General features: G+C 39.2%; 9 protein-coding genes across 16 annotated transcripts in view; 6 read left to right on the top strand and 3 right to left on the bottom strand.

The window, feature by feature from the left end:
* The first annotated feature begins 30008 nt into the window (after positions 1-30008).
* zc3h12aa (zinc finger CCCH-type containing 12Aa) lies at positions 30009-39687 on the top strand. Its single transcript, XM_072678817.1, has 6 exons — positions 30009-30168; positions 31108-31517; positions 32761-32900; positions 36816-37050; positions 37230-37336; positions 37720-39687. The coding sequence occupies exons 2-6, from the start codon at positions 31183-31185 to the stop codon at positions 38715-38717; spliced, it is 1815 nt and encodes a 604-aa protein (XP_072534918.1). The 5' UTR covers positions 30009-30168; positions 31108-31182; the 3' UTR covers positions 38718-39687.
* Positions 39688-41728: 2041 nt separating this feature from the next.
* On the bottom strand, positions 41729-61716 carry LOC140556160 (uncharacterized). Of its 4 annotated transcripts, none has more exons than XM_072679752.1 (8): positions 61472-61716; positions 44249-44369; positions 44040-44094; positions 43354-43541; positions 42853-42985; positions 42583-42730; positions 42175-42429; positions 41729-42053 (listed from the first exon to the last, which is right to left on the bottom strand). In XM_072679752.1, the coding sequence occupies exons 2-8, from the start codon at positions 44321-44323 to the stop codon at positions 41996-41998; spliced, it is 912 nt and encodes a 303-aa protein (XP_072535853.1). In that variant the 5' UTR covers positions 44324-44369; positions 61472-61716; the 3' UTR covers positions 41729-41995. The 4 variants fall into 4 exon arrangements, with proteins under 4 accessions (XP_072535853.1, XP_072535854.1, XP_072535852.1 ...); XM_072679753.1 differs by lacking the exon at positions 61472-61716 and adding an exon at positions 44787-47276; XM_072679751.1 differs by lacking the exon at positions 61472-61716 and having other exon boundaries at positions 44249-47276.
* inpp5b (inositol polyphosphate-5-phosphatase B) lies at positions 61466-80991 on the top strand. 4 transcript variants are annotated; one of them, XM_072679742.1, is made up of 23 exons: positions 61466-61890; positions 62545-62623; positions 63616-63713; positions 64074-64103; positions 64242-64352; positions 66316-66420; positions 71169-71262; positions 73038-73211; positions 73719-73820; positions 74005-74119; positions 74725-74841; positions 75087-75274; positions 75410-75521; positions 75611-75720; positions 76036-76171; positions 76259-76369; positions 76611-76776; positions 77165-77400; positions 77912-78022; positions 78436-78520; positions 78606-78733; positions 78988-79099; positions 80572-80991. In XM_072679742.1, the coding sequence occupies exons 1-23, from the start codon at positions 61833-61835 to the stop codon at positions 80679-80681; spliced, it is 2688 nt and encodes an 895-aa protein (XP_072535843.1). In that variant the 5' UTR covers positions 61466-61832; the 3' UTR covers positions 80682-80991. The 4 variants fall into 4 exon arrangements, with proteins under 4 accessions (XP_072535843.1, XP_072535842.1, XP_072535845.1 ...); XM_072679741.1 differs by lacking the exons at positions 61466-61890; positions 66316-66420 and having other exon boundaries at positions 62456-62623; XM_072679744.1 differs by lacking the exons at positions 61466-61890; positions 62545-62623; positions 63616-63713; positions 64074-64103; positions 64242-64352 and adding an exon at positions 65043-65627.
* Positions 80992-81136: 145 nt separating this feature from the next.
* Positions 81137-96780, top strand: mtf1 (metal-regulatory transcription factor 1). The gene is made up of 11 exons (XM_072679739.1): positions 81137-81330; positions 82949-83462; positions 86657-86895; positions 88754-88885; positions 89602-89675; positions 89989-90122; positions 90417-90494; positions 91009-91111; positions 91200-91762; positions 92221-92278; positions 92390-96780. The coding sequence occupies exons 2-11, from the start codon at positions 82995-82997 to the stop codon at positions 92875-92877; spliced, it is 2337 nt and encodes a 778-aa protein (XP_072535840.1). The 5' UTR covers positions 81137-81330; positions 82949-82994; the 3' UTR covers positions 92878-96780.
* Positions 96781-98357: 1577 nt separating this feature from the next.
* On the top strand, positions 98358-102235 carry yrdc (yrdC N(6)-threonylcarbamoyltransferase domain containing). Of its 2 annotated transcripts, XM_072678816.1 has the most exons (7): positions 98358-98429; positions 99156-99259; positions 100512-100707; positions 100789-100903; positions 100999-101118; positions 101217-101347; positions 101592-102235. In XM_072678816.1, the coding sequence occupies exons 2-7, from the start codon at positions 99187-99189 to the stop codon at positions 101656-101658; spliced, it is 702 nt and encodes a 233-aa protein (XP_072534917.1). In that variant the 5' UTR covers positions 98358-98429; positions 99156-99186; the 3' UTR covers positions 101659-102235. The 2 variants fall into 2 exon arrangements, with proteins under 2 accessions (XP_072534917.1, XP_072534916.1); XM_072678815.1 differs by lacking the exon at positions 98358-98429 and having other exon boundaries at positions 99065-99259.
* A 1135-nt stretch (positions 102236-103370) lies between these two features.
* LOC140555548 (glycoprotein endo-alpha-1,2-mannosidase-like protein) lies at positions 103371-111870 on the bottom strand. Its single transcript, XM_072678814.1, has 4 exons — positions 110838-111870; positions 109512-109621; positions 104859-104935; positions 103371-104445 (listed from the first exon to the last, which is right to left on the bottom strand). The coding sequence occupies exons 1-4, from the start codon at positions 111337-111339 to the stop codon at positions 103809-103811; spliced, it is 1326 nt and encodes a 441-aa protein (XP_072534915.1). The 5' UTR covers positions 111340-111870; the 3' UTR covers positions 103371-103808.
* A 13033-nt stretch (positions 111871-124903) lies between these two features.
* On the top strand, positions 124904-133419 carry lin28aa (lin-28 homolog Aa). Its single transcript, XM_072678813.1, has 4 exons — positions 124904-124913; positions 125832-126007; positions 130927-131111; positions 133200-133419. Exons 1-4 carry the CDS (start codon positions 124904-124906, stop codon positions 133417-133419), a joined length of 591 nt encoding a protein of 196 aa, XP_072534914.1.
* A 3883-nt stretch (positions 133420-137302) lies between these two features.
* Positions 137303-144179, top strand: part of mecr (mitochondrial trans-2-enoyl-CoA reductase) — a 13010-nt gene continuing 6133 nt past the window's right edge. The window contains exons 1-10 of the mRNA XM_072679749.1: positions 137303-137563; positions 137648-137745; positions 138569-138700; positions 138786-138929; positions 139100-139202; positions 139587-139689; positions 140045-140118; positions 140222-140282; positions 140370-140442; positions 141403-141551. Of these exons, the coding sequence (XP_072535850.1) occupies positions 137412-137563; positions 137648-137745; positions 138569-138700; positions 138786-138929; positions 139100-139202; positions 139587-139689; positions 140045-140118; positions 140222-140282; positions 140370-140442; positions 141403-141551 (1089 nt within the window). The 5' untranslated portion in view covers positions 137303-137411. The remainder of the gene's footprint in view (positions 137564-137647; positions 137746-138568; positions 138701-138785; positions 138930-139099; positions 139203-139586; positions 139690-140044; positions 140119-140221; positions 140283-140369; positions 140443-141402; positions 141552-144179) is intronic.
* Positions 142201-144179, bottom strand: part of smpdl3b (sphingomyelin phosphodiesterase acid like 3B) — a 3839-nt gene continuing 1860 nt past the window's right edge. The window contains exons 6-8 of the mRNA XM_072679748.1: positions 143310-143490; positions 143013-143146; positions 142201-142899 (exon numbers count right to left, since the gene is read on the bottom strand). Of these exons, the coding sequence (XP_072535849.1) occupies positions 142537-142899; positions 143013-143146; positions 143310-143490 (678 nt within the window). The 3' untranslated portion in view covers positions 142201-142536. The remainder of the gene's footprint in view (positions 142900-143012; positions 143147-143309; positions 143491-144179) is intronic.

Below are 144179 nucleotides of genomic sequence, written 5' to 3'. Positions count from 1 at the left end.
AATGGAACTGACTACTATAGATGTCCCACTGTGACTTTTCAGTGCTAGTATGTGAGTGACCTAATTAAATAGTGTGAGTTTTGAGTTTTTTTGGGCTGCTGGAAATTTGCTTATCATTGATCCATCTCCCACCTCCCCTGTTGGGAACCAAAATGCAGCCCTCTATTGATTTAGGTTTGGCATGCGCAGCCTAGCAGCACTGTATTCTTTCACTCCAGTCATTAGGCATTGATCTAACTAAACTTTTCATTTTCCAGTCAGATGAATTTAGTAGGGTGGATAGCAGCTTTCATTCCTGCAGTCAAGAGGGAGTTCACGTTTTTTTTTTTTTTTTGGTTGTTGTTTTTTCCCAACGTACTGCAACAAGTCATGCATTTTGGGCGCAATTAAACAATTCAGCCCTTGTAATCCTAAAATCGATAACTCATATGCTGCAAACCAAGCGTTGCATTTTCTCTGTTTGATTGTATGTTTGTGTGAAAGACTTAAACAAGTCTTTATTGAGTGTCTGTCTTCCAAATGTCATTAACAGGGCAGCTTATGATGCGCTCCGATACAAAACATGTTCAAAAATGAAAATTAATAATTTAAATAAATAAAGAAAATAATTTTCTAAATGTAGAATCAACTTCAAGGTGGAGCCTTTGTGGTTTTGATTTGCAAGCCCTTTGTAGTTGCGTCAAAGAAGAAAGCAACGAAGAAAACAGTGCGTCTATTTTTGTATAGCGACAACTCTCTGCAGTCTTGCTGTAAGATGTTGAATTTACAAGACAAAGCCAGCCTGCACTGTGGAGGCATGCTGAGTCTCTCTCTTGACAGATGGGTGAGAAATGAAGGATGGCAAGTCGAAAAGGAAAGCACAAAGCCCCTACAAGCTGAGGTAACACTTTGGACAAGATGTCCGCCAATACAAGATGCAAGTCAGTCAGAACTCTGTCACTTACTGTCTTTGTTGAGGTAGTCTTTAGAGTCTGTTTTTCCATGCTTGTTTGATGTGTTGTTTCCCTGGAACTCAGAGTCGCAGTGAGCTTCACTTCCCACACCCGACCCAGCAAAAATTATGTTAACTGCATTCATTCAGGGCTTGTTTTTTAGCTAAACAGAGCTAAATTCCATTCCCACCTTCATAATCGAAACACCAGGGGAAAGGGGCCGACACATTGTTCTAACACAGTTTAATCACATTTGCTTGATGAACTATTTTTGTGGTTTCTGCTAGGTTATAATAACTTCTATCTTCTATCTGTTATAAGGACATCCTGAGCACTGCCTCTATTTTGACCTTAATTACTCTATTCTGTTCTGTTTCATTTTAGAGTACTGTTTTATTCCAAGGTCTATGAGTTGTGGCCAAGTTACAGTAGCCTAAGGATTTAAGCGGGTGCAGCAATTGATTTTTACACTTTGATCTCATATGAATCAATATCACTTGACTTTTGAGGGAACTCAGAGATGAGTTAAATATTTAGGAAGCCTTCTTAAAGCTTTTATTAACATAATGAAATGACTATTTGTTAATGGGCTAATTCCGAGTAGGTCTTTACTCTGACAGGGGTTAGTCCCCTTTGTTGTAGAACAAAGATTAGCCGTTGTCACTAAGCATTTCATTATTTGCAGCCCACCGCTCCTGTCTGTATTTTGGGAGATACACCTCCACCTGAGCTTATTTGCAATTATCTCCCTTTCTGCTTATTCATGCTTGCTATATAATTTTACTTATCATAATGTAAAAGGGAATGTAATGTAGTGTTGCAATAATGGGGCTGTGAAGAGAACCATAATGTTGCAACAGTACTGCATTGAGTTACTGCATTAAGATATTTATCCTCACCACCGCTGATTTATTCAGAGAGCTGTAACGGCCTCAGTTGGTCTACCGCTGTTTAACTTTTCTTTGTGCAGGCATGGTCCCTTGGTGTGAATAAGTAATACTGTTTTCCTCTCTCATTTCGACTTAGATAAATATGTAGCTATGCAAGAACCTAGAGGAACATACAATAACTTTTAGATTTTAGATTTCATTTCATAATGATAGAAAGTGGAATAGTTTGTGGAATTGATTCATATAGGACTATGTGTTCTAGGAGGGTGATTTATGGTCCTACAGATTTTTGCTCACAAAGCTTTTCATGCCTTGGAGACAGTTGTATGTTGCTTGTGCTTGTGTATTTCTTTCTCTGTCTGTTTCTGGCTGTCTCCGAATGTGCCTGTGTAAGTGCGTTTGTTTAAGTGTTTATACTGCATAAGCACTCATTACTGAAAGGTCAGGCTGATGATGAGGTTTTTAAAATTGTGAATGACCATAAATGCGGAAAGCCTTGATGCCCGGTGTAAATAGATGCATTACACATTGCGCAGTCTGTTTTATTAAACTGGAGGGCTGGGAGAATTCTTTGTTAAACCCCCTCTGTTGGACGGGTCGTATCATTCCTCAGCCACATACAAAGTCCTTTGGCATGGCAGAGCTAATGTGTTCCGTGGTGTGGCGGTTAATATTCATCCATTCTCTGGCTCCCAGGGGCAGCGGCGAGAGAGTGGCGTGTGGCTGCGACTCAAACACAGGGCTGTGTCTCAGTGTGCCTGCTGCTGCCTGAGCCTAATTAATGCCTCCTCCATCAGCACTGCTGGCACTCCCCCTCTGTCTGAGAGAACCTCTGGCATGGCAAATTAGGAAAATTTCCGTGCCTCTGCTAGTGTGATGGAGCAATGGAACAGCTTCTGCTCTCATCCACCATGCAGACTTGCAGACGATGATGAGACCAAATCAACAGCATTGCTACATCCTCCATTCAGGCTTTCTCTAGCTCTATGATCAATGATTTAAATACAAACTCTTCACACACTGCCAGCGACATGTTAGCTAACTTATTCAGTAGTTAATGTTACTTACGTTCAGTTAAACTGCCAAAAATAGTTCTTGCTGTGACAGAGCTACATATACAGGGACCATTTAGGTAAGTATAGCACCAGTAAAATCAAAACTTTGTAACTTTTGTCCATTACTTGTAAAAAAAAAAAAAAAAGCCTTTATTTATTATTACATTTCAATATAACTGGACCAGTAGAGATGATCTACAATTTACTTGATACTAAGAATACACCTATCTGACCCAGGCATATTCTAAAGGATCAGGTACCAGTTATATTGAGCCAAATCCACCTCCGATGCTTTGTACATGTTTTTTGGCTCTGTTTACACCACTACCATAGAGGTGCCAAAAGGAAGCTGAGCTAGTGTGGCACATTTTCAGAAATTAACAAAGTGGTCTAAATGTCTGCAGTGAGGAACTGTTTTCAGCAGAAAATAAAAACTTGTCAGCATTGCATGTGTCATGGAATAACAACTTCTACACCAAAATAAGGTGTTATATGAGGCACCATTGTGTAGCAATTGTACCTTAAATCATTAATCATTCTGATGATCTGATGGTAACTTTGATGGAGTGTACAGGAGACCTTTTGGATCAACTACACAATGCTGCTTAACCATAGTCATATGTGTGTATAATTCTATAATAGTATTTTACTTTGTCAGTTCACATACTTCTTTCACTTCAGATGCTGGTATCTTTCAACCTGTCAACAAATGCATGTGTAGAGCTGTCCATTACGGGGTGCTTAAATAACAATTTGTATTTATGGCAGTTGTGTAACAATGAATTACACACAGAATTCTTGCATAATACTGCTGTACTACAGAGGCAATACGTAATGGTAAAAATCATGGTTCAATCCACTATGTAGTGGGTCATTTGATATTCAGCCATAGAAATATACACAACACTACACTCTTAAAAAATGCCTAAAACGGTGCCCTAAATGATGCCATAGAAGAACCACTTTTGGTTCCATTAAGAACCATGTTTGTATATGTGTCAAGTAAAGGCTCTTTAAACTTTTAAAAAGTTCTTTACAGTCACATCTTTTACATTTGGCATTTTAACATGTCATCATTATTCTTAAGTCTTACTAGATTGTGCTGCCATTCGGTCAGCATGGTGTGGAGCTCAAGCTTACTAAAATGGCAGCTAGCTCAGGAAATGGTAAAGCTGGTTGGCCAGATACAGCAGTTTAAGTCCCTGGCCGGTGTTTGGTCACACACCATTTTCAAGCTCCATTTCTGATTTTTTCTGATATCTAGTCTGATGGTGATGTGCAGGTTACTGGATGCTCATCCTGTCTCAGAAAACATACTAAAAGTTCAAAACACCATGTTCTCCTAAAGTGGCCATTGTGTTTTACCGCATGTTTTACCACCCACTTCAGGGCTCGAAAGGCTTTTGCTAGTGGCCTGAGTGTACATAAATTTGGAGGGAGTAAAAATATAATGGGTCAAAATTGTTACAGTTTAGGGGTTTTGCAGTTGGCCTGTTTTCTTTTTAATGAAGAGACAAGTGTTGAAGGTTTATGGTATATCACGTCCATGTACCGAGTTCCATTCTAGGGCACCTTTAAATATGAAACCTTTGTTACATAATGGATCACTTATTAAGGTTGTTAGTTGTGTAGACTCAAATTGGCTTCCAGTGTTAGGTCAGTACTGTGTCAGAAAGAGTGCTTAACAGACAACTGTTAAACTGTTTTTTATTATTATTATTATTATTATTATTATTTTCTTTCTGTCCGCACTTGTTTGTTTGTGTTGCACTTGTGTCTTGTATGCACTGTCTATGTTGCACCATGGTCCGGGAGGAACGTTGTTTCGTTTCACTGTGTACTCTGTATGTAGTTGAAATGACAATAAACCCACTTGACTTGACTATTATTTCACTGGTGAATTTCAATGTACATCCTTGAGGAGAGAATTTTGCTGAAATGGCTGTTGCTCATGACTTGACTAGGCCTGGCACAATTCTTTGCATATGAGGCTTGCTCATTGCATTTAAGTGATCACTGGGTCAATCAGTCAATCCCCTCTATGGAAGACTCTCGTTGTAGGTCATATCCATGTGCTGAATAAGTGAATAAGATACGAGAAATATCACACTTAGAGATTTACAGAATCTTTAGGGCTAGAGTTGCATTGCTTGTGATCAGCTGGGAGCTTTGTAAGGTGAAATAGCACTAGGTTCTTAATCTGCTGACTTTTACAGGGGTCATCCTCTCGGTCAGCAAGGAGAAACTGCAATTTGCTCTCAGTCTATAAATTTAACTCGGAGATGGCCTTTCTGAACATTCCTCTAAGACTAGTTTGAAAAAAAAATTCTCTATTGTACTGAATCCTTTTAGTCAAATTATTAATTTGTCTACAGTACTAAAAACCTGAAGTCACAATTTACAATGGGATTCCAGGTTTTAATGCTGCCATGTATGTTTTCTGACCATGCTTGGAAACTGTTTAGCCAGATCAAGCTGGTTAAGCTGGTGAGTCCAGGTCAGAACTGCTGTCACTGTGAAAAGGGAAGTGAGCCAAAAAAAAAGGTAAAACATTATTTTTAATACTTTAAAGTTGACAATTTTTCCTGCTTTTAACACATTATCACCTTTTAGAACTAACTGTTCAGTTGCTGCCTAATATATCCCACCCCTTGACAGATGCCACTGTATATGAAGACGATCCATGTTTTTCACTTCACCTGTCAGTGGGGGGTAATATTATGGCTGATCTATGTTTATGAGTTTATGATGATGTTCATTATATTAAATGTACAAGTAAAATGCACTCAGCAAATGTTTTGAAGAAGTTATAAGAGTTTACCTTCCCTAAAATATTATTGATATTTTGTAATAATATTATCAGTATTCTTTTCAGTATTCTCATCAAAAGTTCCTAGTATTTTTTTTGCTCCTGTGTTGTACTCTACATTTCTCTGTTGTCTTATAATGCTTGTATTTATCTGATTAGCTTCACTTTTCACATGTTTATTTAATTTTATTTTTATTCTGTTTAATTCCTTTGTTCTTGTATTTGTGTATTACATTTGCTTATAGTATTAGCTTATCTGCTCCTTTGGGCAATATCTGTTGACAAGCATTGCTGACATCACATTAACTGATCATTAAAAAAATCTACAAGTTTGTTTTTTGACATGGAAACACCAGGTTCCAAACATGCAGTGTCAAACTATTTGACGAACTCTGAAGTGCATCCATTATCCTGAAATGGTGTAAAGGTAAAGTGAGAAGAATTACAGTTAACAGTTTACTATGTGAAGAATGTGATGAGAGCTCCTACAATCAATATACATAGTAAACAGCAATAGACAAAGAGGAAAGCCAGGAGGAGACACACTGTTCATGTAGAGTAGGTCAGAAATGTGCCATTTACCCACCTTTTACTATTGCTTTTTGTGACCTGCGTGTCAAAGTCCACAATTCTGGGATTATCTGATAATCTATATGGAAATTACAATGCAGTTTGCTTGCGAGAGTGTGTGACAGCAGAATGTTAAAGCCTGAAGGGAAATAGCAACCTCTACAGTGCCTTTGCTCCTTCCAGGTGTTTATGAATGTGAACTGTTGTGCTGTGTGTGTCTAATATGAAAACAATGGTGGACCATGTTCATCAGAAATGGCACAGATCCACTGATTTTGGTCACTCGAAGACCATTACAGTCAGCCATGTAAGTGAAGTTAGATTATCAAAAGTAGTTACTGTAATTTCCATGCCAGTGAAATGTTCCACAACAAGACCTAAAACAGTTTTCCAGAATCCAGCATTGTGAAAAATACATCGAATTTGCTAAGAGCAAATGTAGCAATGTAGCTACACAGATTAACTTTTGTGTCTCTAGCTGCCATGTTGTTAATCCCGTGCCAGACAAAGTGAAGTTTGGTCAGCTTGGATTTGTATTCTCATGATCTGTTTGAAATTCCTGCTTTTCCTTGTTTATAGAAGCATTATTTTTTGTATATGATGTGAGGCTAATCCTTCCTGCCTTGTGTGAGGAAATAAGGTCAACTAGCTAAGGCCAATGAACAAGTTCTTGATTGTATTAAAGTCACCACAGAATGCATTTATTCAGTATTTTAAACTGTTCTCTGACTTAAACATAGTATGTGACTTTGGGTTGGGTGAAAAATCAGAAGTGGTTTAACAGGCCTATTTACCATTCAGAGATAAAATAACCCTGATCTTTTTCCTCAGAATGAAACATGCTAATTGTCCTTTTTATGGTGGAATCGTGTGGAAAAAATGATGAAAAGCTCTGCTTTTATTTACTGGTTTCCGTCGCCATGGTTCACAATAACATTGTTCTTGCATTAAGCCTAGCACCTTGTTTTTGATGGAGCAGATGTTGTATAGCAGAGATGGTAAAAGCAGGTCGCCCAGGGGTTTATCCAAGTCTGATTTTGATGTGTATGCTTTCAAGTGATATATACTTTCACTTGTCAAATAGCTTTCACTAGTGGGGTGGGTGTATGCAAATTTTGGGGGCAAAAAATGAAAAGAATGAGTTGAAAGTGTTAGGCAGTCATTTTGGTGTTTTAGTATTGGCCCATTTTACAGCTGTGTTTTGGTTATACCACTTTTTCTTTTTAAGAGACAACAGTGTTTGAGCTTCACAATATGCCACTTCTATGTACCGAACTCTCATTATTCAGATATGACAAGACAAATCCGGTTTTCTATTCTAGGGCACCTTTGAGAATCTTCTCTGTATACTTTGTAATAAATGTGAATTGTGGTTTGAGTAAAATGTGATTCAGATGAGGTGCCATCAGTAAGGGAAGGAAATGTAGTCCCTGAGACAGACACTTTGTCAAACTATGTGGATCATGCTTCACATATTTCTTAAGGTTTATTTTACTTGTTACAGTACAGTGATTGGAAATTTGGGAAAGTCTTTGCTGGGTATTTAAACTATAGTCAGTGGCAATATTTACATTTGCTTTGGGGTGAATATAAATCAGAGGCAAAAATGAATATGAATTTGTCCTTTAACTGAAGTTAAAGCACAAATACACCTCATGGCTCTACAAGTCAGCAAAGACTTCCTTTCTCTCTCTCTCTCTCTCTCTCTCTCTCTCTCTCTCTCTCTCTTTTCTGTGTTTTAAAGCATGACCGCCAGCAAGCCCAGGTGATAAATGACCAAGAGTGAATAAAGTACACAGCAATAACCTCCAGGCAACCCCCAGCACAACGAGGCATAGGACCACAGATTTATCATTCAATTGTCAGAGGATTTAATCAACTATGCCTTCCGCTGCATCTTTTGATTTATTTTACAATTTATTACCAATGTCCTGAGTCAGCATTTGCTAGTTTTGCTAGTGTCTTGGTTCCTTACTGAAGTAGAAGATAGAAATACAGGGAAAAGTAAAAAAAAATACTTATTTAACACATTATTTATATAGTTTGTCCTGTATATATATATATATATATATATATATATATATATATATATATATATAAACACTCAAAACAACATAATCATCTAACAACATGTGCAACAGCTATGAGTGATCCTATTTAATTTCTCATTAGCCACAGCAGAGAGCCAAAGTACAGAAAACACTACAGATAAAAGTTATAGAATGTCAAACATGCTGGCACAGCGGAGCTGCCGTCATATGTAAAAGGTCCTTACTTCAACTAATAAATCTCAAACTTGCAAAAGAGTTCTTTGCTCTAGAGCACTACTGTCTTGTATTAACCTCTTAAATTCTCAGACGTATTACATCTTAAGCCTATTATTATTCTGTAACTACATGAAAAGCAGTGTAAATTGGCTGAGTTATTCTTAAGTTATCCAAGGACTAAAGAGAGGAAATCTGGACATACTGGAGGATCCTGAGCATTTAAGAGTTCAAGCCAAGAGTTATGCTGTCCTCCTACTCATAAACGTGGCTGTATTTCTTCTACTTATAATGGTAATTCAAGGTTTGTGGAAGGGATTTGTAAATTAACATGTAATTGCTAACCAATTACTGGCACCTGCTTTCCGGAGAGGCGTATACTGCCATTGTCACTGACAAGCCTCGTAAACACTGAAGTGGCTCCTACCAACTGGATGCTTCTCCACTTCTCCCTGCTTGGTACTAAAGAGTGGGTGGGCATGAGTGGGAGGCGGAAATCATGGAAAAAAACTCCTGTAGGCTAAGAACACATCCACAACCCATTGAGTGCTCTCCCTGCATACTCAACACTCTTAATACAGTCGAGATAAACTACAGTCATGTTTCCACATTGCAGTAATTATAGGAGAAAGGGTAAGCCATGAACACATAGGTTTTTATCAGCATTTGTCACAATATATTGTTGTTTACTAATTAAACTGGGTGGTAAGAATCTTCCCAGCATTATCTATAAGGGCACTTCATGTTATGCATTTTTTTTCTGCTTCTTTGCATGCTATGATACACTTATTTCAGACATCCCTACAAATGAATACGAAATAATATTATGAAATAATATATGTAAATATATGAAAATATTGCACTGTTAGCATGTCCATTTTGAACAGAACTGAGGGGCAAATTCTTGAGAGAGTTCTCCTTGTTAGAAGAATTAGCATTTAAGGATTTTTTTAAAGCAAATACGACACAGAATAAAAAAAAAAAAACTGTGATTGATAAAAATCAAGAAACATACATTTTCGTGAATGATTAGCAACTGGACAATGTACTGTAGTTAAAATATGCAGATCAAGTGTGGACAATGTGTCTGGGAATGGTGTAGATTAAACTAGATTTCATATATACATATATATGTTAGATTTTTTTTTATTATTTATTTATGTATATTAAGTATAACAAACTCATCAGGAAATCTGATCTGGTTGTTGGCACTAACGTGATCTTCCTGTAACTGGTTGCTCAGAAGAGGATGCTGGATAAACTGCTGCACACCATGGACAGTGTCTCTCATCGCCAACATTCAAGTCAGCAAAACTGTTCAGTTCTTACTTATCTCAGTGCCATAAAAATGTTCATGCATGTATCATTAACTAGTCACTTTTAATTAAACACTAAAATCCTTCATTGTATACATTTAGTACACTCACCGAACTATTTATTTGGAAGACCATACTAATATGTAGTAGTGCTTCATTTTGATCTCAAAACAGCCTCAAATCTGCATTGCATGAATTCTGGTCCATGTAAATGCGACTGCAGTGCACAGTCCCTGCAGATTTTTCAGAAGCATTTTATACTCATACACGCTCTGAATTCAAGATTCATCACACCAGCCAGTGTCTAGTTTCGGTGAGGCTATTTCCGTTGCAGCCTCAGCTTTCTGTTCTTGGCTGACAGAAGTAGAAACCGACGTAGACCCTCTGCCTCAAGGTTGTATGTGTTGTGCTTTCTGAGACACTCTTATGCTCTCCAATATGATGCAGAATGGTTACCTGAATTACTGTCGCCTTTCTGTTAGCTTGAACCAGTCTTGCCATTCCCTGTTGACCTCTTTCTTCAACAAGGCGTTTCTGCCACTAACTGAATGTTTGTCTTTATTACATCATTCTGAGTAAACTCTTATGTGCAAAAAAAATCCCAGGAGAGCAGCAGCTCTAGAAATACCCAAGTTATCCCATCTGACAACAATCATACCATGCCTAAAATCACTGTGACAACATTTCCTTCTTTCTGATAGCTGTTGTGAACATTACCTCAAGCTGCTGGTTTGTATTTCCATGATTTTATGCATTCCACTGCCACCCCATGATTGACTGAGTAGATAATTGCATGAATTAGCAGGTCTTTCTAATAAATTGCTCAGTGAGTGTATATATTTGGTATCAAACTTATTAACGCAATGTGCTGAACACTCGCTGGCCTTTCCAGTGAAAATTATGTCTCTGCAACGTCTTTCAGCTGCCAAGCAAACATTGTTGATGTGCACCAAGAATTGCTAGAAGATGTGTTAAATCTTCTTAAATCAATATATAATTCTGTTGAATTTAATATTCTTACATGTATTTTTTGCGGCATTTAATCATCTTTCATTACTCTTTCTGCTCCAGTACATTGTGTGCCTTAAAGAATCTTTTTGATGAAAGTGGTAAGCCTTTAAAGGGCACTACATTTATGATGTGTATGGGGGTATGTGCCAGAATCAAAATGAGTTATTACAGGATTTTCCAACCACTTTTTATCCTTTATAATTGAGCAGCCTGATTGTGAGCCTGAAAATATGCTTTTTTATTGGAGTGACCTGATTATAAACATCAAAAACATTTTTAATCTAAAGTTTCCAGTTGTCTTTTGGGGGCACATTGATGTTCTTGATCTTTAAGCACAAAAAGGCTATGGGGAAGAAATGTGTTATTTTCACACAAATATATTACTATGATGCAACTTCGTGAAGTAATGTTTCAATTCCATGCACATCAAACTATCAAAAGTGACACTTCACTTCCTACTGGCAATACCCTTTCCACTGTAGCACACTATTGCTTCTAGGCAAAATACATATTTTAGCAATTCTTCATAAAATAACAATCCTTAGTATAATATTGAATGTTAGAAAAAAAAAAGAGAAGCTTTTCTCAGTGACATTGTCCAGGTAAGAAAGACATGTTTTCTACAAGCATCGCCATGCTAGAATTTTTTTTTTAAAAACCCACAAGGAGGCCAAGAACTTTCACTTCACATTGGTTTACTCTAAAGCCTACCCTTATTATTAATCCTTCCATTGTCATTTGACATGTATCATGCCATTGTACAATGAGGAAAATAGTTTTGTTGCCCTGAAGCAACACTGTGTGATAGTAGGTTAGGACTGTTTATGTGTACATTTCCTCTGTTCTGATTGGCTGCCTTATTTCTTTAGAAAATAGCAATCCGGGCTAAAACTTTCTTTATAAATTCAACATGAATCGATAGGCTAACCTGCTAAACGGAAGAGGCTTGCAAATAAATGTAGACTTTTATATATCATATAGCATATATCATATGGACTGCATACTACTTACTATACTTACATACTACACACTAGTAAGAAAAATTAGATTAAGGCCATACAAACTCATGAAGACACTTTAGATAGGCCCAAACTTTCATCCTCACTCTCAAAACTATATATTACAAATTAGTTTTACAGTAGCATGAAACAATTCAAGTCAAGTCAAGTGGGTTTTATTGTCATTTCAACTACATACAGAGTACACAGTGAAACGAAACAACGTTCCTCCAGGACCATGGTGCAACATAGACAGTGCATACAAAACACAAGTGCAACACAAACAAGTGCGGACAGACAACACAACACAGTACAGACAGAGAATAATAAATAATTGGTGGTAGTGTGCAAATTCTGCAGTGTGTAATAAATATTGAGTCCAGTGAGGTAGTAAAGTTATTAGTGCAAATGCTTTGTGCAAAAAATGCTTCCCATTTTATCTGGGGTAAATGGGTTGGAGAGAGAGAGAGAGAGAGAGAGAGAGAGAGAGAGAGAGAGAGAGAGAGTGAGAGTGCATGTAGCAAAAAAGACATCAGGTCAGAAGTTGAGTTGAGTTGAGAAGTCTGATGGCTTGGGGGAAGAAGCTATTGTAGAGTCTGGTCGTGTTGGACTGGATGCTGCGGTACCTTCTTCCTGATGGCAGGAGGGAGAACAGTCTGTGTGAAGGGTGGGTGGAGTCATCCACAATGCTGGTTGCTTTGCGGATGCAGCGGGCAGTGTAAATGTCCATAACGGAGGGGAGAGAGACTCCGATGATCCTCTCAGCTGTCCTCACAATGCGTTGGAGGGTCTTGCGGTCAGAGGCTGTGCAGGTCCCAAACCAGGCAGTGATGCAGCTGCTTAGGATGCTCTCTATGGTCCCCCTATAGAAGAGGGTGAGGATGGGTGGAGGGAGACGGGCCTTTCTCAGCTTCCAGAGGAAGTAGAGACGCTGCTGGGCTTTCTTGGCTGTAGAGCTGGTGTTCAGGGACCAGGTGAGGTTCTCCGCTAGGTGGACACCAAGGAACTTGGTGCTCTTAACGATCTCCACAGAGGAGCCATTGATGTTGAGCGGAGAGTGGTCTTGTCTTGTTTTCCTGAAGTCAACAACCATTTCCTTGGTCTTCTCTACATTCCAGTGAAGGTTGTTGACTGTACACCAGTCTGTCAGCTGCTGCACCTCCTCTCTGTATGCTGACTCGTCGCCTTTGCTGATGAGACCCAGCACAGTTGTATCATCGGCGAACTTTATGATGCTGTTGGAACTGTGTTTCGCAACACAGTCATGAGTCAGCAGGGTGAACAGCAGAGGACTCAGTACACTGCCCTGGGGTGCCCCAGTGTTCATTGTGATGGTGCTGGAGCTGCTGTCCCCGAACTGGACTAACTGGGGACTCCCTGTCAGGAAGTCCAGGATCCAGTTGCAGAGGGGGGTGTTGAGGCCCAGCAGGCTTAACTTCCTGGTGAGATTCTGGAAGTTCTGGAGATTCTGGAAGTGGGCAATACTCTATTAAGTTAATAGTAGAAAAGTAAACTTAAGGGGGAGTCTGGCCATAAATCATAATCAATCTCTAGAGAGAGACTTGCTAAAGAACTCTGAAGGGAGCCCTCAGTGCTTGTAGTGCAAGTGCTTGTAGCTGGAGCCTGAATGGTTACCCAGGCTGTAAGAGGATGTGAATATGTCTGACAGTTTTGTGCTGTGTTAATACGCTGTTCGCTCTCACATTAAGTCTGGAGGTACTTGCGGGCATGGCCAGCCACTGAGCACAGTGGGCAAGCCACTCTGCAGAGCCAGTGTGGGGTTTTCCTCTCGGGGTGAAATGTGCGTGTGGCTCCTCCTCTGAGGAGGGGTTCCTGTCTCCCTACCCCCTTCTTTGAATCTGCCATGGCTCCAGAGTACTGGCAGCACCCAGTGTGAGAGCAAGAGGAGGAGGAGGAGGCTGTTGATGGATGACAGGCTGTGTTCTCCATGCTCAAGAAGCACAGTAGCAACCACAGGCCAGAGCAGCTGCATCCATGGAGACAAAAAGCATCAGGGCCATGCACAGAGGCGCGCCAGCTGAGCTTTTCAAAGAAAACCCAATATGTGAAATAAACATGAGGCTCAAAACCTATGCTAGTGTGTTCTTTTCTGCACCATGAATGCAAAATATTGATGGATAGTGATGACGTTTGTGAGGATGACACTTTTTTGTCCTCTCTGTTTTGTTTCACAGCATAATATGATCATTTCAGGGGGCCATTTTATCATACAGCAGGCAGCGTGGTGTGCAGCAGAGCTGCATCAGGCTGTGGCCAATGGCGCATTACAGCGCTGTGAGGGTCTGCACTGTGGAGTTCCCCCAGCAGCTCAGGCTCACTTGTTCCAATTCCCCACCAACCTGGAAAGCAGCAATTTGCTCCATTTGAAAACACAAATGTGATATTATGAGATGGCGTGTGAGTGTCAGAATGAATGACTTAAGTGTGCCAAAGTTCTTTTGATGTTGCAAGAAGAACACGAGTAGAGGAAGTTCTTCAACGTGCCACTGAAGTGGGGGGAAGTTTTGTATAATTGGATTTTGATGCTTCCTGTTGTCATGGCACCCAGATCCTGTCCTTTCATGTAAGGATGTTTCTTTCCCTTCATTTTGTCAGATGGGGAAGAAAACTCATGTGAAAGGGAAATGATGTTCATAAAAGAACAGGCTGTAATAGGACACCCAGCATTATTGATTTAGAGAAATTAATGTGTTTGGGCTTTTGTCACAACAACTCCAAGTAGCAGCTGCTGAAGTGGCCACAGATACATCTCACTGGCAGCAAATGAAATAAGGCACAAGTGGCCTCAATTCAACACCAAATGAGAAATCCTGAGGTCCATCTGCATCTTTCTGCTTGGTCATCTGGCGTAGATTTCATCTGTTTTTCATCTATCATCTGAGGGAAATCTGTCAACACTGAACTTTTGATGCTGCTCAAATTAACATGGATATACTGACCTCATCATGGCTTTGATAAGGGCAATGCAGAAAAGATCACAATGAATCAAATTTGACATTCACGTAATTCCCGTAATTTTACACTGCTGAACCTCATCTGCTCATCTGCTATTTGTGCATTTATATATGGATATAAAGAAGTTTGACAAAACAATGGCAGCTAAAGTATAATGCTAAATTGAAATTCTAAATTGAAATGACTGGCAGCACTGACTGCCAAACAAAACAAAAATATCCTAATTCAAATTCAGTTGAGAAACAATACATTTACAGATATTTTAAATAAAGTTTCTTATCTGCCTTTTCAGGGTCACGGTGGACAGGGTGTCAGTCCATCACAGACTACCACACAGACTACCAATTTAGCATGGTCAATTTACCTACCATGTGTTTTGGGAGGTGGGAAGAAACTGGAGTACCTGGTGGAAACTCACACAGATACAGGGAGAACACAAAACAAAAAGAAAACCCACCGTGCCACCAGAATACACTAACCAAGCACTTATTATTATAGTTATTTGAGTTACTGTAGCCTTCCTGTCAGCTCAAACCACTCTGGCCATTCTCTGTTGATCTTTATCATCAACATGGAGTTTTTGTCTGCAGAAGTGCCGCTTACTGGATGTTGTTTTTCTTTATTTCACCATTCTGAGGTTATTACTGAGACTGTTGTGCTGAATATCGCAGGAGATCAGCATTCTAGAAACACTTAAACTTGCCCGTCTGGCATCAACACTCATGCTAATCCTATTTGTCACATTTTTTAAAAATAATATAATGACCATAATCATAATGATAATATGATAATAAAATATAATAAAATAAAAAGAATATATAAATGCATATCAACGGAATATAAAAAACACTGTAATTCACTCACTTTTTCAAAGCTGAATAAAATGTGTAGAATTATTATTTTTTATAACAAAAAGAGGCAATTTGTGTTTGATGTCATTCAAATTCATATTAAACTCAACACACCAGGTTTTAAGTGTAACAACTTAATAAGTTAAGATTAACGCTATGAGGAAGTAGTCATGATTTGTCCTGGGAAAGCCTGAATGAGTGCTAGACTACCAAGTGTTAAACCGTGATCTTTATGTGCTCTGGTGTGTGAAATTTCTTTACTGGTCCTTGGTTTTGCTCCAGCAGTTCAACCCTCCAGAGAGAGCAGCTGCTGTTGCTGCTCTGGTCACATTGCTGGCAGGAGAGAGAGCAGGTAAAGTGGAGGCATCTGGGATTAGTTTTCATATTTACTCAAATAATCCTAAAAAGCCCCTGCTGTAGCGAAGACTATTAGCTCATCATTTTCATTATTAATACATGTTTAACTTATCTAATGCAGCAGTTTGTCAATAAGGCTGCTAATACTGAGGGATGTTAAGAAGGATATTCAGCAGGATTAACAGTCAATCCTCTCAACAAAAACAAATTGAGTCATTGGCCGTGTAAGAGTGTAAACGGTGACACCAACACAGGCACAACTGAACACAGCCCTGTCCACTTGAGTGCCGTTACATTGTCATGCAAGAAGTAAAAAAAAAACACCACAGTACAACAGTGTTAGTTTTGATGCATCCTCAAAACAAAAATGTCTTTACTATGTAGGAAAAAACTGAAAAATAAGGTATGATATTTTGTTACTGTTGTTAATATTGGGCTAAGCTATATATAGGTCTACTTTATTGAAAATAAAGTAGGGGTGGGTTGATGGCACATCCTTCACTCTCAGTGTGATGTTGGCTAGCACAGTTCATCTAAGGCTGTTGAATCTTTGAGTAGGGTGAAAACAATGTGATTTACACAAACAAAGCTGTCAAAGAACAAAATGTTGGCACTTTACTTGATGTTCGTTCTTCAAAAACATCTTTAAAAAGAGTGTAAGCTAAATTTGGAGTAGGAGAACCCAAATTTAGCGACAGGACAATGAGGTTAAGCACTTACCTTAAAGTTCACATAGTGTGAAGTCTATCAGAAGAGTCAGCTAGAACCTTAAAACATTAAAACACATTAAAACAGAGGTAGGTTGAGTAGACTGAACTCAGGCTCAAGTACCTGTATTTTAGTTAAATAATGACTCAAGTAAAACAGTAAATCCAGAATTTATCATCATAAAGACTGATGTTTTGAGGATCTGCTCTTCTCTTTTTAAGAGAATTGTCTAAAACAATATTATAAAAGGAAGAGGCCATGTACCAGTCATGAAGCAGTGCTGATGCGGTCACCAGTGTAGCATAAAAAGATATAAGTAACTCAGTATGAATGACTAAAATGGCACAGTATAAGAAGATTTTTCAAGAAGACTTTACACATTACAACACACACTGATATCGTCCCTTAATTTCTTTTTAGAAGATCCAAAAAAGTTTCTCCAATATTATCCCCAATGTCTTTTCAATTTTTATTTGAATACACACACATATATATATATATATATATATATATATATATATATATATATATATATATATATAGTTGTTCTATATGTATATGTCACAAAGAATGGACTCAAAAAAGACTTCTGACTTCTGAAATCTTTTTAAACCGACTTCTATTAGTTAAGCTGATTTTTCCTGTAAAGTTGCCATTTTGGAGATATGAGCTATTTTGTGTAACAGCGATAGAATTCATAAAACACGCCACTCTCCAGTATTATCAAAAAGGCTTTGTTTCTTGTTCCACAGGAAATTACAATGTGTACTTCTAATTTGTCCCGTGATCATTCCAAAACCAGAGCAGCCATGTCTGGAGCTCCTTTTCGGGCTGAGAAACAGCATGCCTCATCAGTGCTCAGTTTCAGCCAGCCACAGTGAGAATCTGTGAGATCAAAACCCCCTTTGTGCTGTTTGGGGATATTTGAGGCAGAGATTATCTCTAACGTCGTCGGGTAAACTGAGAAGATGCGTATCTCCTGAAAGATACTGATGGAAGTTTAGACTGTGTGCACACTTCAAATGTCTAACCGTGGCTCTGAATACTGATTGCCATGACTCACTCAGAAGTTTGGAAAGTCAAGTGGAAATATTGACTGTGGTGCAGGAGCCGGCATCAGATTTGAAAGGAGATAGAAGTCAATCAAGTAACCGGAGGGAAAGAGGCAACACCAAAGAAGCTGGATCTGAAAGGGTGGTCAGAAGAGTGGGGAAGTAGAAGTTGAAAAACTCTTCAAAACCAGGTGGTCAAGGAGTCTCTGTTTCTATAACACATCTCATTCTTTTCGTTTACTGGACTGGGACTGAAGATGGGTCTGGAGAAAGGCAAGAAGGTCAGTGGTGAGAGGAGCAGGGCACTGGCTGCCGTGGGAATATGGAGGAATTCTGAAAGATTGATGAGGAGAGGAGGCGGATGGTGGGTTTGCCAGTCTAGATAATTGGACTAATCCATCCAGCGTATCCCAGTGGAGCAGATCACTGCTGCCTCCTCCAGGTCCAGCAACTTTTTCCTCTAGCTCAACAACCTGTTACAGTAATTCAGTAATTGACACAATGTCTCTTAAGACTTTAAAAAACAGACAATGGTCAGTTTCATTCATCCCATGTTCCATTTACCCTTCAACTATCCTTTCATCACCTCATGTTCTTTATTGATATGAACAGTAGTCATTTACTCCAATATATATATATATATATATATATATATATATATATATATATATATATATATATATATATATATATATATATTATAGTTCATTTTGAATGGGCTGGGCATTTCTCTGTTAAACACACACACACACACACACACACACAACTACACATTCAACACAAATAAACACTTTTTTCTTTTGTCTAGCACCATGTTTTACAGGAGAGCACATTTCTAAACTCAGAGTGCCCCCTGCTGGTCTGGAGAGCTGCAGCAGAAAACACGCCACTGCTGTGTGTGAAACCAGCCATGAAATCAGCCTGGCACTGGTCCTGGCACACTCAGCCAGCAGCCCTCTTATTTCCCCCAGCTCCATCTGAAGCCTCCAGGGGGATGAGCACTGGACAGCAGGCCCGACTGGGCAGCGTTTCCAAGGGGACCGGACACAAGCACACAGCGCTGTCCTCAAAGACATCACACACTTTACCATCTCACCGTATGCTTTGAATTCCAGTAGTCAGAATTGGTTGACCCCTTGTTCAGATTCAGCCCTGATGACCTTCATCATGTATTCACTTTTATACATTTTATACAACACTTTCTTCCCTTGTAAAACACATGCATGTATGTGCTATTTCTTTGCCTTTTCACTCAACTCTGTTTCTGCTCCTTGCATCATCCCATGTATACTCCTTGTCCTCCCCCACAATTGTGGAAAGTTGTGGTAAGGCTGTCTAGAGCAGGGCTCAATAAGTTGTTTTGCGTATCTTTTGTTTCTAACCTAAAAGTGTTTAAAGCAATTCTTTTACCATGACACCTCTTGCTGAATGACTGACAATGCTATTAAACTCTGCCTGACAAAAGCATTTATGGAAATATTTGTACAGAACAAAAAAAAAAGAACTTGGCAGTAAAAAGAGCTCCTTTCATTGTTAAAACTTCAAACAACAACAGCTGATTTGTAATTCTACTACAGAAAGAAAAAAAATAGAATTGTAGAAAATTGTAACAATTAGTGTGGTAGTAAACCTGTGTCTGGGTGTGTATCTTGTCACTGCACATTTTTTAAATACATATTTTTAAATATTATATTATTTGTTACATAATTTGAATCTGTATGTCCTTTACATTGTGTCATGATGATAAATGGTCCACAATGACTTGGAGTAAAAAATATTTTTACATTCACAACAAGATTTTGGTGACAGGTATGATGTAAATAATGTTTGTAAAAGTTTGATCAAATATTTTTATCCTTTACAGTTTTTATTTATTTTTAATTGAAAATTTAAAAACATAGATTCAATAGCTTATCAAACATAAAGCCTTAAACAAATAAAACATTTCACAGCATGAACAAATAGAAAAATCGAAATCATCAAAGTAGCCTCTGCAAAACTGACCAAGGAAAGTCCTTAAGTGAAACGCTCATATGCTGGTAAGAAAAACAAATTGTGGGGTCAAGAGTTGAGTGTATATAATCTTCATGAAAGAGTGATAAACAGTACACCTTATCTTTGACATTCTCACTAAACTCAACATTTACTATGCAACATCTAGACAAGACAGATGAATATGAAATAGAACTTTTTGACCACAATCACAATCATGAAGAGAAAAAGAAACGGCATTTTAATAAAAAAAAAACACCTTTCCAACTGTGCAGCATGTCAATGCTGTGGATCTGCCATGCCTTAGGGTTGTGATGCATCTAGTGACACTGGCAATACTACACAGTTGGAAGAAAGAATGAATTCCACAAAAATACCATCAAACCATTTTTAAAAGACTGAAGCTGAGAGGATGGCCTCTGGAACAGGATACTGTCAAAACATGCCTTTAAGGACAAGCTGACTAAACTATGGACTACCTGAAGAGACACAAAACAAAAGTTTTTGGAATTTCCCTTCCAATCGCCTGATCTGAACATTATTGAAAACTTGTACTGCAAACTGTGATTTACACCAAAGGGAGTGTTACTGACACTGTTAGGTGTCCAAACATTTGCACAGGCCACACTGGAGACTTTTATTCTTTCATTTTATGCAGTAATTGTGCATTCCCATTTGGTGAAAATAGTATAGCTTATGTTTGATTAATGAAATACCTTTTAAAGTACATGTTAAGTGTAAAGAAATAGATGTAGATCATTGAGATGTATTCATTTGTTTGTTTTTAAGGATGTCCTGGTCTGATCCAAGCATATTTTAACGGATAGGGCATTGGCTACTTTAATGCTAATCCAGTTCCGAGTCATTGTATTAACCATGACGTTTAAAGCGCCATATGGTCTCTTTAACAGACATTATTGTTTCTGCAGTGGAAAATTATTTTTGAGTGGGGCATAAAAACAGACCCTATTATCAGAAACTTTATACAACTTTAATGCAAACACTCTTTTAAACCAGCAAGTGTGTTGACTGCAGTGTTTTACAGGAGCTGGGAGCTGAATGATCAGGGAGATGAGTCAGGCTGGATTATAAAATACTAGACATTAAAAAAAGCCTCTAATAAACTAAATCAATCAGTCCAAAATGTCGCATTATCGACACTGTTCAGCACAATCAGCAGCTCATCTGTGGCTGTATTATCTAAACACCAAGATCAGATCGGTATCGACTGCCAATTAGCTTTAAAAGACTTGGATCGGATCGGACCTGTTTGGGACATTTCTATTTATTTGTATATTTATGTAAGTGTGTAAGACTGGATGAACTGAGGCCTAAGGGATGTGAACAGGCAGCACCACCATGTTTTAAGTTTCTGCTAAAAATGTGTATTTAAGGATCAGCAGGTTACAATCCAACACACCACTGTGTGCCGGTGATGAAGTGAAATGATGGACGAGCCCAGTGATGATCGCTAGGTCCCCGTTTGCAGTCTGTTAGCTAATTTGATTCATTACAGGTTGACTTTAATGAGAAAGACCTCTGCCTAACCCCTCGAGTGGACAGAGCAATAAAAAGCAGCCATAAAAGAGATTAATGAAGATACAGTGATTAACAGTCAATTGCTGCAGTTTGTTAACATTCAGGTAGGTGGAATAATTGCATCGGTTTTGGAATGTCACCTACAACACTTTAATCTTTTAGAGAGGAGATTTGTTCAATGGAAATGGGACAAGAAAGGAGAAGAAATGCACTGTTATTTTGCATTGGTTTAGTTCATTCTGCATGGAGAGACTGAAGGTATAATGCAAACACATGCAATATTTTAAAAGCACTGCTCAGACTGTTTAGTGCAGGGAGAGAACGCGAGAGAGAGAGAGCAAAAGAGAGAAAGAGAGATAGAGAGAGGGAGAGAGACTCTCTTAGCACTCTTCAATATTGTTCCGCCCAGAGTAATTAGGTGCACACTAACTAAAGTGCAGGAAGAGTTGGTGGGTGGTTATTCAATCAGTATGCATGTTTGACATATGCTTAAGCTCTCGAGGCCTCTCAGCTGCAGCTACTGAATAGGTTAAATGAAGCTATGCCCATTTTTTATTTGTTACTGCACATTTTCATTTCCATTGATTTGTCAGTTGGGTCAGAGAGTCCTTCATTTGTATTAATGTATTCCACCATTACTCTCTGTTTGGAGAAGTCTCTGTCGGTGTAGAGGGTGCTCACCTACCACAAGGATTTAACTGGGTCATGGCAACAGCCCCCCCAGGCCATGTTTTATATAACTCTTCATTTAGACTCAGTTTCAAAGCAGCAGTGATAGCAAAGTTCAATTTCACACCAGCCTAAAAAAAGCATGTGTTGTTCCATGCAATAATACTTGCTCAGACACCCACGTCCATTCAAACACTAGTTTGGAATCCAAATTTAAAAAAAGAAAGTAAGAAAAAATACTGTAGAGAGAGAGCAGAAGAAAAAAGTAGTGCTTTTCTCCATATATGTACAGCACATATTTTCTGCCTTACTGTAATGCTATATTTGCAGTTGGAGAATATATCACCTTGCTATGTCACATGGAGCACTGAGAGAGGGTCGTATGCCAATATTGCTTTCTCACCTTTTTGAGATGGAAAAATATCACAGTATAATTGCTAAACAAAATTATTCAGACCACAGGGAAATATGAATTATATGTGCGCTGTACTCATTTCACGCCTGATGGACTACCACCTTTAACCAGGGAGGGGCTTGTATTCTCCACAGTTTTCTGGTGCTGCCATTCTAATAAAGCAATAATAGAAGCATTCTCCCTTTTAATTGGACATTGTTAGGCTGACATATCAATCTCAGTGCTGAAATGCCCCTTCCGTGTAAATTGTAATTGAAACATCCAGGGCTGTCATATGGGACATAAAGACTGCTTATGCATGTGAAACCCACATGCACCCCTGCACCCTCCATTCGCAATTCATTGTTCCATCAATTTATTATTATTTATTCAGTTAATCATTCCCTCCCAAAAGGCAGCAAATTCTCGGTGCACTAGCCTGCATTTGTCCTGAAGAAAAAAAAAAAGAAAGAACAAGAGTTGTACAAAACGACCACCATTACACAACCATATCTATTGCAAAAAGATAGAACTGATTCAGGTTGAAAAAAAGGATGACGATAAACTGGAAAAAAAAAAAATTACCTCAATTCATGATGAAATGGTTCATCCTCAATAGTGATCTTTTGCTGGAAAGTGAGATGCGACAAACCATGTTTTCTCCCACGGAGACGAAAATATCTCTTTACAGAGTAAGAACGCCAGACTGTTCTTTGATCATCTAAAAACGGTTGCCATTTGTAAGACATCCACTGGCAGTAAATGGGGAGAGAACTGAGACATCACAAATAGTAGGTGGCAGACGAGAGATGTACGGCTGCATGTTTGCAGTAAGACGATAAGCGAGAGTCATTGTTTCTGTAGAGGCTCTTTAGATCAAGAGAGAGGAAAGCACACCCCGGAGTGAAGTTTAAGGCCCAATAAATCGAAAGAATTGCCAGGAAAAGGGGGAGTGACAGCACTCCCCTGGCGGCTGGAACCGTTTTCATTAGCTGAGAGGTCTTCAGTACCAATAAATGATTTACAGCCAAACATAATGATGCGATTTTACCTGAAACCACACAGAGCTAGAATCCAGATAGTGTGGTGTGCTCTGAATCAATTATCAGGCCTTTATTCTCTTTATCCTCGTAGTGCTCGAGAGGAATTGTCATTTCTAAAAACTGTCATCAATCAAAAAGGTTATCTTTCTCTCTCTTTCTTTCAAGAGCAGACAGCACACACCATCGCTTGCCTCTGTGGGGAGCTATAACTGTAATTTCATGTTTAGTGTCAGGGGAAGTCCCAGTGCATGTGTGATCTGAGACTTGGAAAGAGAGACTTTCAGCAATGGCCACTCACCACTCAAAGTGAACAAACTGGTTTTGCTGTGCTGGTTTTCACTTCCATGGCCTATCACAATTAGTACAATTAGTTTTTTTTACTAAATTATGGAGCATTGCTGTGAGGATTTGTTGGCATTCAGCAACTTAGTGAAGTCAGGGTGTTGGATGATAATCACTACTCCACCTCATCCCCAACTCCCCAGCTCATCCCAAAAGTACTGGATGAAGCACCATCATTACAAAGCACACAATTCCACTGCTCCACAGCTCAAAGATGGGGGGCTTTATACCCCTCTAGCCCCTCATGCCAGGTTCATGTTTATCTGCTCCAGAGTCTGCAGTCCTACTCTATTCACAATACTTCTATATAGGGACTAGACAAGCTGTATGTGTGCATTTGCACATCTGTGTCAGCAATGGGTGCAATTTAGAGTAGCTGAATGCATTTATTAGAAGGTGTGTCCACAAACATTTAGGCATATAATGTATCTTTGTGACTGAAGTGGAGTCATAACACTGCAGTGATCCTGCATCCTGCCTCTGTTTAATAGAAGAGATCATTTTATTCTATTCAATTTTGGATGATTCCTATTGGTCCAAACATGTTGCTTAGATTATCTTCTATTCATGTTTGGTAACAATGGAAGCATTGTTTAGATGCTGCGTTCACCAACCCTACATCACAACACTTCCAGTATATGTGCAAGAAGTGATTCTAGTGATTTTCATGTTATGGTGTTTCACTAGCAGCACAAAGCTCTCATCTCTTTCTCTACTGTGGGACACAGTGGTGCTTCAGCCTTGCTTCATGCTGACAGGAAGTAGAGGAGTGGAGAGCCCAAGGTCTAATAGCAAGAAGATACAGTTGGTGCCAGGCCTGAGGGCTGTCAGCACCACCACTCCACCGGCATCTGGCAGCACAGTCACTGTACGTATACGGCTGGCACTCAGAGCTGAGAAACCATTCCTGTGGAGTCCTGGCAGAATAGGCAAAGGGGGGGGGGGGGGTTGGCAAAGGGGGGAGCAGGACACACAAATATACACACACAGTTCAGTACAATAATTTCATCTGTTCTGAACTTTCTAATGGGGCTGGCTTTGAATTGCTGAAAGTGGTGCCACTTACGTAAATTCTATTAAAAAATGCAGATATTCAAGAACTTCTCAATAAAGCGCAATATCTGCTCCAGTCACATGAATATAAACTGCTTCTACATAACCTAAGACTAGCCATGAATACCATTCTGCAATTATAGTCACTTACCCAATCCATAGTTTGTAATTTTACCATTGACGATGTAACCATATATTAGCATATTTTCTTTCTGCTTGAACGCTCTAATTTCTACAAAATGGTGCCATTGGTAGTCCCATCACTCTCCCTGAGAAACCCTGCTGAATTACAGTGCTGGAAGTTGAATGAGAAGATGTCAGCAATTTTAAAAGCTTCCTTTTCAAGCCTGAACATGTCACGTAGCTCCTGTTTAGGTGCTATATGCTTCTCTTACGTGCAAGATTTGCATATTCAGTGGCTAGGTGAGGTGCCAGACTAGTCTTTTCTCATGCTGTTCTCATCACTGTTTCCAGAAGAAGGAGCGTGCCAGCTCTGGGTGAAACAACTGAGCTCAGTGCTGCTAGAGTAGAGGAGTCTTGGCTCTCTCACAATGATCTCTAAAAAACAGAGAATATGAATCACTATACAGCCTCTGCCTCAAAAAGAAGTGGCAGAGCAGCCACTGTATTCCGCGATAAACAGCACCGTGTGGGGGACGTTCAGACAGTTTTACTCCACTTCTCTGATATCAGCCGTCATAAACACCTTGGCACGGTGCCTGGTTGACTAAGCATGGGCTGTTGTCATAGAGAGAGGATGTATGCGTCGTGTGTGTGTATATGTGTGTGTGCGTGTCAGTAGCCACCATACTTAGATGGCATGCCGAGAATCTAAGTAGTCCTCTATGACCCCCAGCCCACATGGGTAGGTTTGATTAATTAGAACTCCAGCAAGAGTCCTTTCTGGCCAGTGTTCATGCTGTGCCACAAACCTGCTGAGGCTTAGGAAACATCTGCAAGGCAGCCACTTGGCCCAGAACACACCAAATGTCAACTGCAAAGCTGCCTGTCACATTCAGTTTGGGCAGAGGGGTAGTGTGGGGGGCTTCTTTGAGTGTGTGGGCAAGTGTGAGCTCTGGATTTTATCCAGGTCAGGAGACCAGGAGGTATATTCAATTTTCTTTCTTGTTTTCTCTGCCATCCCACCAATAATTGCATATTAAACCATTTACTTTATCCCCAGATAACCTTCAGAGCATTAATAAACAAAGAAACGGTTGCATGAATGTAAATAGCAGCAGCTCTAATAATATGGTGTAGAGAGGTAAAAATCTAAACATAGCTATACATGGTAAGTGGGTTTGACAATGTATAACAATTAAATAACATTATTTCTTAATAATACAGAGAACTATAACCTTAATAATGTGACTGACATGAGAATTTCACCTATGCTCTGGTATGGAATCCTGACATTATGGGCAGGCTCTCACATTCGCACATCTCAATTAGAAAAATGTCTCTTTAGGGACACTTTTTTTTTTTTTGAACAATGTAACAATGTTTTATAAGCCAAGGCAACTGACTAGTAACCTCTTAAACATCGTATTATTCAGTAATTATATGGAAGTGTATGTAAGTCACAGGTAGCATATTGTCAGCATAGCAGACTGGCAGTTTAGACATCGTTTTCTTTACATCCATATCTGACAGAGCTTGTGCTCTATTGTGGCAGCAAATCACTGCATACAGTACAAGAATGAAATAAATAGGGAATCTAAAAACATTAAACGCATAACCAATATCTAAAAAACTGTTGGCAAGCTTTTCAAAAGAACCTGTCTTAACTGCTCGGTCACACTTTAAATGTCCCATTCATTTACTTTCCTTCCACAAACACAGTAGCCCAGACTCTAAAATTGGTTCTTGCTAAACACTCCTTATCGGAGACAAACAGTGCAGAGAACTGTTTGAATTTTAATAGGAAACCTGACCAAATTCAATGGCAGTATATTAGCAATCAACAGGTAGTGTCATCATTGTCAGAGTCCATTACTATCACTTCCCTTTTATTACAGGGTGACTGAAATTGTACTTTTCCCACAACACCAGTTAAAAAGCATTTGCTCTATCTCCGTTTATTCTGGTGCACTTTGCAATGGAGTTATGGAATATTTAGAGGGAACAAAACATGATTTTAGTCAGTAAAGCATGAACACAATTGACAGTGAGCTGTGATGCAACTGCTGTCTCAATGCTGGAGAACAAATATTTTCGTTTCAACTGAAAGGCATAGATTTCCTATAGGCCACACCACAGTGCTGAACATTGTGCTCACAAACAGAGACAGAGGATTGTAGCAAGGTAAAAAAACAAAACAAAGAAAAATTAAGTGTCAGCGCCTGTTTGTATTGTGGTGTAGCACAATGAACGGAGCTGTCCTAGCTGATCTCTTCTGAAATCAACCTCTAGCTAAACTGGAAATCATGAATCACTCTGGCACCCCTATGATGGATTTAAGGGGCTCTCATTCTTTCATTTTTTTGGTAAATTATAATAAAATTCATTTTGGGAGAAACATTTTTTGGGTCATTATGTCAGCAATGTATGTAACTTAATGTGTCTGATTGCATTCATGCAATCATTAAGACGGGTCTGCAAACAATTGGACATATTGTGTGTGCGTGTTTCAATACAGCCTAGATAAATACGGCCTGAAGTTCCTTTAGAGATTTCTAGACAAAGGTAAAGACAGTTAGTACTTTTGACAAGGGAAATTTCACTCTGGCTGAGTCTAAAGCAATAGTTGTCATTACAAGATATGTGGGACAGGTCATGGAGAAGTTATACCTAGAAGGTGTTTTTGCATGTCCCATTCTCCTGCCAGAATCCTCTCAGGGCCTCCAGTTGGGTTACCATGGTAGCTGAACATGGCGGAGCTGGAGGGGGTCTGAGTGGGGGGGTGGGGGGTCAGTAAGGGAACTCATCTCTGTTTGCTTTAGCTCATTGCCCTGCAGCAATATCAGTCCAGGAGACACCTGGGACCAACGACACTAGACCTCAGAGGGGGCAGTGGACTGGCAACCTCCACTGATTAGTTTCTCCAGCATCCGGAACTTCACTCAGTACACGCCATTAACCTGGGACCCGGAGAGCAGGGCACATTAGCAACCTCACACGCAGCCTGTTCACCTCTGCAGAACAGCCACACAACTACACCAATTACTAAACACACAGTGACACCAACACAAACCTACTCAACTCAATGGCTTAAAATGGACAAATTGATCAGCCTCACCAGCAGGAGCAGTTTCAGAACTGAACAGGCTGGCTGTGTTTAGACTGCAAAACCTACCATTTCAAGGAGGGTCTTACAGTTCAATATTGTTTTAAAGAATGGGCTTGATATAGTCTTAGCATCTAAGAAAAATGACATGCAACACTTCTCATAGTCAGAGTCCATTACTATCACTTCCCTTTTTATTACAGGGTGACTGAAATTGTACGTTTTCCACAACACCAGTTAAAAAGCATTTGCTCTATCTCTGTTTATTCTGGTGCACTTTGCAATGGAGTTATGGAATATTTAGAGGGAACAAAACATGATTTTAGTCAGTAAAGCATGAACATAATTGTAATAAATGCCCGTGAGCTGTGATGCAACTGCTGTCTCAGTGCCTAGATTTCCCATAGGCCGCACCACAGTGCTGAAAACTGTGCTCACGAACAGAGACAGAGGAATGTAGCAAGAGGTTTAAAAAATTAAGTGTCAGGCATCTAAGAAAAGGATGTGTAACACTTATCTGAGCAGTGCGTTATTTATAAGTAAATAAATGATTGTTTGAATAAATAAACAATACATTGGGATTTGATGAGTGTGTGTGTGTGTGTGTTATTTTAATCATTTCAAAACATATCCTCAAGTCCAGTATTTACAATTTCCATCCCATACCTAGTTTATTAAAGTCTTTTATCAGTTGAGCTGTTGGAGGAACTGAATGGATTTCTTCTTCTATATTCTTCTAACTAACATAACAGTAACTTGACTGACCAACAACATATTCTTCATCTTTTTTTACTGTGTTTATGTTTATTTGTAATAACTGTAATGGTTTTAAAGTGTTTCACTGCAGTTTGTACCCGTAGTAGTTTGTAGTAGTGCTTTGTGTTCATAACCAAACCAAATGACACTTTTTAATGGAGGCAGGAAGAGTTTTTCACTCTCTAAAACATGTTTGAATATTATATCGTATAACTGTAGGACGTGGATCCTGCCCTTGGCTTCCTCTAAAGACCTGGTTTAACACAGTTTATACACCTACCTGTCTAGAAGCGCACTGGAAATGGTGGATTCATCAACTCCGCGCCAAGGTAGGCTTTATTCCACACGTGGCTTCAGCTCTACACGCTTAAGGCGCCCATTAACTTTACTTCACACCTTAGAGGGAAGCTTAAGGCTGTATCACTATTATTTTTCTTCTTGTACATATTCCTTGCTTGAAGTCCAACGTTAACCGAGCCTTGTAGGCAACACCACGGTCTGCCATATGTGCATGGGCTTCTTCTTCTGTACTTTTCTAACCAACATATCAGTAACTTGACTGACCAACAACATATTCTTTTTTTTTTTTTTTTTTTTTTTTTTTTTAACTGTGTTTATGTTTCTTTGTGTTGATTATAATGTTTTAATATGCTTCAGTGGACAGGACTGTTTATAATAAATTAAATGTTTATAATAAATAAATAAAAAATGACTGAAGAGTTTGTATTTTTTTTATTTTTTCACTCTCGAAAACATTTTTTGAATATCATATCTAAGTATCTGTATATGACGCGAACTTCTGAAAAAGCTCAAAGACACTAAACATTTCTGGTGAAATAAATAAATAAATAAATAAATAAATAATCTAACAGCATTTGCGTAATAAGAAAACCAACCCTCACTTTGGGATATTTGGATACAGTGACACCTTGTGGAGTTATGTGAGAGAAATCTTCTCAAGCTTTTCTTACCCAATACCTGCCTTTTACCCGTATGATTCATGGGGCAGTTCTGTGTCTCTGATTTACATAAACTTTTCATCTTCTTTTTTTATCAAGACTACTGCGTGATTATCCCGACAATCCGGAGGAAAAGCTCTCTGCGTGTGCTATATTTAGCGTGTATTTCTCCACCCTCAGGTGTCAGGTAACACAGGTAAATCCCAGCCTCTTGCGTGAAACATGCCTTAACCAGGAAGCGGATGACTGAATAAGCAAGGCTGCCGGAAAGTCAGAGTCGTGAGAGACGTGGATCCTGCCCTTGGCTTCCTCTTAAGACCTGGTTTAACTCTGCGATTACTCAGTTTATACACCTACCTGTCTAGAAGCGCACTGGAAATGGTGGATTCATCAACTCCGCGCCAAGGTAGGCTTTATTCCACACCTCGCTTCAGCTCTACACGCTTAAGGCGCCCATTAACTTTACTTCACACCTTAGAGGGAAGCTTAAGGCTGTATAATTATTATTTTTATTTTTATTTTTGTACATATTCCTAACTTGAAGTCCAACGTTAACCGAGCCTCGTAGGCAACACCAACCCCTGAGCCACGGCCTACTGTCATTTGTGGCAAAAAGCGCAGGGCGGTGAATCTGAACGTTTACTGACTGTAGGTTCACGTGGAGACCTCGGTTTGTTGCTTTGGCATTATTTTAAGGAGTGGTCATACTTCTCTGCATTACCTTTAAGGAATACACACTTTAAAGGACAGCTAACAAAACTCCTAACATGTCTTCAGAACGTCCTCAGAATGACCTGTGGTAAGGACGCTTTGTAGGGTCCTCGTATTTGGTTTAGAAGAGCCCAATGTTAAGAGAACGATTATAGTAAACGTTTACAGGATGAATCGTTTTGTCCTTCTAATCATTCTGTAATATTTTCTTTGTAGAATGTTGTCTCCAATTTGTAGCTAAAATCCTGCTTTGTGATATATGATGCTGCTTTTTAACATTTCTGACCATTATCTGACCATTATCTGACCAATATCCTTTGAATGTAATAACTGACATCTTTTTTACAACATGCAGTGGACATTGATAAAGTTGCCAGGACCACCTATGAGCATCTGGCGGTTGCTAGTGTTAAGACGTCCCATGTTGGTTGGGATGATATTCCCAATGTGTGGTGTTCTGTAAACGAGACCATGGAGAACGTGTCAGAATATCAGAATGACAGTTGCTTTACATTTTGGAAAGATTATTGATGATATGTTAATTTGCTTCCATTTGTCATTATATTCTTCTTCTTCTTCTCATTATTATTATTATTATTATTATTATATAACTTGTGGTTTTCCTTGTCTCCAGGAACAAATGAGAACAGTCAGTCCCTAAAGAGAACAAAGATGCATCACTCCGACTAAAGCCACACCGCGCTACACAATGCAACACTGCACCTCAGAGCTCCAGTTAAGAGTGGACTTCTTCCGCAAACTGGGCTACTCTCCGCAGGAGGTGCAGGCAGCTCTACAGAAGCTGGGATTGGGAACAGACACAAACACAGTGCTGGGAGAGCTGGTCCGTGCCGGAGCCAGGGCCTCACCCACAGCGAGTCAGGAGAGTGATGAGGCAGGCTCTAGCGTGGCTCACCAGGGAGGGGGATCCACCAGGAACAAAGAGAACCATTGGGGCTCTCGGCACACAGCACAGGAGGATGTGGCTGAGCCAGACAGTGACCTGAAGCCCATTGTGATCGATGGCAGCAATGTGGCCATGAGGTGAGGACACCACAGTTTACAGTAGTAATATAATAGATTTAATGTGGTCAATTTAATCCACATTGATGATGGTGTATCATTCATCCGCTCAAATGTCATGATTCAACTACATCAGTGTTACATTTGGAATAAAATAAAAAATAATAACAAGAATGTTTAATAAACACTGACTTATCAGGCTTGTTTTAGTTCCAGTAACATCAGTGTATTCAGTGTATTGTAGCAACAATTCCAAATTATAAGTTATATTGCAATCTGAGATTTCATCATGCATTGAATCATTTCATGACTAACTCTATTCAATCATTGAATCATCATAAGGTCATAGTACAAGCCCTATTAATACCCATTTTAAGGAGTATAGCTCTTACTATGACTCAAAAAGAAATCACAACATTCTTCCTCCTCCTGCCTTTTGCTGTGTGCTGTGATACTCTCTCACCTCTTTGCATACATGTCAGCATTGTACAGCTTCCATACATAATTACTCTTCACACGTAGCCTCACCCTTTGACCCGAACCCATTGTTTTTCTTCTGTCACTCCGGTTTTCATCAGGGCACCACTCCTTATGTATGAAAGCCTGCTTTTGAAATATCTTCAATGCGGAAATGATCTAGACATAGTCTATTTTTGGGCAGCGCTTTCTGTTTTATGTAGCAGGTCAAGCCATGACACATTCAGCACACTATTGTGCCAGCATGATTTCACAAAATCTCAATGCAGTAACATTTTTCTTAGTAATCAGTGTACTCTTTTGAGAATAAGAAGTTTTAAAAATGGATTGAACCTATAACAACCAATTTTTAAGCAAATCAGTGTCCTTATTTGTTAAGTATAAGCTGCACTATTTTATGTGTAAATAGTTTTTTGACATAAGTGAAATCATGTTGATGGTTCACTCTCAATAGTGCATTACCATGGTAATCTTGTGTACGTAGACACCTGTACGTAGTTTTGTTTCACAGGAACCTCCATCCAATTCTTTGTGCACTGGGCTGTGTGTGTTTGTTACACATTCCACGTTGTGTGGCATTTAGGAACTATGCAAATCATGTCATGTTTTAGCATGCTTTCCAGAAAAGTGCTGCCAGACAACTAAAGGGACAGGTGCTTGGCAGTATCCTGAAATTAGCTTCATGCAAATATTCCCCTTGACTGCATTCTCTCTCTCTCTCTCTCTCTATCTCTCTCTCTCTCTTTCTCTATCTCTCTCTTTTTCTTTCTCACACATATATATCAAGTCATGGGAACAAGGAAGTCTTTTCGTGCCGAGGAATTGAGCTGGCAGTCAACTACTTCCTTGAGAGAGGACACAGGAAAATCACAGTATTTGTGCCCTCATGGCGAAAAGAGCAGCCCAGGCCTGATGTCCCCATTTCAGGTAAAGACACTCCTCTGTCTTGCTCAGAAAAATGAGTCATCCGAGAACCATGTGTGTGAACATCAAAACCTTTTCGGGCTGCAGTGGAAAAACACATATCAGATTGTGTGTCTCAGATTTTGTGTTTTTGTCGTGTGCAGATTGCTTTGCTGAATTTGCCTAAGGCTTGATAAGGGACAAGGGACAAAAACAAGACATTAGATGTATTGAACTATTGTCAACATTGTCTATGGGCATGATTCAGTGCTTTGTGTTAATGTACAGAAATGTATATTCTGTAATCAGTTGTTTCTGTGTCTTTATTTAAAAATTGCCAACAGTTGAGTAATGGATTAAAATGGTCATTTAGCTTTATCTTCTCTTTCCTCATATCATATGTAGTCATGGGTCATGGGTCAGTAAGAAAACTAAACCATTATATTATGTAACTATACTGTGTTGGATCTTAAGCCAAAAGTTTACCTTATGAATGATTAACCTTTTAAGACCTACCGTAAACTGAGACACTTTCACCTTTGCATAGGTCTGTGGTTTGCATTGTTCCAGAAATCGGTGTTCTATATCCCCATATTCCCCATATTCAGCACAACCCCAACTAATAAGATATGTCCCTCACTAAACATTTCTACAAACTATATTGTGGAATTACCACATAGCACTTTAGTAACAATATTATAATTATATTTATTATTATTACTAAACAAAATTCAAATGTGTTATATTTAAATATTTAATATAATAAAATGGTACAAACCTATTTTTACATATTTTTGTGGTTATGGCAAATTTTATTAATAGTGTTCCTGGGTGTTTTTAGAGAAAAATGTGTGTAAGTTCTTACGATCGGTTCTGTCCACAATTACTCAGAGGGGGACCCAGCAAGCCTTACACCACAAAGTGAGAGTTTTACATCATCTCATTCCTTCAGATGCTTTCTTCACCATGACATCTGACTGTGTAATTGCCACTCGTACCTGATTATAGTACCTCTCTTCACCATGACTGTAGTTCCCTGTTAATCCTTTCAATCCTGTTGTGAGCCGGTCGTGTGTGTCTTTGTTCAGCTGCACACATGTCTTTATGAAGCTGTTTGTGGTGTCAGTGTCCACAAAGTGCTGGAGAAGGATTTTGTATCACTTGTAGTTTTGTAGTGCATTGAATGATAGTCCAGGAGCTGGTCTGATGGCTGTTCCTTCTATGTTCTTGTTGTAGTCTCCTGCAGCAGCATGTCATGAAAGGTAAAATTTTGCTGCCTCTGGTGACAGTTTCCCTAGTTTGTGCCGTGTGAATCGTTATAGTAGTGTGTTGTGGTAGTGTGGTTGGTCAGGAGTTCACAGCCTTTCTGTGTTCTGCTCTGGGCTCTTGGAGGGTCACCTCACTTAAAATGAAATTGCTGGCATTGTTGAAGATGTTAGTTGCAGTGATTGCTGTATGTGTTTCCTGCTGTAGCACACCTACCACATCATTTGCCCTTCTTAAGGCAAGTTGGGTGTGTTATAGAGCAGGAAAACCAAACTCCACAAAGCATAGGTCCAAGGACTTTAGTTGCATTCCACTGCCCAGCACAAAACAGGTTGGGAACTGCTAAGCTCTTCACCTCTGAACCTTCCCATAATGGCAGTGTCCTATGTAGTTTGTGTTTCCCGTGCTGTAGCAAACCTGCCATTTGGACATTTTTCTACTAGAGTATTTCTAGTGTACAGTGGTCAGTACCTAATAATACAGTGGCCCAATAATGAACACCCAGTAAACTGGCTACATGGTCATGGCATCTAAAGTTCATTGATGCAGTTCATGGTGGCCCCACATTGCCACCTTACCAGTGCCAGATACCACAAGATGCCTTCAGAGGTCTTGTGGAGTCCATGCATTAAATGTTCAGATCTGTAATGGTAGCCAATATTGAGACCTGCTCAATATTGGGCATTAATGTTATGGCCAATTGGTGTATAATACACCAAATGCAAGCATAATAGGAGCATCAGTGTTTTCACATTTTATAATGTGAAAAATACCTGAAGCTTGCTGTCTATTTTATCCTCGTCAACACACAGCACGTGCTTCCAAAACGCATCAGGCTCAATTGGATATTCCTTTAAAAACCTCTGATGTATTTTGTGGTGATACAGGAAAGGTATACTTCTGATGTCTCTACCATGAAGGTCTTATTAGCGCATGTGTCGCTGCACAGTAGGACAGTGCACCTCCACTCCAGAGTCTGCTAAATCTCTTCCTTAAGGTCTTTAAGGTTCTGATTGTCTTATGAATAGTTCGCTCAGAAAGTTTTCTATTAGTCTTTGAGACCTCAACTTGACCTCCAGCCTTCGATTTTTACTGTCATTATGGACTGAGCAAACGGTATATCTAAAGCTTTAAAATTTGCATAACCTGGCCTTTCCTAATGATGATGAAGAACCAGCCATAGCCCTGTTTTATTTCTGCATCCGTTTGTTTTTTTTTCTCAAAACATACCTCATTTGCTCATTGTGGCCAAAAAAAAGATCTATTTAAACTTCTGCAGCATTTTGTGGCAAGGGCATGGGAAAGGTGTGTGTGTGATATATATAATGATTGTGGTTTGTCTCCAGCAATATTGCAATAACTATAAATACTTATACAGTGTTGGACATTATAGATATTTCTTTTTGCATTTATGTAAATCTCTGACCCCAGAAGTCACTTGGGTCTCATATGTCCAGGTTCACACATTCATTCATTTGCTTTCCAAAATTTTTCCAGGAAGAATAAACTTAATTTAAGGCCACTGTGGGAATTCCCCACCAGGAAGTTCAAGAGTGTTTTTTTTTTTTTTTTTTTTTTCTCCCTCTCTGTCACTCTCAACCGGTTTCAACGTGAATCTTTAATGGCTTCCAGGCAAGAATTAGGTGAATCTGTTTCCTTGTTGTAGAGAATGTACCACACAGAGCACCTTAAAGGTGTTTGCATTCTTTTTAAACTAATTGTTTGTCAGATTTCAGATGACAAGTCCTGTCTTGAGTAAACAGAATAGGAACATTTATTCTATCTTATTTTTTTGTCATGTTTGAAGAAAGAAGGAACTGGTTAGACTGGGATGCTAGTTAAAACAGCTACTGGCAAATAAAATGAAACAAATCTGTCATGTAATTAACAGACATGGAAACCCTGTGCTTTTTCAGGGTTATGTTTGTTCAGGTTATGTTACATCTTTCAGTATGGTTATAATGTACCAGACCAAATGATTGACATTATAGGGCAAAGGTCAGTAAAAAAAAAAAAAAAAAAGCAAAATGTTGCATATGATAATAATTATATAAATATTAAGCAGCAAGGTAATAGAACCAGTGTTTAATTCATGGAGTACAGCTGAGTTATATATGCATTATTCTAATTTGAGTTCACTTGAATGGCCTTTTACTTGAGCAGCTCTGACTAAACCACTCAACATTTGCCAGGTGTCATGGTGTGTGGTTTTGAGTTAAAGTGCTTTATGGGTCTTTCAAATTAATAAGCAATAAAAATTACAAATGCTGCCTTTAAACTATAGACTATAACACTGGGCCACAGCATGGCAAATGAACCATTACTTAAAAAAGCTTTTTATATTTCATAATGCAGCTTGTCATACATCCTGGCTGTCACAGGTTTTTTTTTGTTTGTTTGTTTGTTTATCATATTTGTACTGTATGCTGCTGGCTATTGCATAAAGCATTGCATAAGTCTCTTTTGGAGTTTATACATGAAACAACTTTAAATTCATGTCTACTGTGTTATTTTCTTCTTGGTTCCTATTATTATATTCAAATCCATGCTGCATTCAGCCAGCGTGCCCACAGACAAACACAAGGAGACACTGCAATATGTTACCCCCTAATGTGAAAGCAGTGAATTGTCATTATTTAGCATGGCTGACCGTATGTGGGTGTTTGATTTCAGATCAGCACATTCTGGGGGAGCTGGAAAGGAAGAAGATTGTCGTATTCACGCCCTCGCGGCGTGTAGGAGGCAAACGAGTGGTCTGTTATGACGATCGCTTTATTGTCCGACTCGCTCATGAAATGGACGGCATCATTGTGTCCAATGACACATATCGAGATCTTCAGAGTGAACGGTCTGAATGGAAGCGCTGCATTGAGGAGCGGCTGCTCATGTACTCCTTTGTCAATGACAAGTATGTGTCACAGCTTCTTCATACAGCCATTGTCCTGATTTTCATATTATTTGTTATTGTATCATGTATCTGTTTTAAAATATTTACAATATTACTATTACATAGCTGTTGGATTTGGTTTATTTTTATTCAAACCAAATTTCATATCAGGATAAAAAATAATGTTTACTTTCCTACAGGTTCATGCCGCCGGATGACCCACTCGGTCGCCATGGCCCAAACTTGGATAATTTCCTGAGGAAGAAGCCTCTGTTACCAGACCCCAAACGCCAGCTCTGTCCTTATGGTATGCACTTGTTTTTCAGTTGTACAGATCTCCAGTTCTTTCTGCTTTAGTGTGAAGCCCATAGGCAGTAACACTGCTTGATATTGTTGGCCTATTTGTGCTGTTAGCTTAAAAATACTTAACTTAAGCCACTTATTAATACAGTGGGCATTAATAACTACTGGTCCTTGGGGACACTCACACAGTCCAAATTTTTGCTCTGACCCAACTTACAAAACATAAAAATATAAAACATCTGGGACTCCCTGAGGACTATTTAGAGAACCACTGAAAACTGAAGTTCATATTGTTCATATTTAGTCTGTCTAAAAATAAAATCTGATTATTAGTAGTAATAGTAGTAGTCATTGTCATGACTCAACTGAACATGTTTTTCTCTTTAGGAAAAAAATGCACATACGGATTCAAATGCAAGTTCCACCACCCTGAGCGCACTAATCAGTCCCATCGTTCTCTGGCAGACGAACTGAGGGACAACGCTCGACTATCCAGCTCCGTATACTATTGTCCAGAAGATGGACGAGGGGTCGGGGCTTCTCTCAGAGGTCCATACCACTGCGAGTCTGGCTTTGGCTCCTATTTTCCCTCCCTGGAGCAAGAGCTAAAAAACAAGCTGACCCTGGACCCCAAAGGCTCTCCGCAGAGAGGCCAGCTCAGTGATGGCATGCTGCCGTATCTGGATGACCTTCGCTCCAGCAAGAACCATGCCTTTAACACAGCTAGCCACACCCCCCTGGATTGGCAAACCCTGCAGTGCCTTGCAAATCCTTCTTCTGTCGTTAGTTCAGACTCTGGCCTCGGCTCCTATGAGAGCCAGCTGTCCGAGACATCGCGAAGCTTTAGAGAAAGGGGCAGCTCCAGTCACGACAGACTTTCTTTTGAGTGGCAGGAGGCTTCTCATGCCTGCGGTTGCGCTTCTGATCCTGCTGGACAAGAAGCTCCCCACAATTTCTGTCCTTTTACCCAACGTCAATCTAACTACTTTGACTCTAGTGCAACACCTTGTGTAAGGCCCGGCCCCATCCAGCACTACAGCCTGCCTACCTACATCCAGCCAGATGGGCTACACCTCAGCCACCCATCCCATAAGGGTTGGTCGGATCCACGCTGGCTTCCACAGTCCCGGACAGTTTATAGCTTACCAGATTCTCTCCACACTGCTGGCCATCATGGACCTGCCGAGATGTACAGAAGCAACCAGGCGGTCAGCCCACAAGCAGTTTCCTTTGAGGCAGAGCGAGAAGAAGTCAGGAAGAAACTGTATGCAATCTTTAACCCATATCATGTAAACAAAGTCATGGACATGTTTCCAAAGCTGAAAGATGCCCAACAACTTGCAGCAGAAATTCTTAAGCTCAAGTCCAGAGGAGCTTCATTCTGATTTTTCTTCAGGTGAGGAAGTATGCAAAGAGATGTTTAACCATCAAAATGATCTCAGGTCTAACTATTTTATGGAACTTAATTCTAGCAGACGTGCGATTGCTCTCTTTACTGTTTGTTCTTTTGTTCATTCTGGTTTTTGTTTTAAACCAGGAGTGTTGGTGGTGAACCTGTACCTGAATGTTACATCACATAGTCAATGTGATGATAATGTATGACAAGAAAGTCAAGTTGTATTTACATATCTTCTGTATCAACCATGCTTGTTGATGCACATTGCATCTTTTAATATTTTTATTTGTATGGTATTGTATTGTCGTCCTCTGATGGTTGATGTTTCTTAGCGTGCCAGTCACTTGTTAAATACTTTTACAAATAACTACAGTAATAACTGTATGACTGCAGTCATTCTATTTATAGTGAAATTGCAGTTTTCATGAAACACACTTTGTGTTTGTTTTATTTAATGTGAACATTAGAATAACACTGTAAACATGCCTTTACAGTGTTGCAGGACAAGTACTGGTAACCGACTAGACACTACATATTTCAGCCTCGTTAGTCAGCTAGACTGCAAACAGTGCCACAGTGCCATTAAGTTTGTTCATTGTAGTGCCTTATTTCTTTTGTCAATACCACACTTGGTTTTACTTAAAATGGCTTAAATGTGTGAATATTTTGAACTCATTGGTTGATCAAGCAGTGTCTCACAAATGAAGCACTTTACTGGATCTTCAGTGGTTAAACTGATCGTGAATATGTTCCCTTTGTGATCTTGTTTGTATTTGTATTTTTGTTTTTGTTTGTATAATTGTCCGTCATGAAAAATGCTCAAATTTCTTCACTGGAAAATCATACACACTGCACAAGTGTGTGGTTGTTTTGTTTTGTTTTGTTTTGTTTATTTTATTTTATTTTAGATGATTGTGATTTAATGGAGAAGTGTTCTCAGTTATGCAGCTGGTCGTCATACAAATGCAATGGATATTAATTCTGTTCAGTCTTCTTTAATAATAAAAGACTGAGAAATACAGTGCTTTATTGTGGTGTTTAATGTATACATTCATATGTTCTGTAACTAATACCGGAGAGCATAGTTTTACATGTTTAGTAAAGTTGACTTGTTTCTTGTAGTTTTTAATACAATCAACAACTTTTCATATTTAATTTCATATACAATACAAGTAACCAACCACTGCTACATCCCCCCCCCCACCCCACCCCACCCCAACAGAACCAATATCAGGATTTCATATATAACTGTAAGATGTTTTATCAGCAAATAACAAGCAAGGCATATTAGCTACAGGTCTGTTTTGCGGGCCAGTTTAATTATTTAAAACTTTTTAATCCAACATTTTCATCAGAACTCAAGGGTATTAATAGTGTTTGAATTGGTTTACTTGCATTTTGTTGCAGCAAGAGCCTTAGCCTTTCTTTTTAGACTTTACACTGGATGTTGAAACATTTGCTACGACAATTTGATTGGATTAGTAAATCTGGATCACAATCACCATTACAACTCCTCCCAAAAGTAATGGATGGTGCTCTGTCACTCCAAAGAATGCAGTTCCACTACTCCCCAGCCAAACGCTAGGGGCTTTACACCCCTCTAGCAGACACTTGCCATTGGGTATGGTGACCTCAGGCTTAAATGCAGCTGTCCCAGAGTGCTCTAATCCACTAGTAATGTTTTTCTATGAAAATTGCTATGTGTGCACGATTCACATTGTAGCAACAATGTTTACTTTACAAACAGGCAAGCTGTAAATTACATTGTGCTGGGCCAAGAAATATGTACTGCAGCATCAGCTGTATGCAAATCTGGTACTTTGCCTTAGGCATGTGCCATTTAGTAATTTAATAGTGAAATAGTTTGGTAGCTGTCATAGGAAAGTGAAAGCTGACTCTTTTACAAATCTAAAATGAGTGTTCATATTTTATATTTTTTGAATATGGCTTACATGAAAATCAAAATGGTAGTAAATTATACAAAAAAGCAGCAGTGACACTGTATAAACCAAGCTTAACTACTCCTAATCAGCACAGTGCACAGCCTTCTAAATGAGATCCTTCATACTAAACGTGTCCCTACAGCTTTTGAAACTACAACCGGTCTCTTGCAATCAAGCGTAGAGCAATGTAGTGTATGTTTAAACCATAATTCTTTTTCTTTCTCCCTTTGGAAATTACACAGGAACTACACCTAAGCAGTTAGAGGGAAATTCACTTGGGGGAAACACTGCAGCTTTCCAAGAAGGAAGTTTACATAGATTTAAGTTGGTCCACTCCCAGCAAGAAGGCATGCTCAGAATGCAAAGCAGCTCTATGTAAATCCTCTTCTCGCAATTTGTTTACTTCACAGTTCTTTAAAAAGTATGTATTTTCTTTTTTTAAGGTAGGTGTAGTAGGAATGGTAGAATTACATGAATACAAGCAAACTGTGAACATGTGTGTAGCCTGCAAACCAGAGAATCACAAAAATTCTTACAGGCCCCTCTAAGAGAATTAGGAAATATTTGAGTTATTGGAGGAGCCCCTATGTTCTTGGAGTAACCTTACAGTGTACCTTTGCTGCAAATCTGCAGCAGTCACCTTCAAAAACTAGAAACTACAAACATGTCTACTTATAGGGCAAAGTGGCAGATATGAATGGCTTTGGGACACCTGACACCTTGTAAACTCTGAATAACATGCACTTACCAAACCAGATAATATGCACTTAATGTCATGTCTGTAATGGAGCCTTATTTACTACAAAGTGTCTCTTCCTGATTCTTTCTTATATGTAAAAGAGTTTCATATGACCTGTCGTCAACAAAACATGTTTCTGCAACTACTTTATTTCCAATACTATTGGGTTATATTTTCTTTAAAATGGATGGAAAGTAAGATTACAACATAAAATGTTCTATTTTATAAAAAGTTATATTCACACATTATTAGGGTGTAAGGACCTTAAAATTCCCAACAAAACCTGCTCTGACCAGAAATATAAGAAGTACAAACATATTATTTTATTTTTTTATTATGAAGGTTTAAGAAATAATACCTTGGTGAGTTTATTTGTTGGGTTAGCTGGGTCGTTTTTGATCACAAAACTCAACAAGAGGACAAAAAAATTTTCAGAAGGCCTTCGTAAGCCTTTACATGCTCCACCAGATAACATACATTTCGGCATAGTTCAGTATTTTAATACTGTAGAGATATTATTAGCTCCTGTAATAAGGATGAATGAGAATACTGATTACTTTGTATGTGCTTTTAACTGTTTACTGTCTACTCCCAGGCCATTAGCAGCTTACTGAATGCCACAAATGCACCATGTCCAGGCTTGCTAGAGAAAGAGAGAGAGAGAGAGAGAGAGAGAGAAGGGCATAGTCATTAACACAGATAAAAGGTACTTTCCATTATTATGTAATGATTTTATGACATTTCTGAGAGAAGTATTCATGTACAGTGTAAAGTAATACCACTCAAAGTAGCACTGTCCCTCATATGTGCCTGTTTGCTGCCCATTCTCAGCCAGCTCCAGTTCCACACCCAAGTGGATATCTGGCATACCCTGCAATTGGCCCAGGTAACGCAGAGTTCCGGTGCTGATTCGACCAGAGGGCAGCAGGATTCGCACCCTGTGGCCAGCCTGCAGGTCCATTGGAGAATGGGGCACAAAGACCCGATGAGGGCCAGTCCCACTTCTCCATGAGCCAGCACTAGAACAAATATCAACAAGATGAGAAGAAGAACAATTTCCTCCATATGAAAGAACATCCATTTCAAGAATGTGGATACACTTTTGTTCAAGTGAGCAATGGTAGCACAAGATACATATACTGTGTTCAGATATAGAGAGAAGTATGTTCTACCTAGTGCTGACAGACATGGCAGAGGTGGATCTGGAGTCAACAGCAGTGGAAAATGTGCCCTGACCACAGGTCAGACTGTTTGAGTAAACACCATCTCGCAGTAATCTCATATCCGGCCCTCTGAGCTGTTGAATTTGGTTCAGGCCACCTGATAGAAACCAGGAAGCAACAGGAATCAAATGCTTCCCGTTAAGCCTATTGGCATGCGTGGGTGTTGAAACTCACTCTGTGAATGTCATGGAAAATGTTTTTGTTGGTTCAAAGACTTACTGGAGCAGTCATGTTCCTTCTCCTCGAAATGGTGTCCATTCTCCAAGCCAGTTTCTGAGAAGGCCTCGCTCATTTCTTCAGAGTCCGTTACTTTGTGGAAGGCACTCGACCTAACCACAATCTCAGAGTGCAGCTAAGTAGGGCGTTAACATGACAGACATCACATTTTTAAACTGCCCATTGCACCAGTGTGCTGAAAGTATATAAAAACATGGTAAAACTCACAGTATTGAATCTATACAAATACAGGCCAGTTTCTTGGACACGGATAAAGCCTAGCCTTGAACCTCATTGCAGTGCCAATGGTGAATGACTAGTAGGGATTTTTTTTACATATAGTCATGGGCTTAATCTGAGCCTGAGAAACTGGTTCATAGTGTGCACTGAGGCCCAGTTTATTTGATAATGATGCAACACAAGATAATATTCGAAATAGAAGGTAGATCTCCTCAGTACGTATTTCATTCTCCTCTGGACATACAATATATTCTGGACTCTAACCTGATCTCTCAGGTCATGCTGTCTCCTCTGCAAGTCCATGAACCGCATCTCCCATGATGCCCTTTGACTGGCAATCTGAGCCTTCAGATCCTGAATCTCCCCCTCTGCATTGAGTAACCTCTTGTGTAGGGCACTGCTGCGCTCATGCGGATGAGTTTTCCCCTGCTTGTACAGTTTCCCTGGGTCTCCTGTGTTTTTTTTTGGGAATTTACGTAAAAAACACTTAAATGAGTGGCATTTCGAGTCAGATCAATTTGCAGTGTAGCCATGCTGCCACCTGCTGGACAGGTAGTAGCACAGCATTATTTAGAAATGCTGAAGTGACTGCAATGACTGCAAATTACACAGGGCATATGCAACAGTTTTGTAATGTATCTGTTGTCAATATTAACTTAACACATTTAAGTACGGATGTCTGTGGATACAAAGGTTCTGAGTGCACTAGTAAAAGATTATGAGAGATTTATATGTAAACAGTTGCTTATCATATCAGTTCTATATATTGGATACTGTATAGAACAGCAATGATTTACATTTACATTTACATTTACGGCATTTAGCAGACACTCTTATCCAGAGCGACTTACAAAGTGCTTTGCTATTTACCCAAGAAAAACCTTAGCTAGGAAGTGAGGAGTCATGTACACGTTTACTATCACTAAGGCCTAAGGCCTGTTAACAGTCACCTGCAGTTTCATGTTTTATCCATGGTGGAGATTTTATGGCATAGTAGGGGTTTACCTATAACACAAACAGCATTATCTGTAATGCAACGTAGCACAACAGCTATGTCATTTTTACACAAAAAGAATAAATGGGAGATAAAACAACAGCAGAAAGACAATTTTGAAGTTAATTAAATACAAATTAATGAAACAAAACAGGTCTTACTTACCCAGAAAAACCTCCAAGTGCATAGTAAGCCCTTCAGAGTCCAGACAACCACTGACCAAAGGACATATGTCACCATTGTGGGGCATTTTTATTGCCACATGATTGCCAGTTCGATGCAAAATCTTTGCCAAAACAGAGATCAGTCATTACCATTATTAAAAAAGTTGCCAAAATGGTTCTTTGAAGCAATCCTGTTTTTCCTTAAAGAACCATTTAATGTGCAGTTTATCAGTGAATCATTATTGTGAAGGGTAAAAAAAAGCCACATAATGTGGCTATGTTCTATGTCAATTAATGGATATGATCATATGATATGAGCATATGAACATCCGATCAGGTCAATAACCAATTTTGGTACCTTTACGTTTAAGAGTCAGTATTAAATGACACAAACAACAACTGAATCCACCCCCCCCCCTCAGTATTTCTGCTTCCTAATTACAGCATTCTTAATCTCTCTCCATTCAAGCACACAGGTTTTACTTCTCGACAAACACGACATCTAGGAAATCACTAGACCAGACAGAATGAACAAATACCTTGATTGAAGAAACGTTGTAACATATGGCTTAAGTCCTAACGAGGATAAATAACTTTCTCCATTCAGCTTTTAGTCACACTGGTCTGTACAGGCCAACCTGTAGCTGCGACTGAGGCTGCTGCTGACGAGACAAGCGTGGCAGTAAATCCTGTTTAATCTGCTTAGCCAGTGAGCTGCATGGTCCAGTTGTATCCCTACACATACTAATTTTGGTCTCTGATCCTATTTATCCAAGTCCAAATAACTGTGGGTTACCATTGTGGAAAAGTGAGGTCTTTTGCTGTACGTTAAGTCCTCAACCAGCCACAAAGTAAAATTAGACATGCATGTTATGCTGAATCATCTCCAAGGGAAAAAATGAGAAAAAAAGTCAGAAGACATGTATGAATTTTAACTTGTTTGTCCTGCAAAACACAGTGATCCCAGGTGATCCCAGATGAGCCCAGGCTTGCAAATGGTGTTCTCATTCAGAGGTTCTTGTTGTTCTGCTGAGTTGCCACAAGGTGGCGAAAGCATCTGTTTCTGAATTCTCTGAGCTAAAAACAATATTTTGGAGGATTACCAGCCTAACCTTCCACTGGCCATTCATGAGGTTTCTACCCCATGAATGACTAAGTGATTGTTGCTACTGAGAGAACTTCTTTTGGTTTTGACAGTTTATTCAACTCTGATCATATTTCTGCTTTTGTCATTTAAACCAGAGGACAGAGTAGACTTCTATCCCAACCCTGGTCTTGGAGTACCCCTTCTCTGCACTTTTCAGCATTTTTCCTGCTATCAGGAAAAATCAAGTGTGTTTGAGCAGAGAACATTCAATCGTGTTTGAACATTTAATCATTTGTAGGGCAAGCGTCCCTCCAAAATCAGTTAATCAGTGGTGTTTTCCTAATAAAAAATATAATTATTTGCATAATAATATGCTGTGGTTGGCTGATGGACAGATAATTAATATCCATTGAATTAATAGACTCATTAAGACATCACTCATTCATAAGTTATGTTGTAGTCATGCTCCTGATTGATTGTAGTCACTAGTCTTCTAGTGTAGTATGTGTTTTTTAGTATTTGTCATTACTATTAGCATTTGATATTAATAGAATGAATGTTTGTCTAAGTGATGTCAAAGTTCAATAAAAAATGCTGATGCATTAATGCTTAATGCTTAATGCCATAGAAAATATGAGAACATATGAACATCTGAGCATCTGTTTAAACATGGGCATTTCACAATGGAAAAAAAATATTATTGTCATGTCGGGCTTTCAAATGAAGCATGAGTCCTTAGACAACATTGGTTTTAACTGTTTAATTGTTAAACAAGACAAGATTCTCTTCCTTTATCATACTATATCTGTATTTGGCCTTAGGAGAATTCTGAATGACTGTAATTAAATAAACAAATAAATAACTTTGCTGTTTGTATTTCTGTGGTTTTCAGAGTGGTCTAACGTCATCTCACAAGTAAACACAATGAGCTGAGGTTTCTTTCTCAGGGGCTTCATTAGGCTCACTGAGCCAGACACTCCCATCTCACTGTCTTGAGTCTTCGAGAGGAAACCCAGAAGGAACCCAGCGCATGCCTGGGTCTACACCCACTCTGTGAAGAGTTTGCCTTCGGGGACAGATCACGTCACACACCATTCACTGTATTCAAATAACACCATCACAGCAAACCATTTGTCATGTCCTGCTGCCTGTCCTGGTGTGTGTGTGTATGTGTGTGTTTTTTTACATAGTTCTGAATGACAGATATTCAGAATTTAGATATTAAATAAATATTAAATGAATGCATTTGAAAAGGTAAATTTGAATTTTAAGCATACTGTGTTTAATTAAGGTTTTAATCCCATTATTTCCTAATACTTGTAGTATAATCTAAGCACATAGAACGTCATTACATGTTTCATTCTGTTTATCCCTAAATCCTGAGCTCTATTCCTGATTTCCAAAGTGGCCACCAGTGCCACAGCCTTTTCTTTAATTTTACACACTGTAAGTATAAATAATAAGTAAATAATAGCGAAGTATATAATATGAAAAATAGTTCCTATCATTTATATTAATGTTGTTCAACAAAAACAGAAATAGATCTGTGTCTCTCTATTCTGAATCTGCTGAGCATGTAGACAAGTAGGACTAAGCTTCCCAGCAGACCTTGCGACCCTCTTAGTTCACCTTAGTTAATTTAGTCACACCTTATTTTGAGAGTCTCCCATAGATCTATAAAGGCTCAAATTATAATACAACTATAAGGTGAAACAGTTGATTATTAACAGTGTTAGGATTAAAGTTAGGTTTAGGATTAGATTTAAGGTTTAAGGTTTTTAATTTTAATCGAGTAAATTAGTTATCATGTCTTGGGTATTCTAATGCAGTTATTAAGACATACTATTATTATTTAATATTTATTATTATATATTAAGGCATTTTAAAGCCACATCTGTAGACACTGCATTAGGCTGTCTAGACACAAATAATCCTCCTAGATGCCTTAAGATGTAGAATACATATTATTTTATTTTTTAATATTGTGTCTTATACATTATGTCTTACATACATGTCAATTTTATTAAAACTACCATTTATTAAAACCACACATCATGTGTGCATTAAAAACATTTATATTCAATGATACAGTCATTTCAGTGCTAGTGCAATTGTATTTCCTAGCCCCATAGTTGTAGTTCAGGGACAAAATATACCTATTAACTAATTAATGAATAATGGGAATTACAAGGGAATTACAAAAAACACACAGATATGTATGAAAATAAATAATACAAATAATAATACAAATAATATGAAAAAGTCAAGCATCTTTAGAAATATGACAAATATTGGATTAAATTAACTGCCTCCACATGCTAAGAAAAGACATTATGTTTCATGCTTAATTTTTAAGACATATTTATCATATATATTAATTAATTTAATCATTTTAAATAAGTTGGTGGTGGCTTAAGACAAGTACACTGTCTTCATTCATATCTCTTAAGGATTTCTGAGACATCCTGACATGAGAAAATGTCTTCAGAACACTTCTTAGGCCGTCTAAGCCAGTCTATCAAGGCATCTGTCAAGGCAAAGTGGTAGCTCTGGGGTATCTACAAAACATTTATAGTAGACTTTTATAATAGTCTTGCTATTATTTTTTCTCATTTTTTGTGTTCATTAAATGCATTTAATGAATTGAAAAACATCTTTTTTTATTTGATTCAACATTATAATGAACAACACAACTTAAAACCTGAGTGAAACCCAGCCACTAGAAACGTTAGCGAAGCCGGTATCTTTCACTGTCACTGCTGGTTTTGTTCTGAAGTCAGTCAGAGTCACATAAAGGCGCACAAATAAGCATCACTGAATTTGCCTTTGGCCATTCCACGAGTGATTTGATTTTGGTTTTAATGCATTCCAGAACCACATAGGGGCCACATGTCCTGCAGTGATTATGAAAATGAGAGAAATGGAGCAAACAATTCTAGGAGTACAGCATGTAAATTCATAACCAAATCTTTTGAAAGCAAAATATCTCCCACAGCTGAGGGGGGCTGCATTATTTGTTTTTGATTTGACGTATGATTGCTTTTCCCTTCGCATTTCATGCTGTAATATATTTAATGAAGCAAAAAAAAGCCTAAATGATCTAGCTTCTCTCATCTTTCTTCAGAAACTGTGATTCACCTCAGTTGTCCTGTTGGAAAAGATGAGCACAGTGCAGAAAGAAGCCCAACAAGACAGAAAAAGTGATGCTCTGCGTGAAACGAAAATGGTTTCATCTCAGATTGTATTTTTTTTTTGACAAATATTCAAGCATGTAAACATGAAATAAAGTCTTCCCTTTTGATCGTACTAATGGTGGAGTTATGTATTAATGGTTATTACAAATACCCTACTAATAGTTCCTTTGACCTCCATATCGTTACTGTCATGCATGAACCTTGTAAACTGTATATGATGAATGGACCAATAAAAATGCTCCAAAATGCTCCAAAATGAATACATTTTTTTTTTACATTTACTTTCATTCAAAGACAAGGTTTCCTTGTCCTATGAAGTTCCTGTTTTTGAAATACAACGTTTGTGTGTGACTAAACGATTTAATAATAATATATTCTTATAGTTTGTTCCAACCTTTGTAGCCTTTCATAAGTTCAGCCTTTCACAGCCATATTCCTGTTCTCCTCCTCATTTGACATATGTCAATTCCCATCTATAAACAACCAAGCCTGAAGATTACATTTGCATTCTTTAGTAGACAAACTATCATAGAGGCACAATTGTTTGCATGCTTCACATCCATCCCAGTGCGTACCTCCAGTTTCTGAGTTTGTTTTGCACTATTAATCCACATTTATTTCCATTTCCATTTATGGCATTTGGTACTTCCAATGAAGTAATTTTACAGACTGAGGGGAATACAGCCTCAGAGGTCTGACTCCCAGTTGTATAGTTTGAAGGGTCAAAGTGTTACATATATGATCATGTTACATATATGAACACAACCCGTTCTCCCAGTCCTAAACCTCTTGAACCTCTTTTTCCTGCTATTTGCTACCACTCTTAATGCAATCTAGATCAGTCAGTGAATACAGCAGGACCTGTATGTGATCTGGGCGGTGAGACAGTCATGTTAACTGGAAAATGCGGCTGTTTTTTGCTACTTGAATAAATGACCCATATTCTTTTGTGTGGGGGACTGAGCTTCCATAACCCACAATCTCCCAAAGGAGTAGTTGTAGTCATGAGGCGTTTTAAGTATTAGCTGAGGGGTATAGTTGTTCTTCTTCCAACAAATGTGGACTAGTTGTTAAAATGGGTCCCACAAGCAAGTAACAAAAATAACTGTTTATTGCTAAAATGGTTGTTTTGATGTTGATTAATTTTGTTTGCTTGAAAAATTACCATTTTTCCAAAAATGAAAAATCATCATTGGTTGCGGAGTGGGGTGCCTACAGCTCCAGCTTCAGTCCACATGTGCACTCCTCCAAAAGGCCTGGTACATTACAACATAAGGAAGATTGTGCTTATATTGGATTGTGCTTATATTGTATGTATTGATGTTCTTTATCTATATATATATAAATTATTCTAGTTTTGTGACATATACCACTATTTACTATTTGTGGCATATACCATACTATTTTTGAAACTGTGTTATGTTTTTGCTTTTTTCTTACTGAAAACCATTTTGACACAGTCAAAACGGTTTTGACACAGTCATAATTTAATTGTCAACTGTCAACTGTCTCAACTGTCATCAAATGGTAGACACTTTCACCAACTTCTCATGGCAGTTGTTTTTCATATTTGAAGGACTGATTCAGAATCTCATAAAGAATGCTTCAGAAATCTCATTACATGTGAATAATTACATCCTGGCACAAGGATGTTTCTGCACCTGACTCCTGGACTAATTGAAGCGTTGTACTTTGGTTAACGTAGAACAGAGCTGCCTGCTCTTTTGAGTGGGCCGATTCTCCTACCTGTTCAGAATTTTGTCCCTCCCCTCCTGCCTGGGCGTGCAATCATGTCAAGAAAGCCACACAAAGTTTCCACTAATTAGGCCACCTCTGCTGTGATGTCACCAGAAAGACAGCAGCAGCAGCAGCAAGAGCAGAGAGAGGAAAGAAGAGAGGGAGAGGAAGCGAGGGAAGGGCATTACCCAGCCACTGTTCACTACAGTCACAGCTGCCGTTCCCAGGCAGAGCATCACTTTCCTTCATTCTGAACAGAAGTAAGTACAATTTTGGCATATACATCTTGCACTGATGGAGATTGCAGAATTAAAGCTTCTGTGTTGTTGTGTCTTGGATGTGGGTTTGCACTGAGGGACTCCCTGATCAAAGCTGACAAACAGGGGGTGTTGCTATGGTTGCCAACAGGTGCTACAGTAGGCAGAGGAATATTCCAAACATGATACACTGCTTTTACACAAAACTGACAATCAAAGACAGTCAAAGGCTTTTCATTTTTTTCTGGCATCTTGAGGACCATGCTATTAAATAATAAAATCAGGGGTTATATAATCCATTGGGGAATTGAATTAGATTTATATTAAATCAGAGGGTTAAAATGTACATATACTTTATATTTAATTAGAAAAAGGACTGTATATTGTCGCTGTCACACAAAAAAAAATTTCAAAATGACAACTTTACACTTAAACTTTAATAGACGTCAATGTGAAAAAGATTTATTCCTAATCATTTTGGAGCATTTCTATTGGTCCAATAATAATAATAATAAAAAAAACACTTGCCAAATTCACATTTGTTTATGTCCTATGCTTTCATCATATTTCCCTAATGCATAAACTAGTTATGTGACTTTGCTACATTAATTTTTAATAGAATAAATCTCATGCAATGGCTAAACATTGCTTGCGTTTACTTTTTTTTTTTTTCTCTCTTCCCTTAATTGAAGTAAAATGACTTTAAAGCACCTCAAACTTGCAAGCTGTAACACTAAGAGGCAGAGACAGCGGTATAGAAAGAAAGCTTATTTTAGAGGACCTGTTGACATAGACAGTGGTTTCCAGGATATTTTCCTTGAAGGGGCTTACATAGGTTCCTCTGGGGATGAGGGATAACAAGCCGTGCTTTGCACTTTACACCCTAGAGATTCCCTGAGAACAAACAAGTTGTTAATTATGTGTGAGCAACGGGTCCCACTGAAAGTGAGCCATTATGGTAGCCATGGATATGAAATTTGTTTCAGTAGCTTTCTGCAGATGAACATAGGATGATTTGTAAGGATGTACCAGATGTGTTTTATTTTTTAATGGAGCTTATACAACACTGGCATTGGTTGGCTTCTACATCTACACACAAATGCACCTATAGCCTTGGGAGCACAGTTACTTTTCATGTTTACCCAAAGCACACTGCAGCTCGCTTTGCTTACTTAACAAGCATGAGATCTGTTCATTCTATCAATACACAGCAATTAATGACAAAGCATGCAGTCTCAATGCAGAACAAAGGAACAGCAGATATTATTATTATGCAACGTCAATGAAAATTACTGAAAGAATAATCTAGGCCTTTCTAATATTCTATCTAATATTAGAAGTGAATAACTAAAATTGTGAAAAGATCATTTTCAGGAATATTCCTTTTACTTTTGCTTAAAACTTTTCTCTATCTGTGCATAGTATTACATTGTTTGTGTGACAGATGGATTGGGTTGCTTGTCTATTTTGAATATGCAAAGATGATGTGATTCCACTTTCACAACATCCTTCTTATGACACAGAACTTATTTATTTAAGGTTTGTTTGTCAGGTTTTCCCATTAATATAAAGTAATTGTATTATGATTATTAGATGATGTTTGTTAGCCTTTTATCTACAACCATTATGACAGTAAGTAACATAACAGATCAGGAATGAACTACTATAGTTAAATTCATTTCATTTTTAATTGAAGTTTCTTTATTCTCTTTACACTTGTACAGTACAATGCAAATTCTGTCTTCATATATCCCAGCTTAGAAAGCAAGGGCCTTGTTCATTTGCCCAACAGTGGCCCTTTATAGGATGCGGGTACTAAACCCACAATCCTGTGTTTGTGTGTGTGCAGGGAAATACAGAAAACACTAAAGTCACCGCTCCAAAGAAAAGAATGGGTTCAGGCCCCTGCTCAAAAGGTAAACTTGAAAAAAAAAAATGTTTACCAACACAATATATGCTCATACATAGGTCACAAAAGATGTTGAAGTTATGGTGTATATAAGTATATATTCAACAAACACAGTATGACTAACCATGCTTTTATGAATTAAACAGTAGGATATTTGATACACAGCATTGTTATGAGCTTATGCCATGAGATAATTCCCTAGATTGGATTACATGTCAGAGAAAGCAGTACTCAGTATCTGCAACATTTCAATGCCTGAATATGACAGCACCATTGTGATATACACCATATATAATATACAGTATCATTTTAAAGTTTTTATATATAGTATCTTTTTTGAAATGCTTAGATTATTATTGTAATGTAAAGAATGTCCCTACTTCTAATGGTTCTACCTTTGTTAGTACTTTGCAAATCAGTGTCTTAATGCAGTTTGACCATCTCTTTCCTTTCCCAGCAGGCTTCCTTCTTTTTTTATTACTGCAAATAAGTTTGCCTTCGTGTGTAAGGGGACAGACCTCAGATGCAACAACTTCTTTCGGGACAGATGTTTCTGCGATAACCGATACACCCACATTTACTGCCACCAGTTCTGGTTCAAACTTCACTTCAGTGATTTCTGACAACTCAACGATCCTGACCATAACCAACATGACCACCACTGATAATGCAACAGTTTCAAGCCCAGGTAATGATTTAGTTAGCATTACACGTTAAAGCAGGTGATGCTGTTGTTAACAAAAAGGTCAAAACTAGGTACAATAGATTTTATTTTTTAATTACGTCTTGAAATGAATAATGACTTTACATACACTGTCACTGATGCACACCCCTGATTCAGTATATTTCTGGTTCACAGGTTCAAACAGCACAAGCAAACCATTGGTGAGTAACAACAGTCTGTTGACTGTTGACCATTCAAAAAAATGGGATTATTTTCAGAAACAGTAAATTTAGATTTTAATTTGTTTCTCATCTGATTTTCAATAGATATCCTGTCGGGTTCTCACCTGTAATGCATCACAATGCCTCAGCGCATTCCAGAATACCAATGCCACCGTCTGCGCAGCTACTGACAGATTTTGTGAGGTATGAGAATGTAGCAATTTGTTCAGCTCTAGGGATGCACAACAACACTGGAATCTTGATTTTTAAAAAAAGGAAATCAGACTAGATCAGGCTATTTGATGATGTATTAACCTGGAAAAATAAAAACTGTGCTAAATTACAGCGGCATGTAAAGGTTTTCAGTGGCACCCCTGGTCAACATTTCTGTTACTGCGAAACCTTAAGTGACTGGAAGACACTTAAGCAAACAATAAGTATATTATTTTTGTTCTGTACAATTGTAGAGAGAAAAGGGGGAGGAAAAGCACAATGTGAAAGTTGGAACCCCCCAAGAGACTTGAGTTCTCTGATAACATTTACCAAAATCTCAGACCTCAATTAGCTTGTTAGGCCAATGACTTGTTCTCGCCCATTGTTAGAAAGGGACATTTCAAAGATCTATAAATACTCCAACTACTCAAACCTTGTCCCCAGCAATCAATATGAACCATGGGTTCATCCAAGTAGCTGTCTATCACTCTAAAAAGAAGATTAACTGACACCAACAAAGCAGGTAAAGCCTAAAAAAGGCAGTCATTTCTTCAATTCATAATGTAAACCATGAAATGGTAGTTAACAGGAACCATGGAGGTCATATTGTGGTCTGGAAGACAACATGTGCCACTGCACAGTAGAACAGTGCACCGCCACTCCAATCTCATCTTCCTGAAGGTCTTTTGTGGTCACACAGATGACTGGTTTGCCTTTCTAGCAAATATGGGAGAACACAAAGGCAAATCAACTGTCCGTTTGACAGCAAAAGACCTTCAGGAAGAAATTTAGCAGTGAGTGCTGGTACACTGTTCTACTGTGCAGAGGCACCTGCACAAAGAGTCATTAGCATAAAAATTAGATGTTTTCACAGGAACATCTAAACAATCCTGATACATTTTGGAATCAAGTCCTACAGACTGACGAGGATAAAACAACTCAAAATGCATTTTTGGCCTTAATGTTCAAGCAAATCTCACAGAAGTAGGAGCTTTTTGCAAGGAAAAAAGAGGAAAACGTGTTTACAATCACTTCATTAATATTGACAAAGTAGGGTGCAAAAAGGTTTTCTTGCTTAAAATGTTACAGAAATGTCATCTTTAAATGCATTTCCTTTTAAAAACAGGTACGCTCGCTATTCACATAAACACACATTTTGACCAGGGGTGACCAAACATTTGCATGCCACTATATATAAATTTTGCTGCATTTTAAACCCTGTAGAAATAAATGTTCAATTTCTCAGTAAAGTCAATGCAGTCTCTATATAATGTTCATGTATAGTATCTGTATTGAAATGGGTGGATATGTACATGGAAAATATCTGACTTTACCACTGGCATATCAGTCCTATTAAACACACTTAAAAATATGGATTCTTTTTTTCTAAATGTGCTTATATTCTTTGGTGTATTAAAGCTGAGGAGAGAAGATCCCATGAGATACTCAGTGAACTGCGCTACCACCTGCCTCAATTTCTGTAATGGCTCTCAGATCAACTGCTCCATCGAATGTTGTGGCTCCGAATTCTGTCTCAACTCCACCCTCGCCAATCTGACCACTGCCATGATGCCAAGTATTACTTCTCCCCTTTTATGCATTCTACTCTTACCAGGATCTTTCAGAAATATGTATCTAATAGCAAATTAGCAAAGGATTTTTAGTATAAGGCTTTTGATGTGTATGTGGTTGTGGTTGGGCGTCTGCTTTTGATCAGTTTGCCTCTTTCCTCTCTTATCAGTGACTTCAACAACACTGCCCACCTCTACTAACATGACTACTAAGGCTGCCACAGCTGTGTCCACCACCACACCTGCAAACAATGTAAGAATTAACAGCAGATTGTTTTCCACCCTGTACACAAAAACTGTGAAAAAATGCATCTGAGAAACAAAGGTAATGGGGTGGGGGGGGGCAATACAGAAATAGGCTACAAGCATAGCAAAGTATTTGGAAAGCTTCACGAAATGTATGACCACACATCTGATTTGATGTTTGTATCTCTTTCTGTCAACAGGGCAAGAAGTGCCATAAGATCACATGTAGTGGGGACACCTGCTATCAAAGCAATGCAATTGTGATGCTGTGTTCTCCTACTCAGCACTACTGTATGGTAAATAAAACCCGCCTACATGCACCTTCTGCTAAACTACAGAAGTAATTGAGGGAAGAACAACAAGCTACAGTCATAATGCTATATAGCCGACTGTGACATGTACAGAAGCTTAGTTCTATCACTTGACAAAAAGGCCATATACTATGTCATAATAATTATGTTTATGACTCATTATATCTCATAATTACTTACTTTCTCATTATAGTGAGACAGTTTTTCAAATTTATGATTTAGTATATCATAATGGTTTTCCTTTTTGCACTTTCAAGTCAAAATTATGAGATATTATGTCACGTTACGAGGTAATATGTATGTGTTTATTGTATACTATGTCACACTTCTGAGACGCTAAGTCATAGTAATGATCAATCACTTAATAATTGTGAGATAGTATGTCATCATTACGACATACATAATATGTCTAAATCTTTGTGGACATCCCTCCTAATGAATGCATTCAGCTGCCTTTAGTTGCACCCATTGCTGACACAGATGCAAATGCACACACACTTGTCTAGTCCCTGTATAGAAGTACTGTCAATAGAATAGGTCTCCCTTGAGCAGATACACACAAACCTATTGGAACTGTGTTTTCTGGAATGATGATGCTCCAGCCAATACTGTTGGGATGAGGTGGGAAAAAGGTGGGGATAAGGTGGGGTGGTGATCATCCAACATCCTGACCTCACTAACGCTCTTGTCGCTGAAAGCAAATCAAATCCTCACAGCAGTTACTCCAACAAAAGCAGGATAAACTCTTTTAAAAAACCCTGATTTAGGAAGAAACAATGAATAAGCAGACTTAATAAATGCTAAGTCATTATCATAAGATTAAAATGTTGTGTTTATGTGACATATTCATTATGGCAGTAACAACTGCAGTTAGACTATTTTGTCGTTGCTCACACTTCTCACTTTTGAGCTGTATAATTATATTTTAGACCAGGAGGAATCCAACAAAAAGAAAACTATAGCCCAACAAAATTCACTTCCTCTGCTGATAGACACTGCATATACTCAGCCATTCCACTGCGGTTCTTTTACACAGAATATTTTCACTGAACTTGCTCAGGTTGTTTTTGACAGCCTACTTTTCTTCTAATTGAGTAAAAATACCATTTCTTTAGTGTGACTGTAACATCTGGAACTGTCTCTATTAACCCATGTGGCTTATTGATGTAAAGCATGAGTCAAGAAATGTTAAAAATTTACTTTCTTTCCTTCCTTTCAGCTGAAAAAGACAACAAGCGGAACGGCAGTGACCTGGACTGCAGGCTGCAGCGAGGACTGCAGAAAGGAGACTGCTTGTGCCACCACTACTGCTAACTGCTTCCTAGAGTGCTGTAATGCGACAACCACGGCCTCCTGCCTCAAGATGACGGGTGCACTGAACATGCCCAGCTCTGCCACCAGAGGGCTGTTTTCTCCTATGTTGCTGATGGTCTCTTCACTGTTATTTTGGTTGCTAAGCATGGTTACTTCTGCATAACAGGCCTTGTGAACCTAATGAGCCTCAGCATCAGCATGTAGATCACTGGAGGGACACTCTTAGATTTCATAAAAAGGTGTGTGCGCATGTGTGTGTGTGTGTACTGAAAAAAGTTATGCATTGAATTTACTTTCAAATGTGTCCATTTTCACCTGAATGGAATATATAACATTAGCACAATTATTGCCAAAATGTAAGCAACAGACAAAATTGTGCTCATGTATTGTATTCATGTGGAAATAATCAAGTAAATTAGATGAATCCTTGTTTCAGTATGTGTGTTGAAGAGTGTGTGCTATTTATGTAACCGCATGTCAGACAAAGCTAAATCAACCAATGTCTATGGAGAGCTATATAAAGAGAGAATATATCATGAAGAAATGTCTATGATTTAACTTACGTTTATCACATATAATCCATACATTGAGCTATAACCAGCGCAGCATGAGCCAAGGCCTAGCCCTGGCCAATATATTTGGAGTGTCCGTAAGGCACCAACGCTTATTTTTGTAGAAACTGGGTTAGTTCAGTTTGAACCTTTTTGCTTTGGTGTCCGCTGTTTATAGATAGTTTGACTAATGTGGACTGGGTTTGTTTGGTGAGGTCCAGGTCGACAGCCTTTCTTTCTGCTTCAGAAGCAAACCATCCAAACCATAAAGACTAATCAGAAGGGACTTCATTTTCAATCAGGTGTTAATACCCATGCCTTCCAATGGGTAAAGGCTGCCTGACAGTATACTGAAAAATGCTATTTACATACAGAACTGACAGTCAAGCAAAAAGGGAGCATCTATGCATTTGTATAGCTACAGTACTAGACATTTGTAAGCTAACAATTATTTGAAACATGAACTGGCTGTCTGGGGCAGGAGTTTTATTTAAACTCAAAAAAAAAAAAAAGCATTATTTTTGCACAAGTTTATTGCACTGTAAGATTGTATAAACATGTCTATGGTATAATAATTAATAATAATTATTGCTAACATTTGTGTTGCAGGTGTCATTTTTATGTAATGCTAGTATATTGACAAGCTGGTGACAACTTTCCGAAGATTATAACAACTGATTGCGAGGTATAAATGCAGAGCGATATGTAATCTGTTACGGTTTGTCAACGCAAAAACTCAAGGGATTATTTAATAAAGGAAGACAAACAGAACAAACATGCTACAAACCAATCAGTGAGACTAAAAACACAAACAGAACAAACAGAAAAAGCAAATATAAGCACTCAAACTGCCACACTAAACAGACAGACCAAGCCAACAAACACAAGGGACCAGATAAGGGACGACTGAAACAAAGGGGTACTTATACAGAGACTAACAAGGGCGTCATGAGGAACACCTGGGACTAACAAGGGGGCGTGGCTACAGAGGAGGCACAGGTGGAGACACTAATGAACCGGAGGGGATAGAACGGACAAGACACAAAACAGAGCCATGTGCTCCCAACAGAAAACAGAGGCAGACATGACAGAACAGGGGCAGGCATGACATAGTCCAGCAGTTTTACCATAAGGAATATCTCTTTATCTGTTAGATGATTTTATATAATGAATTTTTATTGTTGTATTTGGTGTTTTTGCACCAGTATGAAAGAAGAAATGTTTGGGGTTTTTTTTTATTACATGTGAAATCATCTTAATTCTGAGATCATTTTAAACCTTTGTTGCTCTACTTTAGTAATTACTTACTTTTAAAAAACACCTAAGTTTTACCTGTAGTCAAAACTGTGTCACTGTCAGCATTTGTCATTTCTGTGCTCAATAAGTGGTGCGGAGTAGTTCTATTTATGATATTATTTACAGGCCTTAATATATATTGACTTGTGTTGTCAATATATTATATTATGGTCATTTTATTAAATTATTTACTAGCCTCAGTATTTTATTTCATGACATTTATTAAGTTGCAACCCCCTATTGCAAATTATGGTTCATCTTTGCAACATTACTTAACAAATGTTGCAACAAATGTTCACATATATTACTTTACAAATTCCCACCACCTGCACTGGGTCTCAGATGCATCTCAGGACAGAGCCGGCCCTCTTTATGAGTTTATTCAGTCTCTTCTTGTCTGCTGTTGAGATGCTACTGTCCCAGCAGACCACTCCATAAAAGATGGCAGATGCCACCACTGTGTCGAAGAAATTCCTCAGGAGTACTCCCTGCACGCCAAAGGACCTCATTCTCTTCAGTAAATAGAGTCTGCTCTGACCTTTCTTGTACAGCGCAGCAGTGTTAACTGAACAGTCCAGTTTGGTGTTTAGATAAACACCCAGGTATTTATAAGAGTCCACTCTCTCGATGTCCATACCCTGAATGTTCACTGATGGATGTTCACTGATTTTCTCTAGTGTTAACAATATACAGCTACATATAATTTACAGACAATATACAATACACATTGTCTGACAGTCTTAGTGGATTTTCTCTGCCCGTTTTAACAGAAACGTCCTGATAGTACAAGCCTTGAATGGAGGGCAGGGAATCACCGATGATTCTCTCAGCTGTCCTCACTCTTCTCTGCAGTCTGTTCCTGTCCTGCTTTGTGGCTGCTCCAAACCAGACAGTGATGGATGTACACAGGATGGATTCAGTGACTGCAGTGTAGATCTGGCTCAACAGCTCCTGAGGCAGACCTAACTTCCTCAGCTGATGCAGAAAGTACATCCTTTGCTGGGTCTTTTGGAGGATTGAGGAGATGTCAGGTCATGAGAAATGGTGGTACCCAGGAACCTGAAGGTCTCTGCAGCTGACACAGGGTTGTTGAGGATAGTGGGGGGCAGCAGAGCTGGGGGGTGTTTCCTAAAGTCCACGCTCATCTCTACAGTCTTGAGTGTGTTCAGCTCCAGGTTGTTCTGACGGCACCAGAGTACTATCCGTTTAACCTCCTGCCGATATACAGACTCGTCTCATCCCGGATGAGTTCGATGACTGTCATCTGCAAACTTCAGGAGTTTAACAGACGGGTCATTTGAGGTGCAGTCATTGGTGTGGAGAGAAAAGAGCAGTGGGGAGAGAACACACCCTTGAAGAGCACCAGTGTTGACAGTCTGTGTGCAGGAGATGACTTTCCCCAACAGCACCTGCTGCTCCCTGCCTGTCAGGAATCCAGGTGATCCACTGACACATGGCAGGTGAAACAGTGAGCTGGGGGAGTTTGGAGGACAGAATGTCCAGGACAATGGTGTTGACAATAGCCTTCCAATAAGACAATGATGCAAGGCTTGGTTTCAGAAGTCCCGGAAGATTCTGGAGTAGCTGTCATAGTTGCATTTGCATTTACAGCATTTAGCAGACGCTCTTATCCAGAGTGATTAACAAGGTTATTCGTATTACAGAGTCTTGCCCAAGGACTCTTATAGGTGTAGTGCAGCATAGTCACCCAGACCGGGAATCTGCATGGTGTGGTAGCTTAGTGGCAGGTAGTGGTGTTATCTGTTGCGCCACACCAACCACCTACCGGTTGCTTGAAGTTGGTGTTTGCAGCATGCAAAAAATGAGGAATGGTGATCTGGAGTACATTGCCCATGAGAAATGGCTCAAGATTCCTCAGGAACGCTGCCAGGTGCTGGTGTCTGGCTTTTCATTGTGTTTGCAGCAGGCCATAACAGCAAAAGGGTGCTAAAGACACTTGCGATGAAGGGGTTGAATAACTCTGAAGCCGCAGATAAACTCGTTATAAACTATGTCATATTAGTTGCATTGAGCAGTTAAAATTTTTATTGGATTAATTAGAAACAGATGACGATTTTACCACTGTATATATATCTCTTCGCCTCAGTTTATTAGCCGGTGGCCACTTAACCCAACATATCACCTCAATCATCTTGTGGCCACAACCTAGGGTTGCCACCCGTGCTGTAAAATCGTCCTTTATTTGGCACTGAAATGTTGAGTCCCGCATTCAACCTATTTTGTTCCATATTTCCATCAATGCCCAATGTGACGTGAGTGGGAACAGGCACAGCGTCAGTGGAGATGATTACAAGGCTGTAAAATGGGCATAGCTTATTTTAGTAGACTATTGTGGTTTGATTGATTGTTTAGGATGTTGAGTTTTTTAAAGTCGACTGAATCATTGGATGGATCATTTATTTAATATACAATAATATTAGCCAATATTAATATTATATATGGCCATTTAAAGAACAAGTCATACTAATGGAATAATTGTTAATAAATAAATAGTAATTAGTTAAGAGAAAACGTTTATTCTGTAATACATATAAATAGTTTGTGAATGTTTGTAGTGGTCATGGCCCAGAGGAGCCTTGGTGGGCGTCCCTTATTTTCATTTCTAAAAAAAAAAAAAAGATGGCAACCTTACCACAACCATCATGTCATCTTGATGGTGGCTCAGCACGAATCCATGGCCATTTCGGGCTTGAAGAATCACAAATCAGTGCCTGACCAAGAGAGGAAAACCCTTCCCAGTGTGCGTGACGCAACCACGCGTGTGTGTCAGCAGTCTGTGCCACGGAGCAGCGCACGGAGCGCAGCTGGAAAATGGGCCATGTTGAACTGGGAGTGAGGCCGTGATTAGCGAGCTCTGAACTTGTGCGAAGTCGTTGTAGACGCAGAAAAAGGAATGTCGTGTCTTTTCGTCACTTCCTAACCAAGTTTCGTCTCCAGTTCTGGACACGCTAGCCACGGTAGGCTAGCTAACGGTCCTGAAGTGGCTGCGCGACATGGACCAGTCTGTGGCGATTCAAGAAACTTTGGACGGCGGGGAGAACTGCCTTATAGTATCCTACTTTTTTATTTATTTACAGCTGGAGGATTTCGGTTGCTGTCCTGTGTTTGGTTCTGTTTGGTAAAGTCTTAAAGAGAGTTCAATAGAAACGTTTACACCACTGGTGGCCAATCCAGGTCCGGGGTGTAGAAATCCTGTAGCTGGGCTGCAGCAGAGCTGCCTACGCAGTTGGTACAAAGTCCTGGGACGGATTTCTACACCCCGGACCTGGATTGGCCACCATTCCTGGGGTGGATTTATTTATTTATTTATTTATTTTACTTTCTGGACCCGAAGTTGCCATCTCTATGTTCCACATCAGCAGCTTTCAGTCCGATCTTCATCCACTGTGATCAGTTTACGATTCCACAAATCATATAAGGAGTCCTAAAGGACGCACATCCCGTGCGTAATGTGCCCGTCGTATTATTTACGCTCGATAAAAGTTGCCAAAGTCGATACATGTGTTTACGAAAAAAAAAAGAAAAAAGTAAAGTACAGTCAATGCAGAACTGTCTTACATGATTTCTCCACACGGGGTCTCTCTTCCACAAGGTCAGATGTAGACAGTTCATTGATTGCATGCAGTCTGTCGATAGGATTACAGGTTGCTGTCACCCACTGTTCTGTCATGTGGACGTCCTTATCCTTAACAAGCCCAAAACATGCTGTTCAGTGTCTCCTGCTGCTGGATAATGGGACTGAGAGCAGACTCCTGGGTCTGGTGGAGCATGTCAAAGAGCATGCGTAAGACATTTACAGTTATAACGCGTCCTTACAGTTTCAAAATGTTATTAAGGGATGGACTGGATGTTGACAACAAGTGTAAATGTCTATATATGAATGTTGGTGGTGCTTTAGCCCCTGGAGAATGTACAGTAATGTATCTTTGCTGTTATGCAGCTGTCATCTTTTAAATCGGGCAGTTAAAATTTAATGAGGAATGGACCAATAGGAGTGCTCCAAAATGACTTAGGATAAAATCCTGTTTACACTGACTTACATTTTTCCATGTAAAGATACCAGTTTAGACATGAGAGCTTTAAGAGTGACAGTGACGGTAAGCAATTAGGTAAGCAAATATATATATATATATGACGTGTCAATAATAATGGCAATTTTATTTTTTGTGTTTTTTAAAAGAATATCTTTCAAAATAGTTTGATAATTTCTGAAGTGCAGTGAAATGTAATCGGTCATTTTATTTTAGGTGCTGACACTTGAGTGAAAGTAGACTAATATATATATATATATATATATATATATATATATAAATATATATATATATGTTTATTATTATGACTTTCCTTAACGTTTTAGCAGTTTATGCAAAAATCAGTGTAATTCCAAAGGGGTTCATAAACTTTCATAAAAAAATATTTTGTTTAGGTTCATATTGCAACATAATATAATGAGCTGTCTTACATCTGCAATTTGTCTGCCTGTTAAGAGGCTTAATCAGTTATCAGGGTTATATGGTATATTTTTGTACATTTTCTCTGCAGTGTTGTTCTTTATTTTTGGGCTCTTTTTTTATCATTCAAATCTGCCAAGTCAACAGCCAGCCAGTACCATTATTACTTTAAATAAAGATTTAATTTCCCTTGAGCACTAGAGGCAGACTAACTTAATATGCTACAAACCTTCAACAGAAATCAGAAGAATTCACTTCTCTCATAAAACATTCTGCTACATTGACAGATGAAGTTTACTCCATGTTTACTTTCTTTCTTCTTCAGGTTATTCATGTTTACTCACAGAAGAATGGCCATCACTGGCAATGATGTGACACTGCAGGAAATGATTCCCATTTCATATGAATTTTCTGTCGTTGAAGGTAAGCCTAACAGTGTTTTCTTTAGTTTCATATATGGCTATCAGCTTCCTTTATTAAAATGTGTTTTATCTAACTTTGATAGGTATTATTCACTAAATAGTGCAGTCTGGACATAGTATGAAAATCTTATTACAAAAAATACATTTATTACCTGTTCACACGCTGATCTAAGAAGCTTTTCGGTTCAAACAAATAAATCTCTGGTTAATCTGTTGTTTTTTTTTTCATCTTATTGGGAGTAATCAGGGTGTCACCAGTGTAAAAGAGCTGGACTATACTTGATGGCTTGCTATTTAATGATGTAGTTGTGGATCAAAGCACTGCATAGTCAAGTGTTTCTGTCTCTCTGTGCCTTTACAGTGTCCTCGCCGGACGAGTTTGCTGTAGTTGGTGAGCACAGTGACGTGTTTTTGATGATAAGCAATAATACTGGCAATTTTATTTTTTGTGTTTTTTAAAAGAATAACTTTAAAAATAGTTTGATAATTTCTGAAGTGCAGTGAAATGTAATTGGTCATTTTATTTTAGGTGCAGACACTCGAGTGAAAGTAACATTTCGTAATGAGGAGATGGAGCTCAAGTTGCCTTTTGGTTCCCACACACGTCTCTTTCTCAGTGAGGTCAACAGAGCATGGTGTGGTAAGGCCTCTCCCTATACAGATATATACATGGACTACTTCGATTGCGATTAGTGAACACTTAAAGCTGATCGAGTTGCTCAGTTGGCTCAGTGTTCTCACTTTGGAGTTCTCCATGTTGCTTCCATGTCACAGACTGGTAGTGTGTTTTTAAGGGGACAGTATATGAACACAGAGTGGGGAAAGTACTAACGGAATAAAAATGTACTAACAACATTTTTAAAAATGGGCTTCTGAATTTTTGATTAACTGTCCAGCCCTTGTCAAGTGAGCATCATACTGAGCACATGCTCTACCAGTTATGCAGCTCTTATTAAGCTCTTTGGGAAGCTGGGCCCGGAAACATGCTTACTTCTATCACTTCTATTCTATGAATACTTGACTGGCTAAATATCAAGGGGCTTAATCAAGTGTGTTAAGTTAGCAGTGTTACGTTGTCCCTCCGAACAACCTGGTTTAAATGTAATCATTTGGTGTATGCCATGAAGAGAAGGCTGTGGAAGTGTGTGTGCATTTTGGCACAGTTTGTGGATAGCAAAAATTGAAATGTACAAAAGAGATAAAAATATTATTATTATTATTATTATTATTACTATTAATACTATTAATAAAATACCTTTTTCTTTATGTTCCCATGCTAAACAATTCAGTACACATTTATGTCAAATTCTGTCCCATTTCATTGCTGGCTCTGTGTAATAATTTGAAATCAGTTTTTTTTTTGTCATATTTAAGGTATTATCCTTAGACTCTGGTTTACTGAGACTGCGTTTATATGGTTATGTTCTGCTGTAGTTTATATAGCCTTCTGAAACTGTAACTCACTCATGGACAAGAGACCACCCCTGCTCTCAGTGAACTGCCCTCTTAGTCAACAGACAAATGTGGCATCTGTGTGCTAAGACCAAAAGAAAGAGTCAAATACTGAAGGTTGGGAGAGAAGAAGGAATAAGGGAGTACAGATCTGGTGCACCTGCACTCCAACTGCAGAGTTGTCCGAAATGAAATGTTTTTTCTTGTAATGGACATGGAACCACTTTTGTCTCCACTTGTTTGGAGGTAGCCGATGGTTTAGACAGTGCTCAACATTTAGCAAGTTCTTTTTAGTCGAAGAGGAAGTCCTGTCTTTTCTAAGAAGCGCTTAGCAAGACCTGTGTTGGGTTTTGTGATGCAGTAAACTGCAGTGTACTAACAAACTTACATTGAACGTTAATGGAGAGTTTGAGAGACCCTGCAGATGTTTAAATTGTCCAGAAGAGTGTGGAAAACATGCAAGGTAAGTAGCAGCAATAATGTTTGCCTCAGGGGTTTGTGGTTGTAACTATCGAAACAAAACCATCTTTCTAGAACAGGAAGTTCATGTTTTACTCAGTAAGAGTGTCTTGTGTGCTTGAGCTTCTTTGAGCCCAATACAGAGATGTGTACAGAATTTTGCCTTTTCCATTGGTATTTGACATTTTGCTTAACCAGTTGATGTGGCAATCCTAATTAAAAATATTTTTTTTCAGATGTGGCACAAAACTCACCACCAAACTGTTCCTTAGTGTGGATTCTCATTTAAAGGAGCTATTTTTATGATTATAAGTAATGACAATAAAAACAACCAGCTCTTTTATTCCTTTTTTATGCCTTGTCTTTTTGCATCTGCTAGTTCCACACTATTTTCTTGTAAATTTCCTAAACAAAATTAGATTAACCTTACCCTAACTTTACTTATTTGACTGTTATGTTACATTTCCGACTATTATTTTTCTTCAGCAATCGCTAGTACAGGTCTGATGCAGCATTTAAGTTCTTATGTTAGATTATGTGAATGCTCGTAGTATCTACAGGTATATATTTGAGGTACTAATCGATTTCTACTCAGGTTCGAGCAGCAGTTGTACCAGTGTCCCTGCTATTAAATATTGAAAGGAAATTAAATGCGCCTGATTACAAATTCTTTTTTTTTCTATGTTTTTAAGATGTCTGTGAGCAGTATCCAGACTCCCCAAAATTTGACTGGCTTAACAAGTACCAGAAAAATGTCAAAGTACCAAGATCATCAGCTGGCAAGATTACAAAACGAGGCAAGTGTTTTTCCCTTTCCTAAAAATTTATCTTTTCAACTTTTATGAATTACCCACCCGTACTTTTGGAGCAGATGCTGCACTTTTCCCACTTTGCATTAGTGCTTTCTTTGTAGAATCTCTGGTGAAGTATGACACTGCAGATAGAAGACAAGACTATGCGCACATTTTTAGCCACATCATTTTTAGCCACATCATTTTTAGCCACATCATTTTTAGCGATGGCATGGATCCTGATATTATCTAACCATTGTGAAGCCGCACTAAAGCAGCTACGTCTTTTAATGCACAAATGGAAGCGAATAACTTAACCAGCGTGATTACTGTTTGCTCAAAGGCGGCTCTGTAAAGCACAGACTGTAGCTAAGTGACACAAGACTTTCTGATTCACTGTGATAATTTCAGAGATGTGGTATGTGTCTCTACTGTGTTAACAGATCACCCTTCTCACTTAGGCGATGACCACGTCAAAATAACTTGCAGTGTTTGTTTTTCATTTACGCTGCAGTAACGGTTTTAGAGTTTCCTGTCAGTCTCACCACGACGTAATTCTGTTTCTTCACTGCCTCACAGTCTTTTGAAAGACCGCAGTGGTATTTTCTTCACTGTTTGCCTAACCTCCACTAAGAGGCCAGACCAGTATATCTGCATACCAGTTTTTACGGTCATGGCTGCACGCTCAAGTGTCTAAACCTCAGAATGAAAAATGGCCTCCTCCTCGGGCTGGGCTTAGTGACCTCTGTATAAACAAATCAGCACATGAACTACGTGTGAACTTTGACCAAAGCTGTTTGGTCCCAAGACAACATTGTTAGTTTAAAACAAACAAGCAGATAATATGAATACCTTGTACTATCAGATTGCCTGCTTCCCATTTGTTTGTTAATGCTTCAAATTAAATCATCGCTAATTTTTTTCACAAATTCCAATTTCTTTTCAGTAGCATCAGTAGTATTCCGTCCGCTTGGAAGTAGTTTAACAATTAACCTGCTTATGGCAGGTTTGCATTTGCTGTTAAAGGTATGGTTGACAGTAGTAAGTTGATTTCTGTGTAAAGCTGCACATACACTATATGCACAAAGGTATTGGGACATCTGCTGATTCATTGTTTCTTTTATCGGAGTAACTGTCTCTACTGTCCAGGGAAGACTTTCTACTAGGATCTGATTTTATCACAAAAGTATTGGATGGAGCACCAATCATCATTCCAGAGAACACAGTTCCACTGCTCCACAGCTCAGTGCTGGTGGGCTTGGCATTAGGCACGGTGCCAGTAGGTTCATGTTTTTTCTATACCAGAGAGTCATTTTCTATTGGCAGTTCCTCTCTGGAGGGACTAGACAAGCTGTGTGTGCATCTGCACATCTGTGTCAGCAATAGGAACGACCTGTAGCTAAATGCATTCATTAGAAACATTTGGAAGTGTAGTGCTCAGAGCTAACTTAGTGTTAACTTAGTTGGTTAAATAAGCTACCACGAACTGTTAAAACACAAAAGGAAACATTCTGCCCTTTTATTATATATTTACCACTTTAAGCTAACAGATGCTGAGCCGAGTAGATAACCTAGCGATTTCCATGCTAGCTAACAATAATTATGTCAGAGAATTATATACACATGACAGTACAGCGTGGCACATTGAGTCTTAGTATAAAACTGTATATATAACTGCTGGGTCGGGGCAGTGGGTGATTTTTGTGTGTCTAATGTGATAATGCAGTCTCTTGACTGTCTGGGTGTGCAGTCTCTCTCGTTTGTGAATACTTTTAGAGCCAGTGGGCATGTGCTTAGATGCGGTTAACATTAACGCCTCTGTTCGGGGTCTTCAGAGCTGAGCCGCCCCTTATGAGGGTCAGTGCAGCCAGAGCAGGCGCACTAATAGTCATGGATGCAAAGTTCCTCAAAGTTGAACTTGATGCATGGTTTGCCTGCAAAATGTATCGTATGGTAGTTATCAGTGTGAAATTGTTTTTCTGCAAATCCCAGTGAAGTAAATGTAATTTTGCTTTTAAATATGTTCAGAGAGAGCGTGACCGTGTCTTAAGGGCGTACCGTATGCATGTTCATTTTTTTTTTTTTTTTTATGAACAATGGCTATTTGAATTCCAATAATTTAGGTTAGTTTGACATTAATGTTGTTATTATGTTTTTTCAACATAATAAGCCAAAAGTTTGGAGACTTTTGGCCCCTACAATATCAAAGTAGAAAAATTATTTTAGAGACTATATTCCCTCAATGTAATAAATAACGCTGTCAATTTAATAAGCCATTCCCTCAGTTTAACTGAAGCGTAATTTAGGCTTATAATTTAAATTGAGGGTTAATGCAGATTATGTCTCTACTCTACTATTATTTTTCTACTCCGTAACATACAGACAGAAACTCTGCAGAGGTTTCTCTGTGAGTAACCAGTTTGGCAAATGGTGAAAAATCCATCCATCTGATGATCTTTTGGTTTGGGTCCAGATTTTCCACTCAAAATCATTTAGATTTGTTCAAATCCATCAGCAGCCGCACTCCTGATTTAGCGTAATGAAGTACTGATCAAACCAGGTACTGAATGATAATGGTACTATGTGTAATACTAATGCCATTAGGGGAGGCCTGTACTGTACTTACTGTATTCATCGTTTTTTCATTCATTCATCCATTCAGTCTTTAAAAAAGCATTTTCTGACAAAAAAAACAACAACACCAAAACAAACAAAACATAGCTTTGTTAATTTTGTGTCCACTCGATCATTAACAGTCCTTACCACTGGAAGTGAATCTGTGCCTGCGGCCTACAGCGTCCGATCGGTTGCTCTGCGGCTCGATAGCGCAGGTCTGCTGGTGCGCTGTGCTGCTGGCAGCGGTGAGGGAGTAAGGCGGCGGGTCTGTCAGCTGGTAGAGCAGCTCACACTCTCCACACTGCCTGCGGGGTTCGGGCTTTAGTGTCAGCACAATGCCAGCGGGAGTATAAGGAAATGTCTACTGCTGCCCGACACATTGGTGAGGAAAGCGGGGTGTTTTTATTATTTGTATTTTACTGCTGAAGGTGTTTGAGAGGTTAACTCGGTTGACGCTAGTTAACTAGCTGGTTAGTAGGTTAGTGCTAGTTTACAGGCAAGATCAACTTTACTGCTCCAGTTCAGTCGCAGGCAGACAGCGTTTCAGCGCTCAGTGGAGCTAGTGCTAGCTAGTTCTTCATAGTTTAGTTAACTAGCGAGCTAGTCGTGTCTTATTCTGAGGGAAAATTAACGCCGACTCTCTTTTTCGTGCATTTAAAGGCTGGGAAACGCGTCGTTGTAAGCTAATGCTAGCTAGCTAAGTTACAGTAGGGCTGTCCTAGCGCTAGCCTGCCTCTAAGCTAACTTGCTATTGCTAGTTTAAGAGCCTGATCGTTTCCAGACCTAAACACAAATATCTACATGAATCGGCCTGTCAGAGAGGTGTTTACAGAGCAGAGCACAGCTGTCTGCTCTTTGCTCTAGCTGATGGACTGTAAGGTTTCAGTAAATACTAGCTAGCTATGTTGGCCACAGTTGGTGACCTACACTGTCTGAAAAGCTGCTGGAGTGGGGAGGTGGTGATGTTAGAGGAGTTGAGATTTTGTTTAATCCTCTTCAGGTCCAACTTTTCTACTAGTGGGTTTTTAAGTACCTGCTGTAGATGATGTAGATGTAGTTGAACAAATGCATGCAGATGCAAATGTGTGGAGCTACAAAGCAAAGCAGATGGTAATGTTAGAGTGGAGTCTTTTGTGAGAGTGTTTGTTGGTGTTTTCCCTTTAGGCTTCATTCGGTAGTGGTCTGCCATCAGTATGGGCTGTCTTGCATTACCTGAAAGTGTTTTGCAGACTCAGAAGTATTCTCAAATGTCACTCTTTTCGAGTTCAGTGCTGGTGGATCATCCGTATCGCCCTAAATCCCTAATCCTAAATCTCGGTGAGACTGTTGTGAGAAGTAGTGTCTCCCTGCCTTTACCAGCATGTTGTGTATTTTGTCTCAAAGTAGGCGTGTATAGACTTTTAACTGCCTGCTTTCTCTGTGTAAAAAAAAAACAACAAAACAAAAGCTATAGGTCAATCTTTGGCATGTATGTGACTTCCTGGGAGTGTCTGTTTTCCTGGGCAGTGTAGATTTTCCATTTCCTTTGCTGCTGGAGCTCCCATAAACTTGGCTAACCCTGTGTTTTGAAAGCACACTGAACCCGGCATATTTGCTGTTATCTGGTGGCTTACCTACATTTAAATTAAACACTTTATCATCATCATTGCACAGCAGTTTGAAATTCATCCTCCGCATTTAATCCTTTCTGTGGCAGACACGCACACACACACACACACACACACACACTCTCACACAGTAGTGATTAGGGCTGTGAGAGCACGCACCCGGAGCATTGGGCGCCACCTCAATGCCCAGGAAGCAACTCTGGGTTAGGTGCCTTGCTCAAGGGCACATCAGTCATGGATGCCAGTCCTGAGGCTATTTCTTTATTTCAACTTTATTGTGGAGGCGGGTGTGATGTCATTGTCTTACTATATTTCCAACCAAGTGAATGTATTTAGCGCAGCAATGTTTTCTGTTCCCAGTCGCAGGCCTTGGGCCTTATGTCAGCCGCGCTTCAGTGTTGCTGTTGACTGTTCATTAGCCTAATTATCAGCTAGACGTGCAGCCGAGTTAGAGTAGTGTTGAGTAGACCAAACATCATGCCTGATTTGTGCTCAGCCTTTGCTGTCCATCGCTTCCTCTTCTCAACACAGACAGATCCCACACTGCTGACAGTAGAGGACACCAGGAGGACAAACAAACAAATTCCAGCACAGAGAAGACCAGAGGGGACTGTGTCCATGAGAAGTAAGTGAATTTAAGTGTTCTTAAATGGGAGACAGAACTGAAAAACAAATTTTTCGTTATGCTTAAGAGAAATGACGGGACAATATAATCAAAAGCTTAACGGAGTGTAATGGTAAAGTATTAGTGTTTATTTGTAACAGCGTGACGTCTGCTTAAATAGTAAAGGTCTAAGTGAGAGAGAGAGATTTTTTAATGAGAAGAAATTTGTACTCTGTGATATTTCACTGACTCAGCAGACTGCACTGGATTATGTAGCTTGACATGGTGAAATAGAGTCGTCTGGCTGCTCCTTTAATTGCGAAGTTTCTGTGTACATAGTTTCTGTGTACATAGTAATACATGGTACAGCTAGCAGTAAAATTCTTTGATAACTGCCTGCTCATGTAAAAAAAAAAAACTAATTGTCAAACTAAGATGATATAATATATACAGAAATAATATAACTGCAAATGTGTATGGATGGAAAAGCAATATACACTAAATGTACAAATCAAAATGAAGAACTTTATAGATTGTGCAATGTAGAGATGAATTGTAAAATGCAAAAAGCACTGTCACCATTTTAGTGCTTTGAAGTAAGCATGTCGTTTGACTCTAGCATTTTTATAATAAAGAAACACAAGGACATATATTTTCAGATCTATGTTTTTATGTTATAAATATTTTAAATAAAATATTAATATATATAAACAAAATGGAATCAAGTTGAATATATTGCTATTTACAACATATTGCCCAGCCCTAGTTCTAATTAGAAGTGTGTTATGGCATGCCACTAAAACCCTGATGTTTAGACAGCTGCGGTCCACACTGTTTGTATTTCTGTATAATAAGAATATAGAATAGACATTGAAGCCTGATGCTCTACTAATGTGCAGATGACAACGTTGCATGTCTGGCTAGGCACAAGCTTACAAGTGGCCTGATGAAGTCATCATTGTTGGAAAGGCTGCTTCACCCTTCAGCATACTATGTCATCATATTGCCCAGCCCTAAATTAAAAGTCTGGTGTTTGCACAGTGTTTGCACTAAAGTGTCTGTAGTCTTACTCATCATTTCTAATAAATGTTTATGTTATCTCAGAGTTTTAGGACTAGAATATGTCTTTACTGCTTTGTTTGCTTAAATCTGGATGTAGTGTATTAATGGGTTCACAGTTATTAGAGTTTCCTAATCCTGGGTCTTAAATAACTCTGTGGTGCCTGATTTTCCCTGTTCTCCCTTTCTGCCGTGCTTATTTTTATACAGAATAAGGGCTTATTGTAGATGAGTGAGTTGAGAGAAGGGGAGCCATGAAAGCCTATAGTTAAGTTTAAACATAGATTGGGAAAGATCCACATAGAGTAAGCCTTTTTTTGTTCTTTAAAGTAAGCATGACTGTTATTTGTTCCGCTTTCATAATAAGGAAATACAGGAACTTTATTTTTTTTTATTCTGATGATGTTTAGGATAGAGTAAAATATTGTTACTGTAATTAACTCCAAATTCTGGCATGTTTCAACACTGGTCCAGGTTATCACAGGATTATTTCTGTTGTTGGTAAAGAAAGGAGTGTCTTATCTGGCCTGCACCCTGAATTGATAACATGAAACCTTCCTTTGTCACATAGATATAACATCTATTACTGGCTAATGTTTTACAGCCATGTTCAGTGTTGCTGCTTATTTCTCTCTCACAGACTGGTAGGATATTTTTCATAAGTGCAGCTGGAGTTAGATCTCCTGGTCCTTAACATTTTGAGCAGTTGTTGATGCTAATGTATTTCAACTTTGCAGCAACCAGGGAAGAGTGAAGAGTGAGGGGAGGAATGAGCTGGTTCGCTCATCCAGACATACTGTATCCAACAAAGCCCAGATACTCACCATGCCCCAGTTTGGTCTGCGAGACAACCTCATCAAGTGTGAACTCCTCAAGAATGAGGATGCCTACACGTACATTGAGAACTTTAAGTAAGACTTTCTTGTATGTTGGTCGTCAGTTGCCATTTTTTTGGGCTGTGGTGGTATTTTAAGCTTCCTGAAATCAGCCACAATACACTGAGCAATACAGTGCGAATGCAGTATTAAGCTAAGACCTAAGCTTGAGTGCTTATGAATAATAGTGAAAGTTAGACTGAACCTATACTGAATACATCACACACCTTTTAGTTTTCTTTAATAAAACATTCTTATCATTTGTACCGATGTGTTTTATGTGAATAGACAAATGATCATGGCTGGGGCTGAAGAGTTATCAGCACTGCCCCCTTTAGGAGGAATTTCACACATGTGAAACTAGGTTTGCACATATGCGTGTAGTATGCAGAAGAAAGAAAAACTAAAAGTCCATTTAGTAATGACTGTGTACTAGATCATAATAGAGGTGTGTAATTACTATTTTTATAAAGCTAGAATATTATGCATGTTATAAAAGATATATATGCTGTATATAATCTTTCAACTTGGACCTTTTCTCAGCTTTTTCTTGGGCACATACAATGTAAATGGACAGACGCCGAAGGAGAGCCTCCGCCCATGGTTGTCCTCCACACCACAGCCTCCTGATCTCTACTGCTTAGGGTAAGGCTGCTGCATTTCGATCATCTGTGTCTTTCACTTCACTGTGTTGAAGGTTTAAACACAGGAAAAACAAAAAGCTCTTCTAATCAGGACAATGCACTGATATGCATATGGTATAACTAAGATAAGGGCTTCTTTCACAAGGATAAATATTAACATGAAGAGGGTTTTTTTTTTTTACTAGATTCCAGGAGCTGGACCTGAGTAAGGAGGCATTTTTCTTCAATGACACACCCAAGGAGCAAGAATGGATGAAGGCTGTGTCTGAAGGCCTTCACCCAGACGCCAAGTATGCCTTAGTAAGGACTTCATTGTGCTTTGTTATGAACTTGTTTTACTTGCGACTTCTAAGCAAGGGTGCAGCCTTTTTTCAGCCATCATTCAGGGATTTGGGACATGTTTGATCTCTGTTGATGCCACAGCCATCTGTGTCATTTATGCAGGCTTGACCAGAAGTCTAAAAGTCATGCCTAGTTTGTTTGCTCTTGTCCAAATTAGTTAAAGAGTTCGCCAGTAGGGCCTGTGTTCCAGACTAGTGCATATTTCTGTGTAGTCGAACATGGAGCAGTGGCAGAAATGGCTTCTGTTCATAACTGTAGTAATTGTCTGGTCTTAACATACCAGGTTAACTCTTGGCTGCAAGAGCGAGTTGACACAACAAATGAACCGCTTCAATTGTGCTATGCCTCCTCCTAATCACCCAAACAATACTAGACAATATAGCAGTGGGCATCCTTTACCTAACAGGACTGCTTTGTAATGTCCAACGACTCGTGTGATTGGGCTAGGCCTAGCTAGTGGGTGTCTTGTCTATGTATTTTGTGTGTCCACTGCATGCTGTGCTTAGAATCAAAGGCGTTGTGAGGAAGAAACTGTTAAGTCATTTGTTGTGTGTGTGTGGTAGGTGAAGCTGGTACGACTGGTGGGAATCATGCTACTTTTCTATGTAAAGAAGCAGCATGCTGAACACATCTCTGAGGTAGAGGCAGAGACTGTAGGTACAGGCATCATGGGAAGAATGGTAAGGTTTAATCTAAGATACTACAATTTCTTGAGCTCACAGGGCATGACATGATGTCTGGGTTGTTTTGTATTTAGCTTCTGTTATTTGGATGACATTCAGTCGACAAACCCAGTATAGGAGGACTGTCACACTGCATAGTATAGTGTGGTTTACCCCTCCTAGCACCCCACTATAATAGAATTACATTAAAAAGTCTTAATTCTCACTCTCTCTCGCTCACACTCTCTCTCTCTATCTTTCAGGGTAATAAAGGTGCTGTAGCAGTTCGCTTCCGATTCCACAATTCTGACATCTGCGTGGTGAACTCGCATCTGGCAGCTCATGTAGAGGAGTATGAGAGGCGGAACCAGGACTACAAAGATATCTGCAGCAGGATGCTCTTCAGGCAGCAGGACCCGACACTTCCACCCCTTACTATCATGAAGCACAGGTAATGTCTGCTCAACAAACGCATTTTAGCCTAATCAATAAATAAACAGGTTTCAGTTGAAATTCTCTTATTTTGCACTTGTTGCACTTTATGTAAGTATTTTCGCTGATACTGACTTCTTTGCTTTGCCGACAGCATTGTCCTGTGGCTTGGTGATCTAAATTACAGAATAAGTGACCTGGAAGTTGACCATGTAAAGGGACTTATATTAAAGAAAGATTTTGAAACACTTCACGGTCATGATCAGGTAAGACATTTTGAAATCTAGAATAGTACGGTATCTTCCTGTATGCTGCTTCACATTAAGTGCATCCAAGTCTTTCGTGTGTGCTTCAGTTGAAGAGACAAATGGATGAAGAAGCTGTTTTTGTGGGCTTTTTGGAGGGAGAGATTGATTTCCAACCAACATACAAGTATGACACAGGCTCAGACCAGTGGGACACAAGGTAAGATATAGGCTTTTATGAATGTTTGGTCAGTTCCTGTCCTGTGTTATTGATGTTTCACTCTCACCAGAATTACCCAATATTTGCTTCTCATAATGATGCCTGTGCCGCTGTACTTCAGTTATTGTGAACTTTAGATAAAGAACTAATAAATAATGTTATTATCTTTGTTGCTGCTTAATTGAACAAATAATTAAATGAATATAAATAAAGATCCTACTTTATTATTATTACTTTGTTATTTAGCCAATTTGGCTATAAATAATTATTGAGAGTGTAAATATCTCAGCTGATATTGAGTTTGTATGTGAACAGTGAAAAGTGTCGAGTCCCAGCCTGGTGTGATCGCATCCTGTGGAGAGGGAAGAACATCACTCAGCTGTATTACAAGAGTCACATGACTCTGAGAACCAGCGATCACAAGCCTGTGAGCTCTCTCATGACGATAGGGGTGAGAAAGCCAGTGTTGCTTTGCTTTGCTGTATCTTCACTGAACGCTGTGCTTTATTGCATTGACGTTATCCACTGTTCTTTGTAGATCAAAGTGGTGAATGAGGAGTCCTATAAAAAGACACTTGAGGAAATAGTGCGGTCCCTGGACAAACTAGAGAATGAGTGCATTCCGTCAGTGTCTCTGTCTCAGAGAGAGGTGAGTACATTCTGGTGTGCTTTAGTGTATACAAGAAGTCAGTGATTCCCAATCCTGGTGCTGAAGAAGACTTGTCCTGCATGTTTTAGTGTTTACACTGCTGTTTAATTATGGGTTGCAAGGTTAGAGAAACCTCAAAATATGCACAGCACAGAATCAGGATTGCCCAGCACTGTTAGTCATGTAGCTTAAAAGAATCCAAAATGATTTCTGATTGTATAATTTGAACTTTTGTCTTCAGTTTTTTTTCAAAGATGTGAAGTTTATGCAGCACAGAGCTGAGACTCTGACTGTTCACAATGATGGTCAGGTGCCATGTCATTTTGAGTTCATCCAGAAGCTGGACGAGCCAGCATATTGCAAACCTTGGCTCACTGCTAACCCACCCAAGGGCTTTCTTGCCCAAGGTTAGTACTACTACTATATTAAATATATTGTCAGACTGGTTGTAATCAATGCTTGATTACCCCCCCCCCATTTATTGAAGATCTGTGCAAGCGCAGTAGCCAGATAATTATTATTTTTCTGCATTATTGAATAAAATGCTATAAACTCTGCATTAGGTTTTTCTCAGATAATTTGACTCATGCTTTCAATTATTTTGGTGTTTCCCCATTCATAGAGATTGTAGCCTAGTCTTGTGCAACTGGAAATAATTGTCCAGTGGCACTACCAAGGTGGTGCAGAGTAAACCGACACATAGGGACTTTTATCTGCCCACCGGCACTTGTTGAAATGGCCTGAGTAAAGTTGCTTTGGTGGCCAGTAGAAATTGAGCATCTATTCTCTCTGTAGGAGACAGTGTGGACATTGACCTGGAAGTGTTTGTGAACCGCTCTACGGCTCTGGAATTGAACTCGGGCCAGCAGCAACTTGAGGATATTCTGGTTCTGCACCTAGAGAGGGGAAAGGATTACTTTGTTTCCATCACAGGCTCCTACCTGCCTAGCTGCTTTGGGTCCTCCATCTACACCCTCTGCCAGCTGAGGGAGCCTATTCAGGAAATGCCCCTAGAGATTATCCACAAACTAGTGAGTTAAGCCATTTTTTTCTTCTTTAAATAGTATCTTCCCCGTACATGCACACAATTAAACAGAAAAGAGAAATATGTGTTTTTTTTTATTATTAATATCTAAGCAAAAAAGATAAATATTTTTTTCCCTCTAGAGGACCATTTTAAGAATGGTATTCTTGAGCATAGTTATGCTTTAAATATGTTCTTAACTATCTGAGAGCCTCACACTTTACGTCATTGACGAAAGTGGTAAGAGGATAAGCTTCTAAAATGATTAATTTAAATGAACTACGGAATAAAGAACTACAGTTCTTTGCTGAAATTGAATCAAACACTTAGTTTGATTCTCGGTTTTCCTTCATTGAACCTCTTGATTTTTTTTATTATTTTTTTTCCCCCCTGTTTTTTTCCCCCCATCCCCTGTGAATGGTAGTACACTGCTTCCCTGCATGTTTGTTTTTTTTCCTCTTAGCTCTGTGTCTGTATAACATTGGCGTCGTGTTGTTTCCTTGTGTTTTCGATAAAAGAGCCTAATGTCACCCAGTGAGCCAAGCAGCCCAGACATTGAGAAGGCTTTAGACATTCCAAAGGAATTGTGGATGATGGTGGATCATCTGTATCGCAATGCCAGCAAACAAGTGAGGATAATTGTTTTATTTTTATATATATATAATATATACTTTTATATATAAAACATGTGGGTGTGTATGTGTGCATGTTTATGAAAATAAGGGAATGATGAGCTTTTCTCTTTTTTTTTTTTTTGGCCGTTTCAAAGCTCTAAAAACATGATCACTTTTTTTCTTCAGCACCAGAGCAACACTAGAACTAAAGAAGGAATCTGTGGGAGACATTCTGGCTGTCAAGGCGTTTTGCCTACTCTAAAAGCAGTTGTTAAACCTAGTAGGCCAACAAGATCTAGTGCAGCCCACAGTACAATACCTAATTGCGAGGCTACGTCCCAGTCTTGAAGTACAGTGGTCTACTTTTCATTTGTGAAACTATTGCTTAAACAGGTGTGGTTTCAAATCTTCCTGTGTTTCTTTTCCAGGAAGACCTCTTTCAGCAGCCAGGCCTACGCAGTGAGTTTGAGGAGATCAGAGATTGTTTAGATACAGGCATGCTTGACTCCCTCCGTATCCTTTTAATACGCTTGGCATTGTAATGCTGGTAATGTGTAAAAGCTCTTGTGTAGACCCTTGACTAAGTTCTAACTAATAGCTGGAAGTAACCACTCAGTGGCTGAGGCTCTGCTTCTCTTCCTGGATGCTCTCTCTGAACCAGTTGTACCTTTCTCACAGTACCAGCAGTGCCTGGAGTGCTGCTCCAGCAGTGGCCAGTGTAAAAAGGTTTGTAGGTTGTTGAAATCATTGTCCAAGACATTTATCTTATTTGCCATTTTAGTGTTTTAGGTGCAACCTGTAATACATACTCTCTGTTTACGTTGTTCAGAAAACTGTTCTTCAGAGTAGTTTGGTGGTTGTTTTTTTTTTTTTTTTTTTTTTTTTTTTTAGTGGATACAAGCTTCTATGCACCAGAGCAGTGTGTTAAATGCAGAACTAAGCTATATGTTTAAGTGTTGTTCAATGGTCTTTTCACACAGATCATTTCTATGCTACCTCCGTGCCATAAAAACGTTTTTAACTATGTAACGGCATTTCTCCGGGAATTGTTGAAGAACTCTGCACACAACCGCCTGGACGTCAATATTTTAGGTAGGTCTTGGGGAGACTTTCACTTCTTGTTTTCTCTTTATACTTAGAAGCTTGGATCTCGTGAACATTGTGTACTTTTTTTCTTTTTTTTTTGGACGAAAGCAGAATTCATGGAAGCATGTTTTGTTCATTTGTTCGACTATGAAAACAAAATTGTGTTTAGTTGTTGGAAGATTAGGAGTAAGTAGTTTCCGATACAGTCTGATTTGAATTGCTGAATATATTGAACTAATACTGTATTTTGTATGCTCCAATAAGAGGTACTCACCTTAGAACTACACAGAATTAACTTTATTGGTAAGGGGCATTTAAGGGTTTCATCTCTGTTAAGCAACAATAACTCTTAAGCAGTTTGACAACGATGACTGGGACACTGAATGAGCTCTGGAACACACATTTGAGACCTGCAGTGGTAAAAAGGCAAAACTATGAGTCACTCTTGAGGTGTGCTCTAATCAATCCAAAGGTTAGAGAGCTTTTCCTGCCTCCTCTCCTCACCAGTGGTGCTGCCAAAAATTTAGAAAGGAGCATGCAAATAAACCTATGTTTTGTACCATTAAATTGTTTAATAAATGGCTTTTAACACAATTAAATGTTGGAAGTATTTACAAAAGACACTGGTAGTCAAATTTATGGATAAGTGGTCTCTCTGGTCTCGCTTAAGTTTTTCAAAATGGTACAGTCGTGGTTAAAGATTGTCATCCTGTATTTGCCTTGTATTTTCATCATAAATATCATTCATGTAGATTGACTGTGCAGTACAAAAATGTTACTTATAGCCAGTGTGTGAAATAGTCTAGAGGCACCATGCTGTTTATAATTCACAGCCAGCCATTACCAGTCAGTTGTCATACTGTTGACCGTGGTGTTGTGTCCTTGGTGTTTTGCTGTTTTGTGACATGTTGTGGTGTGTTGTCCTTTCACTTTCAATTTCATTTTTTTTCCATATTTAATGGATGCATTTAGTTTGTAAATAGTTTATTTTCTCTGTTTCGGTTTAACTTGAACTGCTACTGTTACTGCATCTGATGTTCTTAGGTTTAGAAAATGGGTCAGTCTCCCTCTCAGGTATCCATTCACAGCCTGGTGGCATACTATAAACTTTTACAAGCTTGTCAGATGTGTTTAGGTGTAGTTATGCTTGTGAAGCTACAATTTCAGAGAATTAACAGAGGGTCAGCTGGATGAACCAGTTCTTCAGCTGTGTGTGTATGTGTGTATCTCAAGTAGTTGTTGTTGGTTTCCAGCTACAAGATACATTCAAATATCACATGAGCTATATTTAAACATGGTCCCATTTAGTAGTAACTCTAGAGTGTGAAGTAGGCTGATATTCAGAAACTAATTGTGTGTGTGTGTGTGTGTGTGTGTGTGTTTTATTATTTTTTTTAATACTTTTCATTCCTGTCATGTCCCTGTGCAATGTAAAGATCATGAGTTGTATTCAATGTCATTTTCTCTTTTCTTTACAGCCACAATATTTGCTTCGTTACTGCTGAGGTCACCCACAAAGCAAGACCTATTGGAGAAGAGGAAAATAAAGGAGTTCTTGCAGCATTTTCTGGTTCAAGAATCCCACTAATCTACACTGCTGTCAATTATGTCTTATATTACTGTGCAGTATTTGCTTAAATAAATTAGTTATTAATTTTTTTTTATTATTTTTTTTATTTGTGTTTAGATTATGAGCACATTTGTTTTGTCCTGAACAGCTACCATTTTTACTTGGGGAACTTTTAAATAGCAAATGATTATTTTATTGGAAAGCTTCAGGAACACTGACCTGTCTCTGTATGGAAAGAGTCATAATTTAAAGATCAAGTATATTTTTATTTTGATGTTTGTAAATACAAAATACTCTTTTATATTAAAATAAATAGTCATGGAAATTAGCCCTGCTGTTTTGCTGTCTCCTAAAATGCTGCTGGTGTATTTTCATTTTTAATAGTGATATTGTTTAATAATAATAACAATAAATAATTTATTATTAATAATTTTTATTATTAGTTATTATTATTATTAAATATTATTATTATTATTATAAGATTGGGGTAGTGTTAGGACACTGAGCTGATGTGCGGCTCGGCACAGGGGCTTGTTCGCTTCCCAGCACGCTTCAGGAAGAGGAACTGGAATTCGCTGTTGTTCAATCATGGTACCGCTGGGGAGGGGAAGGGAGGAAAGTGCCAGTAAGCAGAATTATACAAGCACTGGGCGTCTACAAAACACAGGTAATTTCATTTAGCAGTTTAATGTCGGGGATATAGTAGTGTAACATGGTGTTATGTGCTGGTGTTTTTCCTGGTTGTCTTGCTCTTGCAGCCCCCCCGAATTTACCATGTCCTCCCGTCTGTGCTACAGCCAGTCTCTCAGCTGGTTAGCCGAACTGAAGCAGCCTAATTTTAGAGTTGTTTAGCTAGCTAACCACTGGATCGCCTTTTTTAACTGTGTTTATATATATTTATTTAATTTGTCGGCTCTATTTAGTAAATATTGTAACGTCCTCTTGTGTAACGTCGACTTGTCACAAATGCAGTGAAATCAAATAACGATATTAATGAGGCTAAAGCTTCCACCCCACTGTCAAAAACAAGCTAGAGCTGGCAAAGCCAGGTCCAGAAAGTAAAAATCCACTCCTGGATTTTGCTTCAGCCGCATGGATTGGTCAGCTGCAGCAGAGCCAGTCAAGCAGTCGGAGGGAAAGTCCTGGGGTGGATCTTTACTTTCTGGACACGGATTTGCTGGCTAGCACAGCCGTAATTCTGAATGAGCCTAACTGCTAGCCAGTCAGCTAAGCTTGCTATCGTTGTATCATCTGCCGCTGAAGCCTTCTCCTAACACTTTCTTGTTGACTGCGCTTTCACACTTTGTCATTATGTTTTAGCGGTGGTTCGACTTATTATTTCTATGGACTTTTGCCATGTATTATCGGGCTCAAGTCGCAGAGTTAGCTGCGTTACCAGTCCTAGTTGGCTAGCTGGAGCTAGCAAAGCTAACCAGCTGCCTGGCGACCGACTTCGCTTTGCCAGCGTGACTTGGAGCCGCTGTCCTCAGACAACCGCGCAGAGCAATGAGTGCCGTTCAACCTGTAAACTTCTCCAAACTGCTAGCTAGATAATACTGGACGGCAGTAGCACCTTCATGTGTGACTGTGCACTGTTGCATAGTGATATCGGTGAGTTGTGCTGTAAAGCTACCGTGGTTGTCAAAGTCAGGGCGAACTGAGAAACTTCCAGAACCCCCCTGGACCCCAGTATGGCCACTGTCCTCAACTTCAGACCTCTTGGGGAAATAGTTGAATAGTCAACTTGACTGTCAATCCGGTTATTTAGTAAAACTTTAGTAAAAGTTCTTTCAGGGTTGCTTTAGTGTGCTTTCCACTCCCAGGTTTTAATTTAAGGGGTGCTCATGTTTCTACTGAAGAGATTTTGTGTGACGTGTGTTTGTTTAACTAGTTCAACTATGCTATGTAACTGAAACATGGCAGAGATGTCCAGTGTGTCCCTGAGCTGGTTTCCAATTTCTCTGACAACTTCTCCCTGTTTGTTTTGGAACAGTCTGTTGCTGCTCTACAATAATGGACCGAAATATTTCCTCTGCATTGTCCCAGGTTCATGGACCAGTAAGGTGTGTGGTGTTGATCGTGTGTAGATTCTGAGCTCCCTCATACTGAAAATAAAGCCAATGCAGAGCATATGTACAGGCTTTTCCCGGGAAGGCCTGCATTTAAGGGTACACATTTCTTGCAGCGAATATCTGAACAGGTTTGTTTGCTCGCTTACTTCCTTCTGACTTTTCCAGTGGTCTTCTGAATGGCTTTTTTTTCTATCTTTGCGTGTTTGTTTTAAGGAAATACGCGGGCAGGCACACAGGACTGAGTGGCGGCGTCGGGATCATGGGCGAGAATGGCCCTCTCACTGAGACAACCATGTTCTTTGAGGAGGATGAAGAGGAGGTCGACAAGCTGGGCCAAGAGGAGTATGATGAGGACAAGATGGCCGATTCGGATAAAGAGGACGACCTGATACCTGAGCCCTCTTCTTCCTCAGGAAGGGTGTATGATCGCACCACCGTACTCATAGAGCAGGACCCTATCCGTCTCGACGAGGAGGGAGAGGAGGATGGCAACTGCGGGCCGGACGACGATGGCATGACGTTTCTGGCTGATGGAGATGGAGACGAGGAGAGGTCTCTGGCCTTCATGGCCGACCCGGACAGCATGTCACAGGGCTATGTGCATCACACCATCTCACCGGACCAGATCCAGTTCATCATCAACCCCGGATCTACACCCATGCCCCGCAACATTGAAGGAGCCACGCTTACTCTGCACTCAGAATGCCCAGAGACCAAGCAGAGAGAGGTAAGACCATATAGTCTGATGTTGTGTGAGAATATGCCATATTTTAAAAAAGATTTGTGGAAAAAGTGTAATCTGGTTTTACTGATGCTACTGAGACATGGGTATGAAAAGTAATGGCGCCTGGATTTGAGTGGGAAAAAAATAAAAAAAATTAAAAAATTAAAAATAAAAATAATAGCTATTAAGAAAAAGACCAGAGGGCCTAAGTGTCTGAATGCTTATTGAAACGGATCAAGCAGGCATATGCTTTTGGACAAGTGCACTACTTTACTTCTGTAATGGTTTGTATTCTGTTGTTTTACTTCTCAGTTATTTGTACCCACATTATTAATAGCTGGTTGCTCAGATAGCATGTACAGAGGGCGTTCTGAATAAGAAACATTTGTTTGCAGGGAGAACATCATCCCCTCTGGGCCCCTGCTTCCACGTGGTTGCATATGATAGATTTTTATCCTAACTTCTTTTGCTCTCACAGCTGGTGGTGCAATAAACCCTTCGGTCTTTGATTTCGCTAAAAACTAAGGCAAGAAGATCGCAGCTTTGTAAAGACCTTTCTTTTATTAGCCTCACTTTCCTTTAATAACCGGGCCTTACTCCGCTTTGAAAAGGCACAGACTCTGAGTTTCAGTGGCTTGCTTAATCATCCATTTTGTTCCAGTTTGCTCTGTCTGATCGTGGCTTATCCCTCTTGGCTGCATGCAAAACAAAAGTCATCTCCCCTAATAACGTGATCAAAGCCTATGTTCTGATGTGTGCAATTTATGTAGTTTGTTTAAAGACATCAGGACAAAAGGTTGCCTAGGATTGGAAAATGAGAATGGGAAGATTTTAGGCTTCCAAGTAGCCTAAATAGTTGGAGCTGTGTGTGTGTGTGTGTGTGTGTGTATGTGTGTGTATGTGTGTGTGTGTGTGTGTGTGTGTTAGAAAGTAATCACGTTTGCCTCAAAAAAAATAAATAAAATAGAGCATAGTTTGTGTGGTTCTAGACTAGATGTACCATGTTGTTGTGAGCGTAGCACATTTGATGCTGTGGATGTTGCCAGGGCACTTCTTTATTTGCATTACAGGGACATGCAAATGCCCTGCTGCATTGTGTAATGTAACCCAGCTTTGCTGAGCCTGCCACTGCGTAGGAGGAGATGGGTTGCACCTCACTACCCCATTTGTAAATGAAACAAAGATTGATAAAGGCCATCCAAGACCTAAAACTGCCTACTGAAGAATGATGGTGCTCACAGCTACAGCGTCTTAATTTGACAAAAACAAAAAAACATACATTTTGAGGAATGTAAAATGGCCAGGGGTCTCTGACACAAGTAACTATACTGAGGCTCTGAGTGCTTTATCTTCTCTGTAAACAGAGGGTTCCTGAGGCTCTTTGTTATTGTTCAAATGCATTTACATGGTGGCCATGAGGGTAATCAAAAACATTGTAAGGGGTAGTTTTAACCTTAAATTGGCAGCCCACCACCACCATCCCTTTACAGTATGTACATTGGATTGTGTTTATTTTTTTTGTGCAATCATGAATGAGATTATACATTGTAGGCCAGTGAAGCTGTGTCTGAATGACTGCGTCAGCCTAATGTTTGGGGGCAGATGAATATCTAAAAATAACCAGCATGCTGTGTGCTTTTGTTCTCCTTCTTTCAGAGAGAGCATCGTTCATAGCAATGGCAATGCAGCTTACTGTGTGTGAATGTGTGCGAAGATTGGCTTATCTTGCAAGTCTGAAAGCAGAGAGAGTCTGCTGTCTGAATGCTGAGCGTAGCAGGACAATCACTGGGGCAGTGCAAAAGTGAGGCCATTTGCCACCTACTTGGCTGTGGTCCTTTGTGCATTCTGTTCCCTTGTACTGACTCTCTCACGGTCAGGGCACCGGCACTTGTAAAAGAATTCAGTGATTTGTTTGGCTTCATTTTTTTTGTTACTGCAGCCCAAACCAATGCATACCCCCCCCCCCCTTCTGTATTGATTGTATTGAAAGCTGTATTTTATTCCACCTAGTCTTGTATAGAGCGAGAGCATGAGTAGGAGAAAGCAGGGGAGAGACAACAAAGCTAATGGTTACCATAGCAATACTCATAAATCCACTACAATTCCCACAGTACCATGCAAATCCAAACTTTGCTTACTCACGCCTTGCAGCTTAAGGTTTCTGGGTGGAACTCAGGCTTTTAAAATTTGGTTCTGTTTTACGATCATCAGTCATCGCTCACTGCCTGGAAGCTTCATCAATAGCTTACTATGTATGTCTGCACCCATCGAACTATGACGTAGATACTGGGACAGATTAGTGTGAATACATGTGCTGATCATACACTGGACGTGGATGTGTTTACATTTGGAAGTGCTGAAAGTGGAATTTAATAATCTGCAACAGATTACAGACTAATCACAAAGCACTGATTTTAATAACATGCAAATGGTATTTAGACAACCGGACAAGAATACTCACAATCACTACACTACACTCCAATATAAGAAACTCTAAAGCTCAGCTAATTGATGTCACTCAAGCATCTTAAACATTCAGTCAGCTTACAATTGTTTATTTGAGCTTATTTGGCTCTTATTTGACTCTGGTAAATTATATTTGCTGTTTTTACATGTATATTTTAAATGTTTCATTTATATATTTTTGTTACAATATTTATCAATATCAACATTTAACAGCATTTTATTCTTATGCTCTTATTCTCTTATATATTTTAAATATTTTGAATCCTTGCTTTCTGTCTACGCTTGGCTATATTGTAAATAAGTGTGTTGGCCTCAATGTGCTCTAAATTTAAGGGTTGATTGATTAATTGGTCATTGATCCTACAACTGAATATTAAATGGTTGGTCTTGGTGCACAATTTATTACTTATTGTACAAGTCATCAATATTTGTATAATTTTAGTAATTTAACTGATACTGTAAAAGCATTTAGTTTTGTTTTTTATCTCTTCACGCCAAAACAAAAACTATTCCTTTTGGGACACTTTTAATACATATTAAAATGCACTCACAAAGGATGTGACTAAGAATATTTGACAATGACAAGCATTTTACATGTTTACCATAGCAAGCTAATTTTAATGAGTGAATTCTGCTGTTGGTGATTTCTGAAGTGTGGATGTAGATTGTGATCTTTTTTGGTCTTGAACGCAAGAAAAACAGAGAAAAAATGGCCTCTATCTGTCTTACAGGTAAAGAGGTACCAGTGCATGTTTGAGGGCTGCACGCGCACCTACAGCACGGCGGGAAACCTGCGGACACATCAGAAAACACACCGTGGAGAATACACCTTTGTGTGCAATCAGCAGGGCTGCGGCAAAGCCTTCCTTACTTCCTACAGCCTAAAGATCCATGTTCGCGTCCACACTAAAGAGAAGCCCTTCGAGTGTGATGTGCAGGGCTGTGAGAAGGCCTTCAACACACTTTACAGGTAAGGCTCACTTCTGGGAGTTCTTAGAAAGGGAAACAGCATGAAAATGTCTTTTGTTGTTTTGTAGCTGTTCTTCTTTGACCACCAGGGCTGGGATGTAAAGGAATAGGTTTGATCCTCATTGATGTCACATGGCTGGGAGTCTTGGAGACCATAATCCGCTCCTCAGGTTGACTAGGATGGTCCTCCCTCTTTCTCGTCACTCAGTATGATTCTAGTCAAAATGGGTGTCTGTCAGATTACATAATAGAACTGGCAATTATTGTTCTTCAAGCGCATTCATCTGTCCAATAACATTGTGTTAGCATTTTGAAAATATGCGGTTGTCTAGCTTCATGTGACTCAGAAGAAACACATGCTAGACTTAACCCTTTTAGCACTGGTAGCATCATGTGACAGGAAAGTCCTAGGTAGTGGGTGAAAACAATTGAATTAGAAACAATTACATTTTAGGGAAAGTGGCTAAAAAAAATATAGCATTTGTGTTTACATGGAGTATAGCTTCTTCAGAATCAGAACTTCCTGCTAAAGCATGAGTAGTCTGATAAATCACTGTGCCTGTAAGTTATTTATCTCCTCAGTTTTGGGGAGATGAACTCAGCATTGGCATTGTGCTGGTGTATGTGGTTGGTAGTATGGTGTTCTACATGTCATTAACTTAAAAAATACACTATTATAGTCATACTTGCATTGCATTATTGGGATATGTGGAACAGTTTGCTTGGTCAGTGAGACAGGTGTATGTCCTCCTTAAAGGATTGTGGCAGCAGCAGAGGACTGAAGCATGAAATAAAAGTAACAAAACAAAATTACTAGGCAGTAACAGTATGAAATAGGTAAAAATGACAAGAGTTTCCCAGTGGGTTATATTCTTACTGAATATATTTAGCACAGTGTATTAAGCCATGACTACCTTTTTGAACTGTTCTGTTTACCTCGCCACACAGTACAACACGCGGCCTGCGTGTGTGTTCCCAAAAGAAGACTAGACGTCTTCAGAAATAATCTATGTCTTGCCATTCTCCCACTGTGTTTTACAATTTCATTATGTGCTTAGAACCCAGTGAGCATTAGCGCAAGTGTCCTTGCCCTGTTCCCAAGACAGAGCATTTGCTAAGGAACAGCTGCTCGTCGTGGCAGTACACATTCCACTTAGATAGGGCAGAAGAGATGGCTCTGGTGACCTCATACTGTCAGAGAGGTTCCTCATATGACACAGAGCCCAAAGGCCACAGCAAGAGCTGGTGGGAGCTGTGCCACCATCAACAATGTTAGACTCCACACCACAGCATTAATGCTTTCCATTAATCTCATTACTATTGCCCAAGCCCTGTCTTGTCTTCCATGTCCTCTCCTATCTTGGGACAGTCCCAACCTTGTTCTGGGAGTACCCCCTGCCCTGCATTTTAGAGGTTTCCCCTCCTCTAACACATTCGCTTCAGCTCAGTAAGGGTTTAACATTTGGTTTATTAGCTGGATCAAGTGGGTTGGAGGTACAAAAAGTGTCGTAAAGCTGTGCATTAAGGGACAGCGCAAAGCTTTGACTTGAGAAAGTTTACCTTATTTTGGACTGTAAGACATTTCTTTTGATATAGCATTGGACTTGGAGAGAGGGGATGTCAACTTCACAACATATACAATATATATTGTGCTTTTCTGTTGTGGCTTTATTAAATATGTTTTATTAGAAAGGTCTTATAATGTAAAACTTTCTTTACACAATGTTTCTTGAGGCTAGTGCCTTACAGCTTGTGTCTGTGGTCTGTGTTGCTTTGTGTTGGGTTCACAATCTTAAATTTAGTCTTAGATGGTTTGATGACTGTTTAGTTTTCTTTCTGACTGAATTCTCTTGTCTCAGGCTGAAAGCACATCAGCGACTTCATACGGGGAAGACATTTAACTGTGAATCAGAAGGATGCACCAAGTACTTTACCACACTCAGTGATCTGAGGAAGCACATTCGCACACACACCGGGGAAAAGCCGTTTCGGTGAGCACCTTTTATTGCTCTAGATTTCCATACTTACCAGGGAAGATCTTTTCTCCTCTAGATTTCTCTAATCCCTTCACTAAGTCTGTTCTTTATTATTTACATGCTGTAAGTGAACCATTGAAACACCTGTTAGTGATTGAAAGGCAAGTTCATTCTCTCCGGTTTTGCTGTGAGGATTTTGAGTTTAGGTAGTTCTGAGGAGTAGCTGTTTGTGAGAAACATGTTGGAGCGGAGACCATTTTAGACCTTGTTTATACCCTGCTACTTCATGTGACTAGTATTTGGCCAAATGCATTTACACTAGGTAGCCCAATACGTCTCTGGTTAGTCAGCCTTAATTCCAAACAATGTGTGGGAGCGAATATGCAAATTAGCTTGTTGTGCAGCAATTATTACTAGTTTTAATTGTACTGGGAGAAAATTTTGTTGTTGAGTGCATATCATAGAGATGGATGTGTTTACACTGCTACAACGTGGCTGAATCGTGTCTCAGTATCTCCTGAAGTGGTTTGAGCAGTCAGATTTGTATCTGTTTTAAACGCATCTTGAGTGAGTTTACACTTGCGTTGTTATGTGTCTTGGCCTTATCCAAATATAATCCTGATGATCAAGATGAATGATGTGTTGTGTTGATGGGGAAGTAAATATATCTTGAGTATTGTAAATAGTCTTGTATGCCTTGTGACTCTTTTCCAATGCCACCATCTCTCTAGGTGCGATCATGATGGCTGTGGTAAGGCTTTCGCTGCTAGTCACCATCTGAAAACACATGTGCGGACACACACTGGTAAGACAATGTTTCTATTTTTTTCTCTTGCCCTTAAATTGAATGGAACCATTTCGCAGGTAGTCAGTGTAATATTTCTTCAGTTGCACATTTCATGGCCTGTCGCAATCACAAAATAAGGCAAAGTTTTTGTGCCCTACATGTATCTAAATGTTTTTCTACAGCTTACATTTAAAAGGGAAGAAAGTTAAATGGACTATTAACTGGTTTCATAAACCATACTAAATATAATATAAGAAACATGTTTTTGTTTCATGACATAATTTATGGTTTATACCTAATATAAAAAATCTTGCCCCTTATTTCTGACTAGGAGAGAAGCCTTTTTTCTGCCCTAGTGACGGCTGTGAGAAGACATTCAGCTCACAGTACAGTCTGAAAAGTCACATTCGGGGCCATGATAAAGGTCCATCATACACAGTTAACCTCACCCATCCTCTTTCAGAGGTGAGTTACATTGCCATTCTCTCTCGTGTGTGTGTGTGTGTGTGTGTGTGTGTGTGTGTGTGTCATCTATTTCACACAAAAAAATTGTATCTCAGAAACAGTAACTTTACAGAAGGAATAAAGGGACTGTAGTAGCTTTAGTAAAACTTAAGTAAAAAAGGGTTTTTTTTGCGGAACAGCTACTATATAATGTATTACTGTCATGCCAAAACCCTGTATCTCCAAAATGTTAAGGGGTCTGCTTTTCTTTCTTATATGAAATTTGAAATTAACAAGCTCTTTTATTAATTACAGGATGCAAATCACTCACTGTGCCTCAGTGATTTGAGCCTAATTTCCACAGACTCTGAGCTCCGAGAGAATGTCAGCAATGTAAGTCATTGTTAGTTATGGGGCATTGATCATTTTATATCTCTGAACACTTCAAATAAACCACCCACAAAAACTGCAGACAAGTAACAAGCAGACACCAAGCAGGATAAAGCCATTGGTAACATGGTAAAAAGCAACTAAATATATACCTCTTGACACAATTTTCAACATTGACAGTTCTTGTTGTAGCACCGAGTTGCTCATGTATTGGTACTGAACAAACTCTATACTCACTAAAACTAAGCAAGTAATTATCAGTTATTGTGAAAGTGGTGTGTTAAAGCTTGACACAGTATGGTTCTGCAGCCTTCAAGGGTTTGGAAAACTTGACGTACAACAGTTTTGTTGCAAATGTATTAAGTTGCCCTCGTATCGTATTACATGATGATGGCAAAAGGATAAGTGGAGAAGCAAATCCTTTGATAACATTATTTTACTTTAAGAACAATTATGTAACATTCAAAGCAACTCTGTCCATTCTTTGTTTGATTGTTATTCTTCCCATAATCCACAGTCGCAATGCTTGGAACTGAATAACACCACTCCTGTGAGGATATTTGAGTTGATGTTCCAGAGCCCTGAAAACAGCGTCAGTCAGGATGATGCACATCCCTCTGGCAAGTAACACTGAAATCTCATTAGTAAAGTATGTTTTGCACAGATGTCATGCGCAACATTTCTCACTTAATTTTTCTTGACATTCAGATAACCTAGTGGAGGCTTTTGGCTTGGAGACACCACCGCAGCCAGCTGTGGCAGACACATCTGCTCTGCTTTCCTACCCTCAGCTGCCTTCATCCTCCTCTTCCTCCAACTCTCTCAGCACCCCTGTCCTAGAGAGCGCCACTCAGACTGGCACGTCCACCTCTCAGGCAGCCTCTGCCTGCAACTCCACGCACACCCCTCCACAGTCAGGCCCCTTTTCCTCAGTTCTCCATACCTCACTACAGACACCAGAAGTGCCCGCTCCCCCTGCGCCCGTTGCCACTCAACACTACTCACCCATGCTGCCCCCAGCCCCTGCTAACTCTCTGCCAGTCTCCAACTCTGCCGTGGCCAACCCTGCTTTATCAACAGCCATCACCACAGCGGCGGCAGCAGTCGTAACACAAACAGTGCCTTTAGCAGGCAATGCCAGCCTGGCTTCCACACCCACCATTACCATTGCTCCCACGCAGGGTCTCCTGCAGCCCGGCCTCGTCATGGACCAGAACCTGCAGTGGATCCTCAGCAGTGCTGCTAATGCACAGCAGAACCCTGAACAACAGGTCAGAGCTTACACAGTACACAAAAACTGATGGTCTGATGGCATGGCCTTACAATGTGTGTGTGTCATGCCACGTCTGCAATAGATATGAACCAGCCTTCAAGTTTAGTTGTAATTACTGTTGGTTATCTATATACTTCCAAATTATACAAAACTCAGTTATCAAACACACTTGATAAAAATAATTAATTTTAAGGTATAAAAGCAGTGGTCAGAGTGACTCTTGAGAAATATTTCCAAATACAGTTAGCATTCATGTATGACGTTGCTATGACAATAAGATGACCAAAAGCATATTCTGCCTCAACTTGTTGAATCTGTTACATTTACCCTGTTAGCTTGTGCCTACCGCTTCCCTAGTTATACAAGAATAACCCCTAACTTGGAAAGATATAATGGAACACACAGTTTCGCACACAAACTACTTGGCTTAAGTATTCTGCATACTCTCTTTCTTAGGGCCCCAAAGTGGAGAAGGTCTTCTTTACAACAGCCATACCTGTAGGCGGACATTCAGGTATGATCAAATGCATCTGATATTGATGATTTCTTTATAATATGAGGATGGAAATGCACGCTTGAGATAAGGTGTAAGTTTTATGTGCTCTGTGTGTGTCTTCTGCCTTAGGGAACCCTGTGCAGCAGATAGGCCTTAGTCTCCCAGTCATCATAATTAAGCAGGAGGAGGCTTGTCAGTGTCATTGTGCCTGCAGAGACTCAGCTAAAGAAAGGAGCTCCAGCCAGAGTGCTACCTCCTCACAGCAGGAGCCTACAGACACGTCGCCGCCACCGCCTCTTCCACCACCTCCCCCTCCACCGCCACCGCCACCACCACCACCACCACCACCACCACTGCCTACGGAGGCAACTGCACAATGTTGTTCCTCCAAGGTGAATCCTATTCTTCCCCAGACACTGACCCAGCCTGGAAATCACTCTGCCTCAAGTCAGACGTTCCACACTGAGGCCGTAGCTTCCAGCACTCCCACAGACAGCCTGGCCAGTGTAGATGTGGTGGACCTCCTTAGCCCTGAGACCACAGCTAATATTGAGGCTCTACTCATGGTTGCTGATGAGTTCTCCATGGCCGAGGGTAGTGGCAGCAACGACACCTAAAGAAAGCTAAGGATCACCACCCCTCTTCCCCATCTGGGTTTTAAAGGGCCCATACCATCTCTTTATACCTTACGCAGTTTTGATCTGACACACAAGAATATGCTCTGTAAACCAGGGGATCAGATTTCTCAGAGTAAAAATCTCTCTAGGATCAACTTTGCTCGTTCATATTCTCTTGAACTAGATGCTTAATATATGTGAGCCTTGAGCTAGTATTTTAGTCACAGTGCATTCTGATTAGTTTCAACATGCGCTCTTACTGACGATGAAATTTCCCCACCGAGGACAAGAGGTTTTTACATGGTCTTTGGTTTGAAGTTACTTCACCTTTTTTGCACTGTAACACAAGCAGTCCTTCCAGACACCTTTATGATATGCTAATGATCTTTTCTGACCACTGTAACAGTCCTGTATGCCTTGGCGTCAATTGACCAATAGCATATCAGGGAAAGTAAAAACATGCAAAACATTGCATAACAGACACACACTCAGCTTTTACCAGAAAAAGCAATATTATAAACCTTAAATATTCAGAAGAACGGAGCATTTTGTTAGTCTCAATTGGGCTGCTTAGTTGGGAGTAGAATAGGAGGTTTTAAAGGTACAGGACAGTCACAGGCGACAGGAACCTAAAGCACTGAGGGCTATTGAACTTTAGACTTTTATAAGATTTGTCAGCCAGCCATGCTGAAGTCAAACTTTCCAGTTCTGAATGTGTGCTTGGCCAGCATGTCCTATGTAAAATTGGCATATGCCGCACTTTGAACGGAAAAATGATGTCCTTTTGGTTAATGCGGTCATTCAAGCCCAGCACATGCTGTAAGATATGAATAGCATATTATGTAATTTATTAGAAAGACTATAGTAGCCCAAGAAATGTGACGCTAATGTAATCTTAAAGCACTTTCTGTCAACAGAAAGAAGTGACAAATTGCTTGCCTTTAAAATGTAACTGATAGGTATGTTGGTTGGCTGCCTGTAACTAGTATTTAATTTTTATATGTTAATTTATTGAAATACTTAAACTCTCATATTAGATTAATGCAGTATATTTTTCTCCATAAACTAATTTCCATTTTCACCTAAAGTTGGTGGACCACATTCTTTTCTTTTTTTCTGTCTTTGTTCGTCTTGTGGAGTCAACCCATCCAGTACTATACTTTTTGTCCTTTTTGCCTTTGGGTTGCAGGTCAGGTATGTTAATGGAGTTACCCAGCCCTGTCCCTGCTTTATTGTTACTGAGTTGATTTGAGCCTTTATTGAACATTTCCTCTTCTTCTTATTATTCTTTTTAATGAGTCTCACTATGTGGCTTGCTCAGGGATATAGGAAATCAAAGCAGAGGTAAACATGTCTATGCTGTCCCTGAAATGACATAAAAGTGAACACCAGGACTGTAGGAGTGTGATCTGTCGTGTCTTACCTGCTTGTATGTCACCAAGCCAAGGTTTAGATAAAACCAGAGAAACAACTAGTTAACTTGCCTGCACTTGCAAGCCTCCCCACCCTCTGTTTATACACCACTGCTGTAAGGAGGGGTTTTAAGGAGCTGATTATAATGTAAATATAATGTAGTACATTTGAAAATGATAAATGTTTAAGCCCTTAGATTGTATTTGTATTTTTGTATAGAACTATGGGGCGATCACACTTTGGGTTTAAAATGGAAGACATGACACTGCACTGCCCTTTTTCTTTGCAACCCGCCTGTGACTGATTTGCCATGCAGTACTGTTTTTTTATTATTATTATTTATAGTTTTTATATATATATATATATATATATATATATATATATATATATATATATATATATATATATATTACACCTTACTTTCATCTGCAAAATGTGCACTATGACGAGGAAAAGCTGACCATAATCTCCCATACCCTCAGCACCACCTGCAGGACAAAACGGCCTTAATACTTCAATGCAGAGTGGCCTAAAAGAGCCATTTGCCACAAAACATCATGAACCACTCCAACATTTCAAAGCTCTCCTTACATCATGGCATTCAGGAAGAGCATACTGACTAAATAGCTCTCAGATTTTATCTTTTGCTATGTGTGCCAAGCAATGGTGGTTGGATTGTTATTCATATAGCATGGTCATGTTGGCCATGATGCTAGTCCTGATTTTGTCTTCTCATTCTCACATATCGTCGCTGTCAGATCAGAACCTTGTATCTCTAGAATTGCAGCTTTACAGGAGAAGGACCTGGAGAAGGCAACCCTTTTTAATTTTAATCATTGGAAAAAGATTTGATTCCAAAAGAATTGGGGAGCATTTCTATTGACCAACAATGACATTGTCACACAGCGTAAAGAATTCACAAATGCAACAATGGAGATACAAGGTTTTTACACGACTGTGACGATATGCAGACTGTTATTCTGTTGTAGGTCACAGTGACGCTCACTGGATGTTTACCACATTAAGCCCATTCTAGGTATGCTATTTAAGATTAGTACACTGAAAAAGTCTAACACAAGCTTAACATACTGCATGTTAATGATTGTGCCAGATCAGTTGTCTTTTACAGGGTAGAGGTGAAGGCTGCTTCACAATGATGCATAGAAAGTGTAAGAAGTCATGAGAGTTTTCTGTTCATGTTGAATTACTTTGGTTTCTCTTGATGCTTTAAACAATGTGAGATTTAGTCAAAGCAGCAAGAGCACCAATTCTGGCCATAAAGTCTGTTTATAGAATAATCTATGCAAAATATACATTGATATATAAAATCATTCCCCACATATTACATTAGACAGGCATCCATATTCATACAGCTTCTCAGAGTGGGATCAGTGTCCTCTCTTATTCCTGATAACTGTATTGACAGACACCGATCCTAAATCAGCACTCCTGCTCTGAGAAGCGCTAGGGAGTTTGGGCCCAGAACACGCAACCAAGTTTCAGCTCCCTTTGTAAGCACTGAGTGAAAGAACCCTTTGCTTTAGTCTCGGGTCATTGTTATGCAAGTTAGTTCAAGGTAACTGAGCACCACAGTCTGGAACATCCTGTTTCTAATTGAGGCTTAATGTAAAGATCATAGCTAGCTGGGTTCAGGGTTTTTGTGTTTGTTTGTTTATGACTGACTAATAGTATTGCATTTTATTATGCATATGGGCATTGTAATCTTTTAATCGTTGTCTTTCCACAAATGGTGTGTTGCCCCAAATCATCATTATTATTATTATTAATGCATGTCACCCAACAGGCAAATCTCAGTTTTTAAAAAAGTAAATATAATTCTGTTGTAAGAATTATTTGCATTACACTCAAATTTTGGTTAATGTTGATCCTTTAAGATTTAAGTTTAGCTTTAGTTCAAGATTAGTTTGTACATTTGTTTTGTTTTTTTTTTTGTATTTTTTCCACAATAGAGTGCAATGAAATGACAAATCACAACGTTTGCTTGTCATTTATCCTGAATTGTGATTTAACTGCTTTTGTGAGATCAGTATCATACATTGTCTCAGATTTGAATATGAATTAGTCCTTGTGGGCTGCATTTACAATAAACTTCTGAGTCCAGCTTTGTTTCCAACTCAACCAACTGATTCAAGCATTGACACATATTATACATAGATTATTTTTTTCCTTCAGACAAACACAGCCCAAAGTGACGCATTTAGTTCTGGCTAAAGCAGAGCGTAGCAACTTGCTAGAGGTTGTATACATTAGAGCAAACATGCAAAGGGTTATCAGATGGAGAAACAAATGCTTCCAGCAGTCTGCTTTTGATACCCAAAGTGTGAGGACAAAATATAAAGGATCTGTATTTTTACGGAATGTATAATGTGAAAATTCTCATATGCTTGTTTTGTATAAAGTATTATGTATTATGGCAAAGTAATAACTTTTTGAATTGAATTAAGCAATATAATATCAGTGAAATCTTCACATGCTTGTCTCCTTTATTTTTGTTCATCATTGCAAGATCCACTTTACTGATGTGCAACAAGCTCAAGGCTACTGATCACAGGAATTTGCTCATTTGTTCTGTTGCTGAAGTGCTGCATCACGAAGGCCTTTTTCCTGCAAATAATCCACACATATGGAAGTAGTCAAAAAAAAAAGGATGTATCTAATTTGGTGCATTAAGAAGGAACAACAGCAGGGTTACCTGGACAATTCTCTGAATTGTCATCAGATCCTGTAAAACTGTGTCGCACAAGGCCATTTTCTCTTCCATCACAGCCACCTTTGCGCTCAGAGCTTCAAGATCACGTTGGCGCTGAAATCATACAGAGGATAAATGGAGGTCAGCAGGGCTTCCAGGGGAACGTCTGTAGAGTTTGACCACGCTAGAAGAAGCCACCTGCATTTCAAAAGGGTCTGTCAGCTCGCTGGAGCCATCACTGCCTTTTGTTGTGTCTGTGTATTAAATAAATAAATAAATAGTAAACAGCATATGAAAGTATAAAAATGAAATCCAACGGTCAGATCTTATTCCTGACCTGCTTGCGACGCCATGAGGATGCGGGTGCTCTGGTAACTCTGGGCTCCGTTAGCTAGCTAGTTAATGACCTGCAGCTGAAGCTCTCTCTGTTTTACTGATTGACTCCAGAGGTGGGTGAGACAAACCCTACATTTAAGAATCACGTTTGAATACATATTAATAATTCAAAATAATATTAACACGCACGTACATATATATATATATATATATATATATGATAAGATAAGATAATCCTTTATTAGTCCCACAGTGGGGAAATTCTGAGTGTCACAGCAGAAAGGGATAGCAAGACAATCAGTTACCAAAAAATGTAGATAATATATACACAATATAAATAAGAAAATTATATTATTTTGAATTATTAATATAGTAAAACAGAGAAATATATATATAATATTCTTATTTATATTGTGTATATAGTGTAAATTATTTATCTACATTTTTTTTGTAACTGAGTGTCTTGCTATCCCTTTCTGCTGTGACACTGAGAATATCCCCATATATATATATATATATATATATATATATATATATATATATATATATATATATATATACTATATTAATAATTCAAAATAATATTAACACACACACACACACACACACATATATATATATATATATATATATATAATGTGTGTTAATATTATTTTGAATTATTAATATAGTAAAACAGAAATATATATATATATATATAATGTGTGTTAATATTATTTTGAATTATTAATATAGTAAAACAGAGAAATATATATATATATATATATATATATATATAATTGAAAAGGAGGACAACAGCCTCTGCTCCTGATAGTAGCTGAAATAGATGTAAACAGAACCTAAATACATAAATAAAGTTTTCGCAACAAAATAGATAGAATATAAAGATAGCTTTACAGTTAAAGCGACCCTTGATCTGAAAGGTGAGGGGTGCGGGTAGCTGTGGTTAACTCGTAGGCAGATTTGAACGCATTTGAAGCACGCGGTCAAAAGCGCCCCCTGGTGGAGCATCTTCAGCCTGCAGGGAGTGACGCGGGTCCAGTGTTGATGTTACAGACTAAAGCGTGGCTGAGACTCAGCGCTTCTCATCTAGGTGGGTTTTGATTAGCCGGTCATTGTGCTGCTTATGTCTGCAACGTTGTTCAAGTGCAGTCTTACTGCCAGGATAAGCTGACTAGTCTGTAGCAGTAGAGGCTAATTAAAGTGGATGATGAAATCTCCATCCCCTGAAGTAAAAACCCAGGGTTACAAAACGTTCATCATAAATATCTAACACGGCCGAGGTCAGACACTGTGTGCAGCTCTACAATTGCGTTTAGCTTCAAATCAAATCAATCAACTCATGAAAAATAATTCTGCACACAGAAGAAATACTCAAATTTGTTTTGTTTTTTTTATTAAACAGTACAGTATTAAATAATCTGAAAAATATGACTGTTTTGTTATAGTTTTATGTCACCGGACTCACCGGGTGTATTATACTCTACTGAGCCCCTAAAGTATCCGTTCCCTTAATGTAGCTAAAGCGCCTCCTCTTAAATGGAGGGATCGGATTGTTAAATTGGGGAGACAATTTATTAAATCCAGGTAACGGATATATAATATCTCTAAATATTATATATTTTTATGTCTCGATGCTAGCTGCTCTGAAGTACACCGTGGACACGGGACTTTTATTTTGAAATTGTCGCTGGTGAAAACGTCACGGTTCGTGTTTCTAGGCGGAACCATGCTGTACACTCAATGAAGGGACTAGTCCTATGGGCTTCAGTGTGTTTGTTCGTACATTGATCTTGTCATCACACACTTGTCTTCACAGCGCTGGGGGAATCAGAGCTAATTGTAAAGAGATGAAAACTACGGTCCTGCGTTTGTTCCAGCAGCCTTCAAACGGCCCTCTGTCGCAGCCGGCGGACAAACCAGGTGCGTTCAGCTACTTCAGCTACATTCGCCTCGAGTCTGATGACATACAGTGAAAGTATGACCAGCTAACCGACGAACACACACACACACACACACACACGCAGACCTGTCTGACTCACAGCACAGATCTACAGCTCTTTCACGCTCTTATGGTGAAGTTAATGTAGTTACCCGGCTTAGTTTCCCAGCCACGTGTTTCCAGCTGTCATTACTGGGTTCAGTAGCGTTGACCTTACTTCTGATCCTGATGTTTCTTTTGAGGATCAGTTCTGATATAAACATCGAAACTAAGTGTGTGGACTAACAGCAGACACTGTGTCTATCATGCTATGAAACCTGTCCTAATGTGCCACCTCTAATGTGTCCTAATGATTCTGAAAAGGATTTCTTTCTGCCTTCTACACACACACACACACACACACATATATGAGTGGATGCTCTTCAGATCATTTGGAGCAGGAGGAATCTCAGATACAGTGGGGAAAATCTCCTGTGGTGTTTAGTCTGTACAGGATGATGCATATGTTAAGGGAAATAAACTGGTACATTAGACAGTTTAGTTTTTATAGCATAAAAAAGAGAAAATCCTCAAAAGAAAAAATCTTGAAAAAGCACAGTAGGACAGCATGAATTCCCTGCTGTCCTAAATTCAAAACTGGTGACCAGTCCATGTGCTGGACTGCTGGATACTGTTGTGTGTTTGTTTTAGCAGGGCTGTATGGGGATTATTGCATTAATTTAATATGTATTATATGTCAATAAATTTCTAGTTTGTCCTTTTTTATTGATGTGAAATTATAGTTTAGTTGTACAGTAAATGGATGTCATCCTTAATGTTTTTTTAATGTTGGGGGTTTTCCCCATTTTATCCTGGGAGAAAGCAGCATCATCTACACACCCTGGAGAGAGAGACCGGGATTTACAGTACTTTGATTCATCAGTACTTTGATTCATCAGTATTGTTGTGTATGAAAGTATCAGTATTTGTATGGAGATGTTAACTGGTATTTATTTTATTTGGAGTGACTGAACCAACCTGGAGTGTCTTGTGCATGACATTATGTAATATTTTGCTTGACTAATTACTCTCTAATTACTCTGTTTATCTCTGCCGTATTTAGTGAATAAACAGTGTTAATTTTTGTGACAATTACGTTATGTATTGCATCTCTGGAGTTATCGTTGTCTGTGCTAGATTTGTTCTGAAATGTTTTTTTTTTGTTTTTTTTTTTCCCCTTCCCCTGAAATACAGACGGAGTACATATCCTAAACTCAACAGTACAGGCTTTGAAAGATGGACAGGTCGTGGCTGTTCCCACTGACACAATATACGGTCTGGCCTGCTTGGCTCAAAATTCAGAAGCCATCAAGAGGGTGTATGATATCAAAGGGAGAAATGGCAATAAGCCTTTGGCCATTTGTGTGGGAGAAATACAAGACATATATAAGTGGGTTTTCTGCAATTTTAATACAGATACCATGTAATGTTGGTGCTGCTACATTGTAAACACACATCATATTGTGCACAGATACTGCAAAGTGGTTGTAAAAGAAGGGCTTCTTGAAGATCTTCTTCCTGGTCCGGTAACGCTGGTCCTTGAAAGGTCGGACACACTTAATGCAGACCTCAATCCATTTACTAAGGTGAGTAGCTGACTTTATTTTGCTGTCGAGCAAAGCTGTTACCTGTTTCTTTGAACTGATTCTTATGTATGTCTTTGTGTGTGTTTGACCTGTAGCTTGTAGGAGTTCGCATCCCAGACCATCCCTTCATGAGGCGCTTGTGTCAGGTGTGTGCTGAGCCACTTGCTTTAACCAGCGCTAATGTTAGTACACAAGCCAGCACTGTTGCTGTTAATGTGAGTACAGATGTTTCAGCCTTCTGTTTATACCATCTCAATAGAACCATGCTCAAATATGCTTTCACTGACTCTTTATTTCTGTGCTTCAATTCTAGGAGTTTGAAGATCTCTGGCCAAAACTGGCTGTTGTTGTGGACGGTGGCCCAATTGAAGACCAAAGTCGACTGGGCTCAACAGTCGTAGACCTCTCTGTTCCTGGCAGATACCGTATAATAAGACCTGGCTGGTAAGTATTCTTTTATAAGAAAATCAGTGAACACTACATTAGCTTGAAAATCTAAATAAAGCAATTTATAGGTTGTCAATTTTATGTTGAGAAGATTTTCTGATGTTACTGAACTCCTTTATACCTGTGACTCGTATTATTGCTACTACTGTAAAAAATGAATTGATTAAATATTACAAATTAAATGTGGCATATTGACTTTAGTTTGTTTAGAAACTTTTTTTATTACATTTTTTTCCCCTAGTGCTTTTTCTGCTACAGTCGCGGCACTCGAGAGCAAATATGGATTATTGGAGGATCCTGGTAGTTAATGAGTTTGTAGTTCACTGCTTCCCTCCAGCTAAAGCATACATCCACTTTCTGTGTTTGACACGGCCAGCTGGATTAAAATCGATTGGACTGAAAAGGCAATGATAAGCAAGCTTGAATATCTCAGGAAATGGAATTGTTCTCTTAGATGAGAATATTTCTTTTTTGGAATTCATACTTGTCTGGCTTTGGGGCTGTCTGCAAACGGGTGTTTTTTTTTTTCCCACCACCTACAGTTAATAATAAAGCCTGGGAATTTTGTGTTTTGCTGGATATCGGGATGTTTTGGTTGTTCCATATACATTATTATTTAGATTTATTTTTTATTTGAACTGTATTTATTGACATTTTTATGTACTGTACTCCATGGAAGAGCTTATGGACTTAATGTTGGTAGTGCAGTTGTTGTACTATGTTGCATTGAGGACCAGAAAGATTTTTCTTTCATATGAATACGCACAGCAGAAATTGAAAATGGTTTTGAACCTGTTGCAGATTATGATTTTTTTTGTCATCAGAGGATTTTCGTCTTAATGATTGTATGTAAATAATTAAACAATAAAATGTTTTATTCCTCTATGCATTTTCTGTGTACCATCATGTTTGTGTGATGGATTTTGGATTATTTGTTTGCTAAATGAACTGGCTTGTATTTAAAACTCTTCTCTAAATTGTCTAAGTTACCTTCAGGCAAGCTGAAGTGTCTGCTCAGAAAGCATGTGTTCAGTTCATTATCTGGATTAACTGGTTTGCTTGAGCATTGTTTTGGTTATAAAAGCTACCCAAAAGCTCATCTGTTGCTGTGCAGTTTATGTTGGTCTTTCATCAGTGGTTTCAGAATGCTACCCACAGTAGGCTGTTGGCTGGATCATTTTAGTAGGTGGGCTATTCTCAGTCCAGCTGTGAGGTGTTTAAAAACTCCAGCAGCACTGCTTTGTCTGATCCACCCATGTCAGTGTCACTGCAGTGCTGAGAGAGAATGACCCACCTGCTCTGTGGTGGTCCTGTAAAGTGGTCCATGACCACTTGAAGACCAGTGTGAAAGGAGGCTAAGAAACTATGCAGAGAAACAAATGAAATATAGTCTGTAATATTAGAACTATAGAGTGCCCCTATATGGTGAGTTGAGCTGATAAAATGGACAGTGAGTGTAGAACGAAGGAGGTGGTTTTAATTAAGTGGCTGAGATGATGGAGATCAGCAGTTCTTCTGGCACCAACAAGCAAGTCATGCTCAAAATCACATTCTTTCCTCCATTCTGATGGTTGATGTGAACATTACCTGAAGCCCCTGGACTGTATTTGCATGGTTTTAGACATTGCACAGCTGCCACGTTACTGGCTGATTAGATATTTGTATTAATAAGTAGGGGTACATAATTTCCCAAACTATTGCTGCATGAGTGTAATTTAACAAGTGGTATATAACAATTTGGGTTTGAGAAACATGTCTGGTATTATCATGCTTAGAGCAAGCTAGCTCTCTAAGGATTTCAGAAAGAAGGTTGTAGATGCCTTTGAGTCTGGGAAGGAGTTAGGTGACTTCCATGGTATTGGATATCAATTATCTACAAGCAGAGGAGATTTAAAACCACAGCCAACTTGTCCAGACCAGGCCACCCAAGCAAACCTCAGTAACGAGAGCAAATGATTACGAAATAGGAACGTTTGTTTATTCATTCATTTATTAAATAATTCATTCACTGAGGGGAAAGTTGTATTTGTGTAGACTCAAATTTAGGAAAGAAAATCAAGCTGGTATTATAACGACAGGGTGTCAATATCAGCTACATTCACCACAGCATTATGCAACATCTGGGTAAAGGCCTATATCATTGAGGCCACCACATCTGCAGACTTTATCTAATTGCTCCACACTTAGAGGTGGCACAAACACTGGAGTCCTGGATTCTCCAATGTTTGTTTTTTCTGCGTCACTGCATTCTGGATTGTGTCTGTGATTGATTGTTCCAAAATATGAAGGAGAATAAGGTTCTGGTCACAACAGAAAAGCTTAGACTGTCCCATATAAAATGTCCTTGACTTTACAGTCAGAATGCTCAGTAGATACATCAGTCTCTCACAAAAAAAAAAAAACGCACACATGCCACTGTCTTACCTCCAAGACAGGCAGCCTCAAACAAATGCACACTTCACATGAGCCACTGTTCTTTCTCTTTACTGAACTGCTCAACCCATCTTCGAGTCAGCTCTAAATACAGATCGGGTTCATGCGGCTGGTAGTCCAAGTACAAACGTGTGACAGTCTTTTTAGGCACTGCTCTCTCAATCTGTGTGCCCTCATGCCACTCGTTGAAGGAGGTGATGGTGACGATCTCAGGCCGGACGTTCAGTGCCGCCTGTAAGGCGGTTTCATAATATCTGCCGTTGACCCTGTTGCGAGTGTTGTGATTGTTCCAGGGCCGGATGCTGGTGTCTATGTAGCCGGGCCCTACGCTGGGAACAAATAGCAGATTGTTACCATCGCAAAAGACCTTGATGCCCTTCCAGTTTTGATGCGAAGAGCCGTAGGAGAAGCCGTTGGAAGCAAAGTAAGTATACATCCCATCAAAACCCCCTGCCAGGATGTCGTGTTTGTGTCGCTCCTCCACTATGAGGGCAATGAAGACCCCATCGTACTGGGTACCACGCAGACTGTGTGAACCAGTGGCAGTCAGCAGCTCTGCCCAGCCCTCCGGAGGTGTCAGGTAAGAGTCGTAGATGTAGAAAAGAGGCAGTGCTTTTCCGTTGCTGGTAGTGAAGCGGTAAAAAGCCCCATGATCTCCGTACCTGCATGCATATGGAAAGAACACCTTTAATTTTTTACAACCTTCTTCTCCACATAACAGCAAAAAAGTAGAAGGCCATTAATCCACAGCTGAATATTTATGAGAGCTGCACTTGCGCCATGGCTTGGAATAAAGCATTAGTGAAGAATTCCCACATCTCTGTAAATGTTTTAGAGCATTTGATCTGACACATGTTTCACTTACCTCAGTATCCTGCAAATGTGAAAAGCAGAAAGACATGTCTTGGACTATCACTAAGCTGCAAGGCCTACACAAGGTTGATATCTCTGCATTAGACATCTGCCTTGTATGGGCCTCGCATCAGACATACCTCAGTGTAATGTTTTCACATCAGGCATGAAGTAGGCCATGCAACAAGCAAATGGCAGAGTCAAGTCAGAATTTTGAACCAACCTGTCAACAATGTATTTGATGTTGTCATGTACACTATGATCAGTCCTTCCTTTGTAGGGCTGGATATGGAACGTGACCTGGAACAGTACAAAGCAAACCACATGAGCCAAGTTCGTCAAGGTTTTAGCATATCATTACTTGCATTTTTCTAGTTTTTGACACAATTTGAATCTTGGAGTTGTCCTTCACATTGTGTCAAACATGGTGGATGGACCAATAGAAATGCTCCTTGACTTCAATTGTAAGTTAAGATGGTATTTTTATTTTTCTGTAAAGTGGTCATTTTGGAGATGCTAGGGTATTGCGCGACAGGGACAATATTTGCCTTCCTTTCACTTAGGATATAGACATACATTACAGCACATGCTGATATAACTCCCTTTAGCTGTTTACCTTCACTTCCTTTTTCTCTTTCAATTCAAAGCACAGTTATATAAACCGTTCAGTTAGCTATACTGCATTCTTAAGCTTGTCCTTGGTGGCTTCAGTAACCTTTTCATGGAATAAGCTAAAAAAACATTGACTCACCAAAGTAACAATGTAAAAAAAGGTCCATGTAAGGTGTTCAGAGCTGCTGCAAGGCAGCAGAATAAAGAATTCCAGAAAGATTCTTCTCATCTTCTGATGTCTCGGAAAAGATGAGCGGGGCTGATTGTGTCCAAGCTGACCTTAATCTCTTTCAAACCTTAACTGCATTCGAAAGCTTTCTTTGCCCCTGGCAGGAATGTCCTCATGTAACCATCAGCAGCACAAGTTAATTTCACAGATGTCCTAATAACCACATTCGGCTTTTACCTTGAGTTTATTGCGTGCACTGCATGCCGCATGGAAAAGAGCTTGGACTGATGAAAACCCTAGAATTTCATCTCATTTAATCTAATTATGCATTTCTGAAGGCCCAAACTAGAGGTTCTTTTCTTTTCTTTGTTATATAACTTCAATTTCAGGAATTTGTTGATTAAAGTCTATATAATTACCTATAATGAATGTCCTTCAGAAGGACTTTCATTTGAGCCTAACTGGCAGTGTGTTTGCAGTCATAACTGTGTTGCTTTTAATTCTTAAGGAAGATTTGGGCTAGAATCCCATCAGATCTTTTGTTTTTATTTCTGAGAGAGAATTTTGCACCCACTCAAACGGATCACTAAAACTTACACATGTTGTCAGTTTGAAAGTCTTGTTCATAGGGGTGACACGTGTGTATGTGTGTGTGTGTGTGTGTGTGTGTGTGGGGGGGGGTGCACAGGGCAAAATGGCTCTGTGAAGCGCTGAGTGTAGCCATTAGCGAGATGGATGTCAACACCTCACAGCACGCTAACACAATCAGCGCAACGTCAGTGCAGTGAAGGCATGTTTCCCCCTGACAGCCTCCTAATTCGATTACTCTCAGAAGCTCATCTTGGCTGTGTTTGTCCTCCGTCTGTCGAAAAATCTCAGCCTAAATTGGCCATATTAGGATTAATAATAGATTTTTTGATTAAAGATATCAGACACACGATTGCAAGCTAACCAAAAAAAAGCTCCCGGTGCATGTTTACTATTACTGCATTCACTGTTTTTTCTGTTGTGTCTGTACGTGTCATTCCTTGGGAGTTCAGCTTTAATGCACTGGAGGGTAATGCAGCAGTAGATGTTATGTGGCGGTGCTGAACAAGGAATATTGAGCCCTCATTTACAGTTCCTTGTGCACAACAGCTATCCTCATGAGACATATCCTCATGTCATGCCAACACTGAGGTAGAAAGGCACTAATGGATGGAAGTGGCACAACGGCACTTTATGGAAGCACATGCATTTTCAGTTTGACACTTTGAATCGGGGCAGGAGGCTGGTGATGGGGGTGTTCGGGTGCTCTTACATTCATGTAGATACTGTCAATTAAATGCTATTTAGGCTTTAGTGACATTTAAAATCTAAGTGTTACTGACTTAAGTCCTGTTGGTGAGTATTTTCCATAAAGAATTGCTTGTGCAGATGTTCTCAGGTAATTAAGAGCATTTCTGCTTACTGAGATATATACATCCTTTTTATCGCTCAGGGCAGCCTTTGCTGAGGTTAGTGAAGCAGCTGCCTTTGTTCAACGTGTGAGAGGAAAAGCTGGCATCATTTCCGCTCAGATGAGTGAAGCCACTGAACGAGCCAGCTCATGTTCCAGCAAGAGCAGTTAATGTTAAATAAAAGCCAGGGCATGGCAGGGCTGTTTAAATACAATTGATGAGATTACAGACACTGGTACACAAAGGTACAACATAGGAACACACTGGTCCTCATGCATAATGGCCGTGGCAAGGCTATCGCAGCGCTCTCCTTATGTAACACTAGCCTTAGGCTAAGTAAAAAAAATGTGAATTAGGTAAATTAGGATGTTTTATTAAAGCATGGTGAATAACTGTGTTATATTCAGAATGTAGAATGTAAAGTTTTTGCTTTAAGGTTGAACCCTAATAACATGTCCCTGTTCTTGAGCTCATGTAAATAACCAAATTGGGTGGTGAGCATTATGGCATCGCTCACCCACCCCAAAATCCCCTCTGCGACATGCCCTAGTTACTGGCTGGAACCCCTCTGGGCCTAAAATGTTCAGGGAGGCAAAGTAACAACACACACACACAAGGTCATTTTGAACTGTTTCACTGGCTTTTGTTCAGAGAGGCAGCTCAAATAAAAATTTTGGTATGTTCAAAAAGGAAGAAAGCAAGCAAGAACGCAAGTAAAAAAGCAAGTAATTTAATATACCAACACTAACAGGCCAGAATAGCCTAATTTGCTGTTGTAAAATCAAAACAGTGTTCTGAACCACCGAAGCATGGACTCCACAAGACCTCTGAAGGTGCTCAGTGGTCTCTGGCAGCAGCAGCTCCCACAGATGCTCAATCGTGCATTGCTCCAAGATCCAGTTCTAATACTCACACCATACTTTGCTATTTCAACACTGAGCAGGGTTTGGCATGAGCACTCTGACCAGTCAGCAGCTGCACAGCCACACAGGCAGTGAGGTGCAATGCACTGTGCGTTGTGACACATTCTTCCCTTAACCATCATTAAACATTTCTGTGACTTCTACCACAGTAACTTCTATTGGAGTGGACCGTGCTAGATCGTCCTTGTTGCCCTCGTGTATTAATGAGCCCTTTGTCCCTCCTTAGACCAACACTACTGACGACCAGGAGCACTCCACAAGCCTTGCCGTTAAGGGGATGCTCCAAATTTTGATCTGATTTGCCCTCTGTTTTAGTCACTGCACTGGGCCAGTTATCGATGGTTAGTCCAACGTATCAATGGCCATTTTTCTTTTCTGCTGTATGTTACCTATTGTTGAAATGACAACATTTGAAAGGAGTCCCTTATACTATCTCTGTTCAAAATAACATGCAACACAGTAGTGGTAAAAAACCCCACAAAATCAAGGCTAATCCAGCTATGAACATGTGGTTTAATGTGATTTGTGGCTAAGCTCTTATGACCATTGTAGTAGTCAACATCTTTTTTTTAGTCAACCAGTTTCCATAGTCTGTAAAAAAAAAAGTGTCTACATGACTGTAAAAATAAGTGACTACTGCAGCAGAGAACAACCCATTGAGTTTCCCAAGGAAACCCAAAGTAGTTGTTCTATGGCAATGCTCAGAAGAACCCTTACGTGAACTCTGAGAGGCTTCTGCTTGATGAATTGAGGTTATTTCATAACTCTATTTTGATGTTTGAATCAAATAACCACATAAAATAGAAAGACTTCACAGTTTTAAAGGTTTCACAGTTAAAGACCGCAGGTATTGTGCCAAAGCCCTAACAATCTGACTGGCTGTGCTAAAATGCAGCGTGCACTGAGCAAACACAGAGCGTGCATTATTGATGGGGCTCAGCTGGGGAGAGGTGCCCTTACACGCCTTTCTCTCGTTATTTGGAGCTCTGCTCTCATTCACACACACACGCGCACACTTGCCCTGTGCTGTCCAACTGCTCAGCGTCAGCACACACTTGCATAGTTGTAGTGCTGCTGTACAGCTGTTTAAACACACTAACAACAGCCCTGGGGCTTTGCTTCTTTGCTAACGTGCTCATATGCTCGACTATGACATCCAAAGAGCTGCTGGCTAGCACACACAAACACACAGAGTACTTCCAGCTGATGTAACACAACCAGATACAAAAAGGGAAGTGTCATCAGCTGCTTGAGTGTGTATGTTTGCACACACTTAATAATATGATTTTGATAAAGAGAGTGTATGAGTGTATACATGAATGTAGACTGAATATTTGAATGTGCCTGGGTATAACATCTGCTCTTCCTTAGGGCCTCTCGTTTGACTGCTCTGTACCTTAATGAGAAGTTCTGATGTTACAGGGTTGCATTACGAAGTACTGTAATCCAACCCATGGTTTATGGAGGGTAAAAGTTTGATGAGAGCTTTTGTGTAGTAGCAGAACGGAAGGGAAATCGTTGGTTTGCTTGGTTGCTTTTAAAAGACAGGTTCAGCCTAACCAGTCAAGTTCTGCCGCATTTCTTCCTGAAGGTGTGAACAATTAGAGTCCATCTGAGATCATCTTCATACTCTAAAACTAATAACACAGTCTTGTAATTCTTGTCATTCTACATTTAAGGCCTTGACTTTGAACTAGGCATCTACTCAACAATGCAGGATGACCCATGCTTACCTTTAAGCCATGTCGGATGGCTGCATCTAAGATTGATGGCACCAGGTCTTCAGTGGGCTCTCCGTGGTCATCAGCCAGGCCCGGAGGGTACCATGACACCACTAGAACACCTTAACTCACAGAAGAAAAGAGCGTTTATTGCACTGGACACAAAAGATTTGGTGTATATTTACATGGATGTCACTTCAGGTCACCTCAGATCTTTTCATGCATTTGAAAAAAAATCTATGAGACAGAGAGTACTGTTTTTTTACAAAAAATAAAACTGAACTGAACCAATCTATCAAGTTTGCCAAGTTTGGTAGTTTCCACATACAAAAATATAACCGCAACTTAAATAACTTGTAGAACTTAATAAGAACTTAATGTGAAACATTAGGCAGTTGTAGTGCAAGTGGATATTTGGTATCCATTAGTGCCACAGTAGACATGTGTGGCCAGTGACACATTACCCGCGGCCCCATTAATTAAAGACAAGGCATCTGAGCACACTCCTGTTCTCATGTTCTCACTGTGTGATTAGCCTTTACTCTGTCAGTGTGCAATACAAGAATCATTCAAAAGCCACTAATATCTCAGAACCTTTATTTTTGTTTTGAAACATTTCGATATACTTTGGTAGTTTATAACTTATCATTTAAACTTTGGGATAAACGTGGGATAAACACTTAACAGTTTGCTTGATGCTTAAACAACATTGGACTATACTGCAAGCCAGCTGTTCCTCAAATACTTTGTGACGTCCCAGCTAGAGGTGTGGAGCTGTCCATGTTCTCAGTGCTGAACCGCAAGCCCTGTTAGTCACATTATCTCCTTAAACTTAGCACTTAGTGCTAGATTTTTTTTGTGCTAGCTGTTTTTGCAATCAGAGAGATGCTTATATTTGACACTTGAAAATAATATTTAATAATATATGTATTCCCATGTCGGTTCTTCTGTAAATGTTTCATACAAGTCTGTATTATTTAGTAAGGGTCACTGCTACTGCTCCTACACTACACTTCTATTACAATTCCAACTATTAGAGCTAGGGGATGCTGATCAAATCCAATGGCACAATATTCCCCAAATATATCACTGTATATTATATGTGTTATTTAAGTATTTTTTATTTAGGGTTTAATGTAACCTTTAATGCTTACCATTTACTTCTGTATCTGATCTAGAGCACCTTTGTTACTGTCAGGTCCTGAATGAGTTCACAAACTTATCTATGTAGCCGAGAGCCACACATCATTTCTTTACGGGGTTTAAGACAGCCTAAGGTCTCTGAAGGGGCTCCAGTTGGGACTTCGTGTTCATTCTTTAAAGCACTTTAAAGTGTACCTGCCGCTGTTGCTCCAATCTGCTCCATGTGTGACTCCAACACCTCCGGGTCCCTCGAGCTGTATGGCCCCAGTTCTGGGTAGAAGCTGGACGCGATGTCCTCCGGCGGAAGGTGCCTTCCTCTCGGATAACTGGCGGCTATTTTGGGGTCCCAGTGTGGCACCAGAATGTGATCCCAGTGCAAATATCTCTCGTCCAGCTGCGGGGTCCCATACCACATGTGGTAAAATATATGGACGTCGTAGGATATGCCTTTATCCGGGCTGGAGTTCGAGCCCGCCACTTTAGCGTTGTGTGCTTGACCGGGGGAGGAGGGCTGGACGTCGCTGGACACCGAGCGCCTGTCGACTTTCTCCCCGAGCGCCGGCCGCACGTCAGCGCCTGAAGCCTGAGCCGAGAACCCATCGGTGGGCTTTAGAGTTCTTAAGCCCATCAGAGTCGCGAGCACGAAGAGCGTGAAGAGGAAAAGAGCCACACACGCTCTCCTACGCAGTCGAGCCATCGATTAAAAGTCCTCCTGCTCACTTTCAAGAAGGCGTGAGAATATGAAGGAAAATGGGAGGAAGACCTAAAAGTGAAAGTGACCTAACGTCCTCAAACTTGTCTGCTCGGACTATATGTATAATAACAGCGTTATTTATGCTGACCCAGCAACGCTGGACACCAGAGACTTCTTACATTCTTGCAGATTACACTGTACCGCTGCACTGTCGCTGATCCGTACTGCGGAAAGTCCAGCAACACATTCGGCTGTCCGAAATGTAAACGAGCCTCGGCACGAATAGAAGACCCCTTCTTGCCAGGTTAATTCGCCTGGATTCAGCAGATTCGCCTACTTTTACATGCAAATAAGAACACAGGAGAGGTAAAAAGCCCGGGAGCTACATGTGCATGAAGCATCTGAGCACGCATCAGAGCATGCTAGCCTAGGTTGATATCCCTCCACACTTTATTCCTGAATCCCTTTAAGGAATAAAGCCTGTAGTCCGTGGACGCGTGTTGGTGCTGCAGCAGAGTCGGCGGCTCACTCTCAGTCTCTGGTGGCCTGGCTGCTAGAGCACAGCGCTGCAGCATGGAGGCATAACGGCTGAGTATCAGAGATGTCACAGCCGCTCCGCGCTCTGTGAAAGCTTACCTTGGAGCTCTCTCTCTCTCTCTCTCTCTCTCTCTCTCTCTCTCTCTCTCTCTCTCTCTCTCTCTCTCTCTCTCTCGTCCTGCCGGCCGCGGCTGCGCTATGCGGGGCTGACAGTGTCCAAATTTGCGTGCTCATTTGCATTCCGCTTTCTGATTGGTTGTTACTCAGCACTAACTGGGAAACTAGGAAATATGAATTTGTGTTAAACTTAGTCATAATTAAAGCAGCATTTTGAAAGAATTAGTATTCCTTGCTCCTGGGCTCCCCCTACAGTCGTTAAGTGTAATTTGAGCTACTCCTAAAGGATACACTTTCAACGCACATTTCTGGACAAGCTGAAATACATAATTGTCACTGAAAATGAAAGATTTACAGGAATTACAGGATTTTGCACAAATATGACAGCTTTACTACATATTGTTGCTTTAATAGGAAAACTATATTTCAGATTTCGAATACGTCCCCACATATAACCTTCAAATGATCTATGTGATCTCATGGTATTCATACATATACAACTAACTGTACCCTAAGACATTCATAACATTTGCCCGAAGATCGCACAAAGATTGTCCAGTGGTGGCGCTGTTTTGCAGACCTTCATACAAAATGTACTATTCACCCTTCTGCTTCTGTCCACTGGTGGCAGTGTTTTGCCACATACACACAGGGTGCACACCAAGGGCAAATGACTAATACTAACTAGTTTTTGAGAATGTAGTTTGTATAAAACTGTCAAATAAAAGTGTCAAAGCTGAGTATTCTCAAATATCCAAGAAACATACACAGAACCAGTTCTTGTGGCTATTATCCCACAATACAATGCAAAACAAAAAGGGAGGAGATACTTGTGTCTGTAACAATTATTAGAAAAAAATGGCAGACAATGCCAAGACAAGTGCAGTGACAGGAGGGACATATGTTGGCATGGCAACGCTTCATCATTTCCTGTCAGCACAAAACAGGTTAGTACATTAATATTTTGTGTACTAACCTGCCGAACCCACACTATTAGGATTAGTATATAGTATATACTTTACAGAATTAGTGTGTAGAACGCAATTGGGACACAGACTCAACCTGTCTGCCATGTACTTGGAAAAAGAAAGAAAACACTACAGCTGACAATAAAGCTACATTCAGGCTATGTTTCTCTGTTATGGAGCCTCTAACTCCTGCGGTTTAGGTTAGGTCAAGGTTAGAATCAGGTTAGGTGTAGTAGGTCAAGGCCCAGGTAATAAAACAACACTGGTTGCTTTGTACCATTCTGCATTCAAATCGCTTAGTTTCTGTGTGTCTGGGTTACGTCAGTAATTTGTCCATATGAGGGTCGAACTATATTTGGAACACATTGTACTATTGATGCTCAATTGACTGTAATAGAGAGAAGGGTGTCTCTGTCATTGTAACTTTGTGTAACTCTGTGGCTATGTAACTATGATGAAGCAAAAAATTAAATCCTGTAACATTACTCTACCACATCAGTCCACATGCTTCTTTCACTTCACATGTCTGGTTCTGTATCTCTCAGTTTGTCAAAGGCATGTGTGCCACGAGGAGAAGCAACAGTGAAATACGTTCCCCACCTATAGAGGGAGCCTGGGAGCAAAAAGAAAATCCTTGAAGCTGACATTAAGCTACAATTTGATTGGCTGTGCAGTTTATGACTGGAATTTCTTTTAATATTTAATAAAACATCAGGAAAAAACATCTAACTCCTCTCACTACTTACACGACTGGACATGCTTGTATGAACTGTATATTTCTGCCTAAATTAAAGAAAAAGATTTACAATGACATTAGTGAACTAACGAATATTGCAAGTTCACTCTGGTTCACTCTGTTTATTGTAGCACAGCACAAATAAGTAAAACTGTTCTGCTAGCAAATATTAAGGAGAATCAAATTTCAGTCTGTCTGTTTCTGATTCTCATTCTTATTGCAGTATCTTCTGCCTGTGTTTACTGTTGACATTTAATTGTAAAACATTAATCATGTTTAAAATTGTTTCAGAAATTATTTCTCTTCTCATTAGTGGCCCCTTTTCATTGGTTGCACTTCAAAATAGAAGCCCCAATGTTAGATAATGAGTATTTGTTACTCAGAGGTGATCAGGCTGATTTAGAATACAACCCAGTCTAGTATCTTACATGAGTGCACAACATACATCTTTAATAGAAGAAATAATATGCATACACACACTTAGGTTATTAATTCAGTGGTCCTGAAAGTACCAAATGTTTTTTATATTGTTAACTTCCAGTTAGTGATCATGATTGACTACAATGGATAGCTTCTGTGGCTGTTGTGCTCATTCAATTGTACAACACAAAGTATTGTGGGAAAGTCCGAGGAGCTCAATGCAGATCTTAGAAGGACAATCATAGATTTAGAAGTCAAGAAAGTCTCCTGAATCCATTTTCAAACAGTTGCAAGTTCCATGATTATCTGTTTAAACATTCAAACATTGTATTTATTCATTATTGGGAGTCATTTTGCCAAAATGTGAAAGAAGACTCAAAGTGCTACCCTCAGTTGAGAAGACATTGGTCTGGATGGTCAGCAACAACCCAAGAAATACCAAGACACAGGCCTGCCATGTCTAAACCAAAAGAGTTCTGTAACAAAAAAATTATATTGCAGCTATGTATCAATACCAGTTGTGAAATGTGAGTATTAGAGCAAAATTGGGACAAACACAAGGGGAAAAAACTCTCACTTGTGGTAAAGGGGTCTGTACATAATATATTATGGCATAATGATAATTTCTGCTCCTGTGAGATTTAGAGTTTCAGGAATTTACTCCTACAACCAAAACTAGCTTAGTTTGAACAGAAACATGATTCTACTCATGTACACATTTTGATTTGTTACTTAAATACTTTTTAAATTATTCCAAGTAGCTACAGTTTGTGAACAATTAAAACACACTAAAACACTAACATGTGTAGAGGAAATGATTTCAGTCTTGGTTAATGCTTCAAGAACTTTGCTGTGATTGTATGTGTCTGCATTGTAAGCCACACTCTTAATAATAAAGTATGTAAAATGAGGATTTAGTTCATTAAAAAGGAAAATTTATCTAGTAAAATGTTCTTCCGGTAAGCAAAAGTGGTTCTTCAATGGCATCGCTTCTATCGCACCTTTTTTGGTACCTTTGTTTCTAATTAATCAATACTGTATGTTTTATTATTGGAGCATCCAGGCAGCTGCATCCACTGCTGCTGTTCTCGTTAGGCATTTACTGTGTAGACATTTTGGCTGTAGCTCATCTCATACTCACTTGAGCCGATGAAGGAGAAGCCTTCAGGGTCTGTCATCTCTATTCAGCATCTTCATCAGGGCTTGCAAACTGAGCTCGCCTGATCAGCAGCAGAACTGTCAGAGATCACACCAGGACACGAAAAGTGGTCAACCATATAATGAGTGTAAAGTGTGACCTTTAACCACAGAACGCCTAGAAAAAAAAGATGATGAGAAAGAGGCCTACATACCACGGATGAAGTCTTCCATTAATTACATTTCAGTTTTCGAAGAGGACCCAGCAGCTGTATAAGAGAATAAAGGTCAGGGGTACAGCTTAGCTCAGTTCAGCTTATATCATAAGTACAGGTATAACTATATTAAATATAGGCTAAAGTTTCTCACCTTAGTCAGCTCAAGTGTGTGTAGCGTACCTTGAATGATGTATTGTGAAAAACACTATATGGTATATGTACAGTCATGTGGAAAAAAGGGACACCCCTTGAAAAGCATATACAATATTTAGAGACGGTATTCAAAACAAAAAAAAACAAAAAGTGTAAATTATTAGAAACATTAATACAGTAAAATATCATTATTAGAAATGGGTGATTTCCACCCAGCCTTAGTGATAGAGAGTAACATATTTTATGGGTGGAATTTACCCGATGTTAGTGTTTGTGTGTTTAAATCAGGCGCTCTTTGCACTTTTCAAGGGAAACAACATTCAGGCCGGCCACATTCTCTGCCCCATTTCATCCACAGCTGTCATCCTGTATCAGGCATTTTTACTATGGCATGCTAACAAGATGTGTGCTCATTACAGCTGTTCAAAAAAAAACCAAGAGGTGGCCACTATGTGTGCTATATGGCATGATGAACGCTGGTGTGATAAACTCATGGATCATTCACAAGGAGAATGCACTTATCAAGCCATGGGAAGAGCAGGGACTCCCCTCTTCAAGTCTGTCCCGTCAGCTCAGAATCCTCATCTGCACTGTGTGCAACATCCCTACACCTGGCACTATAGCTAGAGAGGTTGGACCAGTGGCAGCAGAAAGCGGAGGTCCCTTAGTGAGGTGTGCTGACTGCCCCACAGGCTCGGACAGGAAGACACAACACAGGTGTCATGTCTGCCGTCAACCAGAGTGCCCTCGTCATTACTACCCTGCCTGTACTGACTGCATGTAAGACATAAGGTAAGTTAGAGTTGTCCCAGAATTTGCATATAATCCTTAATTAGTATAATGGCAATGAATACATATCAATTCATGGTATTTTCCAAGAAAATTCATATAATCAAAAGAATTTGGTCATTTTTTCCCTTTTCAAAAAGTGCCATTTTTTGTCTCTCTGTCCCACAGTTATCAGTGATGCAGGAAGACTGTGCCTTTACCAGACAGGGCTCACATGTCCCAGGAATAGGGGGACCAAAGACCAAGTTCCCAGCAGGATTATTTTTTTTGTTAGGACATTACCTGTTACCTGTTAAGGATTACCCGATTTTCCAATAATTTTTCTGTTTTTTTATAGGGTCATCCATGGTACCTTTTTTTTTATGCAATGTTGTATGTTGTAAAATTAAAGAAAGGGTTCTAAAACTTGTCATACAGTGTTGTACTTTTAAAATAAATTGATGAAAACTATATTTTATCTGGAATTTTATACCGGGTAGAATATACCCAACGTTAGTGATGATGTTACCAATTTTAACGTTAGTGTTCTAGGATTAGGAATGATTCATCATCTAACCTTCACCCAAGAGTTTGTTTTTTATTATTACACATGATAAAAAAAAAAAACAGTAATAACTGCATCCCATATTACACTGGCGATCAAACACACCACACCAATCCACTGGAAAAAGGGGCAGTCTTGTGAGACAAGAGACTGTCTCACACCGCTTTGTTGTGCTGTCATATGACAGGTTTTAATAAAGCGACCTAAAGCAATTGCCTCCCACATGCTCTTTACTGCTGTTCAGACCTCCTATAGTGGCTGTATTTTTCTTCTCAGCACGTTCCACAACACAGTCTCACAAGCTCAGTCATACTTAATTCTGATTATTGTGTAATGCACAAAATAACTGTCTTCACTCTTCTACCCACTTCATTATTTGTTGACTAGTGAGGCATCCTGTCTTGTTGGCATATTAAGCCATTTTTGTGGTTCTTCAGAAACAAATAAACAATTGATCCCTTCAAACATACTGTGATGTGTTAGTGTCCCTACACCATCAACCAAACTGTATATTTGTGAGTTCCTGTTGAAACAATACATAACGTGCTCAATAATTATTGACATATCTGATGCAGGCGTAGATCCTGGTGTCCTCTGGGTCCACATAAGTGTCAGGGGTACCTGTAAATGTAAACAGAAAGATTTGAGCTAGCTGTAACAAAGAATATGCATATGCAAACATTGTTTATTTTATTGTGTGCATGTATTTTTCTGTTATAATGGCCATTATGTGAATTGTGTGTATGTTCATGATGTGTATTGTTTGTTTGTTAATGATTTGTTTCTTCTCTCCTGCTGTAGATTGGTTGCTGGGTCTTAGAGGGCAGTGGTGGCTCAGCGGTTAGAGCGCCGGGATATCGATAACAGGGTTGTGGGTTCGATTCGGCAAGCTGCCACTGTTGGGCCCTTGAACAAGGCCCTTTACCCTCTCTGCTCCCCGGGCGCTGCCCACCGCTCTGGGTGTGTGTGTGTACTCACTGCCCCTAACGTGTGTGTGTGTGTGTGAGTGTGTGTGTGTGTGTGTGTGTGTGTGTGAGTGTGTGTTCACTACCAGATGGGTTAAATGCGGAGAACACATTTCGCTGTACAGTGTACACTGTACAGTGACAAATACGTGCACCACCTTTTTTTTAGAGGGGTGGAGCCTCTGTTATTAAGCAGGAGGAGAGGAGAACCATTTACATTTATGGCATTTAGCAGATGCTCTTATCAAGAGTGGTTATCCATATAACAGAGGTGGGTTGAAGTGTTAGGAGTCTTGCCCAAGTACTAGTACACAAGTACTAGTGTAGCGCAGCATAGTCACCCAGACCAGAAATCAAACCCCAGTCTCCCACGTGGTGTGGAAGCTCACTGGCAGGTAGTTCTGTTAGCTGTTACGCCACACCAACCACCAAAGGTCATATTTTGATTTTGTTGCTTTTCTTGGTGAAGGGGTCCACATAGCCTTGTGGCTGTGGCCTTTCAGGGGTCTATTGACTATGAACATTTTTTTCTTTTAATGTTTCTAATTATAGTTCTCTATGTGTATGGGTGCTTGGGTGCCTCAATAAAAGTGGAACTCTATAAACAGAACCACTGCCCCCTGCATTATTTTTTGACCTCATGATCCAACAGCAACACACTATCTTACACATACTAGATGTTATTGCCTTAGAAGTGGGGGTTAGGGCTTTAGAGATGGTCTTAGGGGTTATTCAAAACTCTTTACTATTTATCCTTCTAGTAAAGCTGTTCAGTGGAATATGATTCAGGAGATAAAACACATGTATCCACAACAAAAACAAAAACGCAACCAAAAAAGTAGACGTTTAATTGACATATGAAACAAGTTCATGACATCAGTAATGTGCCCGTTCACTCCATTTCATGTCTAAATACTCTATACATTTGTCATAATTATTTCCATTCCAGGCTAAACAATCCTAAAAGCATTCAAAACCAGTTATTACTTTTTCTATTTCATGTCAAATATAAACAGTAATTTTATTTAAATGGGCAATTACTTCATATACTTCTAAAATGTATCTTAGGTTTCTTCAGAACCACCCACAAAATTATTAAAGAATAAAATTCTACTATTTTAATTCAAAAGCTATATGTGGTAGTTGCTTTTGACAAAGTCAGCTTTAGTTGAGGATGTATAGAGATACTCTATATTTAATGTTTTTTCCTGCTAGCCTGGCAATCTTCAGCTGGTTGACCAGCTTAGCTCTTGGCCAGCATAGTGTTTTTATTTCAGTTTGATGGTTTGGCTGAGCTTACCAGAGTGAACAATCTGACCAGGTTAGTGATTGAGCTTGGTTGGCCAGCATGACCAAGGTGGTTGGCCAGTAGGACCAACATGACCAAGTTAGTCAACCAGCAGGATCACACTGGTTAACCGGAAAGACCAAACCAGAAAGATCTAACCATAATCAACAACCAGCTTGTTGGTCGTGCTGAAAGGCCCACAAGTCCTTCAAGCTCAAAAGAAAATCTACACTATGCTGGTCAACCAGTTGTCTTACCAGTGTACGGAAACTTTTGCATGGATGAACAGCTTTTAACCCATTTTGACAATCAAGGACTAGCTTCGATGATCTAAAACAAGCCATTAGCCAAAGCTCTCTCCGATTGTGGTCTGCAGTGTTTGGACATTGCAAAAAATAACTCATACTTTGCAGTAAACAATATGGCCACTAGAGTGCAGTGCTCAATGGAAAATGGATACTTAACACTTCACTCCTACCCCCTTCTGCTACCCCTGCCTACTGCTCTAAATGATCTATATTTTGCAATGCTGTTACTAAATATGGCAGCAACTAGTTATATACACATCTTTCCACACTGGCATTCCACCCTGCCCGGTGGCTCATCAAGCAGGCCTATACCCCATGTGTATATTGTGCACTAAATGCCCAACAAACATATCATGTGATCCTTAATACACTGAATTGTAGAATATGCCAGGTCTTATTAACTTATTAACTAATTCCTTAATATTCAGTGTTGATTTGTGGAACTTTGATACACTGGTGTGATTCAGTATTCGGGAAAGGAGTTTTGCACATTGCAAAAATGGGATATGTTCTGAAACCAACACAACAGTGTGGACAGGTCATATTTGCCATAGTTCTACAAATAGGTGATCTATCTTGTTGCTACAGAAATATTGGAGAAGTATCTTAATATTGTAATGTCTTCTACTTGTCCCACAAAGACATGATTCATACAAAGATTCCATACAAAAACACAATTACTAGTAATTGCTGTTGTATTGTGTGTGTGTGTGTGTGTGTGTGTGTGTGTGTGTGTGTGTGTGTGTGTGTGTGTGTGTGTGCGTGTGTGTGTTCATTGGAGCTAAAGCTTATTGACTGGGTGCTGCCTGGTTGCATCACCTTGGAAACAATGACTTGATCAATTGGCATGCAGATTTAATATTGATTGTTTGGCATTTGAAGGGGGAAGGGAACCGGCTGCTATCCTCACTTACCTGTAGACCTGGTCTGCTATCCATCTGGAAATCAAACAAGTAGCTGATTGTATTTATTGTTTTATTGTCGTTGTCATACAGTACAACTTTTTCTGACTACAATACTGGTGTTTTACACTCTGAAAAAATAAATGTGCAACAAAGGGTTCTTTATAAATGCAATAAATAATTATTTTCATTCCCAAATACAACCATGTTTGTAAAAAAGTGCCCTTTAGAGCAGTGTATTTTCTATTTAGTTTGAATTTGTGTCTTTGTCTTATAGAAAAAATACTGCTTATTTGGAACATGTCTATTTATACTTTATCTACAAATCTGTATTTTATTATTTGTTTATTACAAAACATTATTTAAAAGTTTTTTTTTAGATGTAATTAAATCATGAATGTTGGTTTATCCCATTTCAAACAAAAATGTCTAAATATATAATATGTCAAATATTCTGTTTATTAGCTGCATTCTTGAAAATGTAGGTGTTTTAAAGGGTTCTTTGAGTAATAAATCAGAAGAATTGTTTTTGGTTCCCATGTTTGTAACAGAGATCTCTTTGAAAGTCTAAGGAATCTTGACTTGGTTTTAAATGTTGTTTGCCACTTAAAGGTTCTTATTACTCACTGTGTTTGTAATAAAGATTTAACCCTAGGTTAAAGAACTTCTTAAAGGTGTAAAGAAACTTCACTTGATTCTTTACAAACGTAAAGCTTCATCACACCCACACATCTCAATTACAAATATAGTTTTTAGGGAACCAAACGTGTTTCCTCTGTGGCTCAAAAACTCACTTAGAGTGTGGATAAGACTGACAACACAGTGAGGTACATATGATATAATCTTATTCCAACATATTCAGATACAATTTTATTTATATATACATCTTATCCTTTCTACTTAGACAAATACTTTTCTGGAAAGGCTTTGTGATGATTTGATGTTCCAACATATTACAACAATCGTACAAGGCACAAACAAGTAAGCGATTAGATCATTCCTCCTTATCTCAGTATCTCCATGTTACTGGGGGGTTGGTTGGTGATTGGAATGGTCAATGCCAAGCTTGGCTAAGCTTGAGTTTTGCTTAATGACAATAGAAATTAGATTTAGTCACAGTTTGAGCATATTTAATGCTTTTAGATTGGTAGCATTGATGGGTAGCTTTCAGGTAAATGGTTGTCCCTGTCATTTTCTGACTTCTGCACAATGCACGAAGAAAAAAAATGTGGTATGATTATATATAGTTGGTATTATCATATAAGTATTATTACACATATCTACAGTTTAGACTGAGTCAGAACTTTTCTTACTTTGCAGTAATGTTTTTTTTTGTTTGTTTTATTATTATTTTATTTTACTTTTAGTAAATCTTAACTGTAAATATTTCAATACACAGTTATCTATATAAATAACTGTTGCTCTTAAAAGGGAAATAAATTTATATATTTTTAAATAATATATACATATAAACAATGGGTACGATTTAAAAAATTAAGCTAGTATTAAGTAGTACATTAAAATAATGAAATTCTGCTACATAATGATTCATATTTGAAATTTATTTACATTTATTAACAGTTTTTTTTACTTATTGAATGCTTATTTAATGTATTCCCCTCAAAAGTACTTATAATAAATGAGTTTAGAGAACTGAATAAATCCATCTATTACCACATACTGTTATGCTGTTTAACACATTGAGGCTTAAATTAGCAGAACAGGGGATGTTAATGGTCCAGTTTACACATTCACACCTAAATCGTCTGACCATGTTTCCCTCACCCGTTTTCAGTGATAATAGCTCCTCGACAATCTTTCATTTTCTGCTTTATATCTAGGTTAAAAAAAACTGACAATGCAGAGCACCTCCAGAACACAAAAGAGCTGCACAGTCCCACTGATTTATCATGTAGCCTAGACTTACACTATTCATCCTACTAAATAACCTGAGGTCGGAATAACAGTTCAACCCCCCCACAGATCACTCGGACTCGTGATGTGTTTAATCGGAGCTGATCTGTGAGTGTATAATATTGCACACAATTCTCCACGTTATGAAATATAACATTCTCAAACTCTTCTTCAGGTTTTCGTTTTTATTTAATTTTTAATTGAATTACCTTAATTTAATAAATCGCATTAGGTGAAATAGAGGCGGATTGAAGGAGGTCGGTCAGTCACAGGATGGTCATTAGGCTGACTCAGCAGGAGATGACCGAACACTGTTGTTCCGATCACTTTTGTTTTCGTCTCTTCGGACACGACTACAGAGAGTGGTAAACTGCTTTATCAGCTCGAACTAAAAAATGAATGAATGTGTAAATATTGTAGATTATATTGTAATGTAATATAGTCACATACATTAAAACAGAAAACCTAAAAATGAACCGTTTCTTCTGTTCATCATAAGCTCTGGCTCTTATTGAAGCTGATTTCAGCACTTCTTTCAATTTAAGAGACTATCGAAACTTGGCAGTACATTTGTGAACAGTTATCATATTTCTTTCCATCCATTTTAGTTTTTGATTCAGTTAAAAATAGATATATGTATATAAACGATACATGTTTTATGATGTAATTAAATGGATGAAATTAGTTTTTTATACAACAAAATGTCAATATCTGCATAGGCTGAGTTTTTTCATCCTAGACTCTGAGCACCTTCTTGAGACCTGTACCAGTAGTGTAAATATGTTTGTATGAAATCGTTTCAATTATCATACAAAATTATATAAAACCCAAAAACAAAAAACAGCACCAGGCAATGAAACGATTGAGCCAAACCCAGACATATCAATCCAGTCTGACAACTCAGCACCTTGGCATTGGACTCACACTCTCTTCCTTTCTCTCTTTCTCTCTTTCTGTGTGTGTGTGGTCGTCTATGTGTAAGGGTACTCACCCTCCCAGCAGAGGGCGGGGTCCTCTTCCATTGGGTCTGAAAGCCCTGACAGACTATTGCCTGTGAAAGTTCCGTGTGTGCTCTTTCTGACTGTAACTTCACTCCTTTATGAGCATCTTATATAATAAATATTTAATCTCATTGATCCGGTACAGAAGACCCACAGAGGAGTGAAAATAAGATGTCACTGTTTTCCACTTTTACTGCACTAAACTGTCCCTCTACCTTCACTGTGTGTTCCTCTTCTCCCACGGGCAGTGTTTTGCATTCTAGAAAACACGGTGTTTGTTAGAAACCAGACCAACGTACAATTACAGCCTGTCTAAAAGTATAGCTCTGCATTTACACTATATTTACACTACATCTCTACATTGCAGGAGTCCAACAGTAAATTCTGCTGCAAAATAACAACACAATTAATGTTATTTCTACTGCAATAGTGTTGATGTTATTTGAGTGTGTTTTTTTTTTTTTTTACTATAGATCATACTATAGATCATATTGTACAGAACTATATTATTATTATATGAAGTTATTTTTGGCACACTCAAACAGTCCTGTTGCAGTGAATTTGCAGTGTTCAGCAGCACTGCGCACTGCGACAGCAGCAGAATTACATGACTGATCACCTCCAAGTCATTGATCGGTTTCTGTTTCACTCAATCAATAATTTAACACCCAGACTCGCAGTATCGCCGACTCGCATATTCACAGTGTTCACACTCACTCTTAACTCTCAAAACTACAGCTGGTTAAACTTATTCATCCGTAGATCTGTCTGCTTCAGGCCAGCTCTGTTTGCATCTGCATTAAGATAATGATTTTCCTTGGGTTTATAATATCAATAATATATCGCTTTGTTTTCATTGGGGCGGGATTTGTATTGAAATGTAGTCAGTATTCAGGGAATTTCAGATGTCAATCATATACTCATTTGAAACACATCCAAGTCGTCGATGTCGGCAACTTTACAGGAGGCAAATTCATCATTAACTTTGAAAGTCAAAGAAATCTTTTATTCCAGTTTATTTTGGAGAATTAATATATGTCCAATCATTATGAAACAAAGTAAAGTTAAAAAAATACAGGCCAGGACATATTTTGTGACATATATTGTATTGGAAATAAATGATTATTGTTATTATTTGTTCTTGTATCTTTATATAATTAATAACAATTTTAGTACTACAGTACTGACTTTAGAGCGGCGGTGGTGTTGGGGAGGGGGGTCCCGTGTATGTGAGAGAGACGGGGGGGTGGAAGAGAGAGAGAGAGAGAGAGAGAGAGAGAGAGAGAGAGAGAGAGAGAGAGGCCATTCCCCTGCGGAATGTACTGTTTATCAGGAGCACAGAGGAAAGGGCCAATCACGTGGACTTGACCTGAACCACATACATGGGGGGTCGGAGATGCGTAGTAGCTCAGTGTGACCACAGACCCTCAGACCCACAGTCCTTCACAGGAATCACCTGGAGAGCAGAGCCGCACGGGTTTTACGAGGCAGACCCAGCGCCTGCTGCAGTGTAAAAAAATCACACACAGAGAGAAGGAGCTTCACCTCCAGTCTACAGCCGAGAAGAGGCATGGCAGAGGGTAAGCCTGCATGTGTGTGGTAGTTGGGGGTGGGGGGTATGGGGGTTTCACAGAGGTAACCTTTCTCAAGGTGTTGGTCCGCGGCAGAGGATGGCTGGGGGTTGGGTTTCCCAGCACTGTGGCAGGTTTTAGGGGTTCTTCTCCAAATCTTTCCCCCTGACCCTCCCACTTTTTTACTACTGGGGTCGAACCGCGTCGAGCCTTCCTTTGTTTTCTTCAAGATTGGGTCTGAGTGTGTAGAGGGGCCACGTTGGTTAAGAGGAGTACACGCACAACAGCAGACTTTCATTTGACTGAAGATGGGATCCATTTCACACCAGGACTTTCAAGGTGAGGTGGTGAAAAAAGGAGATACTGTTTGGGATGCGTGGACCTGATTAACTGTATATAAAAAAAATCGAGATATATGTAGCCAAAAAGAGAATAATAAAAAAAGAGTAACAACGTGCCGTTTAACGAGCCGTAACATCTGCAAGATTCAAATTAGACTACTTCAGTACAAACGTGCCACAGATTTATCCTGTGTGTTATGTTGGAGATTTGCGGTTAGTTTTACCTAATTTGCCTCTAAATTATTTTACTTTCACTTTTTCTCCTGTTAAACTTTACACTCGAGCACACTCGTATTTACGGGTAATGAAATTAAAATTTAAAACGGAAAAAAATGCATCGACTGCTTGGAAATGTGGTTCAGATGCTGGGTAATAATTATAGAAATTTATTAAAATTAGTTTCGCTCGATTCAATTATTTACTTTTAAACAGATGATTTCCATTGACTTGGAGCGTTGACCGCTCGCTAGGCTAATTATTATACTGCTGTAATGTACTTGATATTTTGGATTTTCCTAAATGGGCTCGTAATCAACTGGAAATTTGTCATCTAGAGTCTTGTTAATGCTCCCCGCCTGTTTTGCAGGAGGCTGCGGAAAAACTGAGGAGGAAGAGGGACCAAGTCTTGAGGAAGACTCCCAGTCCTACAACGGCGTCGGTGTTTGCAAGTGGTATAATGTACGGATGGGGTTTGGGTTCCTGTCCATGAACACCCGGGAAGGCGAGCCTCTAGAAGGTCCAGTAGATGTGTTTGTTCATCAGGTGTGTTTCCCTCCAAAATTCAGTTTAATCCCTTTTATCCCTACTTTACAGCTCTACAGCTCATATTTGCTCCTGAGAATTATCTTTACATTTTTAAAATGTGGTGTCTAACAGCCCTGTGTTTTCCAATGGTAATTCCAAAACTGTATATAATTTTAGATGGTGAGTTTATTTCTAAAAAAAGAATAATCATTAAGTGTAGGTAGATCTCAAATTATCAGGCTACGCAAGTGTGAAAGTGCTGATAGTTGAAATGGTCTTGAAAGACACAGGAAATACAGAGTGAACCAGGTTGTCCTGGAATGACCCATGGTAATGGCGGGTGGTTACCTTTTCTTTCCCATTTCCCACATGAGTGTGAGACGCTGCCGTCTTCAGCTTGAAGATAATACAATGGTTTGGTTTCACATCTAGTGTACCTTTTCATCTTGTCCTCCTCACTCCAGGTTCCTGTTATAAAGTCATTGAGGACTATCTGTGGTCTTTACAGGGCCCTTCCCCCCACCCCCTTAAGCTACAATATGCTAATAGCTAATAGGTATGCTTGGAGACAGTGGTTTTATTTCTCCCAAATCCTGTAAGATCCCCTGCTGTGAAGCTATTTTGCCATGACTGCTAGCGTACTTGATTATTCCAGTTAAATGAAGCATTTTTTGGTAATATATTTGGAGTATACAAGCATCCTACAGTCTAGATGCTCAGCATATCTCTGTGTTTAAGATATCCTAAGTTTTTAGCACATCTATTAAATTTTCCAAAGATGTTCGTACTTGTTAGTGCTTGTCAGGATTATTTGTTCATTTTAAACCTAGCAAAACAATAAGTACCTAAAACCTCTAGTCGTGGGGAGTATTTAGTTAAACAGAGTCTTTGGGCATTTTTTTCTGGAGGTCATTATTACTATTATTATTAAAGCCAAACACAAATTTATCGTACATCCAATCAAATGTTACTGCATATAGTTTAAAGATAAGTATAGAAGAATATGCAACACATTCCAGCTAAGGTCTAGTCTTATGCAAAGTGACACAAATTCCAGAAAAAAAGCTACATAACTACATAATTAGTTGCTTCCTACAACTGACTGGCAGTCAGTTGTTTTGGTGCCAAGTGCAATGCTCCGGTCATCATCAGCAGAAGGGTGGTCCACATGCTGGACCCATAGGAGCCGTAGTAATGGGCCTCAGCCCTAAATTAGGAGCCGTATGTCAGAGAACATTAACTGCTGGGGTCCGCTGGCCTTTGTGCAGGGGGACAAAGGCAGACGCATCCCAATAAAGCTCTCCCCTCGGCCGTGACCAACCCCCGCTTTATGTGAGGAGCCATCCCTCCCATTGTCCTCTAAGCCTCTCATCTTCTGATGTCTTTCTCCACTTCCCCTCCAGTTTCTCAAAGTGTCTGTTTGTGTAGACTACACTCACCACATAGATTTAGACACATGTTGTACTTTTAAAAAGTTTTTGAAAGTTCTTTGAATGGCTGAGAATTCTCTACATTGTCTATTTCCTCTGAACCTTGACTGAACCAGTCAAGTGCACTGTCACACTAAAGGTTCAAAAACACCCAAAGCTTCCAAAGTCAAAAGGATATGGGCTCAACACTGTGAAGTTCTAAGATACTCTAAAAGGTGCTGGTCACAACTTAACAGAAAAGCTCATTTGAAGGAGTATGGTAAATCTCAGCACCATATAAGTATAAAACAAATGCTTTTAAAACTAATTCCATTTGATCCAAAATTGTAGACACCCCATTTTCTCATTTATGAGAAAAAGACACAACAATGCAGTGAGGTTCCAAATATAAAAGTAAAATAAAAGGTTCTCTAGGGTCTCATGAATGTACTGCCCTATGAAACATCTGATTTAGAAATTTTCTATTATATTGATGTTTTTTATAGTTTAAAAATATTCCTTCCACACAAACATCTCAATCACAAAGATGACTTATTAGATCATTATCCATTGAAATGTTCTTTAGAGAATCAAAATCGATCCTGTGATGGCTTCACTCCACAGAAACCTTTTTGGCACCTTTATTTTTTAAGTGTAGCATCTCAGAACCTTAAAGTATGATTTGGAGCATACAGAGTTTGATTTGATGGTTGTGAGAATTTCTGACTTGTTTAGAAGTTTTTGGTTAAGCGCACAAAAATGTCTTCATATCTTTTCTAATTAACATTTTCATATCTACATATGTAATATATGATTGTTTGACTCCCAATGCTGTGGCAATATATATTTTGAAACTAGATGTGGAAAATAGACAATAACAGGCGGAATAGAGACGTGCTAACATTGTGTCTTAAAAATGAGGGTTCCTAGATTTCTTCATACTTTTGAATTTAATTTTCACAAATATATTGTTATAGAATCATCTATTGAAATGATTATTGGGGCTCTCTCTTTGGTATTATGATTAGGCATTCCTTGATGGTTTCATGTAGATGCTTTTAATGAAACAGTTCACCTTCTTGAGACACATTTTTTTTTTTACAAAAGAAAATGCTATTACTCATGACTCGTGGCAACAGAGGGAAGTGGATTTAAGGGGTTAGGGAGGGGGTTGTTAGGGGAAATGGGTTAACGGTCACTGTGACTGACACACAATGGATGCTCTTGAAAAGGGGACACTGCATCTGCCGAAATACAGTTGTAAAAAATTCACTGCGCTTCCCCAACTTGCTTGAAGACGGCTTATCAGTCACTAAAGCCAATCTGCTTTGTTTTTGTTTACCATGCTGTTTGGAAGTCATCAAAAGTCACAAAATCATAGTGATAGTCAGAAGAGATCTAATGTTGTGTGGGTGTGAGCACTGGAAGGTCTACATTTTGTTGGAATCAGATAACCCTTTGGTTTAAATGTGTAGAACCATTTTCACATGTTGTAAATTGTTCTGGACACTGAATGCATTATAAATGAGCACTTAATACTTAGAAACCGAGACTTCAAACACAGACTTAAACGATTATGTCCTTTACTTTGAGTGTAGTGTCTATAGGCATGGAAGGACCTCTTTTCTTCTGTTGAATTATTGGCCTGACCCATGGCTCACAGCCGCTATAAACCATCTCAGTGTCACAAGCTCCTACTATGTTAACCTTGCTATGGATATACTTCTAAAGTTGGCCTACTGTTACATTGATCATCAAGTATTATTGGTAATAACTGATATACTAATTATTAGTAGTGTAACAGTGTAATCACAAAGCTCATGGTTTAGAACAGAACATGATTTTTGAGTCACAGATTGGATAATTTTCTTTTCTCATTCATTCATTTTAGCTTTCAGTTTGAATTTGTATTTGTGTTACTGCTTTATTTGTATTAGTGACTTTTATTTTGATACTGTTTGTGATGTAGCGGTTAAGTCATTCTCCATAATTTTTCTTTCATTTTGTAAAAGTTAGTAGTGGAGTCCATCACGGGTTAAGATTTCCTTTTGATACTCAGCCCGTGTCCATATGAGACTCCCTTTCCTCACACTAATATAACTCTGCTCTTCACTCACACACCAGAGCGATGTCGCAGCAGATGTGTAGCTGTGTTTACAAACCGTAACTGTTTTATCCACACACTTTGTTTGTGTGACAGACGACAGCTCAGCCTGTATTTTTGAGGAAACTATTACTGTAAAACTGTAAAAACTGCATCCCAGAGGGGGGCGATCCATACGGATCACAGATTATCAATGATTCGTTACCACTACTGTTATTCTTAGTAATATGTATTCATTTGCATATCACATATTTACACCATATTTTCTCGAATGCATGTAAAATTAGGAAATGTAATATGTTGCTGTACTTCACTAAATGAATCTTCTGGTCACATTAAACATCACATTAAACATCACTACCATCACCCAGCTATTATGTAGAAATTTGCTGGGGTTAAAAATATAACTTTAATGTGCATTCAAAGTAAAAGCAATCTATAGGTGAAATCACAGGGTGTGGCGCATGTCTTCTAGTTCACCTCAACATCCCAGCATGCTTTCATGTTGAACAACCATTTAAGGAATGTCCCTGGACCCCCACCCCAAGCAAGACATCCCACCGTAGTGGTCAGTGTGTCAGTGAGTTAGGAATTAAGGGAACCTTGTGTGGTTTTGGGGGAGGGTATGTGCATGAGACAGAGCTAGAGAGAGAAAGTGAGAGAGAGAGAGATGAAGAGAGAGTTGCTGCTGTATGGAATGCATACCATGGCCAGCAGGAAATCAAAGAAACATATCCCAACTCATCTTCTCTCTTTCTAACCACACACTCTTCTTCATACTCTCTCTCTCTTTCTTTCACTTTCAAAGAATACAGTAAATACACATTTACACTTATTTGGAGAAATACCATAGAGGAACCAGATTTGGTTCATGCAGACGTCAGATCTTTTTTCAGTAGCAAAAATGAAGCTTCTACAGCCCTATTCAGACATTTACATGATAATGTCCTCTTTAACATGAATTCATCTGTGATTTTATTTCCGAATTGCCCAGGTCTGTTTTCTCTTTCCTCCTCTAAGAAAAGAACAGGTTGAATTACTTACTGTTTTTCACTGAACGCAGTGGTGGTCTGATGAATTTTCCCGACAGATTGTCATCATGTTGGATTAAAAAGTGTGCTATGCACAGTATTTAGTCTCTAAAAGCATGTAGTCATCAGTGATCCACTGCTAGATATTAAACACTTTCCAGATCATGCAAACAAAATGAAATCTAATTGTGGTTGGAACTCTGTTTTGTGACTAACTGAAATAAGAGCCAGGGTCTCTTCTTACATTCTGTTAAGACAATTACAGAATGACCAATGTGTTGATCTGGAAATAGAATAAACCTAGACCAAGACTAGAGATCACTGCTTGTGGTCATTCTCTATAATGTATACTTCAAATTGTACTTCATGTTCATATTGTCCCTTTGTTCTCAGAGTAAGCTGCACATGGAGGGTTTTCGGAGTCTGAAGGAAGGGGAGGCTGTGGAGTTCACCTTCAAGAAGTCTTCCAAGGGCTTGGAGTCTGTGCGGGTAACGGGGCCTGGAGGAGTTCACTGTGTGGGGAGTGAGAAGAGACCCAAAGGCAAGAGCACCCAGAAACGCCGCTCTAAAGGAGACAGGTGAGTAGACCTAACAGACGAAGCATGAACAATTCATAAATCTCTACTATTCATTAACTTCTATCAAGCTAATGATCAAGAGTGTTGATCTGGAATGATCTGAAGGCTACATCTTTACAGTGGGCTTTAGCACATTGTCTTAAACAGTTATGCTGACTAGAATGAGGAATTACAGTGTACTCTTGTAAATGTGAAATTGTGTGCATTTGTGTTTTATTACAATACAAATGGAGAACCTAGACTCGCTCTTTAATCTTATATGTACTGTGGTTTGGTCACCTCTGTGCCCTCACTCACCCCCCCACCTCTGGTCATGGTTAGGGTCGCGCGGACTGGCTTGACATGTGACCCGGATCAATAACTGTTTAAAATTGCTGGCCACTAGTGCATTTATACTCAATAGATATGCCCTAATGTCCATCCCCCATCTCTACTGCTGTCCTTTAGAGATTAGGACATAGAAACTGCTTAGTATCCAACAGCAATTCGCTTTTATAATGTTTTGAGTTTTGAGTATAGTGGTCCATTTAGAAATCCTACATGGTTCAAGAATATATCCCACAGAATGAGAGAAAGAAAGAAAGAATTCACATATTAGTTTTGCTTGACGGTACCATTCATTCGATACTACTGTGTTGTCCTGTAGTCTTTAGAGTATGTGATGACTGCTGGAGTGGACATCTCACATTTATCAATACTGATAGATGCTAGGTGTATCAAGTGGCCTGCTGGTCAGTCAGTTTTGGTTAGAGTGAAGGACAAAGTGTTGACAGAGTTTGAATAGGAATCGTTTCAGCCCCAAAGAGTCCCAAGAGGCCTGTGTTCGATACAACTGCCCCTTTAAGAGGTGCCGCAGCTGGCTAACATAATTATTCATCCTCCTCGATGCTTAAATACTACGTTTTGCTGAGTGATTTAGTTAAAGCAGAATTCTATGACCATAGTTTGCTTCTTTGTTACAATTCTGGAGTCAATCTAGAAAAGATTTAAGTAAGAATGTCTGCACTGAGTGTACATATTAGTGATAAAAAAGCTAGACAGCAGGAGGACTGCAGCAAATAAAAGAAAGACACATTTGCAAACGTCAGCATTATTATTATGAAGCCATGGTGGGTTCTTTCTACTTTCTCCTTTTCCCCCCTTTTTCTCTTTCTGTCTATTTCTCTCTCCCCTCTCTCTCACTCTCGCTCTCTCTTTATTTGCCCTTCATTCTCTATGTGTCATGGGCAACTGTTCAAGCCGGATGCAGAGAGAGAAAAATACAGCGGCTCATTTAATTGATAACAGATGTAGGTGCCGAGAAGGGTCAGGGGTCACTGTTGCCATGGAAACCGCATACATTTAGGGTATAGGGGGGTTTGGGGGTTGAAGGAGCAAGAGGTCATAGTTCATAGGTCAATACTGCAGCTTTTCCTGACAAAGGGCTCCATAGCCTTTCTACACGCGCTCTTCGTGATTGATCCACACCCCAAGCTGCCGTGATGGTGGACGCATGTGGACACCGCCCCAGTTCAGCCCCTATAAACCACCAGCAGCAGCATCAGAGACCCCCAGTGTCCCCACGCGCCCTCATCTGCATGAACATCAATGCAGCCGTGACAGATTCGGCCCACCACCCATCTGTCATTCACATCTAGAACGTGACCCCCTCTGATGCGTAGAATGACTACAAACTGCTAAAATGTGATTTTGTTGGGGTTGTTGTGGTTGTATTGGCAAATTGAAGATCCATGGTGAAAGATTCAGGGACTCAGCCCTATTCTGCCACAGGTTTATATTTTATAGACTATATCAGCTATATTGGGCCACTATGTCTATTGTGTAACTATGTACCCTATTGACTATATATTCAAATATAGTAGCCGCAATAAGGATCATGAAAATGATCTTACAAATATTGTGAAAAAATGTTTTTAGCATACCACCTACCCCTAGCTTCAAGTATTGTAAAACAGTAGCATCGGCTTTTAGGTTGCTTATCGCCCTCTTGTGGATTCAAGTTGATAATACAAGCATGTTATTCTTGTGTGGGACAGCAATGGCCATGTTGTGCCTTTTCTAGGATTGACTGGTATTCTTCTTTTTTAGGTGCTACAATTGTGGAGGCTTGGATCATCATGCGAAGGAGTGCAAGTTGCCTCCTCAGCCGAAAAAGTGCCATTTCTGCCAGAGTGTCGCGCACATGGTTGCCAACTGCCCAATCAAAGCACAGCAGTCCTCGTCAGGCTCTCAGGGAAAGCCTTCTTCTCTGAAGGGAGAGGAAGAGATGCAGAGCCATCTCGCTGCACCCACCGAAACCATCGAATGAGAGAGTAGTGCACACAAAGGAGGGCGGGATGCAGCTCGCAAGCCAATCATACCATTATACTGGAAAGATGAATATATGTTCCTATCAGTGCTGCTTTTGATCTACCTCAGGTATATTAATGAGAAACAGAAAAAGAATGTATCTTTTTTTGGGGTGGGGGGGTTAATGGTGTAACACTCAGGAATGGATTTGCTTTGTGCTCAGGAATTTTGACAACGTATTTATTGTAGCCTTTTTTTAAATAACAGAAATGACTGATTATTCACAACCCAGTTCTATTTACTGATTTTATGGAGAAGTAGTTTTCTATATGCAGTCATGGTGTTATTCGTAAGAAAAAGCAGATTCCTGGTTGTTACATCTTAGTGTCCGACAAGAGCAGAGGCGGTAGAGATGCTCCTCTGTGAAGAATGTTCCTCTGTGTTTTTCAGGGAGTTTTAGGGTGAAGGGTTTTTAGAATATAGTTGGGGTGGGGTTTTGCAATCGACTGACCTGATCACCTGGGGCCAAATGAATGTTAAGCCATGGCTCTGGCTCTGCCAACCAATGGTTCTTGTGTCATTTATCCCTGTTAATTTATAGGTTATGTTTCCTCTATTCAGTGGACAATAGATGTGTGATTACATTTTTACACATTATGAAGGATTAATCAGAATTTCTCATAATCATAATTTTCGTTTCAGAATACAGTTTGCAGTCGAAGTGTCTTAACTGCAGCTGGGCATGAGTTCATGTGTGCTATAGCCTAATTGCCTTTTCTTTTGACTGTTTACATGCCTTTCTTTTATTTTTTTAATAGAGAAATTGTGTATTCAGTTGATGAAGTTCATTTCTAAATCATTGACTAGACATTGCCTCCATTCTCCAGTTGCCAGGCTTCTTTAAGAAGAGGAGGTGCACATAGACCTAGCGAACTTCATAGCCTTTTACTCCCGTTTTACAGGAGAAGCAGGCAGACCTTACACATTTTATATATACTATATATGTACACCTAGTACGAAACTCTTTTTGAAATCACTAGTATTTATTTATAGCCATTTCTACAACTTCTTCACAAAGACCTTTACATTCTTCTTAATCATATAATTATGAATCATATACCTCATCTCTTCACATTTATCTTTTGTCTTAGATGTCTCAGGTTAAAAAAAAAAGAACAAAGACCAGAGCTTGTTATTGTTGTAGATCAGTGGTTCTGTAGTGCCACTACCCTGCACATTTTGCAGTATCCTCTTCCCCAAACACACCTGGTGCATCAAATAAAATAAGGTAAACTGGGTGATTTAGAGCGACAAACCTGGTGTGGTACTCCAGGGCCAGGATTCACAACTATTGATGTAGGTGATCCTCATCACTCTCCAATGTGTCTGTACTTTGTTATTATGTAATATGATACCCTTCATAAAATCACTAGTATTTATTTGTAGCCATTACTGTAGTTTCACAAAGACTATTTACATTTTCTTAACTATATACTTCATGTCTTCAGATCTATTTATGATTTGATAATCAAGTGCTGTTTGTTTTAGGATTTATAATTAAATTACATGTTTTGATGTTTTTTTTCCTATGCACACTGTTGTGACCCTGGGTAATATATATAGGAAACTATGCCAAATCAATGCAATGTTAACTCTGCACTAATCATGCTGCAGATTAATTTTGCCTGTATTATGATGGTCTTCTACATCTCATTTACTGTTTCTGTTTATCAGTATATGAACATTTTGTTATGTAACCAAAATAGCAGTGAAGGTTTACTGTCATGGAGGCATGAATCTGGACATCTCAGGGAACAATTCAGATGATCATGTTGGTTCGATACTTTCAGGGAGAAATATAGTGATATATGCTGAAAATAAGTTCAATGTCACATTAGTAATATAGAATAAATAAGCATGAACACTTTTCTACAATGGTTTTCTTATTTTGTGAACATGTTTATACTCCTTAGGACTTTTGCAAAGAGTAATTATATTTGAGAATGTGGTAAGCTGACTGAATAATCACAAACACGCTTGCAACCAAATGCAGAACAAGTTTTCTTTTATTTTTTAAAGATTTATTAATAAGTATACCCATTTCCATGCATGTAATAGCTGGAGAGATAACACATTAACTATATGTATTTGCACATAGGTTTGAACATAACTTGAACAGATCTTTTTCGTTTGAATAAATGTTTGCCATGTAGATGACGCATATTACCTGCTCCCAGTAATATTGTTGTGTATGTATATATATATATATATATAATTGTCAATTACTTCAATTACAATAAGAAATCTTTTATTGCCCTGACTGTAACATAAGCATGTAGTGATTACCTTTTCCCACAAAAAAACACTGGCTCAAGTTAAAATGTATACTCTTTTTCTTTATGGGTAAAATATTTATCAAATTTTAAATGAACTGAATTCAGCTACTCGTTTATTTAACAATAATATTATGTGTGGGTAGTTTTGTCATGCAAAATCCTAGACAACTTCTCTACAGATGGGTACTGTATATTAAATAAGTCTTATATCAAACTAAGCACAGGTTTTATGAGCATGAAATTTCTCCATTACCAAACTTAATGTTTGTTTGGAACTATAAAGCAAAAATCTCCAACAACTTATTACAACTTAATAGAAATATAGATTTTTGTGGAGGATCCGTTGTAAAAGAAATGTTGGATTGTTTTGCGTCTTTAAAAGGAAGCAGGAGACGCTGTAAAAACATACTCAACAACTCTTTATTAATATGTTATGGGGAATCTTAAAGTTTCCCCTCATTTTGTTTGTTTATACAATAAATGTATAAGAGGGAAACCACATCTGTAGAACTGCGTTATCTCCTAAAAACATTTTCTGAAAAAAGTAATTACGTTTCCTTTCCAGGATGTTGCGTAACGTTAGTTAGATTTTTATTATTTATTTGTCTATATTTTTCACTGTTTCAACATCAAACGCTCTGATTTACACACACGGTGATTCTTTACTCGAACCTGTGCACACTGCTGACACTGGGTGGTTTAAATCATTAACAGCAGCTATATATATATATATATCTCAACTGTAAGTAAAAAAAAAACAAAAACAGAACAAAACTCATTTTGTATTACAAGGTTTCCAACATCCCTGATCACACAGAGAACCCGTATACAAATTTGGAGAATGATCAAATATAGGCTTTTACAATACATAGCATAACTGTAACCTAATAAAGCTAGTGAATATCGTCAAACAGGTTTAAAGGTACCAATAATATTCAGTAATTGCTTTGCTGTTTTCTTTTCCAGACATTTTATTTAAAGACCACAAATAATGGTTATGTCTTAATGCATTTACATTTATGAATAAAAAAGTAAATAATAATCATAATAACAATAATAATACCAAGTAACGTTTTTAGTAAAAATGTTTTTTTTATTCTCCATATAAATCCATTTATATTAATTTGTATTGATTTTTTTTTTAATCAAGCTAGTCATGTCACCCCAGAAAAATGTTCTAAGAATAAAACAATATAAGTGATCCGTATATCCTCACAAAAAATAATTCTCGTAAACTTGAATCCATGCCTAAGGAGCTCCCCTCCTATATGTATATAATTCAATAGTAGTGCTAATACGCTACAGCGGCAGTGTGCAGGCCGGTGGGTTACCTCAGGACCGGAGGTTGAAACGTTAAGATATTAAGACCTCTTAAGACCTCTCTCTAAAAACAACTATCTGCCTTTTACAGGGAGGACGAGGCTGGTGTGCCGCTTTAGCTACAGCGCACTTTGATGGTCTTTTCGCAGACCTAATTAAATCTGCACGTCTCTTCGCAGAAATACGGCTTGTGTCCAAGCGGCATTTATGAGAAACATTACGGTAATACACGACCGAATATGGCCGCTTCGTGGACAGTTTCGTGCTGCTGAGGTCTGTGTGGGCAAATGTAGTTTCAGAGAAACTGTATGAAAGAAAACACCAGTAATGGCATACATACACACCCTTCCTTAGGATGGACGTTTCTCGTGTTGCACTGATGTTGTCCAGGGCCGCGTGGAGAAGATCAGCTCCTTATGTCACTTCTGCTCGTGGCTTGTCAGGGTTAGTCCGCAACAGCTCTGCGCTCTTATACAGAAATCATGGAGAGCCTTCACGAGTCGTCAAGTAAGCACCTAATAAATCCACGGTATAAACACTTGCTCACCTCGAAACACCCGACATATGACGATGCATTTTGTGTTTGAACAGGTTGGAGACTCTGGAGCTCCCTTCTCTGGGTGCTGAAAGTGTCCTTGTGAAAATGCTCGCAGCTCCCATCAACCCCTCGGACATAAACATGGTTCAAGGCAAGAGCGCGCATTTTTCTTGATGCTTTCTTCCTGTCAGACTTCACGTGTGTCCCGAGAGAACCATGTGCAAGCTGCTTCACTCTTCAGAATAAAGGTTTATAAATGGTTCTTATCTTTGGCGACTCCAGAAAAATCCTTTCATTGGTGTATTGCATTTGTATTCCCCCTAAAACATTTTCCAAGGGTTCTGTAGTAAAGACAGTGGTTACATATAGAACCATGACATCTCAAAGACATCAAAGATGGGGCAGTGGTGGCTCAGCAGGTAGAGCTCTGGGATATTGATGACCGGGCTCTGCAAGCTGCCACTGTTGGGCCCTTGAGCAAGGCCGGGAGCTGGAGTTGGCTGCCCATTGCTCTGGGTGTGTGTGTGCTCACTGCCTCTAGTTTACTAGTGTGTGTGTGTGTGTGTGTGTGTGTGTGTGTGTGTGTGTGTGTGTTCACTACCACAGATGGGTCAAATGAGGAGGACACGTTTTGCTGTACATGGTACAATGACAAATACTTGCACCTTATTTGAATGCTTTGATGGTTCTTTGCTTGGTTATATTATGGGTCACTATGATGGGAAACCTCTTGGTGGTTTTTAAAGAACCTTTAAAACGGGTTCTATATAGCAACTGAAAGGTTTGTGAAGATCGTTGAACTTCTTATTTTGTCGCGATTCAGTTGCCCTGCGAACGGCAACCATCAGCGTTCAAATCAGAACTAGGGTTTAGATGTCATCACAGACCTTATTTTCAAAGGACTCCATATGTTGATTGCACTGATCGCCATCATTTTAACCATTGTTATTTACACTGTCTGCCCACTTCATTAGGCACCTACGCAATCCTTCCTGATCTTCCAGCAGTGGGTGGTAATGAAGGAGTGGGCCAGGTCATAGAAGTAGGCTGTGAGGTGAAAACGATCAAAGTGGGGGACTGGGTGATTCCTAGGGATGCTGGCCTAGGTATGTTGTTATGCTTTACTGTAGCTACGTAGAGTCTATGCTCAGCATACTGATTTTCAAAATGTGACCCAAATGTTTTTCACAGGCACATGGCGGACAGAGGCAGTTTTGAACGCTGTTGATTTGGTGACACTGCCCAGTGATATCCCTCTTCTTTCAGCAGCCACTTTGGGTGTCAACCCTTGCACTGCATTCCGAATGCTTTCTGACTTCGAGCATCTACAACCAGGTTCTGTGAGATTTTACTTTGGTGGAAAGTTTGGTAAACTGTTGATACTAAAATTAGGGTTGCCATGAACAGACCTTTCATTACAAACAAGCCTAACTGAAACTGAATTATGTCTACAATACTAAGTGTGAGCATGGTTCACATATAACTTTCATTACCTGTAATTTCAGGAGACACAGTCATCCAAAATGCAGCTAACAGTGGAGTCGGGCAGGCTGTGATCCAGATCGCTGCAGCAAAGGGTCTTATTACCATCAATGTAGTCAGAGACAGGTAAACCTGTCCTCAACTGTTGTCATAACTAGCTATGTAAATGTAAACGTGCATCTGTACATATACAATTTCACCACAGGCTTTCTCCTAATCTGAGATGTCCTCTCAAACAAATTATACTTAATTAAAATTGCTGTTCAAGAGATTCACTGTGGCTGTATCTTAACCTTAAGCTGATAATCAGGTTATCAGGTTTGAGCCTCTTTTCCTTCTCTGTTTTTTGTTTTTTATTTTTATTTTTTTATATACTTTAACCATAAATTAACCAGGTGCTCCAAAACTGAAATTTGGGATTTTTGTAAAGTGCTTTAAGCAGTTATTAGCGTCTTTGCAGGTAAAATCTGTAAATAAAGTGTGACTAAATATGGGTTTATGTTCCTCCAGGCCAGACCTGCTACAGCTGACTGACAGACTCAAAGCGATGGGGGCCACTCATGTGATTAAGGAGGAGACCCTTAGAAGGCCAGAAATGAAGGAACTCTTTAAGGCTGGTTTGCTTTGCGAGTTCTTTTAGTTTTCTTTAGTACTGATATTTATTATCGTCCAATAAAAAACATGTCCAACTTACTTGAATGGAAGTTAATATAAAATAAAAGTTTATCCCATTTAAAATAGGAGCATTTATATTTATATTCTATTACTGTGCAGTGTACAGGGCAGCTACAGGGTTTAAAATACGGAGAAAACTAAAAACTGATAAAAAATCTACACGTTTTTCATTAGAAAGCAGCAATTTACTCTTGGAGCAGCACTATAACGGTTATGTCTTCATAAAGCTTTTGAAATACTGGAAAAAAAATAGCTGGATGCAGGTTAATAATATTCAGTGTTATCTTATCCAGCTTTGTCCTCGACCTAAACTGGCTCTGAATGGAGTTGGAGGAAAAAGTGCCACAGAGCTGCTCCGTCAATTACAGTAAGGTCATTGCTGAGGAACAAAAATGGGTCTGTCAGATTTTCAAAAGTAAAACTTGAAAACAGAAAGATGTTCTAAATTTTTTTTCTTTGTCCCTTTGCAGAAGCGGAGGCACAATGGTAACCTATGGAGGGATGGCCAAACAGCCAGTTACAGTGCCTGTGGTGAGCTTGGGGTAGTTGAACTGCATTTCTGGCAGGATTGTGTACATTGTCATTGTCCTGTGGCTTACCTCTGCTTTGTCCCCTCAGAGTGCCCTCATCTTCAAGAATGTAAATGTAAAAGGCTTTTGGGTCACTCAGTGGAAACGGGACCACAAGCAGAGTAAGCATGAAATCATATATAAAAGGCATATGGAGTAAATTCAGGGGGTGTTTGTAAATTAACCTGAATATGCTTTATTTCAGTTTATGTCTGAGAAACAAATATAGGTGATAAACACATGATGTATATTATGGACCACCTCTGGTCTGGAATGATCTCAGTCCATTATATCAGCTCCACTAACCATATAGGAACACTTTGGAGTTTTATAATTACAGACTGTAGTCCATCTGTTTCTCTGCATACTTTGTTAGCCTTCTTTCACCCTGTTCTTAAGTGGTCAGGACCCCACAGGACCAGTGCAAAGAAGATATTATTTGGGTAGTCGGTCATTCTCAGCACTGCAGTAACACTGACATGGTATTGGCATTTTAATTTGTGTTGCGCTGGTACGAGTGTATCAGACACAGCAGTGTTGCTAAAGTTTTTATACACTATGTCCACCCTATTATACACTTCTACCTTGTTGGTCCACATTGTAGATGTAAAGTCAGAGGCAGAAGCTCATTTATCGCTGCACAGTTTGTGTTTGTCATCCTCTAGTCCTTCATCGCTGATCACAGGACGCTACTGGTTGGTGGACTATTCTCAGTCCAGCAGTGACGCTAAGGTGTTTAAAAGCTCGAGCAGCACTGCAGTGTCTGATCCACTCATACCAACGCAACACATGCCAACATGCCACCACTGTGTCAGCCTCCCTGCAGTGCTGAGAATGACCCACCACCCAAATAACACCTTCTCTGTGGTGATCCTGTGGGCTTCTGACCATTGACAAACAAGGTGAAAGGAGATTAACAAACTATGCAGAGAAACAGATGGACTACAGTCTGTAATTATAGAAATGATAGAATATGGAGTGAAGTGGAGCTGACAGAATGGACAGAGTTCTATTCCGAACCAGGGGTCGCTCATCATAATATTCTGATATGACTGATATAGCATCTATTCTGTTCCTCTTAGATGCTGAAGCTATGCAGGGCATGCTGGATGAGCTTTGCACCCTAATCCGCACTGGGAAATTGTCTGCCCCAGCCTGCACTGAAGTGGGCATTGAGGATTTCCACAAAGCTCTGGACAATGCTATGAAACCATACCTTTCTACCAAACAGGTTTTTGTCATGTGATTCCACTTACAGTCATATATATATAAGAATATATATTATGATATGTCACAGCTCTGTCACTTCTGGAATCTCCAGCACATGTGCAGTAAACTTGTTTCTGATCTCAAAGTCCAATAAGTGTTATCATTTTGAGTAATAAGTCATAGAGTGAGTTGGTCTTTGAACCTTTAGCATCTTTATTTAACAGCAATGTGCATTATCAAGTTTATAAACTGGGCAGAGACAGAATAGAAAGCTGAATGGTTTTTTATAGTAGTTATCCATTGATAAATTGTTATGCAGTTAAGACGTATTTCATAAAGATTATTATTCGTTTATATCAGTACGTCCTGGCTGATAGATGTTTGACAATACTAAAAGGTAATCATGATAAAGAATTCCAGAATTGTATTCCATCATAAAACCGTTAAAACACCATTAGCAGACAGGTTCATGTAGTAGCACTATAGTGGATTATGGTGTTATTGACTGGTGTTATGGTTTGGTTTTCATGAAAAGAATAAAAACATGCTGTCATGCGAAAATCGTGTCTCTCAAACTGACAATTTTGCAGAAGGAAAAACTTTAACTTTTAATGGTTGTCAGTGTAAAAACATTTTATTCCAAGTCATTTTGGAGCATTCCTGTTGGTCTGTTTATTATAAAATTGTGATATAAACTGTTCAGATTTAAAAAATATCCAAAAAGTGAAAATCTTATTACATACATATAATAAGTGGTATTGTACACTGTTTTCTGGTTAATGAGACGAAAAAACGAATGGGTTTTAAGTCAGTCTCATGCAGCAAACCCATAAGGCTCTGATTAAGCAGAAAGACATATATCCGTCTTGGGGTTTTACATGTAAATACCTTTGCTTTCACCTCCAGATATTTTAAAGGAAAAAGAAATCTCATGACTTGAAATGTGAGTAATCTTACAAAAGTACTGGAGTGAAGTTTTTGTGGGGGTAACAGTGAACACACAAGCATTAGTAGCTTGGCCACATGCCTAGAGTTGCTGCTAGAGCCACAGTTAGCAGGGTTGGGGCAGCAAAAGACGCCCCCTCCTTCACCACACAGCGCTCGTAGGCATCAAAGTCCACCTCTCGCATAGCACACACATGGTCAATACGGCAGTCCGCATCACAGTCTGTCCTGTCATAGTTCACAGAGTTGAACTCATAGTATTTCTGCAGGTAGCACTTATCTCCCGCTATCTGTTCCAAAACACGATGCATGGATGCTGGAGAAGCATCTGGCACTCTGAATGCCTCGGTCAGGCGATACTCCTTCTCCCACCGTGCTCGTGCAATGTTTGCATGTGTGAGGTTCAGGTAGTAGGTCACCATGTCCTAGATGTGCATAAAGCAGAGATTTACATGATGGGTGACGTGACAGTGCACAATGTTCCTTTCAGTGTTTTTATGGTTAATTTATTCACATAAAGCTGAATTTTTATTCATACCTTAACCAAAAGTGTTTTTTCATCATATTCAAACACTCGAATGCCAGGGTTATTTGCCCCATCGTCTACTCCTGGCAGTGTTGTTTTCCAAGGTGTAACTCCAGGAGTCAGGAACATGGCACTAATTGGAATTCCTGTGAAAATACTTTGCTGTAGTTTCTTTATGATAGACAATCCAAAAATAAAAACGTAGGCCTGGTTCCAAATCTAATACCACAATTCTTCATTAAAACAGTTTATGTTATTGTTTACTCTCACCTTAGCCACTAAACATATTCACAAAGAGTAGTTACACACCTGCTGTATCGTAGAACAATCGAAAGCTGTCAGTGTGGTGATGACCAAAAAACTGGCCAATAATGATATCATGATGTTTCTGAATAAGCTCCAAATAGGGTTTATTGAACTGAGGCCGAAACCACGGCTTGTGTCGCTTCTTCTCAAAAAACCCGGGGGGAACATGGCCAACAATGTATACCTAATTAAGAAAGATAACCAGTCATATGACAATAGCAGATATATGTATACATTTATACAGTGTATATGTGTAATTATACATTATACATAGTCAGTAGTCATGAAGGTCATTTATCTCCACCCCCATGGGGGTAATATAACTAAACAAATATAACAAAATCAATGTTTTATATTGAAAAAAATCAAATATTTGTAAAATGCGATTTTCTGGTGAGGAAAAGATTAGGACACACATTGCCCTAATAGCTTGTATTTCCTTATTTGACTGAAATAACCATTAGATTAGACATCTAAGATAACCGTTAGATATTTCAGAAAACTGTCTACCAGCTCTCTCTGGCGTTCAGAAAGATTTTCCCACTCCTCCATACAGAATTCTTTCAGCTGTGCGATGTTTAAGGGAGTTTTTGCATATGCATCCCGTTTCAAATTACCCCACAGCATTTTAACTCAGTAGAGACCTGGGCTGTGACTTGGCCAGTTCAGAACTTTCCTTTTCTTGAGTCTTGTCATGGTAAATGACTCACTTCAACAATCAAAAGCAAATCAAACTGTCTGTGGTTTAAATAAGACTAGCTTCTACAAAAACCTCTCTGCAGCTGATGTGGTGCATATTGTTCTAATTTGAGTCATTTTAAGTAGTAATAAATGAAGGGGGTAATTACTGCATTTTACAAATGAATAAAAACA

Source organism: Salminus brasiliensis, chromosome 5 (assembly GCF_030463535.1).
Source record: "Salminus brasiliensis chromosome 5, fSalBra1.hap2, whole genome shotgun sequence".
NCBI lineage: Eukaryota > Metazoa > Chordata > Actinopteri > Characiformes > Bryconidae > Salminus > Salminus brasiliensis.
This window is presented reverse-complemented; position numbering and strand designations above follow the sequence as displayed.

Bases quoted from the DNA above. Each gene is read 5' to 3' on its own strand.
- zc3h12aa (XM_072678817.1), top strand. From the start codon at position 31,183: ATGCAACACTGCACCTCAGAGCTCCAGTTAAGAGTGGACTTCTTCCGC. The intron at 31,518-32,760 runs GTGAGGACACCA...ATATATATCAAG, and splicing joins GGCAGCAATGTGGCCATGAG to TCATGGGAACAAGGAAGTCT. The intron at 37,337-37,719 runs GTATGCACTTGT...TTTTCTCTTTAG, and splicing joins ACGCCAGCTCTGTCCTTATG to GAAAAAAATGCACATACGGA.
- LOC140556160 (XM_072679752.1), bottom strand. From the start codon at position 44,323: ATGGTGACATATGTCCTTTGGTCAGTGGTTGTCTGGACTCTGAAGGGC. The intron at 42,731-42,852 runs GTAAGTCTTTGA...GGTTTCTATCAG, and splicing joins GAAGGAACATGACTGCTCCA to GTGGCCTGAACCAAATTCAA. The intron at 42,430-42,582 runs GTAGAACATACT...TATTTGTTCTAG, and splicing joins GCCATGTCTGTCAGCACTAG to TGCTGGCTCATGGAGAAGTG.
- inpp5b (XM_072679742.1), top strand. From the start codon at position 61,833: ATGGACCAGTCTGTGGCGATTCAAGAAACTTTGGACGGCGGGGAGAAC. The intron at 74,120-74,724 runs GTAAGGACTTCA...TGTGTGTGGTAG, and splicing joins CAGACGCCAAGTATGCCTTA to GTGAAGCTGGTACGACTGGT. The intron at 75,522-75,610 runs GTAAGACATTTT...TGTGTGCTTCAG, and splicing joins CACTTCACGGTCATGATCAG to TTGAAGAGACAAATGGATGA.
- mtf1 (XM_072679739.1), top strand. From the start codon at position 82,995: ATGGGCGAGAATGGCCCTCTCACTGAGACAACCATGTTCTTTGAGGAG. The intron at 88,886-89,601 runs GTGAGCACCTTT...CCATCTCTCTAG, and splicing joins ACCGGGGAAAAGCCGTTTCG to GTGCGATCATGATGGCTGTG. The intron at 90,495-91,008 runs GTAAGTCATTGT...CATAATCCACAG, and splicing joins TCCGAGAGAATGTCAGCAAT to TCGCAATGCTTGGAACTGAA.
- yrdc (XM_072678815.1), top strand. From the start codon at position 99,097: ATGGGCTTCAGTGTGTTTGTTCGTACATTGATCTTGTCATCACACACT. The intron at 99,260-100,511 runs GTGCGTTCAGCT...CCTGAAATACAG, and splicing joins GCAGCCGGCGGACAAACCAG to ACGGAGTACATATCCTAAAC. The intron at 100,708-100,788 runs GTGGGTTTTCTG...TATTGTGCACAG, and splicing joins GAAATACAAGACATATATAA to ATACTGCAAAGTGGTTGTAA.
- LOC140555548 (XM_072678814.1), bottom strand. From the start codon at position 111,339: ATGGCTCGACTGCGTAGGAGAGCGTGTGTGGCTCTTTTCCTCTTCACG. The intron at 109,622-110,837 runs GTACACTTTAAA...CTGTGAGTTAAG, and splicing joins GATTGGAGCAACAGCGGCAG to GTGTTCTAGTGGTGTCATGG. The intron at 104,446-104,858 runs GTTGGTTCAAAA...ATATGCATGCAG, and splicing joins ATCAAATACATTGTTGACAG to GTACGGAGATCATGGGGCTT.
- lin28aa (XM_072678813.1), top strand. The intron at 126,008-130,926 runs GTGTGTTTCCCT...CTTTGTTCTCAG, and splicing joins TAGATGTGTTTGTTCATCAG to AGTAAGCTGCACATGGAGGG. The intron at 131,112-133,199 runs GTGAGTAGACCT...CTTCTTTTTTAG, and splicing joins CGCCGCTCTAAAGGAGACAG to GTGCTACAATTGTGGAGGCT.